This window comes from Patagioenas fasciata, chromosome 30 (assembly GCF_037038585.1).
Source record: "Patagioenas fasciata isolate bPatFas1 chromosome 30, bPatFas1.hap1, whole genome shotgun sequence".
Classification (NCBI taxonomy): Eukaryota; Metazoa; Chordata; class Aves; order Columbiformes; family Columbidae; genus Patagioenas; species Patagioenas fasciata.
The window spans coordinates 812488-956666 of NC_092549.1; the positions used below are offsets into that span (position 1 = coordinate 812488).

General features: G+C 54.9%; 1 protein-coding gene and 1 pseudogene across 1 annotated transcript; both read right to left on the reverse strand.

The window, feature by feature from the left end:
- Positions 1 to 7325: 7325 nt before the first annotated feature.
- On the reverse strand, positions 7326 to 41076 carry LOC139825892 (dynein axonemal heavy chain 9-like; annotated as a pseudogene).
- A 1470-nt stretch (positions 41077 to 42546) lies between these two features.
- Positions 42547 to 61688, reverse strand: LOC136112691 (dynein axonemal heavy chain 9-like). The gene is made up of 12 exons (XM_065857485.2): positions 61536 to 61688; positions 57061 to 57257; positions 56249 to 56407; positions 54636 to 54766; positions 52793 to 53004; positions 52366 to 52599; positions 49690 to 49857; positions 47693 to 47809; positions 46818 to 46968; positions 45724 to 45838; positions 43828 to 43896; positions 42547 to 42880 (listed from the first exon to the last, which is right to left on the reverse strand). The coding sequence occupies exons 1-12, from the start codon at positions 61686 to 61688 to the stop codon at positions 42667 to 42669; spliced, it is 1920 nt and encodes a 639-aa protein (XP_065713557.2). The 3' UTR covers positions 42547 to 42666.
- Between the last annotated feature and the right edge of the window lie 82491 nt (positions 61689 to 144179).

Below are 144179 nucleotides of genomic sequence, written 5' to 3' on the forward strand. Positions count from 1 at the left end.
CAGTTCAGGCCTTTCCCGCCAGTCCGGTGCAGTCCGGTTCAGTTCAGTCCTTTCCCGCTGGTCCGGTGCGGTCCGGTCCGGTTCAGTCCTTGCCCGCCGGTCCCGCTTACTTAGAGTAAGCCTAAAATGCACAGATCTCTCCATAAGGATGGGTTTTATACTCTACTTCCACAATCTGCTGGCAGTACAAAAGAATAAGCGGCAGATCTACTTAGGCTGAGTCACGGTGCTTTGCTCCTAAGACCATGCATACCATGGGAATATTTCAGCTGCATGTCCCACCCCAACCCCAGAGAGCAAGAGCTCCAGGAACAGGTGGAGAAACAGGGAAGGACACTGCAGTGCTTCTGAGAAATAAAGCAAGGACAGAAAGGCAGACGGGCATGCTGTGGAACCTTCTCCTTACCCGACTGTGCTGCTGCCACTCATGAAATGACACTGTAGAGCAAGTACTTTTAGCACCTTTTTTGTGTACCACGTTCCAGGAACCCTTCCCCTGGAGGTCCAGCTGCTGAGGTGGAGACTCAGGACCTGGACCCCATGGCTTCGGGGCAGAGGCTCTGATGGAGAGGAGAGGAGACCAGGGGTTGCACTGGGAAATGTGTCTGCACTGCAGGGGATGTGAGAGAGGTTCCTAAATCCCATCCCCAGCATTTCTGGTAGCAGTTAACTCTTCCTGCCCATGGCTGTGCTCCTGCAGCTGTGTCTCTGTCCCTGGGTCTGCTCCCTGTCCGTGTCACAGACCCCGTCCCACCCGCTGTGTGCTCAGCTCTGTCCTGCTCACACCGCCTGGCACTGCCCAGGTGTTGCTTTATCCATGCGAGCCACGGAACCTGACACACCAATATGATGTTCACAGAGTTCGCTTTATTGTCGGACCGGGCTGGCTTTATAGCAAGGCTGCCCTGTCCACGCGCCTTACAACAACGTGATTGGTTGTAACTCGTGCTATACAATAACATGATAGGCTGCATGTACTGTCCACGCGCTCTGCACGCATGTGTCCGGCGATTGCTCACTCATTATTACCTTCTAATGGTGCTCCTTTAGTCTCTTTTGTCTCTGGCTTCACCTCTCAGCCAGGCTGGCGACAACCCCATCCCCCTGGGGCGGGGGGGGCTCTGCCACTACATCTCCCCCTCTTTTATTTAATATTAACAATACGCCGTATCATGCTTTAAATACAGTGTGAAATACAGGGTAAGAACATTAAGGCTGATACAATTACAATTAACAAGAACAAACCTGTTTTCAATATTCCTTTTAACCAAACAAGGCATTCACCCCAAAAAACCCAGTATCTTCTGTTATTTTCTTGTTCTGCAAATCTTCTATCTTTTTATCTTTTAAGTTCAAACAACACATACAATCAAACTCTTCATAACTGTGAACATGTCCAATAACAAAAAATTAATTGCTGCTCTGTTTTACAAAGTGGTATTCTCAACATTGGCTACATTCATTGCTTAAAGCGATAACATGTCTGAGGTTAAGGGTTGTCATCACTGCAACCGGTTTCTTCTCTGTTAGCTAGCCAAGGTCTCACCCACTTTGCTGGGATCCATGAATTTTTGTGGTTACCTGTAGAAACACAAGCATATCCCCTTCCCCAGGTTATTAGTGACATAGGACCTTCCCATTGTTGTGTTGTCGGATTAAACACACTAACCTTAGGCACATTTTCGGAAAAATCTTTGACATTTTTGATTTGGTGCATAACAACCGGTTCCATTTCAGTTTCACTTTTAGGATTAAGCCAGTTCAGCACATACAATGCCTTCATCAATACCTCTTCTGGGCTCACACCAATTCCCCCTTGTTTTTTCAAAACAGACAAAAGATTTTTTAATGTACGGTGTGCACGCTCAATAATTGCTTGGCCAGTAGAATTATAAGGGACTCCAAACAGGTGTTGTACCTTCCACTGGGTGAGGAAGGCTGCAAGTCTGTCAGAGTGGTATGCAGGACCATTATCTGTTTTGATTTGTGTAGGGACACCCATGACAGCAAAAGCTTGTAGTAAATGACGTTTTACTGCCTTTGCATTTGCTGAGGTCAAGGCTGTAGCCCACAGCAGTCCTGAACAGGTATCTATGGAGACATGAATGTACTTTTGTCTGCCAAATGGTGCAAATTCAGTAATATCAGTTTGCCATAACTGACCTGGCTGCAAGCCCCGAGGATTTACTCCCTTTTGTTGGAGAGGGACTATGCGGGCACAATCAGGACAAGCTGCGATAATGGCTCGAGCTTGTTCCTTTGTAATTGTAAACTGCTTTCGGAGTGCTGCTGAGGATTGATGAAAGAATTCGTGAGCTTGTCTGGCTTGTTCAAAAGGGGATATATCTGCTACTGCCACAAGTTTGTCTATGGTGCTGTTTCCCTCTACTAGACCACCTGGTATGTTAGTATGGCTTTTTATATGCATGATAAATACTGGTGCTGTCCTATAATCTAATACGTTCCACAAATCTAACAATGCTTCAAACAATAAGGAATTGGAAACTCGCTGCAAAAGTGCTCTATGTATTCTTTGTACAATTCCCACAACATAAAGAGAATCTGTTACCAGATTAACTGGAGAGTTATGCCATTTTTGCAATGCTGCTGTCACCGCTCGCAATTCTAAAATTTGAACCGATCCTTCAGCTATGACAATCTGTGAATGCCACTGACCATTCTCAAACCATACAAAGCCTCCTTTGCATGAGCGACTACTCGCATCTGTGAAAATGGTTATAGCATCTAGTGGATGCTCACTAAAAATTGACATAGGCTCTAAGGGGAGGTTGGTCTTAAATATAGGATGTGGTGGATAATGATTGTCCACCTGCACCGGAATCCGGGCAAGAGCTGAGGCAAGATCGTCATGTTTGAGAAGGATCTGTTCAAACAAATTGAGGGAAATAGGGATCACAATTTTAGCAACATATAGTCCAGACAATGTCAGAAATCTGCTTAGTCCTTTCACTATCACTTGGGCAATGGCTTCCCACCTCTGAATGATGGTTTTTTGTTTTTGGCTGTTTAAAAATATCCATTCTAATATTACCAATGGATCCTTTTCTTCCGTGCTCCACTGGGCCAAAAGTCCTGCCACTTCCTTATTGGTATTATAGACATAGAGAGTAACAGGCAATTCTGATCTTACCCGCTGAGCAGTATTCTGTGAAACTTTTCTTGCAATCTGCTCAAGCGCTTTCTGTGCTTCTGGTGTGAGGCACCGTGGTTCTTGGGGGTCTCGTCCCCCACGGAGGAGACTAAACAGCGGTTGCAAATCTGTATTTGTAATACCCACAACATTTCTTATCCACTGTAAGTCCCCTACTAACTTCATTGCATCGTGAAGGGTTGCTATCTTTGCTTTCACAGTAAGCTTCTGAGGTCTAATCATGGCCTGAGTTAGTTCATATCCTAAATATTTCCATGGTGCGGTTTGCTGTACCTTTTCTGGTGCCACAACCAGACCCCATTGACCTAATTGCTTTGTCAACTGAGTTATTATGTCCTTACTAATTTTCTCTTTATTGCACAAAAGGATATCATCCATATAATGATAGATGATCATCTGAGGGTGTTGTTGCCTGAATGATTTTAAAGCCAAATCTACATACCATTGGCAAATAGTAGGAGAATTTTTCATTCCCTGAGGTAGCACTACCCAATGATATCTTTTTGTGGGAGCTTGATGATTAAGCACTGGAACAGTAAAGGCAAATTTTTCACAATCCTCTGGGTGTAAAGGAATCGTGAAAAAACAATCCTTCAGATCAATGACAGTTATATCCCAATCTTTTGGAAGCATGGTTGGGGTAGGAAGACCTGGTTGTAGTGCCCCCATATCTTTCATTACTGCATTAATTGCCCTGAGGTCCTGTAACAAACGCCACTTCCCTGATTTCTTCTGGATAGTAAAAACAGGTGTATTCCACGGGCTGGTGGAAGGGACCAAATGTCGGAGACTGAGTTGCTCTTCAACCAGCTCCTCTAAATGTGCGAGCTTTTCTTTTGGTAATGGCCATTGATCCACCCAGACAGGATCATTTGTTTCCCAACTCAGCTTCATACATGGCCGGGTGTCGCTCGCTGCAATGGCCATTATTAAAAAGGTGACTGCATAACTATTCCCCACTGAGACATCACATCCCTTCCCAATAATGCAATTGTTGTGTTTAGAACATAAGGTCGTACCCATGCCTCTAAGCCCTCGCCCTCCTCCCTTATCTTAACCATATGTGTGCTGATGTGGGTGGGAGTGGCCCCCCCTATCCCCACTACCATGGTATTTACTGCTTCTAAAGGCCAACACAAAGGCCAGTCAGTGCGAGGGATAATCGTCACATCTGCGCCTGAATCTAAAAGCATTCTTTTCCTCTTAATCTCACTGCCAGGCCCAATAATGGAAACTACCCTAGATGGTTTGTCCAAAGTCAGTTTTTCCGTGAAAGCAACCACAGGGGCTCCAGTAGAACCAAAACCTTTCTGACCTCTTTCTGTATTTAAAGCCTTTGGAACACATGCTTTAAAAGGTACCAATTGTGCTATACGGGTCCCCTGTTTAATAGTCACAGGGGGTGTTAAGACTTGCAACATAATACCTATGGGTCCAACATAATCAGAGTCTATTAATCCTGGCAAAACAAACAACCCCTGTCTTGAAGCAGAAGAACAACCTATTAAAAGTGCACTCAATCCATACCCTAGGGGCCCTGTTACTGTAGATGGAACTACATGTACAGACCGGTCTGTTATTGTGACATCTGTTCCCACGGCCAGATCGACGCCTGCGCTTCCTGAGGTTGCTGCCCTGAGCTCGGACAAGCAACCATGGCTGTTCCCCCTCTCGGCTGGTATTGTGGTGTCATCGCGCCCCAGCCCCTGGCGCTGGTCCTCCCGTTTCCCGGCAGCGGTGTCCCATCTTTTTTAAATCTTGATCGACACTCCACTACTCGGTGTCCATACTTATCACACCGACTGCACGTGCCATCAAAGCGCAAATTATTGAGAGGGGCTGGTGACTGACTAGTGCCATTACTAGGTCCCCCTCTCCGAGTATACTGAGGGCAATTTCTTCTAATATGTCCTGTTTGTCCACAAGTAAAACATGCTAGGCCGCGAGAAGAAGGGCTTCGACCTTTCATTGCAGGCTTAAGTGCTGCAGCCAAGGCCGCAGCGTGGGCTTGAGCATGTATTTTTGCTTTTTCTACCTCCTGTTGCATAATTGGTACCCGTGTGCAAGCTTCCACCATCTCTGCTAAAGAAGCACTTTTTCCCAAACCGGCTAATATCTGTTGGCATTGGGTGTTTGCATTCATCATAGCCAAATCTTTCCCCACAGCAGCTTTTGCCTCTGGAGTCACGTTAGGAGAGGCATCTATAGCTTCTTTCAAACGATCTACAAACTTCATATATGGTTCCCCAGGATCCTGCTTTATTGTAGAATAGGGTGGCACAGGGTTACCTATATTTGGCAGTTCTTTCACTGCTGCCAAGGCAAGCCCTTGCGTTTGCTGCAAAATCCTTGGATGAAGTGCTGCCTGAGTAGCACCATCCGCATATTGCCCACGACCCAGTAACTGGTCCATGCTCGCTAACCGCAACGGATCATCAGCTGGTAAACGAACATTTTCTAATACTGCCAATTCCACTTTCCCCTGCCACGTGTCCAAGAACAGCAAATACCCCGTTGGAGGAAGCAATAACTCCATCAATGCCCTAATATCTGTTTGAGTTAGTACTTGCCCCTTGAAAAATGAATTGATTAGCTGCATCACATGCTTATTATCCATACCATATTGCATAACTGCACTTTGCAACTGCTTAACCGTTTTCCAATCAAAAGGCGACCACTGCCTTTGTCCTCTATTATCTATGTGCACTGGCATTGCTGTAATACTACCAGGTAACATGATCCCTTCAATAGTTGCATCTCTGATTACCCCTTGCCAACGTTGCCCTGCATTATAAGAATGATCTCGAGGAATATCTCTACCCTGATGCACAGGGGCAGCACCCAAATTATCATTATTATCACTGCTATACAATTCCCTTGTGTTTCCCTGTGGATCAGTAAGTCGACGCATATTTGCAAACCGATCTGCTAACCCAGTCTCCAGCCCTTTTCCATATCGCGCTCTCAAATATTCATCTGCTTCTCTTACAGACCACATCCCATCTTCAACACATTGTCTAGCCCATTTTTGTATTCGCTCCCTTTTGATACAGAGCTCCTCCGGAGTGAGGTCTAATTCCACCCCCTCCCTTTCCTGTTTTCCCCGTTTTTCACATTCCCTGCCAATTGCCTCCAGCCCGTCCTTAATTGCATCTGACGCCTTTTTATATGCTATTAACCGCGAAGTTTTACTGTTACCGCCATCTAGTCGTTTCATAGCTTCTAGAACTTCTTGCATCTGGCTCTCCTGCCGTCTCAGTAAGTCCTTCAGGCTCTGCACGTGGCTCTCCTCCTGGCAGTCAGGGCGATTCTGCGGTGCTCCGTCCCGGTGTTCCATCGGGTCCTCCGGCAAAGGCACGTCGGCTGGATTAACTTGTCCTGGCTTGTTGAAACTTGCCGGTTGCTGCCATTCGTTGTCGGAGCCAGGCAATGGCTCAACGGGCGCAGAGGGTAGAATTTGCTCTCCGCCCCAGAACTCCAGATCTGATACGGGACATACCAGCGGTGCTGATTCTTCGGAGTTCTCGGAGGGTGGGCAGCTCGCGGCGGGCGGCTCCGAGGGGACGGCACACAGCTCCGGCTCCTCTGAGACTTCCTGCATCAGCTGCCTGACCTCCCGCCAGGGTCCGGCGAGATCGCAAGCCTCGCGGCTCCCCCTTGTAACCGCTTCCCATAGTTCGGTCCCTATGTCCTCCCATGTACCGGGAGAAAAAAATTCGTCCGTCGAACGAACACAGCCCTTACGCTGGGCGAATAGTAAAAGGCGCTCCACCGCGTCTTTTTCCAAAATTCTTCCTGTTCTTGCAGCCAGCTGCAGAATACTTTTCACTATTATTTTTTCTTCCACGGATGCCGTGTTTCCCATGCCACCTGCTTCTTCGTAGGCCTACTTTCCGCTATGATTGAGCGCTGGGCTGGTGTCGCCCCCAGGTGGCGTCCTCGCGTCTTCACTTCCGGCGATCTTGCTTCGATACGAAGGATCACGTCGGGGTCACCAAAGTGTTGCTTTATCCGTGCGAGCCACGGAACCTGACACACCAATATGATGTTCACAGAGTTCGCTTTATTGTCGGACCGGGCTGGCTTTATAGCAAAGCTGCCCTGTCCACGCGCCTTACAACAACGTGATTGGTTGTAACTCGTGCTATACAATAACATGATAGGCTGCATGTACTGTCCACGCGCTCTGCACGCATGTGTCCGGCGATTGCTCACTCATTATTACCTTCTAATGGTGCTCCTTTAGTCTCTTTTGTCTCTGGCTTCACCTCTCAGCCAGGCTGGCGACAACCCCATCCCCCTGGGGCGGGGGGGGGCTCTGCCACTACAAAGGAGGATCATGTGCAGCACAACCCAGCGCAGCACAGCTGGGCTGGACAGTGGCAGGTGTCCCCATGCCCTCACCACGGGTGACACAATCACTCATCAGATGGTACCTTGTTCTGAGGGTGTCCAGGCAAATGGGCAGGTACTTATCAAACAAAATGGTCAGGTTGGCTCTTTCGGACTGGATCTCTTGCCTGTCGATCCAGCTGCTCACTGGAGGATTCCAGCCCAGATCCGACGGGTTGATGTACAGGATCCCTTTAGGCCCAGGGTAAGAGAGAACATATAGTAAAGACATAGCAGAAACTGTTCCTTTCTTCCAGCAGAGTTTACCAGGTACTTTCACACAACTAAAACCCTATCAAATATGACGGGACGTCCCATTACCTGCCCCCTTTTCCTGCCCCACTGCAGAGTAGAAACATGAACAGTGAAGAAACTTCACCCTTGAAACCACGGCGCTTTTCATGACCTTGCCCTAAATTCAGAACATTGTCTTGTCTGAGCAGTTTCATTGCTCTGGGCCCCATTTCCCCATGTGTAAAACTAGGGGACACCTCCATTCCCTTCTCCCATACTTCATGCACTTCTTCAGAAGATCAAGAACTCTTTGAGACAGATACTGTCCTTCTCCTCATAAAGTCCATCCAAAGGGCTTTGCACAACAGGAGCACTCAGCAACGCTGAAGCCATGATCACCCACCAACAGTCAGAGTGCTCTGGGTAAATCTCCAGGATGATGACAGCTCCACATGTGCATTTGGGGTCAGGATCCTCAGTTTGTCTGTCAGAAACCTGCCCTGTCCACCCACGGCCGCTGTGATCTCTGGTTGGGTACTTGCAACAGGAGTCAAGTTGGCCAACAGAAGACTGGTTAATGGCACTAGATCCTCCTGGGTTCACGGCAAATCCCAGTGCGGAGCTCAGGCCAGGACTCACCCGCTCGGGACACGGTTGCTGGGGTGGCTGTGCGCAGGTGGCTGATCTCAAACACCAACCGCATCGTTGGGTTCAGAGGGATTCTCTCATTGCTCGCCAGGGTCAGCACCTGCATTGGGCAGACAGACAGACAGACAGAATGACATCTTCCCCAGGAACAGGAATGAAAAGCATTCAGCACTTTGCACTAAAAAGCTTGGTTGCTGCCAGCACAGTTCCTTGAGGGAATGCAGCTGATTTCCAGCAGGTAGTAGAACTGTCTTCCATGACTCAAAGGAACAGCACTCGCTTCGAGCGGCGGAAAAAGGTGTGGAATTATGACCCCACCCTATTTTTGAAGGGCCTGGAGTTACAATCAGGACATCTGTGATTATCCATGAGCCCAGTTCCAGGAAGGGAAATTACAATGAAACCATGATTTGCGCTATTTCCCCTCATGCACCATTTTCTATATGTGATATTGTTTGGTGTATCTGAAGAAACACAACCGCATTATTCTAGGAGGTGTTATTTCAGCATCTGCATTTTTAGGCTGAACCATGCCATGCAGTCAAAGAATATCTCCTTCTTTAACTTATATTCATTACCTTATTATCATCCATCACAGTATTAAGAGACTCAATCCACACTGGATCAATATCTCCATCTAGTACCATCCACTTGGGACCGTCATGCGTGATGTTGGCCAGCTCTCGCATGATTGATGAAAACAGGCCTGGGAGGGTGACAGGAAGATGGTGATGAACACTGAACTTGACACCTGCTCTAACGGTTTTCTCCAGCAACACAGTAAAAATTACTCTAATTAATGCTTTCCTCTCAAACATGCAAAACTCTATGTGCCTATACGTAAATATTACTATATCACAATACGGTTCTAGTTTGCTTTAAAGTGAAAAAAGGGTTATCAGTTATCACTACTGAAAATGATTGCAGACCTACGCACGAGCTTCATTCCCACCGAGAATCATAAGGGATAAGAAAAATGTAGAGTAGCTACTCAAAGGCAAAAGGCGGCATGAGTTATACAATGCAGAGAAAACCACCTGAATATGCCTAGGAAATCCTTATAAATATTTTTTTGTGGCTCAAAGTATATCAGGGCAATCAAGATGCATTAAACGCTGGGTCATGGCTTTAGTGAGACTGAGGGGAGAACAAGCACAGAATGACATTGAATGACAGAACAAAATGTTGGTAAAATCAAGGAGAGAGAGGATACAGAGTCTCAAGGGGAGTAAATAATGAATGTTAAGAAGACCACGAAGGCTGGGAATAGAGCAGCAGCACTGCAGAGCAAATGAAAACTCCACAAAACTATTGCTCTCCTCTACATGTGAAAATACCTCGGGAGATGCTGGTCCTCATGAAAAAACATCAGGCAAACATTAAAAAAAAGCCTCTCTTCCAGTGAATTGTGACAAGAACTCTTTTTTTTTTCTTTTTTTCTCCAGGACAAGCTATTTCTTTGTGATCCAGATCAGGAACAGCTGGTGGCACCATCTGACTGAAGACAAAGCTTGTGCTCAGCAAATGCAGAACGGCTCACCTGGAACAGGTGTGTGATCCCGAGACTGGGTCAACAAAAATAACGCTTCAGCGCCTCTGCCTCCAGCCAGTTCCTTACGTGTTGGACACACGCCTTGGGAACCACTCCGGCACCACTCCGGCATTATTAGCATCAGAAACAGTTGCTGTCTCAGGGCACCAGGGCTTCCCTCGGATACACCGCGGCAGCGGGGAGAGGAAAGCGCCTCTGTCCTGACCTTGTGCATCCACAGCACACGGCTCTCTTGGGGTTTAAAAGAAGAGTTTTGTTCTGCTAAGAACACTTTTGGGATTCCCATATGGGACCTTTTACCACCTAACATGTAGGACCTTTTCAACTTCTGATAATGTGACAGGATAAAACTGGGGAGCGGAAAAGCAGGGGCTGATCTGTAAGGGAACAGGTCACCTCTTGCTAGGCTGTGGTGAAGATTGCCTTGCTGGTCTTTGACAACATGAAACAACATTTTCAGGAATGGTTACTGCAGAAAATATCTGCCTTGAAAGCTCAGGGAGGAGTGCCACTATTTCATTTAAACCATCGCAGGCCAGAAACCACTGGACAGTCACCTGTAAAATGTCCCTCCTGCTGTTCGGTGTCACCGCTGCCCTCGATCTGCAGCCACTGCTGCAGCCAGTCTGCACAGTTCAGGCTGTACCCTGCACGTCCCTCTGCCACTTTGATTTAGGCTCCCTAATTACAATTAGAAAGAAATTAACCTGGCATTGGAGCAAAGCAGGGGGTCGGGAAGGGTCCATGGCGGGGCCAGGGGAGGTGGGTGGCAGCTCATCTGCTGCTGTGGATGATTCATGGTAATGTCTTCCCTCACCTCCCCCACACCTCCCAAACCCGCCGCACACGTAAATCGAAGCTGCCTTTATGTATCAGTCACAACCCAACATTTCCACTCCAGATTTTCTGTAATCTTCCAGCAAGTTTGAAATGTTCCTCAGGAGTGAGCAGGATCAACAGCTTGGCAAACGCTGGTGTGCTACAGAGATCGGGCAGCCATACTGAGTGGAAAAACTGACGTTAAGGCTGCTGTGCGTGCTATCAGCAATGAAAACCTGGGGATGGGACATTTTTTGGGGTCCCAGCGCACACCACAGTGCAGGAGGGACATCTCTTCCATCACTGGTCCAGCCAACTCCCAAAACCTGCCTGCCCCACTTAGGAACTGGTAAGTGTTGGTATTAATGGGCATTAAAATTATTCTTAGGGCAATAGGATCAAGTAGGCTTATGCTATATTTCCCATTTGAAGATCAAAGAGCTAAAACATCCTGTGTATCCTTTCAACAACAAACTGTCATGTGGCTGTAGGCAGCAGACAAGCACCTGGGCTCTCAGACCTGCACATGAAGAACCAGTCACCCTGCTGCTGCTCGGGAAATTCATTAAAAATACCCGTCTTTATCTACATATTTCAGACACGAAATGACATTTACCGTCTTTCCATTCTCTTGTTGCTGGGTTAATGATGCCAAAGAGCTCATCATTGGTGACTGCCTTGGGGTTGAGGTCTGTCCAGACAGGACGTCGCTTCATTATCTGGTAAGTCCTGTTCAGGGATCTCATCACCTGAGACTTGCCCGTGCCCGCGTTACCCACCACGAAGACAGAGTGCCGGACCGTCAGCAACTCCTCCAGCTGCACCACCTGAGAAAAACACTCCCAAATTTTAGACAAAGATGCCAAACTGAAGTTCAGGTCTATAAAATAGGTCCCACTGGGCCACCTCTTTAGAAAGACGTGACCCTGAGACACAAGCAGATTTGACAATTGAGTTTGGTCCAGCCACTCTAATCACAATGGGTGAAATCCTCAGCCTGCAGATAAACTTTCAGCGCTGTTTATACTTGACAACCACCACCTGATGAGGCCCTGCTCTCCAGGGGCTACACTTTCATGAGCCTACAAAAGTTGGCCCCTTTGGAAGCCCAGAGACTGATCCAGTGCTGACCTCAGGAGCAGGTGCAACTGCCTCAGACCCAGCACAGCTGACTGCCCTCCAGCGAGATCTGCCTGCAAGGACAATGCTGTGCAGAGCTCTCTTTGTAGAAGCAAAGCTGTTTGAGAAAACCCAAATGATTTGATGGCGACGTGGGTGTAGCAGAAGATCTCTTGGTCTTACTTTGAGCACAAAGTTGTCCTCAGCCTGCAGCCGGAGGTCCAGCACAGCCTGCCTCACAAACGACTCAAAATTCAGGTCACGCTTCCGAGGCACATCCAGTGCAGGGAATAGATCCCCAATCAGCCCCATAAACACCGGCACATCATCCGTCACAATCTTGGGGACGTTGAAGTCACGAAGAGAGCGCATCAGAACCTGGTCTTCGGGTCGCTCTGGGTCATCTCGCTTGAGGGAGCCAGCAACAACTAGCACTGACTTAATGGCACGCAAGCCCCAGTCGTAGTGATCCTACACCAGAGGAAGAAAAAAAAAGAGGCATGAGTTTATGCTTAGACAGTACCATGTAGGGTGAAGAACCACCATTCCCAAACTGCCAGACTAGTAAGCAATGAAAATACATCTAAATCTGTTATTTGCATTGTGGCCAGAGACCTTCTCCAGCCTGAGTGACCTGGTTTCCATCTCAGTAGGTGAGATTCCCGTCAGGGACAGTATTAAAGAGTCAAATAATTCAGCTGTTCAGACCATCACATGGGCTCACAGTTGGCAGTAAGACAGCAGCAGGATTTGCACTCCAGAGACCAAAGCAATTTGTTTCACCTAAATCATAAAGCACCTATAGCAAGGCCAGCCAGCCCCCTGCATCTGCAGGAGCCACCAAGGTGAAAGGCTTGTTAGTCCATTATGAGGCCCCAAAGACCCAAGTTTCTCCACCCTGCCCATCACAAGATGACAAGCCTGTTTGGTCTCAGAGGAGGTCCAGGAATAAGGGGTCAGTAAAGACATCGCTGAAAAAGTACCACAAAACGGCATGAGAAGAACTCTCAAGCCAACAAACAACTGTTCATATTTCTGTCCTGTTAACACCCTCCAGAGCACAGCTCGACAGCTGACTGCTCTGTGTGGGAGGCCATGGCTTCCACCAGGCCCCTCAAGGCACAGCACCAAGTTTCTGCGACAGAGCATATCCCACCCAGCCTCATGCTGGCACAGCCAAGATCAGGTTTGTATCATCAGGAATCCTGATTCAGGTCTCCTCTGGACCCAGCTTCGATCTACACAAATAATGACAAGGAAAAATCTGATTTGCTTTGCACTGACAGTAACTCTAACAAGACCTGGAACCAGCCTAAGGCTGAACTCAGAGAGGGACACCATAAACCCTTTGCAGGCAGGAGAATCAATAGGAAGAGACTGGAAAGCAAAAGGTCACTGAATACTACCCCAAACATGGTGTCATTTAAACTCACTGAAAGGTCTCCCATTAATGCAGCTGGTCAAATGCTTTTGTCCCTGCAGATGCTCCAGTAAAGCAGTCTGAAAATTTTATTGCTCCGATGATCACCAACCCTCTCCTCCCCCAGCAGCCAGTGCAAATGCAGCCATTAAATAAAAGCTCTGAAACGTTAGCCATGGAGCTGAGCAGCACAGTGCCATGTTTCTGCTGATTTTGGAGATTCATCATACCACTCAGCCACAGAACCAGGCTCACCTGCTTGGACAGGAGCTCTTTGCAGAGTTGGTAGAGAGTAATGAACTTCCTGGCTAACACCCGGGCCTCGATGAATCCCTCAGCCACCAACATAATTTCACAGATCAGCTCAAAGTCTGGCACAACCATCGCACACGGCCTAAAATGACAGGTGAGGAGGCATTGCAGAACAAGTATTTCTTGACTACAGGTCTTACAGGCAGCGCATTTGCAGCTTCATCTTCTAGGCCTTCTTTTATGAGCCAGGTCACCCTCTGCCTTCCCCACGACAAGGGACAGAGCTCCTTCGCCCTGCCTGTGCGTGCCCAGACCCAGGCCTGTTGTGCAAGGCTTAAACTACCTGCGAATGCCCTATGCAAGTGAATTCCCCAAGGACATGAGGTCGAGCCTGGATGTTCCAAAAGACAGTTTCTGCCAGGTCACAAACCCTGACCTGGACTCACCTGAAGAGAGCTTTTAAATTCTCAGGTAGCTCTGTTCGCCCTGCGTAACCAGGGTTCATGGTGATGAAAATGCCTACTGATGGTACTAAGTTGATGTCTTCTCCAAGAAAATTGAAGGATTTCTTCTTCTCCCGTATTGCATCCTGCACGCTCTTCACCTAGAAATCAAGACAGTACTATAGTATCAGCGTTCACTTATGAAAAACACATCAGACAACGGTGCTTCCTTCGTTACTCTTGGCCTCGTGACAAATGGGGCTAATCACTGTTTTATTTTTTACCGGCAGCATAAAGCTTTATACACTGTTTGGAGTACATCAGCATGGCAATATCAATTTCCCATCTCAGTCAAACTCTGGCAAAGCAGAAAAAAGAGCTGAAGAGAGTGGAAAGTCAAAATGCAAAGGAGTTGCAAGACTTCACACCTTTGCTCCATGAGACAATGATGAACGTGGGTCAGGAAGAGCAACTCAGGAGCGGGAAATGTCCCCAGCACTGCCTGCATTCACCTTGGCTTTTGACATCACCTGTGGGACACTGCTCAGCACATCTCACAGCAAAAACACCACCAGAGGCTCCACCATCTCTGAACCAGCCAGCCCAGCAGAGGTCTGATGTGTGAGAGAGACACAGGGCAGTACAGGTATCCACAACATAGCCAACACCCAAACGCACTCCCCAAAGTCTATCACAATATGGGCCCATTATTCCCTTTACCCATCTCACCTCTCCCCACACAGCGTTGCTCTTCAGGACATCCCAAAACCCTCCTGTGCCTGCTCCGTTCCCTGACCAGGCCCAGAGAAGGGGTAGCACCTCCCAATAAGCTTGGCCTCAGCTCAGTTGTAAACTGACCACTTGGTATCACTTTTAAAGATTTTGGGACATCAGATGTTTGATTTAAAACCAAAACCAGAAGGCAGAAGCTGTAAAACCTCTCCTAACACCTTCACTCACTAATATTATATTGTTTTTTATATTTGCCTGATTGCAGCTTTGTTCTGCTCATTCCTCTCCTTCCGAAGAGTTCACCTCTCTGCAAACAGCACCTCAGCGAGGGGCAAATCTCTCTCTATTCACCGCTCTAACCTCACTACTGTTTGCCATCTCAAAGTAAAGCAATTAATCGAATTTTTCCCTGTAAGGAACCATATCGACATCAGCTGCATGAGTAAGACAGCCAATTAAACATCGCCATGGTAACACTCCTAATAGCAGCCAGGAGACACCATGATGGAATGACGGCCGTGCCGCTTTCTTCAGCTGCCACGCTCCAGCCAGGAGCGAGGGAACCATTAGCAGTTGAGTCATTCCTGGGCTTCTTTTGTTCAGCTTCCCTTTTTATTTCAAGATCCTCAAAGACTTTTTTTCAATGACAACTTTAAACTAGGACCTGACGGAAGAGAAACTGAGAGGGAATGATACATAAACTCTTGTACCTGCCTGGGGCTTCTCTGGGATGCCACATAAGGTACCAATTATGAGTGAAACAGATGAGAAGAATGAGGAGTTCATGGAGGGGTTAAGAACAATGTCTTTGACCGAAACATTTACAGAAGTGTAGAAACTTCTGAGCTTTATATCTTTCTATAACACTGAGCCCAAAAGGGAGTCCAGGAACAATTCAGCACCTCAATCAGATATTAGGATCCTAAAACACGCACTCAGCTGACAGTTGGATCCTGAAGAACTTGGGCACTTTGGCACCTCAGTTTTCTGCACTGAAGCCCCCCAAGGCTTCCCCTGTATAAAATAATGCCAGGTTTCCTCATGGGCTGGTAAGAGGAGGGGAAGGAGGACGCGAAGTGACAGATTATATATATAAGCACGAGAGCACAGGACTTTCTGGCACGATGGGGAGGCCAGTCTCCCTTCCAGCCCTTCTCCAGGGATGCTGCTGCGCTTCACACGAGACTCACCAACACAATGCACTGAGCAGCTGAACTACAGAGGAGATGAGAAACCATTCGCCAGGGGAAACACCCATGCCCAGCTGGGCACCGCTCCAATAGCTCTGTCCCAGGTTTAATCCCACGGTGTCAGGGTACCCTGGGCAAGCGCGTCAGCAAGGGCCGCAGATCTGCCCCAGATTCCAGCTCCCGAGTGTCACCAGCTGACACTGGCTTTTGGGAGCACCACGGGGCTGCACACATTCCTCCAAGGAATGGTGCCAGTTGGCCAGGAATACCTTCCAAAGCCACTTGGCAGAGCTGTCGTTACAGACACCAGAACTAAATCCACAGCCATATAGTTTTGGAGACAGGTTAAGAAAATTAATCCTGAATGTATTCCCATTTCCTGAGTATGACACACAACCTGTGCCTGACCAGGGGTGATAAGGAACCCCCAGAAGTCCAGCGGATCTGCCCCAAACACCCCTCTTCCCCTCCGTGAAAATTATTCCCTACATTGCAGACTGAGCAGCCGCAAGTCAAGACAGCTTCTCTGTCTTGAAACGATGTGCTGCAATTATCTCACAGCAGATTAATGACACGAGTGCTTTCCTGAGGAGGAACAGGTACAGAGCCATGGTGCGTAGTGGTCTGGGAAAAGATGCTACAAAGAATTGTCTTGGCACAAATGCTGTAACTGGGGCAAGAAAAGTGACAAATATCTTTGCAGCACGTAACTGCGACATCTTGGCAGTGCTGTGATATTCATGTGATTAATCTTGAGATCTAATCCCACACCTGCCTATACACAGAACTGAAACCGGCAATATGCAATTGCCATTTTTACCCTTGCTCCAAAGACTGCAGAATGGCTCTGCTCTGTTTGTATTTATTTATGAGTGTTTCTCCACTCACCTGTACAGCAACCACAGAAAGGACCTCAACTGAGATCCTGTTAAATTCATCAAAACAGCCCCAGGCTCCCGTCTGGGAAAGGCCTTTGTAAATATTCCCACAAGACTGGAAAAACAAAACAAAAACAAAGATTACAAGAGTGAAATCATAAATGGAATCAACTCCAGCAAAAAATTGATTTTATTTCCCAGCCTGTTTATTTATAGCAATTTACAGTCTATTGTGGGTATTTAGAAAAGTGCATGGAAACAGCAGGCACAACTCAATTATAATATTTATAGCTCTGCGCAGCTTGCCACTTTATCTGCTAATTGCACTTTCTCGATATATCTGTGCACCAGTTTCATTTAAAGGTCACTTGTGCTGAATTACTGATGGTCCCGTTTCCTGGGAGAGCCCATAAGCTAAATGAAATATGATCCGAGGCTACCAAAATCACTGTACCGTGCCAGACTGGCAGAGAGCAAGACTCAGCCTAATGATTCAGTGCTCTGTAGCGGCTGAAGCTTCACTATGTTTTGGGTTTATTCTGGGAGAGGATCCTGAGAAAACCAGGACAGGTCCCTCCCCGTGCCAGGGGCTGCCAGGTCGCGAGCACGCCGAGAAGAAACGACCAGGGTCCAACTATCAGCACAGCCTTGGTCTCAACTGAACAGACCAACATTTTTGAAGAATTACACATGAAATCTAACTCCAGAAAGGAAGGGAAATGCATAATGAGGCAGAGAAGATAGTTCGGGTCTCTGCCTCCTGAAGAACCTTGTGCAAATCTTAGAGAAGGAACGGGAGGAGAAGGAAAAGGCATTCAGCTTAAAGGAGTGTAGCAGGGATTTGGAGAGAGGTGATCACAGAATCCCAGCCTGGTGGGGCTGAAGGGACCTCTGCAGATCCCCCAGTCCAAGCCCTGCTCACGCAGGGTCACAGAGCAGATCACACAGGTGGGTCCAGGCGGGTTTCAATGTCTCAGAGAAGGAGACTCCACACCCGCTCTGGGCAGCCTGGGCCGCGCTCTGGCACCTCCCAGCAAACAAGTTTCTGCTCATGTTCAGATGGAGCCTCCTGTGTTTCAGTCTGTGCCCGTTGCCCCTCACCCTGGCGTTGGGCACCACTGAACAGAGTCTGGTCCATCCTCTGACACCCACCCTGAGATATTGATCCCATTGATCAGATCCCTCTCAGCTTCTCTTCTCCAGCTCAACAGCTCCAGCTCTCTCAGTCTCTCCTCACAAGAAAGAAGCTCCAGACCCCTCAGCATCTTTGTAGCCCACTGCTGGACTCTGTGCAGTTATTCCTTCTTAAACTGGGGAGCCCAGAACTGGACACAACTCCAGATGTGGCATCACCAGGGCAGAGCAGAGCGGAAGGAACAACCTCCCTTGACCTGCTGGTCATACCTCTCCTAATGCACCCCAGGTACCATTGGATTACTCTCATCCTTCAGGTTTGCTCGGGCCCTGAGCATCCCCTGCCCCATGTGACCGCACTGCAGCCGAGGTGGGAGCCATACCTTGTAGTCCATCTGCTCGGAGCAGTTAAACACGTACACCATGATGCCCAGGGCTCGCCCCAAATCTTTCGTAGTCTCCGTCTTGCCAGTGCCCGCAGGGCCTGCAGGTGCTCCGCTCATGGTCAGGTGCAGTGACTGGGTCAGGGTGATGTAACATCTTTCACAGTGAATGATGAATGAAAAAAGGAAATATGTCCAATAGGTCAACTGTGGGCTGCAGGGCAATAGCACTAGAGCATTGCACTCAGCAGAGCCTCTCCTCTGAAAAGCTGTACGTGAGCAGGGGTCATGTCTGAGCTGAAAGCCTTCTTGGCATTAATTACCACCTCTGCTCAGCTCTGTTTTCTCCAAGAGATACTCATCTTCCACCAAGGTCTGCCCAAACCTCTTCATGTCCAGCTTGTGTTCTCTCTGGATCCTCATACAACTCATGGATATTGGGCACATCTCAGGCAGTATGAGAAAAGGACAGCTTTTCTGGAAGACCTGTCACTGACAGAAACCTGCTCAGGTGGCCTATGAGTGAACCCAACTCAAAGCTGCAGCAAGTCCCAAAGTTTCTCCATCATGTTGATGATGGACACTGGGGTGGTGTCCACATGTGAGTATCTATACTACCTGTATAAGCCACAGAGGTGTAGTCAATATAGCCAACAAAACCTGATGATACCTGGGGGCTTGACGCAGCTGACTAACACAGGTGACTAGAGCCACCTGAGATGCTCTTGGTTGCTGAAATGTCACATAGGGTGGAGAGATATGACAAGGGGTCCATAGGAGACTTTTACACTTCTGGATTGGCAGCTGGAAGCCAGGTGGGACAACACAGAGTATCTCAAGTAACCCTAGGTGTCCCCACTGAGGCAACCAGGTAGATGTCTGCTTCAAGATGGGATGAAAGCTCTCTAGACTCACCAGCTTTATGGACTGTGGACATCTTGTGCACAGGAAGACACCCACAAGTGTTTTAATGTGTGAGCTGAATCCCACCCAGGGATCTGATGTACAAATTCCCCAGAGGGTACCACCAAAAACCAGATAAGAGTTAGAGCTCGACCACTGGAGTGCTGGGACATGGAGACAGAACAAGAGGGATACAGGTGTCTGAACTAAATCCATCTTTGGTTGGCATCTCTCTCTCTACCTGTGTGGCAAAGCCCAGCTATGACATTGTGTCCCAGGGACTTACCTGTCGGTCAGCGGAGTGATCACAAGCCGAGGGGTATTGCCAAGGTATTCATAGGAGTACAGGAACTGGGAGTCACAGATGTTGGCAAAGCAGTGCCGTTCCTCATCTGACCATCTGTGCCGGAGCTGTGACAGCCAAATGAAGGCCTGGGCATTGTCCACCTGCAACACACCCACAAACACCATCACAGGAAGGCCGGGGATGCCAGACACATGCAGCTCGGGGGCCAAAATAGCGACTGCTATAAAATTTTCATGGGGGATGACTGGTCCTCACTGCAAGGCAGGTGTGGTGAGGAAGGCCGCCTCCTTGCAATGCGGTGAGAAATGTCACCTCCCCATCTCCCATCAGTAAAGGGGAGGAACCAAATTAGTGACCACATTGGTGGGAGAGGAAAAAATTAATGGCCAAGAGAAAGAGCCTTACAAAAAGACTCCTGAATAGATTTAAGAAGCAGCAAGTCATGAAGAAGGTCTCATAACGCAACCAGAGTGAGAGAAGGAGCAGAGGCCATCTAGACAAGGAAGAGGTTGCAGACAGCACCAAGGAAACAGACTGGGGACAGGTGGACAAAGACAGGCATGGCCAGCGCTCTCTGCACAACCAGCAGGCAGGTCCAGATGCATCACTTCACCCCAGGCTGGACCGAGGCACCACTGAGCCCAGCTGAGCCTTGAAGACAGAAACCCTGTGAGCAGCCTGGCTGCCTCTGAGATGACACAGATGACGGAAGAGCCACAACCCAATACATTCAGGGCATCTTCCCACCCACCTGCAAGGCTAAACACTTGGCATGGTGTCAGGGACAGGGGAGTAGTGTGGGAGAGGTGTTGCAGGAGAAGGGAGTCCCACATAAGTCCCTGTGGCCCCACACCAGACAAAGGACGCTACAAAGAACAAAGCTTGAATGCTTTTTCTTACTTTCTAAAGTCAAAACTGAGACTGAGTCCAGCAGCCTCCCAACACACCACCATCATCCACCAGCACATGTCTTGGCACCAGGACGCAGTGCCGCGCTCTCACTCCTGGTGTGAATCTGCAGCAACTACAAGTTGGTGTTGCAGGGCCATGACACAGCACAGCTCTGCAGGCTTACAGGGGCTTTCTGCACACTTACTACAAACGTTGTAGAAATAAATTTAGTCATACGTCTCCCACTGAGACCGGCAGTGATCTGAATGGCCAGTGGTTGGGCCCCCTGAAGCCCCCTCTCCAGCACCCACAGAACTGTGCTGAACTGCCAACACCAACCTTCTGTGCTATCATCTTTGCCACCACATCCCGAGCATGCACGTCGATGGTGCAAATGGTCATGATTTTCTGTCTGTCGCCCTTGGAGAGCTGCCCGATCAGCATGGTAACGAGGGTGTTCAGCTGGGTCACTTGCTTCTTGTGCTATTCCTTCATCGCATTCTCGTAGCCTTCCTCCACCCTGGCAAAGGCAATCCCAACCTCGGTTGTCCACCAGATCTGGGTGCAGCAAAGCGCCACCTAGGGAAATAGGCTGGTTCAGTATCAGGGAAAATACCAAAGCTTCCTTATGTTCAAGAGTGTCGGATCCACAGGGAGATCAAGGATGAAACATCCGTGACATGAAATTAAGTATTTTTTCATACAGTAGTCACAGCAGACAGTACAACAAGGATCTGCTCCATGACATTCATTTAAAACACCATATCAGTGATAGACACATTTAGCAGCTAGTTATAAGTAAATCAGCACCTTTCACATGCCTGACACAGCAGAGGAGGAAGAGTTGGAGACCACGAGGTTGTCAGAGGTGCATCTGAGGGGCTCTTCACTCTTATCAGGCCTCACCACTTTGCCTTCCTGCTGCACCTCTCACTGCTCTGGCTGTACAGACTGCACTGCCCAAGCCCCTGGGCTCTGTCACCCAACCAAGAGCCCCAACCAGAGCATGGAGCTCAGCCTGAAAACTCCATCAGGAGACCGCCAGGATAAAGGACAACTCATCCTCCCTCTCTCCTGGATAGCAAGGTGGAGGCCAGAAACATGCCTGTCCACAGCTGCTGAAAGAAGGGAAGGGCAGGACTGATGGGGAACCCAAGAGCTACCTTTCCACGAGCCAGCCTGAGTGGTGATAAGAAGCAGTGGCAGATACCTGGGCAGGATAGTCAAAGAGCCATTGTTCCCTTGGTTTTTCCTCATAAGCCATGACGGCTTCTGTCATCTCATCTCTCACAGTAGCCCTCATGCTGTCTAGTACATGACTGAGCCAGACTTCAACCTGGAAAAGAGATTAAATCCCAGTAACACATTTGCTCTTCTTGAGTGCCTTTGGTAATTAGTGAAGATAGGAAATGAGGCAAGCATCTCAGTTCTCTTTAGACTGGACATGAGGGAAAGGTTCTTCACCCAGAGGTGCTGGACACTGAACAGGCTCCCAGGGAGGGGTCACAGCCCCAACCTGACAGTGTTCAAGGAGAGACTGGACAACGTCCTCAGACACACGGGGTGACCTGTGGGGTTGTCACTGCAGGGACAGGACTTGGACTCCATGATCCTGGTGGGTCCCTTCCAGCTCAGGACATTCTATGAGTTAACCAAACCTCACAGCCTCCTTCAGACTGGGTAGATTTGGCTAATTCTGGTACTGTAGGATTAGCATCTACTTCCAGACACCAAGAACAGAAGACAGATTTTTTTCTTGAACTCTAGCTACAGGAGGAACCAAAATGAACTCCGCCAATGAATAATTTGGTCAGGTGTGTTCCACCTCCAGGCCATGACAGAATCCCTGGTGGGATGTGGGCAGTCTGCCAGCAGCAGAAGAAAGATGCTGCCAAACTTGGGAACACAATTCCTGCTGAATTTCATATTTCACAGGCAAAGCCCTCAACAAGAAGACAGACTGAACGCAGCAAGCTCCATTGCTGGGGAGCTCAGTAGCCGGTATTACGTACTTTAGCTTCCTGTAATAGACCATGCAGAAAGGTGAAACTACCAGGATAGATAAGCTGAGCAGTAGCTTGATTCTTACATTTCATACTTTCACTCGTGGTATGAAATGATGAAGACTTGAGAAACAGGTAAAAGGCCTTCTCCTGCCAAACACACCCGTGCAGAGGTACTACGGAATAGCTTAGTCTCTTTTCAGTCTGCATCCCCTCCCTCACCGAGGATATTTGTAGCAAGCTTTAAGACCAACCTTCAAAAGGTCTTAGAAAAAATCAAATTAAAAACCTAGTCAGAAAAATGGCACAGCTCTTTCTCTCACAGTGGACTGCGACATCCACGTCCCCCCTTAGTGAGGACCTATCCAGAGTGACACGAAAGGTTGTGGTGTAAGGAGGTACTAAATCACCACCTCTTCCAGCTTTTCTCATGCACCAGGGGAGAGCAGTGAAGCTCTATGACGTCTTGGCAAGGGATCTCACACGAGGGGCAGGGGAGCAGACTCCACCGGACAGTTTTGATAGACAAGGACTTCCCTCTCACCTGCCCACTGCAGTCGCAGGGCTCGCTGAAGCTGACGTACTCCTCCTCTCTACTGTACATTCCCAGGCCAACCTTGGTTGGCTTTTGCTCAGAGTCCAGCTGGAATTTCATCCTGGCCAAGCTGTCAAAGAGTTTGGAAAGATGACGTTGCACCTGCAAAACGGGTTGTATAAATAAAGCAACCGAGATAGGACGAGCGGAATGAAGATCACTATACATGTCACAAGCAAAATCATGTTAACAAAATATCTTGGATATTTAGGTAGCACCACATCTTCTCAAATGTGGCCAACATACTGCCAACAAAAGCCTCTTGCTGTCTCTTGTAATACTTCCACCTATTTCTACGTAATTTAGAAAACAGACATGCCTTAGTAAATCATGTTTCTCCATTGGGAAATCTTCCATACAGAGCAAAAGCATAGAAAACATTGAAACACCTCATGACTCCTACCCCAAATTTCCCTACATGTAGTGATGAGAAGTCTGTAGCCATTTCTCCACCTCATCCTATTCTCAGCACAACGTGGAGTTTTCTTCACTATGAACTTTCCTGTTTTTCCACTACTAGAAACTGATTTTGTGCTAGTGAAATATCCTAAATTCTCTTTCATGGAGAAGAAAGATCTTTATTTCTGCCTAAGACCTATGATAAACAGCCCAGACCTCCTATAGAACAACCATGTTCACCAAAAGCACTCTTCCAGAAGGAAAAGAATAATTCAGTTCTTTCCTGTTCACCTCCATCTGAGTCTGCAAAGCCAACAGGGAGATGCTGTGGGCTCTCAACATCAGCATCTGCCTGCTGGGAGCTGAGCAGGTCACCAGCACTTCTTCCAGACCACTGCGTAACACACAACTGCATCACTGCGCGCCCCACGCCAATGAAGGTGAGATTCTCCTAGGATTGACGTCCCCACAGAAAGGGGAAGCTCCCAAAGCAGTCCCAGACAGGAGCTGCCTCTCTCAATTACAGCAGAGAGGTAGAAAAACTCCCATAGGGGAGATGAGAAATGAGGGAAAGGGACCTGGGGGTCCTGGGGACAGCAGGGTGACCATGAGCCAGCACTGGGCCCTTGTGGCCAGGAAGGCCAATGGTACCTGGGGTGGGTTAGAAGGGGGTGGTCAGTAGGTCAGAGAGGTTCTCCTGCCCCTCTGCTCTGCCCTGGGGAGACCACATCTGGAATATTGTGTCCAGTTGTGGCCCCTCAGCTCCAGAAGGACAGGGAACTGCTGGAGAGAGTCCAGCGCAGCCACCAAGATGCTGAAGGGAGTGGAGCATCTCCCGTGTGAGGAAAGGCTGAGGGAGCTGGGGCTCTGGAGCTGGAGAAGAGGAGACAGAGGGGGGACTCATTCATGTTTACAGATATCTAAAGGGTGAGTGTCAGGAGAATGGAGCCAGGCTCTCCTCGGTGACAACCAGTGACAGGACAAGGGGGAATGGGTTCAAACTGGAACACAGGAGGTTTCACTTAAATTTGAGAAGAAACTTCTTCTCAGTGAGGGTGGCAGAGCCTGGCCCAGGCTGCCCAGGGAGGTTGTGGAGTCTCCTTCTCTGCAGACATTCAAACCCCCTGGACCCCTTCCTGTGGAACCTCAGCTGGGTGTTCCTGCTCCATGGGGGGATTGCACTGGATGAGCTTTCCAGGTCCCTTCCAACCCTGACATTCTGGGATTCTGCGTGAGATGCCCAATGCTCTGATGCTTTCAGAGAAGGAAGGGTGGAGGTGGATTTGTCCATCTAATTCTGACTCACTGACTCACAAAGAACTACAACCCTCCCTCTCATGAGCTGTGCTGCAAGTGGACGCAGCTTCTCACACACATACAAGCAGGGCCAAACCCTGGGAGGTGCTAAGTGACTCTGAGAAGCACAGGGCACTCAGCATCCCCCCAGATCACAGAATCATTTTGGGTGGAAGAAACCCTCAGGATCAAGTCCAGCCATACCCTAGCTCTGGCACTAATCCATGTCCCTAAGAACCTCGTCTAAATGTCTTTTAAACCCCTCCAGGGATGGTGACTCCAGCACTGCCCTGGGCAGCCTGTTCCCATGCCCCACAGCCCTTTCTGGGAAGAATTTTTTTACAATATCCAATCTGAACCTCCCCTGGCACAACTTGAGGCCATTAAGCGTATCTTGAGGCCATAAGCTTATCTCTTTTCAAACCGTAAGTAAACCGTAGAAACTTTTTCTTACATGTAGAAGCTTCTGGTCACAAATCCCCAGCTGCCCCTTCCCAGACCCTGTCCAGTCTGGAGGGTTCGGACACAACCCCAGCACTTGCTGCGATCCTGCTGCCAGAGCCCGAGCGCACCTGAATCTGCACAAGTTCAGCACCCAGTTCACGAGGATAATGTCATTGTGTATTTAATCCTCCTTTAGGAATCATCGGACTTTGAAACTACATTGGGAAGGCTGAGAGTGTATCTATGTATGATACTGCTTGACATTTACTTTGATTTTACTGCAAATACTTTTGAATAACAGAAAACACCAGGAATTTCTTCTTACTCAATAGAGCATTTCAACACAGTATCTTTGCTTCCTGTGTTTTTTTTTTCCTCTTCATTTTAAATATCAATCAACTATGTATTTATGATACTCTGTGGGCTGAAATCACCCAGCAGCAGACACAGATAGAAGCAGCGTTAAAGGTTATAGGTAAACAACAGCATTTCCAAATACACATGCAAACCTGCTCCATTCCTGTGCTCACATCAATACTGAAAATGGTGGAAAGCCTGAAGAAAGTGAAAATACTCGCTACCAAAAGACAGAATTAGGACTTTGTTCATCATCCAACACTCGCCTTTTGCTGTGAACGTTTTGACTGGTTTTATGCACCAACCTCTGAATAAAAGATGCGTCCCAAACAAGGCCAAGCAGAGCTGTGCAGGGGTGGGTGGCAACCCAAGGAAGTCCTGCCTTGGCCACAGCCACTGTCTGACCACCAGCTGTCTTACCTCTTCCAGGCTGTGTTCTGCTCTTCCCCTGTAAACAGGCCATCCCAAAGACCTTTGCATGGGGAAGGAAGAAGTGGCTGACTAGCAGATGTCTCCTCTGCCTAAAAACAGAGACGTCTCCAAGCCCTCGGTTGTCAACACTGTCACATTTGAATGATCGGTCTGTGGCTCTTTCAACAACAGATGCTGTTTGCTGGCATCCCAGCTTGGGGAACCAAGCTCAGCAACAAGTTTTGGCTGAGATCCTCAAGAAATGGTTTCCCCCAACCTCACTGTATCCCAGCAGAAACAAACCCACTGTTTTTATGGTATCAAGAACATAGCTCTGCTCTGTGCAGTGCTTTCAGAACCATCTGCAAGCATCACCAGGGACAGATGGGACAACATACAGTGTGCGCATTGCCTTTCAGAGACGACAGATGAAGGCCAGCAGTGAAAGAGTTATTGTTAATCCAAGTGAGGGTGGGAGAAAAGGCACTCAAGAGAGGATAAGCTACAGCTGAGTCCCTAGACAGCATCTTCCACCCTGACATTACTGACAGCTGGAAAATGCGAAGGTGACATAGTGCAAGGCTTACCAGCTGTGGGTTGGTGCCATTGGAAAGAATATCCAATAAATCTGCTGAAGAAACAAAGTAACATCTGGGAAAGGCCAATCTTTTCATGTCCAAATATTCAGCCAAAGCCTTCTCACACAGGGACAACCTGGGGAGAAGAGCAGAAAAATAGAGCCCAGGACAGGCGGGTGAATATCCTTTAATGTGTCGTGCTACAGTTTGGGTTATCGAGCAGATTCTCCCCTCCCATGGGGAAATGCCAGACATGAGCTGAGCCTGCAGGCTGGTCCTTTACAGCATTTTCCAAATAGATAACAAAGCACATAGTAACTCATAGATCTCTCTCCACTCCCAAGGGTCAAACAGACAAAGAGTCAGAGAATCCTCACCAAAAAGCAGAAACACAGGTGGAAGAAGAGGCTAGAAAGGCTTTGCAGTCTGACTTACTGTTTTAGACAAGCTCTCAACTGCCACAGGTGATTTCACACTAGGATGAAAGTTTCCAAAACTGCTTTTATTCTAATGAGCACATTTTAAAGTCTGATTCAAACCTACTCAGCTTTTTGTGCTTGTGAAGCCTGAAAAGAAACTTGTTTGCTCCGTTCTAAAATGAATCTCTCAGTGTTTACATGTTAAACTGCTGCTGAGCTTTCAAAGTTCATAAATAACATGCAGTTAGTCCTCTGTGGGGAACACGGGCCTTATCTGTTTAGGAAGTAAAATTAGATCTCTATTTTAAATGGATAGTTATTACTGACACAACAGCTATCACGTTAACTTGTTAGGTGTGTTCCAGGTAGAGTAGCTCATATGTTAGGTGAGAACTGTATCCATCTCTGGACATTAAGGTCTTTCTCAGGGAGTTTAGTTATACCATCTGTGAAGGGTACACACACAAAGATAATTTTGTTAACTAAAGCACATGGGATCAGCTCTGCTGCAGATATCCCTGCTTGGACTGCTAAATAGATATTTAAGACACCAAATTTGGGGTGGCAGTGAGGCCACATGTTATTAAAACCAACTGAGTGCCTAGCTTTGTATGTGTGCAAATCAATATTCAAGATAAGAGTTTGCACATACGCAAAGCCAGAATCCACCTTGGGGGCTTCAGGGTGATGGATCATGAATAAAAAGACTCAGTGTGTGAATGCAAAGAACGCACAGTCCAGAAGGAAAGCCTTGGAGCACAGGTTAAACCAACTTATTAGAGCTGATCCCAGTCTCTGACAAAATCCTGGGACTGAAGTTGTACCTACCTGCTCTGAATGTCCTCCAGTTGTTGGGACAGACCTGGTTTATTCGTGGCCTCAACCACATTTGGGGTTTTCTGAGTTTCATAGGCCAGTTCTTTAAAGTCCACATCAATCCCTTCAAAGCGTTTGGAGTCCTAAAAAGCAACACAAACATGTTCATGGTAAAACATGGATTTTGTGCTAAAGGTCTCCATCCTCTGGGTGCTGTCTTTGGGTTGAGGGGAAAACCTTCTGTCCAGTGCAGACAGGGACCCCTCCACCATTCCAGAATGGCTCTTCCACTGACTTGCCTGAAACTAGTCTGCAAACAGGCACTTGCCTTCTTGTCACTGTATCCCAAAGGGGTTGTGGATAAAGTGCTCCATGCAGGAGGCAATGTCTAGGACCAACCATTTTCATGGGATTTAATTCCCCTTGGAAAACCTCATAAATCTCTCTCTCCCATGTCCAGGTGAAGTACCAAGTTTCCCTGGCTGCAGCAGCAGGAGATGCTCCCACACCGTGGAAAGGCTCCCAGCCTCATGTGAGTGCACTCCTCCCCTCCTGCTACAGCACAGGAATCCCAACACCCATCCACAAAACGGGTATGATGACTCTTGTAGAGGAGAGCCCTTCCTTGCCTTCAATGAGGGTATGGAAACCCCACGTCAGCACCGGAGGCCCACATCAACAATTATGCTCCATATCTAACAGGGACTCTGAATTTCTGGAGCTAAACACTGAAGAATAAAGCAAGCTATGTTCAAAACATCTCTGCTCCTCCCTTCTTCCCAGGTCAGGCCTCCTAAGTGAGGCGGGACACTGAACAAGTGTTCCAAGCAGTCCAGGTAACACTTCCACGCTACCCTGTGTTCAGCCCCAGGAGCAAGGCTCCATCTGGAAGGTTGAGCCCTCCCTACACTCACGCCACAGATCCAGCTCCAGGTGAGCATCCCACAGCCTGTCAGCACATCCCCCCAGCCCTGGATGCATCCTGAGGGTGCTCAGCTACAGAGACTTTGAGCTTCAGTCTTTCTTTTACGGAAGAGAAGCTGCTGACTGAGCCACCTGTGTCCCTGGAGCCAAGAGGGCCCCGTGTCCTGGTGCATCCAGCACAGCACGGCCAGCCGGGCAGGGAGGGGATTGTCCCGCTCTGCTCTGTGCTGGGGCGGCCTCACCTGCAGCATTCACTGTGTGCAGGGCTGGGGACACAGGAGAAAAGGAGATAAAGCTACTGGAGTGTCCAGAGGAGGGACATGAACTTGGTGAAGGGTTCGGAGGGGAAACCGTATGAGGAGCGGCTGAAGTCCCTGGGTTTGCTCAGCTGGAGCAGAGCAGACTGAGGGCAGAGCTCATGGGGCTCCAGGTTCCTCAGCAGGAGCAGGAGGGGCAGGGCTGAGCTCTTCTCTGTGACAGTGACAGAGCCCAGGGAACGGCAGAAGATGTGCCAGGGAGGGTCAGTGGGACATGAGGAAAAGGTTCTTCACCCAGAGGTGCTGGACACTGAACAGGCTCCCAGGGAGGGGTCACAGCCCCAACCTGACAGTGTTCAAGGAGAGACTGGACAACGTCCTCAGACACACGGGGTGAACTGTGGGGTGTCCTGTGCAGGGACAGGAGTTGGACTTGACAATCCTGATGGGTCCTTCCAAGTCAGGACATCCTATGGTTCTATGGTTCATACCACTGCCAGACAGCTACTGAGATGCAGACAGCTGCCCAGCAGGATGCAAATGTAAATCATGATGCAATTTCATACATGACATTAGATAGCTCCTGGATATTAAGAGCTTGCTGGCACATGGTACAGCCTCAGGGCACTGGTTATCAGCACCTGTATATATTGCCCAGTGAGCGAGGTGTGCCCAGAATCATAGAATCATTTAGCTGGAGGAGACCATTGAGATCACTGAGTCCAACCATAACCTAAATCTAGTACTAAACCATGTTCCTCATCTATACATCTTCCAGGGATGGTGACTCCAGCACTGCCCTGGGCAGCCTGTTCCAATGCCCCACAGCCCTTTGGGGAAGAAATTGTTCCCCACATCCAACCTCAGCCTCCCCTGGCGCAACTTGAGGCCATTTCCTCTGCTCCTGGCGCTTGTTCCTGGGGAGCAGAGCCCGACCCCCCCTGGCTCCAAGCTCCCTTCAGGCAGTTCAGAGATCAGAAGGTCTCCCCTCAGCTCCTGTTCTCCAGCTGAATCCCCCAGGTCCCTCAGCCGCTCCATCACCCTTGTGCTCCAGCCCCTCACCAGCTCCATTCCCTTCTCTCAACTTGCTCCAGCACCACAAGGGCTTTCTTGGTGTGAGGGGCCAAAAACTGCCCCCAGGACACTCAGCACAGCGTGCTCTCTGAAGCAGATGGAGGAACAGTCCAAGCAGAGCAGAGTGCAGGGTTGGAGACAGAACAGTGTGTTGTCCAGGGGTCAATGGGCTGCGCACATCCCCTCGTGGGTGTTCGTCCCACAGTGGTGCTGTCAGCGATGCTGCTCGTGAACAGGGACGGGGGTCACACAGCCAACTGTGGGTCACTCGTGAGTGAAAGGCAGGTTCCTCCACAGGGCTGCGAGTGGTCCAGCGGGGCCAGGAACAAGCTTGGAAGATTTTCTAAATAATCAAGAGAATAGGGAATAAGACTGGAAGCTGGACTCAAAGACAGCCCTGAGGAGGTCACAACCCTGAGGAGGGCATCAGTGACAACTCTGCTCAATTTTCTGAAGCTGAAGTGGGAGAAGAGCTGCTCTCCTGCTGCACCAGCACTGGAGGCAGGGAAGCGGATACTGCAAAGCTGCCTGGTCCAGCTCTGATTTGACATTTGCACCATCTGAGTAATTATCTCCGTCTTCTCCCCTCCAAGGAAAGAGGGAACATGCCTGTATCACTAAAGGAAGCCAGCAGCCTCCTGCTCAGCCTCCAGGAACTCTGCATCTGCTGTGCAATGGTGGAGGGGAGGAAAAACAGTTTCTCAGCAGGGTTCAGGCACAACCAACAGTACAAAAACATCCTGGGGCAACACTGGGGAAACTGCTGTAGCATTAAGGGAGCCTCCAAGAAAGCAATGCAGCAAGAGAACAGTCCTGCTTGGGGGAACACGGCAATATAGACAACCTTCTTCTGTGTAATGGAGGCTCTTCTTCAACGCTTTCCACACAGGAAAAATAGGATTTGGGATTTCATACCTTAGGAAGCTGTGCCCGTATATCTTCTGAGCCTATGAATATGCTCTCCAAGTGAGACCACGTACGCTGCACTTCGAACCAGAGAGAAATGACGGAATCTGTTGTGGACAGCTTCCTCTGCCATATGGACGCTTCCTCCAAGAAGAAAGCAATACATTTGGATGTCATTAAATTCTGCAGCTGCACCTGGTTGTCTTCTAAAGTTTCTATGAGTTCCTCGTCTGACTTCAGCAACGGGATGTTCGTCCGGGGGTGAGGCTCATACTGAAACTCCATGGTGCTCCAAGTCATTTTTAGCTCCTTCAGGACTTTCTCCATACTCATTTCTCGTACCGCTTTGTCCACAATGCCACGAACCTCATCCTCAAAGTTATGGAGGTTGAGCTTCAGGAGGTCAGCCAGCGCGGTGTCCGAGTCCATCACAAACCTCACACCCGTCACCTGCATCAGCTGATTCCAGTGCCTTTCCCTAATGGCGGGATTTTGAAGTTCTGCCACAGCTTTCAGGGCCGTCAGCATGTTCTTCACCTTGCTGTCCAGCCCAGTGAAAGCATCCCACGCCCTCACCTCCTTATCCAAATTCCGAATCTCTCTTGCAAACTTTTTACACTCCAGATCCATGTTTTCCACGTTAATATCCGCCCATTTGGTGGTCTGCCAGTCATCAAGGCAAGTGCCCACAAGGGAGATCATATCCCAGAGCTCTTTGAGAAGACACAGCTCCTTTCGGCACTGCTTCAGTTGTTTATAGTCTGGCACTATGACTTCAAACAGACCAGCTGATTCATAAATCGAGGTCATGGCCGACTCCATTTGTTTAATCTCAATGTGCTTTGTATCCAGCAGTTGATAAGGCTTTTTGGGGTCAAACCTAGAAAGAAATGTTTATTCTTCATAAGTGATATTGTAACAACTTCTAAAGAAAACATAAAACAAATGGTGCCTCTGAGACACAAAGCAGACATGATACATCTATAGTACCCATTGATGGTGCAGCCACATGGCACTGCTGACAACCCCTTTAAGCAATATTGTGCACTCAGCATCCAGATTGAATCTCTTGCTAACACCTTACAGTGTTTGCAGGGACAAAACACCCAGGGCATAACAGATACAACACCGTGAGCAGGTAGGAAATGTATGCAAGGGTTCAAGAACACATCCTCAGGACACTCCGAGATGATCCCATGAAGCTTTTCTTCCTCAGGGCTTCTCTGATGTTATAATTTCACTGTACCTGAATGGTGCTTCTTTCCGAAATCGCTCTCTGAATCTGTGTTGCTCAACATCAAACGCCGCACAGCTCTTGCGCACAACTGTCATTTCGTTCGCCTGCAGAGGAGCCACATGCTGCTTCACAGCTATCGCCAGCTTCTTTATATTGTTCCATTTTTCTGGCAGCTCCTGCAAGCAAAATTTAAATGACGGTAGGCAGTATTTGCTATTTGATATAAGATGTGACTGATCTGTTTATGGACAATCACAGAACAGGAAAAGCAACAGATTCCATGCCTAAAACTGCAAGGAAGTTTTGTTGTGATGCAAAAGCTAAACACAATTTGGGATAAAACTTATCAGTTATCCACAATTTTGAAGACGAATGAAGACTGAGACTTTAAAACTGACTGCTCTGATTGCAAAAACATGTTAAATAACTTCAGAAGAAGGGTCCCAGACCAGATCCTGGGCTCCCAGGATGGCTCAGTGGTTGAGAGAGCACAGTTCTCCTGACACCGAGCCCAGCGGGACCCAGAGCTGGCTGGGGGCAGGAGGGTGGGCTGAGGATGCAAGTTCATCAGATCGTCCGGCTTCCCAGAGCTAATTAAGAAACAGAGCCTGGGAAATTTCCAGCCAGCTCTTAGAGCAGAAGATATTATGCCAGAAGGACTTCTACAGAGCTTTCTGGGGCAAATCCCTCCAGCCTGCCTGTATAATATTAGTACTAAATAAGACAGTTTCTTTCTCAGGACTGCATCCAAGCTGCTGGTGCACAGCACTGCTAACAATCCACCCTTTGCACCTGGGATTTTATTTAGAAAGAGATTTGATTTCTTCTCTTCTCACTAGACTTCTCGAGCCAAATCCTCACCCCAGACAGTGACACCAGCCAGGGCTCTGCTGTCCTCAAGTCCCACAGCTTTGCTCTCCCACTTCCCCAGGTACTGTGCCAGCCTACAGGAAAGACTTTGGGCTTCTTTTCATCCCAGTGCACATAGTTGAGAAGACTAATGGAGATGCACCAACACTATGCAAAGAAGCGAAATAACCTGGAGGCAGCAGAGGCGGCCAGAGCAGGGCCAGTCCCTCCTGAGGGGTCTCTTTCTGGCACTTCATGTTCCAGTCTCTGTAGAAATCACTATCCATGACCATAGCAGGGCACACATGGAGCTGCTTCCTTGTCCTTCTCATACAAACTATCAGCTCCAGCCCATCCATCTTCATGGCCATGGAGGGAGCGGTACCTGGAGGAACTTACTTTGGTTTTCCTACTGTGTACAGCAGTGAATGAATTATTCAACTATGTGTTGCTGTCACTTGCCAGAAAGAACGAAACTGTTTTGTTATCTCCTCCATCTGAATGGCTGCCCTGCATACCTCATTTCTTCTGTCAGAAAAATAAATCAGTTGTTCAAATCTACACGCACAAACAGGCACCAAGCAAGCAGCTCTTGGGCAGAGGAATCAGCAGAGCTGGGTTCCCCATAGCACCATTTTTTATGCTGAACTGAAGCTGCTGTAGCAGCCAAAACATTCATTTAATGCAGCTCTTCTGTTTTTCAGGGTGTCTGTAGGAATCCAGTTATCTTTAGGACCCTTACCCGTGTCAGATTTGGTGATACAACCATCCGTGGATCACGGCTGCACCAGCAGAAAACTGGGGGATTGCTGAACCCCGCTCAGGTCCCATCCAAGCCTGCAGCAGAGGGAGGAACTTCTCCCCAAAAAGCTCTGCCTTAAACCTGGTGTCCTACACAGAGCCCTCTGCACACAACGCCCCGTGACTAAGGGGTATCCATCAGTACGTAGCCACACGCTCCTCCACCGTAACATGGTGACTGCTGCCAGTTCCCCAAGGCTGGCTGGGCATCCCACAGGCTTTTCCAACCTTCACCTCATGGTCCCCTGTCCAGAAATGAGAAGAATTCCCCAAAGAAAAATTGATTCATCAGGGCCAGATGTGGAAAGGTGCTGAAATACTTTCATAACGTGCTCCCAGTGATGTCCTTTGGGTCAAGCAGATTGGGTGTTATAGACCTAGTGGAGGACTGAAGTCCTATGAGAAGGCGACTCCTCTGCCAACATTATCCTTCCCATCTCCACAGCTGCCAAGAACTGGCTTATTTAAAAATAATTATAATTCAAACTAATTAACAGATGTATTTGAAAATGCATTAATTTTTTTCAAGAGTAATCGCTGAGAGTTGGAGCAGGCAATTCTATGTTTTTCATACATAACAAAAGGCTTAATCTCTGCTTTAAAAGAAAAACCTCAATATAACTCCAAAATTTAGAGCTATTAAGGCACATCCCACAATAGTAAAATACTATCCACTGAGGCCCTCTAATGACAGGGAGTGGGGCTTTAAATATTCCTGCAATGCTCTTAAGCTCATATTCTTTGACGCTGGCTACTTGGCAAACCGCCGTGTCCACCGCAGCTTTTCACCCACCTCCAGTTGCTTATAGACTTCCTCCGGCAGCTCTTGCTCATACGTCTTCAGCAGTTCGACGGTTTGCTTCAGGGGCTCGAACATGGCATCGGTGACACTGTGCCTTTCCTTAACGGCCAGGAGATGCCCCATGATCTCCACCAAACCATCATAATCGCCTTTTTCAACCTTTTTGCTCAAACCTTTGTCAGCAGTTTTTATGAACTCGTCCAGGTCAGACAAGCTGTAGAACACAAAACAGGAAAGCACCAAATGAGAGCAGTTCCTACCGGAATCATCCAGGCAGCTGGACTGGCACGGAGAGGGAAAGGCCTGGCTAACTCTGCCCATCACATGGCAACATGCTGAGGGCATCAGAACCACAGTTCATGCTCACAGGGATCCATAGATGTGGTACAGCTTCCTGTGAGGAACGGATAAATGGGTTGGGACTTCACAGGTTGGAGAAAAGGCATTTGAGGAGCACAAGTCTTACGAGGAGCAGCTGAGGGAGCTGGGGCTGTTCAGCCTGGAGAACAGGAGATGAGGGGAGACCTGATCTCTGCAACTGTCTGAAAGGAGGTTGGAGCATGGAGGGGGTTGGTCTCTTCTCTCAGGTAGCAAGTGATAAGATAAAATGGCCTCAAATTTCTCCAGGGGAGGTTCAGATTGGGTATTAGGAAAAAAGTTATTCACAGAAATGGCTGTCGGGCCTTGGAACAGGCTGCCCTGGGCAGTGGTGGAGTCACCATCCCTGGAGGGGTTGGATAGACATATAGATGAGGTTCTCAGGGACATGGGGTAGTGCCAGAGTTAGGTTATGGTTGGACTCTGTGATCTTGATGGTCTCTTCCAACCAAACAGATTCTATGACTCTATCCTATGATTCTATAAGGGAGACCTGTGAGCTCGGGTCTGTGGTCTGAAGAGAGTGAATTTGAAAGGACAGTTTTCATGTCATCTCTTCCAATACAAGAATTCAACAAATGAACCTGGTAGGTTGTAAAGCTACAACAAACAGGGATTCTTCTTCGCACGCTGCCTTATTTCAGAGGGTAAGTCTCTGCTGCAGAAGGATGCAGATGTTAAAAATTCACAGCGGTTCAGAAAAGCAACCGAACATTTGTGGGAGAAAAAAAAATCCATCCAGGTCTTTAGATACAAAGGTACAACCCATGACTCTCAAAGTCCTCAGGTATGAATGGTTAGAGACAAGGAGACTATTTGGGGGAAGTTTCCCTACCTGCTTCTTGATCTCACCAGCTGCTGGACACTGTTAGCAGAGCTTGATGGGCTCCTGGATCTTTGGTCCTTTCCATTCTTCCCTTCTCAAAACGCTTACTTTTGAAGTGCCCGCTTAAATTCTGTGGATGCTGCTGGACCAAAACATAGCCCTAAACACTTCACCTATTAAAGACTAAACTGCTGAGTCAGGAGCTCTTAATAAGGACTCCTAAATGCCTGTTCTAACCTATGCAAAAACCTCTTTGCACAGGAATTATCGTGCTGAAAAGAACACAAGAGATCACAGCAGCCACCACACGCAGCAGCCTTCACTAGTACATATGTCTGTAAATATTTCTTCGTAAGCATCCAAGCCCTGTGGCATCCTTCAGCTGCTACTACTCAAATAAATCACCTAACACATCATCCTGCAGAGACCAGGCGGCTGAGCAGCTATTCAGAGCAGGGAACACATGTTAATTCAAAACTTACATCCAAAGCTCCTCCTTTTTGTAACCTTGAAACTGCCTCCCCATGATTGCTCATGCCAGGCAACCCAAATTACTTTTTTTACAAAGAGTGCACTCAAAAGAGCACTGCATTTAGAAACGGAGCAAGTATCTCATGGCATTAATGCAGCTTTACTGATGGCAAATTCAACAAAATAAGCACAGAGCCCTAGAAGAGATTAGATTAGTTGGACCAGGATGAACAGACAAACAGACATCCTGTCCAACACCACACAGTAGGTCGTAGGAGCATCAGCTCGCAGGATGTCGATGGTACCGAGTTCGTGGAACTGTTTGCACTTTACACACTCAGCTGGACCAGCTGCTCCCAGCAGAGACGAGGGTTCTGGTTGGAAGAGACCCTCAAGATCATCGAATCCAACCATAACCTAACTCCACCACTAACCCATGTCCCTAAGAACCCCATCTGTACATTTGTTAACACCTCCAGGGATGTGACTCCACCACTGCTCTGGGCAGCCTATTCCAAAGCTTCACAATCCTCTCTGTGAATTATTTTTTCCTAATATCCAATCTGAACTTTCCTTGGTGCAACTTGAGGCCACTTCCTCTCATCCTATCTCTTACTACTTGGGAGAAGAGACCAACCCCCTCCATGCTCCAACCTCCTTTCAGACAGTTGCAGAGAGCAAGAAGGTCTGGCCTCAGCCTCCTCAAGATAGAGTGGCATTGCCAATTGGGCTTGAGTCAACCCAGAGTTGCTGCTCCCCAACTTTACACATCAACGCTGAGTGATTAAACTGTTAACAGAGCAAGCCAGGGCTCTGGTGCCTTGCAGACTCACCTCCACATTTTGCTGACACAAGAGAAAGGGGAACTTCACAGGACTGAACACTATGGGAATGCCCATTTGAAAGCACCACCCCCTCTTCACCGTCCCATGCCCTTGTATTTGACAATGCCCCCTTGTCACTGGTGTTCTACTGAACCTTTACTCCAGAGGCCTCATCCTGGTGCAAAAGGGCAATGCAAGCCAGCATCTCACTGTCCTGCCTGTGCTTGTGGGTGCACGTACCCAAACTCTCTGTGCTCTTCTCTCAGCAGCCTCAAGACTCACCTGCTCAAAAGAAGACCTGAACACCCAAGGGAAACACAGCAGACCAGCTCTTGGCCCCTTTGCTGCTGTTCCTCCAGGTTTGACCAGCACAGCAGGACAGAGGCATGGGGACATCCTATTTTGGGCCACGGTGCCTTTCCCTCCCCAGGACCTTCATGCTGCTTTGCAGTTGGTCCTGCCCTGTGAGCCACCAGAGCAGCGGTGCCAGCCCTTCTGCCTTGGCCACAGCCCCATGTTCTCTCCGGTCAATTTAGGAAGTGTTCCCATCTTTTGGGTGTAGCTGGAGGTGGTTGAGCCTGTCACAGCTGTAGCAGCAGGACAACGTGGGCATAGTAAAATCCTCGCCGTGGGTTCAGAGGGTACAGAAGTGGGTCAGAAGCCCAAGGCTGAGTGCAGACAGTGAAGTAAGGTGAGCAACGAGGGCTCAGTGTCCCAGAGAGGGTCAGCCCAGTCTCTCCAGAGTCCAAGGCCAGATGGTGACCCTCAGGAGTGGGCTGGACCTAAAATCCATCTGCCTTCCAGCCAAGGTGCTGTCCCTGACACGCTAAAACCTCTGGGCAGGTGAGGCGCAGAGATTTGGGCTTTCTCCTGCTCTGCAAAGAGGACTCTCAGCTCTGGCAAAGCCACTGGAAAAAACCCAGGGTTCAGACAGCAGCTTTTTTCTTGTTACTCAGCTTCTCCCTGGACTGACAGCGTCACCTCCTGCTCCCACAGAGGAACAACAAGCCTAAAGCAGAAAGGTCAGCCACAGCCAGCTGCCTCTCCATTTTAAGGTGAATATTTCGGAGGAGTTTTTCCTCTGAGCAGGATCCCAAAGCCTGATGCACGACTCCCCTCTAGTGGCTTCACAAGAACCAGGACTGGGAGCCAGACTGGGCTGCATCGGCTCCCACTCCTGCTCCAAACTCGGTGCCTGGTCAGCAGCCCCGCACACTCAGCTGTACCAGCTCACCCATCAAAGTATTCCTTAATCAACAACGGGTAAGTTTTTCAAATGAGTTAAGGGAGTTAATTTTAAGGTGAAGCAGCTCTGGACATTTTCACCAGAGCGGAGAGACACCCAGAGCCTATGAAGAGTCAACAAACCCCTGGAGAAGGTCCCCCCTCACCTTCACCAGCAGATGAATCCTCTGCCCTGACTCTCGGACAAGGCTGTAACGCCGTTCCAGGCGGTCCTGACAGTCCTCCAGGCTCAGCAGCGATTCTCTTTTACAATCTCTTCTCACAAATATGGGCGACGCCCACGATCCCACGATGGTCTGGATCTCCTCAACATTGTTTTTGGCTTTCTGTATCCTCTGCTCGAGGTCATGGACATCATCCATCACCATGGAGATGTGATCCCAGACACCTGGTAAAAAATGAGATGATTGACTACTTTTTTTCAGAGCTGCATGGCCAAGCTCTTGTGCACTCTCCATAAGACTTTTCCCCCACGGTTTCATGTATTTCTCACCCATCATTAACACAAGAGACTTACCACCTCAACCAAAAGAGTCACTTCTAGCTCCCTCCTACCCCAACAATCCATGGTACAGCTGCAGCCTCTGTTTTCTGCCAGGAGCACCAGCACCGTGGGGACGTCTGACACTTCCCCCTTTCCCGTACCCAGATTTAATCTGCTACCAGAGAGAGAACAAGGACAACAGGCTGAGTGTTCCTGCCACTGTCACTAGAGCAGGGACCCACAGCCCCACAAACACAGGCTGTGACAGCCCAAGGTACCAGCGAGGGCTGCATTTAGATTCAGGGAACTTCATCTGCAGGAAAGTCCCTTCATCTTTGTTGTGCAATGGAGAAAGAGTTTTTCAGCATGAGGAATTCTGCTTTGCAAGTTCCCAAGGGAGGACACTTGTTCCTGTTCATACCACAAGCCTGATGACAGAAATATATATTCCAACAGCGAGCAGTTTGCTTTCACCAAGAGGAAACAAATTGTCTTCCTCCATTCTGCTTTGCAGTTAAAACTGATCAAGCAAGAACACTGGTTAAATCATCCCAAAGTCACGGTGCACAAACCTCACCACTAACCACAGTATTTCATCTGGCTGGAAAGGATAACGAGGTGGCCCTGGCCCCCACCGGGAGAAGTCTGTCCCAAGCCAGATGGCTGGGCCAAGGGGTCCCAGTCCCTGCACAACTCAGGGAGAAAGCAGTGCCTTGGGGACACAGGGACATGACCACACAGTGGGTCACTTGGGCTGGCACGGGCAGGGAGCAGACTCTTCAACCCCAGCCTTGCCAGCTCTCACAAACCCCAATCTTGCCGTTTCCTCAGCATCACTGCTTACAGGGCAGCCTCTCTTCCCCAAAAGCCCAGAGGGAAGCTGAAGGGATCAGGATCCTGTCCCCAGCCCAAGCAGATCAAGGTAAGATGGGAAGGAGCAGGCAGGCTGGGGGCTGCCCTTTGTCTCCCCAGTGCTGGCTCTGCTGGAGAGTCCCCTGCCCTGCTGTGAACTGTCACTGGGAACCAGGTGATGGAGGCTGGGGACATGGGAGGAATCTGATGAGACCCAAGTGAGCAGGTTAACCATGAGCAATGTGCCCTGTGGCCAAGAAGGTTGATGGTACCTGGGCTGCGTGAGTAGGAGTGTGGCCAGCAGGTCGAGGGAGGTGAATCCTCCCCCTCTGCTCTGCACTCGTGAGGCCCCATCTGAGTGGTGTGTCCAGTTCTGGGCACCCCAGTTTAAGAAGGACAAGGAATTACTGGGGAGAGCCCAGCGGTGGCTACCAAGATGCTGAGGGGTCTAGAGCATTTTTCTTCTGAGGAAAGGCTGAGAGAGCTGGGGCTGTTGAGCTGGAGAAGAGAAGCTGAGAGGGATCTGATCAATGGGATCAATATCTCAGGGTGGCTGTCAGAGGATGGACCAGACTCTGTTCAGTGGTGCCCAGCACCAGGGTGAGGGGCAACGGGCACAGACTGAAACACAGGAGGCTCCATCTGAACATGAGCAGAAACTTGTTTGCTGGGAGGTGCCAGAGCCTGGCCCAGGCTGCCCAGAGCGGGTGTGGAGTCTCCTTCTCTGAGACATTGAAACCCGCCTGGACCCACCTGTGTGATCTGCTCTGTGACCCTGCGTGAGCAGGGGGGTTGGACTGGGAGATCTCCAGAGGTCTCTTCAGCCCTCACCAGTCTGGGATTCTGTGAAATCCTGTACGGCCTCTTTTGCCCTAACACAGAGCTAGCTCACCCTCCATCTTCCAGTTGAGTGTTTCTTCTGCCTTCTTCAGCTTCAAGTTAATATCCCACAGCTGCTCCTGTATGAGAGGGTATTCGACCTCCAGGACTGTCTTCAGGACCTTGTTGTATCTGTTCACCATCAGCTCCAAGTTGGCCGCCAGCTGCCGGTATGACTCCTTGGAGGAATAGATTTCTGCTGCCGTGGGTGGGATGGCTCCCAGGCGGCTGCCAGACAGGTAGCTCAGCTCCCTCAGCACCGACACCAGCTGCAGAAACAAGGCAGAGAGCTGAATGTGAGACAATCCTCCCCATTCACCTGGTAGACACCCTCCCGTCAATTCTGGGGATCTTAGGGGGTTCCTGCTGTTTTATTCACAAAGCAGCACGCTCTGAGAAGGGCCTGGACACCTCCTAGTCCAGACCATCTCCCTCCCATTGATCTTTGCCTCTGATTTGCTTCCCAATCAAAGACATATAGCTCTGTTAACTACCCAGCCAGCAAACCCTGTGCAGCCTCTAAAAGCCATGATGATCTCTGGTCTTCTCAGCTATCCTCATCAATACAGTCTTTCAGCAATACTGTGCCTGCAGGAGGAGGCACAACCAAAAGCATCTTTGAGTTGTGATGGAACGGGATTGAGCGGGTTATTAAACTATAAACCCAAGTAGAAGTGAGTCCCTGCAACAAACGGAGCAGCAAGGTCTTCCAACGCAATATATCACTTCTAAGACAAAAAAAAAAAATCTTTGCTCAGTTTAGTGGCTTGTGAGAGGGAAAATGCTGCTGAAACGGCACATTTTGGCTGGGTGACAGAAATTCAGTATATTGTATGGGCAATGGCAGGGGTGAGGAGTATCTACAATACTAAAGTGACTATGTCCACAATGACAAGAAGAGGAAAGAAAGACGGAGCGCAGAAGGGTGAAGGGAGCAGTTTGAGGAGGTGGATGGAAGAGGATGGGATGGGAGGAAGGGAAAAGCAGGGGATTGAGGGAGCAGGAGGCCAAGTGAGATAGAACCAAACTCCCCTCCCTTTTATGCACTGGAATGTCTGAGACATCCCCACCATGGTGTCAAGGATGTCTTACCCTCTTTCCCTCTCCTCCATGGAAGGTGAGCTCTGGAAGATTCTTTAATGTTGAAGGGTTGCAAACACATCCTCCCTTTAGGCAAAATGAGGTGCTCCTATCTGCTCTGAAGGGCATGAAGGGGCTGCTAAGCAGGCACCTGAGGACATGAGGCAGTCCTCAGTACGGAAAGCTGAGAGCAGCGCAGAAGCACTCAGAGACTGGAGCTGAGAACATGCTCAGCACGTCACAGGCTCCAAACCCTGGCACCAGGGTGAAGGGTGGAAAACATCCCCTGGGGCCATTTGCTTCCCACCTTAGCAAGGAGATTCCAAGGAGCTGGACAAATCCTTTGTCTGAGAGCCAAGCTGGAATGAGCTCTGGAACCTCAACACTTTTCTCTAACAGCAGCAAGTCCCAGGGAAAGGGGGAAGTGTTTGATGTTTTCCCAGGCCCCTGAGATTCAGCACCTCCGCAGCAAATGGCATTTCACATTTGAGAGGCCCCAGCTCTCATCAGGCCCCAGAACCTTTGAATCCACCTCTGCACTCTGCTGGCTTGGACCCTGCCTCTGCTTTGGGCAGGGGGATGGTCAGGCCTCCCTGTGCTGGAGAGGGCAGCCCTAGGGAACAGAGACCTACTGGAAGCCTCCTGCACCACAATTAAGGAAATCCAACAGCCACAACACTGAAGTAACAAAACAAACCTTTCCTGGGATTTTTATACCCTTTCAGGAAGCTCAGATTTCAGGTAAACATAACACGAACCCACGTCTGTAGGATGATGCTCCTACGCTCCCCACACCAGCGTCAAACCAACCTGCTCTGGAGATGTTGACACCAGTTAACATCTGGCTACTCACAGACTTTCTGGCTTTAATTACAATCTGCGCTGCTTAAACTGTAATCCTGATATTTTACCAGGAGACAGAGCCCACAAAGGGGATGGTTAATTCATGTCACCCATAACAGATGCTCCAGGGACCTCAGCAGAACAGATCTAGTAGCGATCCCACCAGACTTGCCATGCACGGTGGGGCACAGCTTGGAGACGTGCCCTCCAGCAGACAGGAAAGCTAGTTCTTACCTGGGGATCAAAAGTAACTGTGATCAGTTTGGTTTCTGGATCTCGCCGGATAAGCGGTTGAGTAAGGTTGTACTGTGATTTTTCAGAGACTGTCTGGGACCAGTCTGCATAGAGCTTCTCCTGATACCTGCCGAAAAACAAACAAACAAATTAAAACATCCACCACGTAGCTGCCAAGCCCGCACACCAAGACATATAACCAAATAAAAGCCAAGTCCACTTCTGAGGGCTGAAGAACATCAAGGACTATTTAAAACCCACCCACACCACCTCCATAAAGATCTTGGCTTCAAAGACAAACACCTGAAAACCAGTGACAGCATCAAGTCAGGAAAACAAAGATCCCCCAAGTACCATTCTTAGCAGAGGATTCAAATTTGGGGACAAACATTCAAAAGCTCAGAGCAATCAGTTCAGTTTTAGCATCAAACATTAAGATATTAAGTGAGGTGCAACGAATCCCACTCCCACTTGTGGAATACACACATTACAGCCACGGTAAGTACACTGTGAATGGGCACAAGTGGATTGAGACTTCTGGTCAGCTCAGGTTTTCTACCACAGCATCTCCTACATCCAAAAGAATCTCGTTCCAACATTTCTGCTGGGCTGCACAGCCCCTGTCCCTCCCATGCAAACTCCTCATTTCAAGATATCACAGAAAGACTGTGGTGTGTAGCAAAGGATTCCTCCTCCTCTCTCATCACAAAACTCCTTCTGGCTTAGAAAGAGACATTCTCAGGCCCTGGGCTTGCAAATGTGCTGAAAGGTGGTTTAGAGAAGGAGAAGGAAATGGCCTCAAGTTGCACCAGGGGAGGTTCAGACTGGATATTAGGAAACATTTCTTCCCCAAAGGGCTGTCGGGCATTGGAACAGGCTGCGAGGGCAGTGGTGGAGTCATCATCCCTGGAGGGGTGGACAGACGTGGAGACGAGGTTCTCAGGGACACGGGGCAGTGCCAGGGTTGTGTTAATGGATGGACATGAGGGTCTCTTCCAACCAAAACAATTCTATGATTCTATAAGGTTTGGCTTTTTTTCATATAGTTACAGTCGTGCCTGAGCCACCACTTACCTGTCGAGCAGCTGGATCATTTCTTCATACTTCTCTATCACCCTTCTTCCTTCAGCAGAGTCCAAGCAGCTGGTGGCACAACAGACAAGCTCAGCGTTACATTTAGCCCTGTGAGGCTGCAGTCTCTATTTACCCCTTCCCAAAACCACCCACCACCTTGCAGGCAGAGCCTGGCTGGGGATCTTACATTCCAACCCCACCGTATCGCCCAAAACCATTTCACTGCACAAAAGCTCTCCAAGCCCCAGTGCGCCCTTTTGCGGGTGTTTGCATGGCAACTGGCAAATGAGAACCACGTCCTGGGGGAAGAACAAGGGCCCAGAGCTGCTGGAGGAACACTGGTCTCCGTAACATACTCAATGCTCCGGTGTTTGCACAGAGCAGGGCAACCTCTGCTCACCAGCCACCACTTTCTGAGGTCAAAGAGGCACAGAAAGAAGCAGAGTGTGGCTCCCGGCAGATGAAGCTCTTGGCGGTGCCCAATTCATGCCCCTCAAACCGAAGAGCAAAGGTGTCCCAGAGTGCGGGAGGCAGAGCCCTGGCCACGCTGCCAGGGCTGTACAGCCCAGGGAACAGCAGGCCAGAGGAATTCTTATCATGCTGTCTTTTCCCCACTGTTTAATCTACAGTATCCAAGTTTTCCTCAAGATGGTTGTTGATTTTGGAGGACATATTGACAAAACTTGAATTAACTTAACCAAAAGCTGGAAAAAAGGAGCGCCTGAGCAGTCACCGCTGGGCAAGTGCTGAGAAACCTGCTGGAAGTAAACAAGTCCTCTGAGCAAATCCAAGTAAATCCCAGCAAAACCACTTTTGTTTCTCCTTTTTAATCCTTTTTCCCTTTCAACAGCATCATGTCACCACCGTTGCAGAGCATGTTATTAACTACTCTAAACAGAGGACAGAAAATCAGTGTGAAATGCAGATCTGGGTCCTTCATGGTGGACAAAAATTTGCCATTTAGGTTCAAATCAGACATGATAACTTGGGCTCTGTGCTGGGAACAGCCCAAGAGTTTGTTTCATTGCACCAATGTCTTTGCTGCTGCAGAATAACTGTGCACTTAAAGACACTTAATGGCAAGATACAGTGAGAGAAGGTTACAAACATGGTACAGTGACGGTCAAGTTATTTTGGTCAAGTACATTAAAAAAGTGGATCCATTTACACAGAATCCTGACCAGCACACGTGAAGCCATTCCTGTGAGCTACCAGGTGCAGTCCCTGGAACATCCTCAGTTGTCATAAGTCCAACACTGCCTTGCTTACAGAGCTCTTAAATGTTGTCTCACGTGGTGCCAGCTGTGAGTATGAGGCCATACTTCCCTGACACCATCCGTTATAACAAGCATTTGGGTGATAAATATACCAGCATTGGTTTCTTTCCTTGATCTTGGGAGATGGCTCCTTTGTTTAACGCTGAGAAAGTTTTCTTCTGCCCAACAAAATGCTCGTCTGCTCCCCAACATGCAAACCCAGCTCCATCGATCCATCTCAGCTGAGTCCAGCCCAGCACTTCTCTGCTATTCACAGTTTGGATGATGCCAGAACCAGGACTTGCAGCTGAGGAGGTCCTGGAGAACATGCTGAGTGGGATTGCAGCAGGAAAGGTTCTGATACCTCTTTCAATTGCAACCCGGGAACTATGTCTGAAAGCTGAATAGCCCACTGTGCCTCTTAATCGCTTCAAAACAAATCCAGTTAATGAGTTTCTTAAAAAAAATAATGATCACAAGGAAGCTGAAAAGCACCAGTGCAACCACTTCACACCTCTTTGACTAAGAATTATTTCAGCTATAACCATGGGATAATGTTCACCACAGAAAGAAAATCAGATTGATTACAGAGAAGATAGCAAGGTGGTCATAAAGCAACTTAGCTGGAACAGACACGCACAGATGTGGGATGTGCCTGAAGTGATCAAACGGCACCTGGATTCGCGCTCGCAGCTCCTGCGCCCAGCGCAGCGCTCCAGCCACCGGCGGCATGTTCTTGTGCACAGGGGGGGATCCTGGGGAGGGCACATTGGAACAGCATTTGACTGAACACTGCACTTGTAACCCCAAAGATGCAACAACAGAACCGCATTTGCAGAAAACTGCTCTGATTTCCCAGCTTCCTTCCTTAAATCCAACATCTGCCACACTGATGTAGGTCTGTGACCAAGGCGAGTGCCTCTGGATCTTGAATAAGGAGCTGAGATCGAACGAGAAGCCCAGACTATGTCCAAACCTGAGCTGATGTGAGGTGTCCCTTGCCTGGGACACATTCCCCGCCCCTCACAAACACTGACATAGGGATTTCTGACCAGGAGTTACTTCTGTCCGTCTTATCTAACAGCCACAGAACAATAACCACAAATTCACAGCAAATGATTCTCTCCATGATTCTCTCCAGTCCAGGACTTGTCTCGTTCCAGTATGATCTTTCTGAGGCAAGTAAATAGGTTATTGTTCAAAATGACACACTTGAATCCTCATAATCTGATAGAAATCCACCCATTCCCCCCTGTGCCAACAGTCACGGGGAATAATAAACTTGGAAAAGGCTGATTAAACCCTTGGTTACAAAGTCCCACTCGCATACTTTGCATTTTAAGCATTGTAAGGGAAACAAAATAAATTCATTCTGAGGAGCACATGAGTGGGTTTGCAGGTCCCATGGGGTGTTGGAGGCAGCACACAAACGTGGAGAGAAACCTCCTGTCACAGCCTCGCTGGGAGAAAAGCTCAGCATGTGTCTCCATTCCCAGTCACATATCATGCATACACATTTGAAAAAGGGTATTTTTACTCCTAACCAATTATTCGCTTTAATACTAAGAACAGAGCTTTCCCAGGCATTTCCATTGCCACTAGGAGCTACAGAGGCTGAAAACATCTGCAATTTGTAAAGTTTTGGGTTCCTTAGAAAAATAAATCATTTCCCCCCCAAATTAATCTCAATCAAACTCCCTGCAAAACCCATTTTACTCAGCACGTTCTACCTACCGAGCTTCAGCTCTGCCTGGATGTGCCGGGAGTAGATCAGCCTGGCGTGGTCCAGGGCCCTGCTGAACATGCTGATGAGGACGGAGTATTTGCCAGCAGCATCTGCAGCGACTACCGGTCGCTCCAAAAGGCTCCCGAACATGTCCAGCAGCTGTTGGGGTGAACACGCAGGAAAAGAAGAGGGGAAAAATTTACAACCCCGACTCCTGCAGAGAGATCAGCTGGGACCTTCCTCCCCAGCCCAGAGGCTTCAATACTGTCCACACCGATGGGCACTTTGGAAAAAGGAAATTTGCTCCCTTTGTTACGGGGCCTCTCAGACTTTCTCTGGGGTTGGACCACATTCCAACTGTTGTTCTTCAAATGCTTCAAGATTTTCTATTTTTTTCAAAAAACTTACAAAGATAAACACTGTCACTTGCTAAAGGCTTTTCTACAAATGCTTATATTGATTTTTTTAAAAAAATACCATTTATTATTTCTGCAAGATAGATTAATTGATAAATAAACCAGCTTTGTTTCTAGAAAACCTGTTTCCAAAACTGAAACAGACCCATGTATTAATAATATTAACAAATTGATACTAACAATATCAATTCTCACCAGGAAATCCTAGAAAAAGCATGATTTCCCCCAACTTGCAGAGAGAGACACAAATATATCTCCTGGCATCCAAAAGCTTTGTGAGGGACCCACCAGCCTGAGCATCCCAAACCAAGAGCAGCCCAAAAGCTACAAGTCCCACTGTCCCACCAGCAAACACCAGCCCCATGTGCCTGTGGCTCCAGCACCGCCTGGTCTCCTCAGCGTGATTCTCACCGAGCCGGGTGCCCTGATTTCCCTTTTAGGGAAGAGCAAGGGAGCGATAAACAAACCTTGAAGGCGTGGTCCAAGTTGGAGGCGTCATCAAAAGCCTGGATGAAAATGGTGCCCAGCCGACGGTCCATGTCTTCTACTTTCTGCTGGAAACCAAAGGCATCCTGCTCAAAGTCCTGCACAAAGGCAAAACACAAGCTGTGAGGCTGCAAGATGGCACTAGGAAGGTACCTGTAACTCCTCGATCCAGAGATGCCCTCTCTTATTCACCGTGAACTAAGCCACTCCTCTGGCCAATCTTCAGCCATCGCAACGTGGCAAAGTCCTCACGAAGCTTGAGAACATTTCTGTGCTGTCCCATGGCTGAGATGTTGGCCCTTTCTCTGGGAGGGACCCTTTGGTCCTGAGGGCTTTCCACAGCCCACATGGCACTATCTTCAGCCTACAGGCAAGATGGACTATTTCCACACCCTCTCCCCCACCACTTGGCCTGAAGACCACACCATCATCCAGAAAACCCACGGATGCACCTGCTGAGTCCCAAATCCAACCTACTTTCAAGTCAAAACAAGCCTGTGGTTCCATGGTGAGCTGGTTGTGAGTGAGGCAGTTTCAAAACACTCGCACAGGTTGCCCAGAGAGGCTGTGGAGTCTCCACACTTGGACATAGGTAATCTTGGAGATATTTCACCTGACCAGTCACAGTCCTGCTCTAGCTGAGCCTGCTTTGAGCAGGGAAGGTGGACTGGGTGATCTCCAGAGGTCCTTTTCAAACTCAACAGTACTGGGTTTCTGTAATTTCCATCATCTTCTTGCACTGCTTTTCTTGCTTCAATTGTAATAAATCCTTTGAACTTCAAGAGTAACATCTATATTTGTTTTCCTACACGTAAAAGAGTCCAAATCAAAGACTGAACTTGACAGTCCGTGACAGTCCTTCTGTTCTAGCTTGGACAAAACCACTAAAAATGAGGTCATGTGTCTCTTTTCCAAAGGACAAAGTGCAAGGAAATAGCTTTTACTATTGCTACTGCTGAGCTCCAGCAGATCCAGATGCCATGTTTTAGCTAAAAAAAACGGCTCCAGCAGTGGCAGAGGGTGCAAAACTAGAGCACTGAAAGAACAAACATGACTCAGAGTCACACAAATGGCCATGGGGTCACCAAACCCAAGCCACCTCCTGCAGAGCCACTGTCACCTCTCCTCTGTGCCTGCCCTGCTGAAGGAGGGGTGCTATGGAGCAAGCAGCTTTCCAGCAAGAAACACTGGGGACGTGCCACCCCCTGCAGAGATGTACTGGGAGCTGCAGGAAGCAAAGCACGAGCCACCCATCCCCACACCAGGCAGGTCCCAGAGGGCTGGGAATATTCCTTTAATTAAAGCACTACTGATAATAAAATAGAGCATCCTTGAATTCTGAGAGCCCCAGATGCCATGTGTTCATCTAGGCAGGAGCGAACACATCCCAGAGATGATCTGAGTTGGCCCTCATCAGGCAAACTACCTTGTTTTTCCAAAACTAAGACAGAGTCTTATATTAATTTTTGCTGCAAAAGATGCTTACTTTTTTACATGTATAGCTGCCTGGACCCTATTTATATTGACTTTTTTATGAACTGTAACTAGGGCTAATTTTTTGAATAGGGTTCATATTTCAAGCATCCTGAAAAATCATGCTATAGCTTGTTTTTGGGGTAGGTCTTATTTTTGGGGAAACATGGTAAATACCAAGAGCAGGAAAGCAAAGAGATGTGGGTGTTGGTATAGCTCTTATACCTCAGCAAGCACCATGTACAGCAAAAGCTTGTGCATAACTCATGGAAATCCCAGTTTCCCAGCTGCACTGATCTAAGGTGCTGATCTAGCAAGATATGTTAGATATAGACGTGCAAGAAGTCCCAAATCTCTGCAGGAAAGGCCAGCGGCTCCCTGTTCCCTCCAGTACCAGATCAGATCATAATGAAAGGAGGAAAGAGCTGGGAAGAAGATAGCAGGAAACTGCTGCTTTGGAAACATGCACATGTTCCTGATGTTCCCGCAAACTGGTCCCACCTACCGTGTTGGTCAGGTCAAGACAGTCATAGGTTCGCTCTGAAAACACCTTGTATGCCTCCTGGAATTCCTCATACATGTCCAGGACCTGCTGGCCCAGGGTCTTCCCTTTAATCCCACTGAATTCAATTTTCTCCAGCTTCATCAAGTCCAAGGAAGTTGCCAGGAGATCCTTCAAAGTCAACGGAGGGAGACACAGGTCATGATGTTGACAAAAGAAGATGACAACAGTTGTCACGACAGAGTTGCACTTGCTGAGGGACCTTCCCAAGCACAGCGCTGGTGCTCAGGCTGGGTGGCAGGGATGGGAAGGGGGGAGCCTGATCTGCCTGTCCTGAGCATCAGTGGCTGCTCATAACACGTCCCTGCCCAGTGAGACCTGCTGCAGCCACTAGAAATACCATGACAACTGTAAAATCGCTTTTAAGTGTATTTAAAGGACAGATCCAAAGCAGGATATGAGACTCTTATATGTCATCCAGCATAGCTAAGAATCCCAATTTTATAGGTATTAACCAAGGACAGATTTCTAATATTTACAGGTACCCAAACTGTCCAAAGCTCCTGCGCAGTCAAACCTCCACGTGTCCAAGTGGGTGTTGCAGCACCTGCCCCGCTGGCCCTCTCTGCTGAGGTGGCACACGGGTCCTTCCCTTCCCTTCCCATCCTCTGCAGCCTGGCAGTGTCACCTCTTGGGAAAATGTCCCGCTCCCCCAGTGGTGGTGGCAGCACTGGGCAGCTCTGCTGCCATCCCACCTCATCTGTCTCCCTAGGTAGGGCCAAGTAAGGGCTGGTTGAACATCCATTGTCTCAGAGGACCAGGAGAAATGTGCACAGGAATGTACTGGTGGCCACTCTCTGCTTGCACTTGTCCTGGGGCCACCCGAGCAGGGCAGCAGGTTTTACCACAGACACGTAATATGAAACAGTGCAACGAACCAAAGGAAAGGGATCCTTCCCTCTTCACGTGCTCATGGGCTACCCATGCACCAGTGTAACTGCAGCTTTTATGAAAATTCGAAAACAAATGCACATATGCATTCATATTCACTTCGACACACCAGCACATCCGCTTGAACAAATACCTAGTAAGGCAAAAAAATAATGTGGAAATACCAGTTGTCCCTTGCTTTGTCTTGCAAGGTTGCTTGAAATGAAGTGATGAGGGGAAATTGAGACGGAGAGAGATGCAGCAGTTTTCCTCATTAACAGGCTGGTGTGCACTATGCTTTTAATTATTGTTTTACAGCTCACTCCGCAGGCTCTCCCTCTGACTCCAGATACTGCAGCTTCTACTGTCCCTGGAGTGTGGGACAGCCACGGAAGGAGGAAACAGACACTGGTCAAAACGCACAGTGCCCCAGCTCAAAACCTCCCCACTGGCTTTTGTCTGCAGCCCATATCCACAGTGTGCCCATGGCATCCATGGAATCCCAGCAGTCAGTGCCCCAGAGCCTTTACAGGGTCCCAGTAAACCTGTCACCAACACTGTCCTCATGATAACCTGCAGTTATTCCTGTGTCTATTTATATTCCTCTCTACACTGACCAGCATAATTTGGTTTATTTCACATCAAACCCTACTGGAAACCATCATTATGAATACTTTTAAAATAGGCACCAGTCATGACAGTTTTCAACATAGTTAATTAAGGAACACATAAAAGTATATGGCACATTTAAAGCAGTAAAACTGCAAACACCAGCAACCTGTACACTGGCCATCCAACCCTACACACTGAGAACGCAGCAACAATCAACAAAGAAATTCATTTGGGATGTGTGTGGAGAGCAGATGAATGTGTGTGGTTAGCCACGTGAGAGATAACAGGTACATGCAAGGTCTGTACAAGAGGTACATACAGTATCTGTATAAGAGGTATATACAGTGTCTGTATAACAGGTACATATGGTGTCTGTATGTCTGTGGTCTCCAGACACAGCCATGTGGTAAGGAGAGCATAGGGAGCTCCCACATTCACACTCAGACCTGCTCTCTGCAGAACATCTCCTGTGGCTCAAGGAGCCCTTGGCCACACTGGGAGCTCAGGGATGACACCCCAATGTCCCTGCCTCAGGTGACAGATCTGGCAAACAGGGACACCCCTGAGCCACAGCACCCCAGTTTGATGGACTATGAGGATGCGAAGGGACAACCTGGTGAGGAACGTGTCCCTGCTCCTCCCCAGGCCCACGTGGCACAGCCAAGGGGATCCTGCCATCTGGCCTCTCCAAGACAGGCAGGACCCAGCTCTAGGGTGTCATAGAATCATAGAACCATTTCAGTTGGAAGAGACCCTTAAGATCACTGAGTCCAACCATAACCTAAATCTGTCTCTGATGGCACCAGGAGACCTGGGAGATTACATTGCTTTATTTACAGCTGTGCAAACCACACCTCCAGTAATCCTCCTTTTCTTGCCCCAACAGGAGCAAGGAGTCCAACGGGACTCCTGAGAGCAAAAAACACACCTATCAACCTGACCAGCTTACATATGCACTGAGCAGGACATAGTAAAACACAGTCTTAGACTCGCTGTAACAGGAGACCTAACAGCAAAAGAGTGGCCCCATTCCCTGGTATCAGGTGAAGCTATAGAAAGGAAAGATGCCAGCAAGTGATCTCCTGGCTACAGAGTTCTCCTGACGGTTTGCAATGTTTTTCAAGACCAGAGTCTCACCTCCACCATCTCCAGTCTCTTCAGGAAGGTGTCCAGCCTCGCAAACACCATCGTGGAGCTGAAGTCCCACTCCCTCACTTCTTGGCCTGGTTCATAATACATGTGCAGTTTTTCCCTTCTCTCCTCAAATGCCTCTTTGAACATGTTCAGGATACCGAGCACCATTCGCACCTTGCCCAGGCTCTCCTCCATGTCCCCTTTCAGAAGGTCTTCTGGAGACAGGTACACCAGGGCCTGGAAGAGCAAAATCACACCTGAGAGGTCACTTCTGCCATCATGGAAAACAAGGACTTCTTGTGTTGAACACATTTGAACCTGTTTATTAAGTTAAATGTTGCCTAAAGAATCACTTTTCCAGGGAAGGACAATAGGAAGAAGGGGAGAGGGGACACAGGGGACTGCAAACACAGGCATCACAGCCACAGACCTGCTCAATGAGAAGGTTGCAGATCTCCTGGAGCAGCACCACTATCCGCACGGGCATGTTGTAGTGCTTGGAGGTGACCCAGATCAAACACACCACGTGGAGCAGGGGGAGCAGGAAAGGCTTCACCTCGCTGAACTCAACCCTCTCTACGTCTTCCAAGCGGCGCTTGAGGGGTGTCAGGTGCAGGTGAACGTCCTGAGCTTCAGTCAAAGCTGTGTTGAGAGACGTGAGAAGCGGTAAGAACCACCCAGCTGCGGTGTGCTGGGTTCCCAGCTAGGTGCTGGCCTCACCACATGGAAAAGTGCCTGGGAAAAGAAACTGTCCTGACAAGCACTGAGCACCCTCAGCCACCTGTGTGCTGCAGGTCACTCACTCGTGAACATCACTCACCTGCGGCAGTAACCAGAACAGAAATAAGCTGATGTGATGGCAGGGGACAGGGAGCTGGGACAGGGCTTCGTGGAGAGCCTGAGTCCACAACTGCTAAAAAGTCACACGGAATTTGCCCAACAGCACCAAAAATACAGTGCTGCCATGGCTGTGAGCCATGGCCTTGCTGTACAGCACGACAGGCTGTACAGCCTTGGCCTGAGCCCTTTTTAGCTCAGTTTTGGCTCAAGCAACTCCTTGTCCAGTGGGCAGATGACGACGGCCCCACTAGTCCTGACTGTAATAGAAAACCTGTCAACAGTAAAGCAACTGATGTCTGACTCGTCGAAAGCTTTAGCTTAGCTCTGTACAGCTGTGTGGTTTTACCCTGAAGAATTACCCCAGAGCGCAAGCATTAATAAAACCAGATCGTTGTGCAATTAAACCTGTGGACCAACAAGAAGTGACAGAAGTGCTTGAATGCATGCAAAAATAACCCCTAAGGCCCAAGACCAAGAAGAAGAGACTCCCACTATCAGCATCACCCTCCCAGCAAATCCACCAACAGCAGCCACACCAGTACAATGCCAGGGAAAGGGGCAGAGACTTAAAAGCAGGTGCACACAAATCTGAACTGCGCTGTAATGGAAATTAACAATTATAGTCCAAATTATCCAATTAGGGTTAGTATCGCTGTAGCCGGATTAAAACCAAATATTTGTTGTATTTTGATTAAACCCTTAAAGTATTAATTAGTTTAACAATGAACCCTTGGCTCCTTATATAAGGGGTGTTTCTCCAGCCCATTTAAACTGCACAATGCAGAGTGTGACACAGATCCTTAAGAGATTCAATGTTTGCACGTGAAGTGGTGAAGAACAGTGTTTTCTGCCAGCACGTGCACAGCTAACACAGTCTAGATGGTTTCATTGTGCCAGAGAGCAGCTGGGTTGGACATGGATGTCCAGCTGTGTTGGTCTGCAGGGACAGACCAGCAGGACTACACTGTTTTTCACTACAGACAGGGATTTGCAATATTTCCTTGGGCTGCGCTCAACTCCCCTAAGCAAAGCAAAGCAAGGAAATTCGGGCTGCAGTGGCCAAAGCCTGAGAAGCAGCGCTCTAACAAAGCAGTCTTAGGTACAAGATCTGTCCTCTTAGTCTGAACTCCCATTCCTGCATAATAACACCAGAGGAGCTGGTGGAAGTTGAGGTGAGTCCTGTTAGAGTAATGCAAACACTTTATTACAGCAGAATAAATTCCCAAACCCATTCACCCTGAACTTTGGCAAGAGTCTGGCTCAACAGACCAGCGATGGAGCTTGTCCCAGCCTGGAAACAAAAGCCTAGACTCAAGCACAAGCAGCCCAGTCTCAATTCACAAACTAGAAAGATTTGGCTTGAAATCAGTCACACCAGGCCATGAAGAAAGGCCAGAAGCCAGCACTGTGGTAAAGTTGCCCCAGCATCTCACCTGCCTCAACATCCATTAGCATGGTTTTGAAGGCTGGGATGTAGCTGCTCTCAACTCTCTCCAGCAGCTCCATCATGTTCCTGACCTTCCTCGTTGTCAGCTGGTTGTAAATGCATTCCAGGTCATCACACCTACAGCAACCAAGACACAGAATCACAGAATCAGTTGGTTGGAAGAGACCCTCAAGATCATCGAGTCCAACCATAACCTAACCCCTGGCACTGCCCCGTGTCCCTGAGAATGTCATCTCTGTGACTGTCCAACCCCTCCAGGAATGGTGACTCCACCACTGCCCTGGGCAGCCTGTTCCAATGCTTCACAACCCCTTCTGGGAAGAAATGTTTCCTAATATCCAACCTCAGCCTCCCCTGGCGCAACTTGAGGCCGTTTCCTCTCATCCTGGCGCTTGTTCCTGGGGAGCAGAGCCCGACCCCCCCTGGCTCCAAGCTCCTTTCAGGCAGTTCAGAGATCAGAAGGTCTCCCCTCAGCTCCTGTTCTCCAGCTGAACCCCCCAGGTCCCTCAGCCACTCCCATCACACTTGTGCTCCAGCCCCTCACCAGCTCTATTCCCTTCTCTCAACTCACTCCACTACCTCAAGGTCTTTCTTGGCCTGAGGGGCCCAAAACTGATTTGAGGTTTGGCTTCCCCAGCGCTGAGTACAGTGGGACAGTCATTGCCCTGGGCCTGCTGGCCACACTGTTCTTGATGCACACCAGGATGCTGGTGGCCATGTTACCCACCTACACTGGGCCATCAGCTGTCCCCCAACATCATCTGTTTCCCCTGGGCCTGATTCAGGGCTTCCTCCAGCTACACATGGACTGTGGAAATGGGAGAAAGCTGCATGAGGCACAGACAAACCCTACAGGACAGAAAGTGCTGAGTTCAGCATGACAGCAGCTCTGCTACTGACAGAACATCGCTGAAAAAAAGCCATCGTGTTTCTGCAGGCATTAGCAACAGCTCTCCAGCCAGCAGGGCTTTGCCCCGAGTCAGCCTGAACCAGTACAGCACAAAGGTTTTCAAAGGGCAGGAGGAAATACCACTCCCAGGCTCCTGAGCATCTAAAGCCCCTCTGGCCCTGACAGATGAACAGCAGCCAGCTGAGATGCACCATTTCCAGACAGCCCCCAGCAGGTGTCCATCAGCAATTACTCCTGTGGATGGCTCCTAGTGAACAGTGACGAAAGAGTGCCCAGAGCGGGTGTGGAGTCTCCTTCTCTGAGACATTCGAACCCGCCTGGACCCACCTGTGTGATCTGCTCTGTGACCCTGCGTGAGCAGGGCTTGGACTGGGGGATCTGCAGAGGTCCCTTCAGCCCAACCAGCCTGGGATCCTGTAAAGGGCATTTCTGAAAAAAGTCCCTTGAGGTGTAGCCCCTGTGGTGGGGCTAAGTTAAAACACAGCCAGCTGCCCAGTGACCTCCCAGGCACTTTGCAGATCATGATGATTTTCTGTGCGGGAGCAATTTTCCTTAGTTGAAGCCTACATGAACCCCAAGTGGCCTGTTCTTCTCAACTCATGGAATTAGCAGCTCCACCACCAGCACTCTCCCTCTACACAAAACCAGCACCACAGGGCACCATGCACTGGCCAGGCTGCTCTGGGTACCTGTTCTTCCAGAACTCCAGCTCCACCTTCGGGTTCGGATTGCTGCCTTGCAGGAGAGGCTCTGAAGACTCTTTCTTCAGTGCCTCCTGGATCTGGTGGCTCCAGTCTATGATGGCCGACTCCATGGCATACACCAGAGATTTATCTATCCGTTCCATGCTGTAGTAAACAGAGTACGTGATTAACTTTGTTGATGTGCATTGCTCAGTTGGATCTACTTCCAATGGCCGTGTGGGCAGCTGGATTTTACAGGGTTTCACATTTCAAAACCACAAAACAATCAAACCCCATAAGATTTTGTCACTGGTTTAATATAGGAATTACACTCTGGAGAAAATGGCTGAATGTCTGCAGCAGTGTGGGCAACAACACTGTTCATAAAGTGAATGGTGGAAATGAAGAGCCAGTCGCCACCTCTCTGCACAGCCAGTCATTGTCACATCAGATCCATTCAGGTTCAGGATCTGACCTGGAGACTCACACATCCAGCAAGATTCTCTCTCCCCATACCATTCTCCCTCAAAATATTCTACATCCCTGCAGTCATTAACTCACTTAATTCAGCAAGAAACACCACCAAGTGGGCTGGGAAGCTGAGGACAGGTCACCCCACTGCCTTGGAAGCATTAACTTCTCACAAAATCCCACCCGCACCACGTCCTGTCTGAGGAGTGATTCATTCCACTGCACCCACACATCTCCTGGGGTTCCACAGGGGCACGCACGCAGCCCAGACACGATGACAACTTGATGTACAAACGCATCTGCTTCTCTGGACCTTCCAGAACCTGTTATTTTGGGGTGGTACTCACGATTTCTCATTTTCCAGATCAATGTCCTCAATTCCCTCTGAGCCAGCTGGGAGAGGCAGCAAGGTCTTGCCGTCTACTTGGCCAACAACTGTGAAAATGGTACTTTTGAGGTTGTGGACATGACGCACGATGTCTTGTGACACCACTTGTGGCCAGCCCTGATGGTTCTTCTTGTTCGTTAGGATGGGCACGATCACCTACAGCGGGAGTCACGGAAGACCAATGGAGAAAAAAGTGCAGCAGGAGACGGACAGGCCACCAGGCTCTGAGGTCTGTGCTTGGCCAAGCCTGGAGACCCATATTCATTGCTGTCTCAAGCAGTTCCCATGTGAAATAGAGGCAGCTGATGATGAATGGGCATCTCTACAGGCCCACTTTATACAGCAGAACACCCTTTTCCCCAAATCCAAGCAGCCAAGGAGGGTGGAAGCCAGTAGGCAAAGTGAGCAGCCCCATCCCCAGGCTCTCCCAGCCTTTCAAGCCCGCAACTGGAGATGGCCCCATGGGCTGCTGTCCCTTGCCCTCACAACTGTCCCCGGTGCTTGGTCCCCATGTCCCTGCCCATGGGCACAGCCGTCAGGCTGCCCTTTGAGCCTGCCAGGGCTGGGCTGAGCTCAGTGTGCTGCAAGGGAAGGTCTGCTGGTACCCCCTGGGATACACTGGTGGTGAGGGTCCCCCAGGTCCCAGCTGCAGCCCACCAAACAGGAGCTTTGCCTTTATCAGCACTTTTACTGACCCGGCAGCATGGGGTTGTGGGGCTGGTCGGGGTTTGCCCAGATTTGAGCTGCTTTTGGCTTGTTTGAGCTGTGACAGCAACACCGTGTCTGTCACCTATCCTGGCTGGCTCTGCACTGGGACCAGCCTGTGGCAACAGCCTAACAAAGCCAGGTTGTCCCTAGTGACAAACAACAGCCCTTTGTGTTACTGGACTCAGGGTGGGGGTAGGGGAGGGGGGGAGGTGACTAAAGGCATAAAAATAGCTGCAAATGGACATAAAATTGAAACGGAATAAAGCAGCTCAGCACCTCCATGGTGCTGTCCCAGGACGCTGAAGACTCTTTGGAACTGTGGCTGGCTCTGTAGACCCGAAGAAGACCCGACCAGCCACCTTCGTGCCCAGGGAGCCGTGGGAAGGGGGAGCACAACCCCAGGGAACACACGGGCAGGTGCTGACGAGTTCACCTTTAGCAGTTTTAGCTGCATTATTAGCAAGATGTGTCTCTATTACTTAAAGCATGTGGACTGCTAATGCCAGTGATGTTGTAACCAGGCAAATGATAGCCGTTCATTTTCTTTCTGACTGTTAAAATGATAACTGGACTCAGGATGAAGCCCCAGCCCACAGAGCAGGTGTGTTCCCTTCGGCACCGCAGGAGTGAAGCAACAAGTGGACAAGGTCACCAGCTGTGACCCCTCACCGAATAAAGACAAAGTGTGGGCAGAGGAACACACGACCCCAACCCCAGGAAATTCAAGACCTTTTTCACCTTCACGCAGACCCACCCCACCTGCCTGACCCAGCACCACCGCTGCTTTTGCCTTCAAGTGAAGCTTGAGAGGAAAATAGGATGAAAACCAGGCACAATCTGCTCCCTGCAGAAATACTGCATGTCTGCACAGGGGAGAGCAAAGCCTGCAAACACGCAGCTGGGACGCACAATCCCGGCTCCCAAAGGCATTCAGAAAACAGGATTTAACAGGATCTGCCAAAGTGTTCCTACCCCACCATCTACCCATAGCAGACGGTGCTTGCAATGCTATTGGCCAGCCGTGATGCAAAACCACTGTTTGTGCAGACTTCGCAAGACCACGGGGCTCATCAAAACAAAAGCTCCCCGTATAAATAATGTGTTTTCTCACAAAACCAGGATAACCAGTCTGGCAGCCTGCTCTTGGGAATCCAATCTATCAGTCACCATCTTAATATACCAAACATCATGATCAGAGCTTCTCAAATCCAGCAGCTCCTCTGCTTTCCCATTACAGCCTCATTCCTGAGACTTCTCCAGGTGAGGAGCCATCAGGAATAAACCGAAACAACATTGTCTAGTTCAGGCTAATAACACAGCAAAGCAAAAGCACTCGAACCTCTTGACGATCTCTTTAAGAAAACATCAGCCCACCTGAGATAACCCGACACTGAGCTACAGGAGGCTCCTGAACATCACAAAACACTTTTTCACTATGAGAGTAATCGAGCACTGGCCCAGGTTGCTCAAAGAGGTTGTGAAGTCTCCATCCTTAGAGATAATGAAGAGCTACCTGGACATGGCCCTGGGCAACTGGCTCTGGATGGCCCTGCTTGAGCAGGGGTTTGGAGTAGGTGACCTGCAGATGTCCCCTCCAGCACCTGTGGGTACATCAGTCCCACAAGGACCCCACTGATAGACAGAGCTGATGTGGATCAGCATTCAGGTGGTTTATATGAGTTCTAAAGCCGTCCATGGTACTGCAAAGGGCAGAGTTAAGGGTACAAGTGCATCAGCAGAGAAGGGAGGGAGGCCAAGGAGCCTGTCTGTAGGAGGGGACACCTTCCCCGCTGCCATGTGCGAGGGGCACCCGGTACTCATGGGTGCCAGGGCTCCCTCTGCACCTCCGGGGCTGCCCAGGCCTCACAGGATCCCAGCCTGGTTAGGTTGAAGGGATCTCTGCAGATCCCCCAGTCCAAGCCCTGCTCACGCAGGGTCACAGAGCAGATCACACAGGTGGGTCCAGGCGAGTTTCAATGTCTCAGAGAAGGAGACTCCACACCCGCCCTGGGCAGCCTGGGCCAGGCTCTGCCATCTCCCAGCAAACAAATTTCTCCTCATGTTGAGCCTGCCCCCGTGGCCCCTCATCCTCACCTCCTCCACGAGGGCGGCAAAGTGCCGCAGGGCATCGGCGGGCAGGTCCCCGCAGAGCAGCTCCCCGGGGCCGGCGCCGGGGGCCCGCAGGAAGAACAGCCCCTTGCGGCGGGCGGCGGGGGGCGGCGGGGGCGGCCCCAGCTCCAGCTCCCCGGCCGGGCCCCGCCAGAGCAGCAGCGCCGGCCCCGCCGGCCCCGCCAGGAAGCTCCGCAGCAGCGGCCCCGCCGCCTCCCCGCCTGCCCAGCGCTCCCAGCGCTCCGCCGGCACCCCCAGCCCCCGCGCCGCGCACCGGCACAGCCGCTCGGCGCCAGGCACCGGCTCCACCGCCTGCTCCATCCGGCCGGCACCGGCGGGTGTTTGCGGGGAAGAGCCGCGTTGCCCGGGGGAAGGGACACTGCGAGGAGCCGGGGGCGGGCCGGGGCGGGACCCAGCTCGCCTGGGAGACGCAGCTGCCCCGGGCAACCACGGCTATCAACACAAGCTGGGGATGGAGGGCCTGAGAGCAGCCCTGCGAAGGACTTGGGGGTGCTGGGGGATGCTCCCTCTGGGGGGGGTCTGGATACCACTGGATCCACCTGGGCACCCCCACAGTGGCTTTTTAGCACTTATTTTTCTCCTGAAAAAGCAAACACAGTGGGGCTTTCTCCCATCCTGCCCCATGGAACCCCACTCAGACCACACCAGTGCTTGGTTGCCCATCACCATTTATTGCAGCTGCTGCCTGCTCAGCGCCCAGGGCAGTGGGACCGGGCCCGAGACCCCCATCCTGCCCGGCTGTCAGGGAGTGATTCACTGCGGGGGGTGGAAACTGGGGATCCCGTACCCCTATATATATGCTAAACCAAATTATTCGGTTGCAAGCAGTGGTTGAAATAATAAGCAACCAGACGGCTGAGGCACCGAATCTCATAGCGAGACAATTGTCTCAGACCAGAGCTGCAGTGTACCAAAATCAGGGAGCGTGAGATTGGCTTTTAGCTGAAGAGAGGGGGGCGTCTGTGGGAAACTGAATACTTCGGAGTGTTGTTTGGAAAGAGATAACGATGGGGAAGCCATAATGAAAATAGCAGAGGAGATAAAACGCGTTGCACATGTACCAGTACAGAAGTGGAATTCTGTACTTACTAGCCATTGGTGGGGTAACTTATTTGGGGGAGCCTGGTGGAAGAAAATAGGCTTCATGATAGTATGTGCATTTCTGGGTTTACTGTTTGTGCCACGTACGACCCCGTGCTTTGTTCAGTTAATACATTCAGCAGTCCAAGTCCTCCCCACCCCCCGCCAGCGAGTTCGCCTCCCCCCCGGGAAGCCGGGGCGTCCCTGCCGGCTCCGTGCCCGGGGCGGACGGGGGTGGACGGCGGGGGGGGGTGGACGGGGGCGGGGGGGGCACGCGGGCGTCCCGCGGTTTCTCAGCCCCGCTGTCGGAGGCCTAACCCCCTCACCTGCCCGTGCTGCCGCCTCCCGCGCTTCTTCCTCGGTGGCTCGCTCGCTCGGTCCCTCGGCCCGCTGCCCGCCCCGGCCGCGGGCTGAAGAAGAAACCGACCCCGCCAGCGGCTTTGCCTCCCCCCGGGGAGGCATAGAGACACCGCGTCCCCGTCCCCGTCTCCCCGGCCCGCCTGCCTCCCTGCCTACCCGCGCGCGGGGTTCCTCGGCCGATCGGCAAGACGCTCCCGCGCTGGCCTCCCCGCGACCGCCCGCCCGACGGGCTTGACTCCGAGCGACTGACCGTTGGGCACCTGGCGGGGGGCAGGGGGCCGGTTGCCGGGCGGCGGGGAGAGCGCGCATGCGCGGCGCGCGCAGTTGCCGACCCCCTCCGGCCCTTCCCGCGGGTGGGCCGGAGGGGGCGGGGGGCAAGGCGAGGGCGGGAGAGACCGCGCTTTGGGGTGCGGGCGGGGGGGGGTGTTTGTGCTCGCCGTGCAGTCTGAGCCGGAACACGAAGTGAAATTATACGGCGGCGGCAGATGCGGGTGGGGGGCACGACGACACCACCACGACCCCGCCGCCCCTGCCGAAATAAACCCCCACCAAAAAAAAAAAAACCACCGCCACGAAACCCGCATCCCCACGCCACGCGCGAGCCCCGAAACTCCAGACACGGACTCGCCGAGCGTGTGCACGGATCGCGAGGGTCGAAAAGCTCGACTCGTAGAGTCGCGTACACTGTCCCGCAGCCACCCGCGAGAGGCTCGCTCGGTCGCGTCCAGCTCCTGTCCCTGCGTAGGACCAACCGCCCCGCCGTTCCGGTTCAGTCCTTGCCCGCCGGTCCCACTTACTTAGACTAAGCCTAAAATGCACAGATCTCTCCATAAGGATGGGTTTTATACTCTACTTCCACAATCTGCTGGCAGTACAAAAGAATAAGCGGCAGATCTACTTAGGCTGAGTCACGGTGGTTTTGTGCAGAAGGATATGGAACAAAGGGAGAAAGCAAAGGGAGCAGGACAAAGGGAGGGAAGAGGAAAAACTAGTGCTGAGCTGCAGGACTGAAATGGAGGAGGTTTTGCACTTTCTTATGATACAGTTGTATAGGTGGCTTCAAGCCTAGACAACACGATTTCACGTTTTTCTTCTGGAGTTATGCATTTGCTGTTCTTTCTTTCTTCTTGTTCTTCTAGCAGGATCATTTTATCTGAGCATGGCAGTGGCCCTAAAGGCACTTGCTTTGATAGAGCTGTCCAATAAGGTGTTGAACAAGTCCTCGCAGACACGGAATGATGTAGCATGCTATAGAAACCAGTGCTTCTGTTACTTCGATTAAAGAAGTAATTTCTCTCAATATTCCAAACCAAGATTCTAACAATCCCATGAGTGGACTATCTACACCTGAATTCTCAGCCAATTCTTCTGCTGAAGCTGTGGTTAGACATATATCACCTTTTTCTGCCAACATCGTATCTGGGACCATGTTATTTTCCCATGCCATTCTACTAGTAGCATCTAATTGCTTGGTGATTCATTTAACTGCTTGTCTAGTATAACTTATAAATAAATGTTATTTATCCCGTCTACATTCTTGTTTGTAGTTACCTACCAAAACAAAAAGGACTCAGAACCCGCAGCTAACTTGACTTCTTGCTTTGTGTTCCTTGGGGACTCCTCTGGGGACCCCAATCTAATTGAAATAAACCCTGTCATCAGAGGAAAGCCCTCAACTCCTTTTTCTGTTGCCCTGATGGATCACAGTGTTCAAATGCCAGGGTAAAAGGAATTTCCAATTGTACGACGTCACAGGTACCTTCCCAGTGGGGGATAAAATGGAATGAAGTGTCATCTTCCCACAGTACCACCAAAGATCCACTCAAGAAGCATTTGAGGACATATGAGGACCAACTTCCCGTGTCTCTGCACACCTACTCATGTTCCTAGGAACTTGGTATCATTCCTGCCGCGTCGTGAGAGACAGGCAGTATGATTTCCAATTATTCCTGAAAATGCCAGGGGAATTTTGATATTTTCCCCTGCAAAGCTGGAAACAGGAGGGAGAGAGTATGACACGACTTATTTCTCCATGCCGTAGAGTCTTGGCATAAGGCTAAGACGCACTCCATCCCCTGTCAATCTTCGCTCCACCCCAGAGGGAAGGGTACCACTTGGGCCACAGGCCTTCCTGCTGCACAGGCATAGCAATTGCTCGTTTAGGCTTTGCACCATATATTTGATCCATTCTACCCAGGCATTTGTACCTCCATATATTTTGAACCTTCCCAGGGCATCTTTTCTACTAATGTCTATTTGTGATCCATAAACCCCACTTACTGAATCATCTGCTCTCTGCCTTGCAATTAGCAAAGGGTTGCACTGCAGAGACTCACATCCTGGGAGAGACTGTCCTTTAGATAGGGTCATTTTTCTTTGCAACTCTATAACCGTTCATTGCTCACTGTCCATCCCCTAAACTCTGTGCTCCAAATAACACTGTACCAGGAGGGGCAATGAGAGCACAGCCGGCGGCCTTCCCCGGCCCCAACCACCGCCTGCCCGCCCCAGTCCGCCGCAGCGAGCCCGGCCGCCCATCCCCGCCCAGAGTTCCTCCCCACCCCCCGCCCCGGCCTTTCGCCAGCGAGTTCGCCTCCCCCCCGGGAAGCCGGGGCGTCCCTGCCGGCTCCGTGCCCGGGGTGGACGGGGGTGGACGGCGGGGGGGGGTGGGCGGGGGGGGTGGGCACGCGGGCGTCCCGCGGTTTCTCAGCCCCGCTGTCGGAGGCCTAACCCCCTCACCTGCCCGTGCTGCCGCCTCCCGCGCTTCTTCCTCGGTGGCTCGCTCGCTCGGTCCCTCGGCCCGCTGCCCGCCCCGGCCGCGGGCTGAAGAAGAAACCGACCCCGCCAGCGGCTTTGCCTCCCCCCGGGGAGGCATAGAGACACCGCGTCCCCGTCCCCGTCTCCCCGTCCCGGCCCGCCTGCCTCCCTGCCTACCCGCGCGCGGGGTTCCTCGGCCGATCGGCAAGACGCTCCCGCGCTGGCCTCCCCGCGACCGCCCGCCCGACGGGCTTGACTCCGAGCGACTGACCGTTGGGCACCTGGCGGGGGGCAGGGGGCCGGTTGCCGGGGAGAGCGCGCATGCGCGGCGCGCGCAGTTGCCGACCCCCTCCGGCCCTTCCCGCGGGTGGGCCGGAGGGGGCGGGGGGCAAGGCGAGGGCGGGAGAGACCGCGCTTTGGGGTGCGGGCGGGGGGGGGGTGTTTGTGCTCGCCGTGCAGTCTGAGCCGGAACACGAAGTGAAATTATACGGCGGCGGCGGCGGCAGGTGCGGGTGGGGGGCACGACGACACCACCACGACCCCGCCGCCCCTGCCGAAATAAACCCCCACCAAAAAAAAAAACACCGCCACGAAACCCGCATCCCCACGCCACGCGCGAGCCCCGAAACTCCAGACACGGACTCGCCGAGCGTGTGCACGGATCGCGAGGGTCGAAAAGCTCGACTCGTAGAGTCGCGTACACTGTCCCGCAGCGGTCTGGTCCGGTTCGGTTCGGTTCGGTTCAGTTCAGGCCTTTCCCGCCAGTCCGGTGCAGTCCGGTTCAGTTCAGTCCTTTCCCGCTGGTCCGGTGCGGTCCGGTCCGGTTCAGTCCTTGCCCGCCGGTCCCGCTTACTTAGAGTAAGCCTAAAATGCACAGATCTCTCCATAAGGATGGGTTTTATACTCTACTTCCACAATCTGCTGGCAGTACAAAAGAATAAGCGGCAGATCTACTTAGGCTGAGTCACGGTGCTTTGCTCCTAAGACCATGCATACCATGGGAATATTTCAGCTGCATGTCCCACCCCAACCCCAGAGAGCAAGAGCTCCAGGAACAGGTGAAGAAACAGGGAAGGACACTGCAGTGCTTCTGAGAAATAAAGCAAGGACAGAAAGGCAGACGGGCATGCTGTGGAACCTTCTCCTTACCCGACTGTGCTGCTGCCACTCATGAAATGACACTGTAGAGCAAGTACTTTTAGCACCTTTTTTGTGTACCACGTTCCAGGAACCCTTCCCCTGGAGGTCCAGCTGCTGAGGTGGAGACTCAGGACCTGGACCCCATGGCTTCGGGGCAGAGGCTCTGATGGAGAGGAGAGGAGATCAGGGGTTGCACTGGGAAATGTGTCTGCACTGCAGGGGATGTGAGAGAGGTTCCTAAATCCCATCCCCAGCATTTCTGGTAGCAGTTAACTCTTCCTGCCCATGTCTGTGCTCCTGCAGCTGTGTCTCTGTCCCTGGGTCTGCTCCCTGTCCGTGTCACAGACCCCGTCCCACCCGCTGTGTGCTCAGCTCTGTCCTGCTCACACCGCCTGGCACTGCCCAGGTGTTGCTTTATCCATGCGAGCCACGGAACCTGACACACCAATATGATGTTCACAGAGTTCGCTTTATTGTCGGACCGGGCTGGCTTTATAGCAAAGCTGCCCTGTCCACGCGCCTTACAACAACGTGATTGGTTGTAACTCGTGCTATACAATAACATGCTAGGCTGCATGTACTGTCCACGCGCTCTGCACGCATGTGTCCGGCGATTGCTCACTCATTATTACCTTCTAATGGTGCTCCTTTAGTCTCTTTTGTCTCTGGCTTCACCTCTCAGCCAGGCTGGCGACAACCCCATCCCCCTGGGGCGGGGGGGGCTCTGCCACTACATCTCCCCCTCTTTTATTTAATATTAACAATACGCCATATCATGCTTTAAATACAGTGTGAAATACAGGGTAAGAACATTAAGGCTAATACAATTACAATTAACAAGAACAAACCTGTTTTCAATATTCCTTTTAACCAAACAAGGCATTCACCCCAAAAAACCCAGTATCTTCTGTTATTTTCTTGTTCTGCAAATCTTCTATCTTTTTAACTTTTAAGTTCAAACAACACATACAATCAAACTCTTCATAACTGTGAACATGTCCAATAACAAAAAATTAATTGCTGCTCTGTTTTACAAAGTGGTATTCTCAACATTGGCTACATTCATTGCTTAAAGCGATAACATGTCTGAGGTTAAGGGTTGTCATCACTGCAACCGGTTTCTTCTCTGTTAGCTAGCCAAGGTCTCACCCACTTTGCTGGGATCCATGAATTTTTGTGGTTACCTGTAGAAACACAAGCATATCCCCTTCCCCAGGTTATTAGTGACATAGGACCTTCCCATTGTTGTGTTGTCGGATTAAACACACTGACCTTAGGCACATTTTCGGAAAAATCTTTGACATTTTTGATTTAGTGCATAACAACCGGTTCCATTTCAGTTTCACTTTTAGGATTAAGCCAGTTCAGCACATACAATGCCTTCATCAATACCTCTTCTGGGCTCACACCAATTCCCCCTTGTTTTTTCAAAACAGACAAGAGATTTTTAATGCACGGTGTGCACGCTCAATAATTGCTTGGCCAGTAGAATTATAAGGGATTCCAAACAGGTGCTGTACCTTCCACTGGGTGAGGAAGGCTGCAAGTCTGTCAGAGTGGTATGCAGGACCATTATCTGTTTTGATTTGTGTAGGGACACCCATGACAGCAAAAGCTTGTAGTAAATGACGTTTTACTGCCTTTGCATTTGCTGAGGTCAAGGCTGTAGCCCACAGCAGTCCTGAACAGGTATCTATGGAGACATGAATGTACTTTTGTCTGCCAAATGGTGCAAATTCAGTAATATCAGTTTGCCATAACTGACCTGGCTGCAAGCCCCGAGGATTTACTCCCTTTTGTTGGAGAGGGACTATGCGGGCACAATCAGGACAAGCTGCGATAATGGCTCGAGCTTGTTCCTTTGTAATTGTAAACTGCTTTCGGAGTGCTGCTGAGGATTGATGAAAGAATTCGTGAGCTTGTCTGGCTTGTTCAAAAGGGGATATATCTGCTACTGCCACAAGTTTGTCTATGGTGCTGTTTCCCTCTACTAGACCACCTGGTATGTTAGTATGGCTTTTTATATGCATGATAAATACTGGTGCTGTCCTATAATCTAATACGTTCCACAAATCTAACAATGCTTCAAACAATAAGGAATTGGAAACTCGCTGCAAAAGTGCTCTATGTATTCTTTGTACAATTCCCACAACATAAAGAGAATCTGTTACCAGATTAACTGGAGAGTTATGCCATTTTTGCAATGCTGCTGTCACCGCTCGCAATTCTAAAATTTGAACCGATCCTTCAGCTATGACAATCTGTGAATGCCACTGACCATTCTCAAACCATACAAAGCCTCCTTTGCATGAGCGACTACTCGCATCTGTGAAAATGGTTATAGCATCTAGTGGATGCTCACTAAAAATTGACATAGGCTCTAAGGGGAGGTTGGTCTTAAATATAGGATGTGGTGGATAATGATTGTCCACCTGCACCGGAATCCGGGCAAGAGCTGAGGCAAGATCGTCATGTTTGAGAAGGATCTGTTCAAACAAATTGAGGGAAATAGGGATCACAATTTTAGCAACATATAGTCCAGACAATGTCAGAAATCTGCTTAGTCCTTTCACTATCACTTGGGCAATGGCTTCCCACCTCTGAATGATGGTTTTTTGTTTTTGGCTGTTTAAAAATATCCATTCTAATATTACCAATGGATCCTTTTCTTCCGTGCTCCACTGGGCCAAAAGTCCTGCCACTTCCTTATTGGTATTATAGACATAGAGAGTAACAGGCAATTCTGATCTTACCCGCTGAGCAGTATTCTGTGAAACTTTTCTTGCAATCTGCTCAAGCGCTTTCTGTGCTTCTGGTGTGAGGCACCGTGGTTCTTGGGGGTCTCGTCCCCCACGGAGGAGACTAAACAGCGGTTGCAAATCTGTATTTGTAATACCCACAACATTTCTTATCCACTGTAAGTCCCCTACTAACTTCATTGCATCGTGAAGGGTTGCTATCTTTGCTTTCACAGTAAGCTTCTGAGGTCTAATCATGGCCTGAGTTAGTTCATATCCTAAATATTTCCATGGTGCGGTTTGCTGTACCTTTTCTGGTGCCACAACCAGACCCCATTGACCTAATTGCTTTGTCAACTGAGTTATTATGTCCTTACTAATTTTCTCTTTATTGCACAAAAGGATATCATCCATATAATGATAGATGATCATCTGAGGGTGTTGTTGCCTGAATGATTTTAAAGCCAAATCTACATACCATTGGCAAATAGTAGGAGAATTTTTCATTCCCTGAGGTAGCACTACCCAATGATATCTTTTTGTGGGAGCTTGATGATTAAGCACTGGAACAGTAAAGGCAAATTTTTCACAATCCTCTGGGTGTAAAGGAATCGTGAAAAAACAATCCTTCAGATCAATGACAGTTATATCCCAATCTTTTGGAAGCATGGTTGGGGTAGGAAGACCTGGTTGTAGTGCCCCCATATCTTTCATTACTGCATTAATTGCCCTGAGGTCCTGTAACAAACGCCACTTCCCTGATTTCTTCTGGATAGTAAAAACAGGTGTATTCCACGGGCTGGTGGAAGGGACCAAATGTCCGAGACTGAGTTGCTCTTCAACCAGCTCCTCTAAATGTGCGAGCTTTTCTTTTGGTAATGGCCATTGATCCACCCAGACAGGATCATTTGTTTCCCAACTCAGCTTCATACATGGCCGGGTGTCGCTCGCTGCAATGGCCATTATTAAAAAGGTGACTGCATAACTATTCCCCACTGAGACATCACATCCCTTCCCAATAATGCAATTGTTGTGTTTAGAACATAAGGTCGTACCCATGCCTCTAAGCCCTCGCCCTCCTCCCTTATCTTAACCATATGTGTGCTGATGTGGGTGGGAGTGGCCCCCCCTATCCCCACTACCATGGTATTTACTGCTTCTAAAGGCCAACACAAAGGCCAGTCAGTGCGAGGGATAATCGTCACATCTGCGCCTGAATCTAAAAGCATTCTTTTCCTCTTAATCTCACTGCCAGGCCCAATAATGGAAACTACCCTAGATGGTTTGTCCAAAGTCAGTTTTTCCGTGAAAGCAACCACAGGGGCTCCAGTAGAACCAAAACCTTTCTGACCTCTTTCTGTATTTAAAGCCTTTGGAACACATGCTTTAAAAGGTACCAATTGTGCTATACGGGTCCCCTGTTTAATAGTCACAGGGGGTGTTAAGACTTGCAACATAATACCTATGGGTCCAACATAATCAGAGTCTATTAATCCTGGCAAAACAAACAACCCCTGTCTTGAAGCAGAAGAACAACCTATTAAAAGTGCACTCAATCCATACCCTAGGGGCCCTGTTACTGTAGATGGAACTACATGTACAGACCGGTCTGTTATTGTGACATCTGTTCCCACGGCCAGATCGACGCCTGCGCTTCCTGAGGTTGCTGCCCTGAGCTCGGACAAGCAACCATGGCTGTTCCCCCTCTCGGCTGGTATTGTGGTGTCATCGCGCCCCAGCCCCTGGCGCTGGTCCTCCCGTTTCCCGGCAGCGGTGTCCCATCTTTTTTAAATCTTGATCGACACTCCACTACTCGGTGTCCATACTTATCACACCGACTGCACGTGCCATCAAAGCGCAAATTATTGAGAGGGGCTGGTGACTGACTAGTGCCATTACTAGGTCCCCCTCTCCGAGTATACTGAGGGCAATTTCTTCTAATATGTCCTGTTTGTCCACAAGTAAAACATGCTAGGCCGCGAGAAGAAGGGCTTCGACCTTTCATTGCAGGCTTAAGTGCTGCAGCCAAGGCCGCAGCGTGGGCTTGAGCATGTATTTTTGCTTTTTCTACCTCCTGTTGCATAATTGGTACCCGTGTGCAAGCTTCCACCATCTCTGCTAAAGAAGCACTTTTTCCCAAACCGGCTAGTATCTGTTGGCATTGGGTGTTTGCATTCATCATAGCCAAATCTTTCCCCACAGCAGCTTTTGCCTCTGGAGTCAAGTTAGGACAGGCATCTATAGCTTCTTTCAAACGATCTACAAACTTCATATATGGTTCCCCAGGATCCTGCTTTATTGTAGAATAGGGTGGCACAGGGTTACCTATATTTGGCAGTTCTTTCACTGCTGCCAAGGCAAGCCCTTGCGTTTGCTGCAAAATCCTTGGATGAAGTGCTGCCTGAGTAGCACCATCCGCATATTGCCCACGACCCAGTAACTGGTCCATGCTCGCTAACCGCAACGGATCATCAGCTGGTAAACGAACATTTTCTAATACTGCCAATTCCACTTTCCCCTGCCACGTGTCCAAGAACAGCAAATACCCCGTTGGAGGAAGCAATAACTCCATCAATGCCCTAATATCTGTTTGAGTTAGTACTTGCCCCTTGAAAAATGAATTGATTAGCTGCATCACATGCTTATTATCCATACCATATTGCATAACTGCACTTTGCAACTGCTTAACCGTTTTCCAATCAAAAGGCGACCACTGCCTTTGTCCTCTATTATCTATGTGCACTGGCATTGCTGTAATACTACCAGGTAACATGATCCCTTCAATAGTTGCATCTCTGATTACCCCTTGCCAACGTTGCCCTGCATTATAAGAATGATCTCGAGGAATATCTCTACCCTGATGCACAGGGGCAGCACCCAAATTATCATTATTATCACTGCTATACAATTCCCTTGTGTTTCCCTGTGGATCAGTAAGTCGACGCATATTTGCAAACCGATCTGCTAACCCAGTCTCCAGCCCTTTTCCATATCGCGCTCTCAAATATTCATCTGCTTCTCTTACAGACCACATCCCATCTTCAACACATTGTCTAGCCCATTTTTGTATTCGCTCCCTTTTGATACGGAGCTCCTCCGGAGTGAGGTCTAATTCCACCCCCTCCCTTTCCTGTTTTCCCCGTTTTTCACATTCCCTGCCAATTGCCTCCAGCCCGTCCTTAATTGCATCTGACGCCTTTTTATATGCTATTAACCGCGAAGTTTTACTGTTACCGCCATCTAGTCGTTTCATAGCTTCTAGAACTTCTTGCATCTGGCTCTCCTGCCGTCTCAGTAAGTCCTTCAGGCTCTGCACGTGGCTCTCCTCCTGGCAGTCAGGGCGATTCTGCGGTGCTCCGTCCTGGTGTTCCATCGGGTCCTCCGGCAAAGGCACGTCGGCTGGATTAACTTGTCCTGGCTTGTTGAAACTTGCCGGTTGCTGCCATTCGTTGTCGGAGCCAGGCAATGGCTCAACGGGCGCAGAGGGTAGAATTTGCTCTCCGCCCCAGAACTCCAGATCTGATACGGGACATACCAGCGGTGTTGATTCTTCGGAGTTCTTGGAGGGTGGGCAGCTCGCAGCGGGCGGCTCCGAGGGGACGGCACACAGCTCCGGCTCCTCTGAGACTTCCTGCATCAGCTGCCTGACCTCCCGCCAGGGTCCGGCGAGATCGCAAGCCTCGCGGCTCCCCCTTGTAACCGCTTCCCATAGTTCGGTCCCTATGTCCTCCCATGTACCGGGAGAAAAAAATTCGTCCGTCGAACGAACACAGCCCTTACGCTGGGCGAATAGTAAAAGGCGCTCCACCGCGTCTTTTTCCAAAATTCTTCCTGTTCTTGCAGCCAGCTGCAGAATACTTCTCACTATTATTTTTTCTTCCACGGATGCCGTGTTTCCCATGCCACCTGCTTCTTCGTAGGCCTACTTTCCGCTATGATTGAGCGCTGGGCTGGTGTCGCCCCCAGGTGGCGTCCTCGCGTCTTCACTTCCGGCGATCTTGCTTCGATACGAAGGATCACGTCGGGGTCACCAAAGTGTTGCTTTATCCATGCGAGCCACGGAACCTGACACACCAATATGATGTTCACAGAGTTCGCTTTATTGTCGGACCGGGCTGGCTTTATAGCAAAGCTGCCCTGTCCACGCGCCTTACAACAACGTGATTGGTTGTAACTCGTGTTATACAATAACACGATAGGCTGCATGTGCTGTCCACGCGCTCTGCACGCATGTGTCCGGCGATTGCTCACTCATTATTACATTCTAATGGTGCTCCTTTAGTCTCTTTTGTCTCTGGCTTCACCTCTAAGCCAGGCTGGCGACAACCCCATCCCCCTGGGGCGGGGGGGGGCTCTGCCACTACACCCTTTGTCCCCAGGGCCCATTGTGACATCGCAGGACCACCCTGGTCCCCAGGGCCCATTGTGACATCCTGGGCACCCCTTTTGTCCCCACGGCCCATTGTGGCACTATGGGGACCCCCTTTGTCACTGGGGCCCATTGTGACATCCCAGGACCCCACTTTGTCCCCAGAGCTGATTGTGACGTCCCAGGGCCACTCTGTGTCCCCAGGGCCCATTGTGACTCTTTAGGGACCCCTCTTTGTCCCCAGGGCCCATTGTGACATCCTGGAGACCCCCCCTTGTCCCCAGGGCCCATTGTGATGTCCTGGGGAGCCCCCTCTGTTCCCAGGGCTCATTGTGACTTTCAGGGGACCCCCCCTTGTCCCCAGGGCTGATTGTGACGTCCTAGGGCCCCTCTGTGTCCCCAAGGCCCATTGTGACATCCCATGACCCCCCTTTGTCCCCAGTGCTATTGCGAAATCCTGGGGACCCCTTTTGTCCCCAGGGCCCATTGTGACACCATGGGGAACCCCTTTGTCACTGGGGGCCATTGTGACATCCCAGGATTCCACTTTGTCCCCAGGGCTCGTTCTGACACCTTGGGGACTCCCATTGTCCCCAGGGCCCATTGTGACGTCTTAGGACCCCCCATTTTCCCCAGGCCCCATTGTGACATTCAGGGCACCCCCTTGTCCCCAGGGCCCATTGTGACATTCCGGGGACGCCTCTTTGTACCCAGGGCACACTGTGACATCCTGGGGACCCCCCCTTGTCACTGGGGCCCATTGTGACGTCCCAGGACCCCCCATTGTCCCCGGGGCCCATTGTGACATCCTGGGGATCCCTCCTTATCCCCAGGGCCCATTGTGACGTCCCAGGACCCACCATTGTCCCCAGGACCCATTGTGACATTCAGGGGGCCCCTTTGTCCCCAGGGCCCATTGTGACATCCCAGGACCCCCCATTGTCCCCAGGGCCCATTGTGACGTCCCAGGACCCCCCATTGTCCCTAGGGCCCATTGTGACATCCTCAGCACCCCCTTGTCCCCAGGGCCCATTGTGACATTCAGGGGACCCCTCTTTTTCCCCAGGGCCCATTGTGACATCCTGGGGACCCCCCCTTGTCCCCAGGGCCCATTGTGACGTCCCAGGACCCGCCATTGTCCCCAGGGCCCATTGTGACATCCTGGGGATCCCTGCTTGTCCCCAGGGCCCATTGGGACGTCCCAGGACCCGCCATTGTCCCCAGGGCCCATTGTGACATTCTGGGGATCCCTCCTTGTCCCCAGGGCCAATTGGGACGTCCCAGGACCCCCATTGTCCCCAGGGCCCATTGTGACATTCAGGGGCCCCCGTTTGTCACTGGGGCCCATTGTGACATCCCAGGACCCCACATTGTCCCCAGGGCCCTTGTGACATCCTGGGGACACCCCCTTATCTCCAGGGCCCATTGTGACATCCTGGGAATCCCTCCTTGTCACTGGGGCCCATTTTGACATTCAGGGGACCCCCTTTGTCCCCAGGGCCCATTGTGGCACCATAGGGACCCTTTTTGTCACTAGGGCCCATTGTGACATCCCAGGACCCCCCCTAGTCCCCAGGGCCCGTTGTGACATTCAGGGGACCCCCCTTTGTCCCCAGGGCCCATTCTGATACCGTGGGGACCCCCTTTGTCCCCAGGGCCCATTGTGACATGCTGGGGACGCTCTTTGTCCACAGGGCCCATTGTGACATCCTGGGGACCCTCCTTGTCCCCAGAGCCCATTGTGACATCCAGGGGACCCCCTTTGTCCCCAGGGCCCATTGTGGCACCATAGGGACCCCCTTTGTCACTGGGGCCCATTGTGACATCCCAGGACCCGCCCTGGTCCCCAGGCCCCATTGTGACATCCTGGGGACCCCCCTTGTCCTCAGGGTCCATTGTGACAGCCCAGGACCTTACATTGTCCCCAGGGCCCATTGTGACATCCTGGGCACCCCCCATTTTCCCCAGGACCCATTGTGACATCCTGGGGCCACCCCCTTGCTCCCAGGGCCCGTTGTGGCACCGTGGGGACACCCCGTTTGTCCCCAGGGCCCATTGTGACATCCCAGGACCCCCCTTTGTACCCAGGGCCATTGTAGCACCATGGGGTCCCCTTTGACCCCATGGCCCATTGTGGCACCATGGCAACCCCTTTTGTCCCCAGGGCCCATTGTGACATTCTTGGACCCCACTTTGTCCCCAGGGCCTATTGTGACACCATGGGGACCCCTCCTTGTCACTGGGGACCCATTGTGACACCATGGGGACCCCCCCTTGTCCTCAGGACTCATTCTCACATCCTGGACACCCCCCATTGTCCCCAGGGCCCATTGTGACATCCACTGCACCCCCTTGTCCCCAGGGCCCATTGTGACATTCAGGGGACCCCTCTTTGTCCCCAGGGCCCATTGTGACATCCTGGGGACCCCCCTTGTCCCCAGGGCCCATTGTGACGTCCCAGGACCCCCCACTGTCCCCAGGGCCCATTGTGACATTCAGGGGACCCCCCTTTGTCCCCAGGGCCCATTCTGATACCGTGGGGACCCCCTTTGTCCCCAGGGCCCATTGTGACATGCTGGGGACCCTCCTTGTCCCCAGAGCCCATTGTGACATCCTGGGGACCCCCTTTGTCCCCAGGGCCCATTGTGACATCCCAGGACCACACTTTGTCCCCAGGGCTTATTGTGACACCATGGGGATCTCCCTTGTCCCCAGGGCCCATTGTGACATCCCATGACCCCCCTTTGTCCCCAGTGCTATTGTGAAATCCTGGGGACCCCTTTTGTCCCCAGGGCCCATTGTGACACCATGGGGAACCCCTTTGTCACTGGGGGCCATTGTGACATTCCAGGATTCCACTTTGTCCCCAGGGCTCGTTCTGACACCTTGGGGACTCCCATTGTCCCCAGGGCCCATTGTGACATCCTGGGCAACCCCATTGTCCCCAGGGCCCATTGTCACATCCTGGGGACCCCCATTGTCCCCAGGGCCCATTGTGACATTCCAGGACCCCCTATTGTCCCCAGGGCCCATTGTGACATCCACTGCACCCCCTTGTCCCCAGGGCCCATTGTGACATTCAGGGGACCCCTCTTTGTCCCCAGGGCCCATTGTGACATTCAGGGGACCCCCCCTTGTCACTGGGGCCCATTGTGACGTCCCAGGACCCCCCATTGTCCCCAGGGCCCATTGTGACATCCTGGGGATCCCTGCTTGTCCCCAGGGCCCGTTGTGACGTCCCAGGACCCCCCATTGTCCTAGGACCCATTGTGACATTCAGGGGGCCCCTTTGTCACTGGGGCCCATTGTGACATCCCAGGACCCCACATTGTCCCCAGGACACATTGTCACATCCTGGGGTCCCCACTTGTCCCCAGGACCCATTGTGACACTATGGGGACCCCCCCTTGTTCCCAGGGCCCATTGTGACACCGTGGGTACCACCCTTGTCCGCAGGGCTCATTGTGACATCCCAGGACCCGCCCTGGTCCCCAGGCCCCATTGTGACATCCTGGGGACCCCCCTTGTCCTCAGGGTCCATTGTGACAGCCCAGGACCTTACATTGTCCCCAGGGCCCATTGTGACATCCTGGGCACCCCCCATTTTCCCCAGGACCCATTGTGACATCCTGGGGCCACCCCCTTGCTCCCAGGGCCCGTTGTGGCACCGTGGGGACACCCCGTTTGTCCCCAGGGCCCATTGTGACATCCCAGGACCCCCCTTTGTACCCAGGGCCATTGTAGCACCATGGGGTCCCCTTTGACCCCATGGCCCATTGTGGCACCATGGCAACCCCTTTTGTCCCCAGGGCCCATTGTGACATTCTTGGACCCCACTTTGTCCCCAGGGCCTATTGTGACACCATGGGGACCCCTCCTTGTCACTGGGGACCCATTGTGACACCATGGGGACCCCCCCTTGTCCTCAGGACTCATTCTCACATCCTGGACACCCCCCATTGTCCCCAGGGCCCATTGTGACATCCACTGCACCCCCTTGTCCCCAGGGCCCATTGTGACATTCAGGGGACCCCTCTTTGTCCCCAGGGCCCATTGTGACATCCTGGGGACCCCCCTTGTCCCCAGGGCCCATTGTGACGTCCCAGGACCCCCCACTGTCCCCAGGGCCCATTGTGACATTCAGGGGACCCCCCTTTGTCCCCAGGGCCCATTCTGATACCGTGGGGACCCCCTTTGTCCCCAGGGCCCATTGTGACATGCTGGGGACGCTCTTTGTCCCCAGGGCCCATTGTGACATCCTGGGGACCCTCCTTGTCCCCAGAGCCCATTGTGACATCCTGGGGACCCCCTTTGTCCCCAGGGCCCATTGTGACATCCCAGGACCACACTTTGTCCCCAGGGCTTATTGTGACACCATGGGGATCTCCCTTGTCCCCAGGGCCCATTGTGACATCCCATGACCCCCCTTTGTCCCCAGTGCTATTGTGAAATCCTGGGGACCCCTTTTGTCCCCAGGGCCCATTGTGACACCATGGGGAACCCCTTTGTCACTGGGGGCCATTGTGACATTCCAGGATTCCACTTTGTCCCCAGGGCTCGTTCTGACACCTTGGGGACTCCCATTGTCCCCAGGGCCCATTGTGACATCCTGGGCAACCCCATTGTCCCCAGGGCCCATTGTCACATCCTGGGGACCCCCATTGTCCCCAGGGCCCATTGTGACATTCCAGGACCCCCCATTGTCCCCAGGGCCCATTGTGACATCCACTGCACCCCCTTGTCCCCAGGGCCCATTGTGACATTCAGGGGACCCCTCTTTGTCCCCAGGGCCCATTGTGACATTCAGGGGACCCCCCCTTGTCACTGGGGCCCATTGTGACGTCCCAGGACCCCCCATTGTCCCCAGGGCCCATTGTGACATCCTGGGGATCCCTGCTTGTCCCCAGGGCCCGTTGTGACGTCCCAGGACCCCCCATTGTCCCTAGGACCCATTGTGACATTCAGGGGGCCCCTTTGTCACTGGGGCCCATTGTGACATCCCAGGACCCCACATTGTCCCCAGGACACATTGTCACATCCTGGGGTCCCCACTTGTCCCCAGGACCCATTGTGACACTATGGGGACCCCCCCTTGTTCCCAGGGCCCATTGTGACACCGTGGGTACCACCCTTGTCCGCAGGTCTCATTGTGACATCCCAGGACCCCCCTTTGTCCCCAGGGTCCATTCTGATACCGTGGGGATCCCCTTTGTCCCCAGAGTCCATTGTGACATCCAGGGGACTCCCTTTGTCCCCAGGGCCCATTGTGACATCGCAGGACCCCCCTGGGCCCCAGGGCGCATTTTGACATCCTGGGGATGCCCCCTTGTCAACGGGGCCCATTGTGATGTCCCAGGACCCCCCATTGTGTCCAGGGCCCATTGTGACATCCTGGGGATCCCTGCTTGGCCCCAGGGCCCATTGTGACGTCTTAGGACCCCCCGTTGTCCCCAGGGCCCATTGTGACATCCTGGGGATCCCTCCTTGTCCCCAGAGCCCATTGTGACGTCCCAGGACCCCCCACTGTCCTCAGGACCTATTGTAACATTCAGGGGATCCCCTTTGTCACTGGGGCCCATTGTGACATCCCAGGACCCCACATTGTCCCCAGGGCCCATTGTGACATCCTGGGGACCCCATTTTCCCCAGGACCCATTGTGACACTATGGGTACCCCCCCTTGTCCCCAGGGCCAATTGTGACGTCCCAGGACCCCCCATTGTTCCCAGGGCCCATTGTGATGTCCTTGGGAGCCCCCTCTCTTCCCAGGGCTCATTGTGACTCTCAGGGGACCCCTCCTTGTCCCCAGGACTGATTGTGACGTCCTAGGGCCCCTCTGTGTCCCCAGGGCCCATTGTGACGTCCCAGGACCCCCATTGTCCCCAGGGCCCATTGTGACATCCTCGGCACCCCCTTGTCCCCAGGGCCCATTGTGACATTCAGGGGACCCCTCTTTGTCCCCAGGGCCCATTGTGACATTCTGGGGATCCCTCCTTGTCCCCAGGGCCAATTGGGACGTCCCAGGACCCCCATTGTCCCCAGGGCCCATTGTGACATTCAGGGGCCCCCGTTTGTCACGGGGGCCCATTGTGACATCCCAGGACCCCACATTGTCCCCAGGGCCCTTGTGACATCCTGGGGACACCCCCTTATCTCCAGGGCCCATTGTGACATCCTGGGAATCCCTCCTTGTCACTGGGGCCCATTTTGACATTCAGGGGACCCCCCATTGTCCCCAGGGCCCATTGTGACATCCTCTGCACCCCCTTGTCCCCAGGGCCCATTGTGACATTCAGGGGACCCCTCTTAGTCCCCAGGGCCCATTGTGACATCCTGGGGACCCCACTTGTCCCCAGGACCCATTGTGGCACCATAGGGACCCTTTTTGTCACTAGGGCCCATTGTGACATCCCAGGACCCCCCCTAGTCCCCAGGGCCCGTTGTGACATTCAGGGGACCCCCCTTTGTCCCCAGGGCCCATTCTGATACCGTGGGGACCCCCTTTGTCCCCAGGGCCCATTGTGACATGCTGGGGACGCTCTTTGTCCACAGGGCCCATTGTGACATCCTGGGGACCCTCCTTGTCCCCAGAGCCCATTGTGACATCCAGGGGACCCCCTTTGTCCCCAGGGCCCATTGTGGCACCATAGGGACCCCCTTTGTCACTGGGGCCCATTGTGACATCCCAGGACCCGCCCTGGTCCCCAGGCCCCATTGTGACATCCTGGGGACCCCCCTTGCTCCCAGGGCCCGTTGTGGCACCGTGGGGACACCCCATTTGTCCCCAGGGCCCATTGTGACATCCCAGGACCCCCCTTTGTACCCAGGGCCATTGTAGCACCATGGGGTCCCCTTTGACCCCATGGCCCATTGTGGCACCATGGCAACCCCTTTTGTCCCCAGGGCCCATTGTGACATTCTTGGACCCCACTTTGTCCCCAGGGCCTATTGTGACACCATGGGGACCCCTCCTTGTCACTGGGGACCCATTGTGACACCATGGGGACCCCCCCTTGTCCTCAGGACTCATTCTCACATCCTGGACACCCCCCATTGTCCCCAGGGCCCATTGTGACATCCACTGCACCCCCTTGTCCCCAGGGCCCATTGTGACATTCAGGGGACCCCTCTTTGTCCCCAGGGCCCATTGTGACATCCTGGGGACCCCCCTTTGTCCCCAGGGCCCATTGTGACGTCCCAGGACCCCCCACTGTCCCCAGGGCCCATTGTGACATTCAGGGGACCCCCCTTTGTCCCCAGGGCCCATTCTGATACCGTGGGGACCCCCTTTGTCCCCAGGGCCCATTGTGACATGCTGGGGACGCTCTTTGTCCACAGGGCCCATTGTGACATCCTGGGGACCCTCCTTGTCCCCAGAGCCCATTGTGACATCCTGGGGACCCCCTTTGTCCCCAGGGCCCATTGTGGCATCCCAGGACCACACTTTGTCCCCAGGGCTTATTGTGACACCATGGGGATCTCCCTTGTCCCCAGGGCCCATTGTGACATCCCATGACCCCCCTTTGTCCCCAGTGCTATTGTGAAATCCTGGGGACCCCTTTTGTCCCCAGGGCCCATTATGACACCATGGGGAACCCCTTTGTCACTGGGGGCCATTGTGACATTCCAGGATTCCACTTTGTCCCCAGGGCTCGTTCTGACACCTTGGGGACTCCCATTGTCCCCAGGGCCCATTGTGACATCCTGGGCAACCCCATTGTCCCCAGGGCCCATTGTCACATCCTGGGGACCCCCATTGTCCCCAGAGCCCATTGTGACATCCAGGGGACCCCCTTTGTCCCCAGGGCCCATTGTGGCACCATAGGGACCCCCTTTGTCACTGGGGCCCATTGTGACATCCCAGGACCCGCCCTGGTCCCCAGGCCCCATTGTGACATCCTGGGGACCCCCCTTGTCCTCAGGGTCCATTGTGACAGCCCAGGACCTTACATTGTCCCCAGGGCCCATTGTGACATTCTGGGCACCCCCCATTTTCCCCAGGACCCATTGTGACATCCTGGGGCCACCCCCTTGCTCCCAGGGCCCGTTGTGGCACCGTGGGGACACCCCGTTTGTCCCCAGGGCCCATTGTGACATCCCAGGACCCCCCTTTGTACCCAGGGCCATTGTAGCACCATGGGGTCCCCTTTGACCCCATGGCCCATTGTGGCACCATGGCAACCCCTTTTGTCCCCAGGGCCCATTGTGACATTCTTGGACCCCACTTTGTCCCCAGGGCCTATTGTGACACCATGGGGACCCCTCCTTGTCACTGGGGACCCATTGTGACACCATGGGGACCCCCCCTTGTCCTCAGGACTCATTCTCACATCCTGGACACCCCCCATTGTCCCCAGGGCCCATTGTGACATCCACTGCACCCCCTTGTCCCCAGGGCCCATTGTGACATTCAGGGGACCCCTCTTTGTCCCCAGGGCCCATTGTGACATCCTGGGGACCCCCCTTGTCCCCAGGGCCCATTGTGACGTCCCAGGACCCCCCACTGTCCCCAGGGCCCCCCACTGTCCCCAGGGCCCATTGTGACATTCAGGGGACCCCCCTTTGTCCCCAGGGCCCATTCTGATACCGTGGGGACCCCCTTTGTCCCCAGGGCCCATTGTGACATGCTGGGGACCCTCCTTGTCCCCAGAGCCCATTGTGACATCCTGGGGACCCCCTTTGTCCCCAGGGCCCATTGTGACATCCCAGGACCACACTTTGTCCCCAGGGCTTATTGTGACACCATGGGGATCTCCCTTGTCCCCAGGGCCCATTGTGACATCCCATGACCCCCCTTTGTCCCCAGTGCTATTGTGAAATCCTGGGGACCCCTTTTGTCCCCAGGGCCCATTGTGACACCATGGGGAACCCCTTTGTCACTGGGGGCCATTGTGACATTCCAGGATTCCACTTTGTCCCCAGGGCTCGTTCTGACACCTTGGGGACTCCCATTGTCCCCAGGGCCCATTGTGACATCCTGGGCAACCCCATTGTCCCCAGGGCCCATTGTCACATCCTGGGGACCCCCATTGTCCCCAGGGCCCATTGTGACATTCCAGGACCCCCCATTGTCCCCAGGGCCCATTGTGACATCCACTGCACCCCCTTGTCCCCAGGGCCCATTGTGACATTCAGGGGACCCCTCTTTGTCCCCAGGGCCCATTGTGACATTCAGGGGACCCCCCCTTGTCACTGGGGCCCATTGTGACGTCCCAGGACCCCCCATTGTCCCCAGGGCCCATTGTGACATCCTGGGGATCCCTGCTTGTCCCCAGGGCCCGTTGTGACGTCCCAGGACCCCCCATTGTCCCTAGGACCCATTGTGACATTCAGGGGGCCCCTTTGTCACTGGGGCCCATTGTGACATCCCAGGACCCCACATTGTCCCCAGGACACATTGTCACATCCTGGGGTCCCCACTTGTCCCCAGGACCCATTGTGACACTATGGGGACCCCCCCTTGTTCCCAGGGCCCATTGTGACACCGTGGGTACCACCCTTGTCCGCAGGGCTCATTGTGACATCCCAGGACCCCCCTTTGTCCCCAGGGTCCATTCTGATACCGTGGGGATCCCCTTTGTCCCCAGAGTCCATTGTGACATCCAGGGGACTCCCTTTGTCCCCAGGGCCCATTGTGACATCGCAGGACCCCCCTGGGCCCCAGGGCGCATTTTGACATCCTGGGGATGCCCCCTTGTCAACGGGGCCCATTGTGATGTCCCAGGACCCCCCATTGTGTCCAGGGCCCATTGTGACATCCTGGGGATCCCTGCTTGGCCCCAGGGCCCATTGTGACGTCTTAGGACCCCCCGTTGTCCCCAGGGCCCATTGTGACATCCTGGGGATCCCTCCTTGTCCCCAGAGCCCATTGTGACGTCCCAGGACCCCCCACTGTCCTCAGGACCTATTGTAACATTCAGGGGATCCCCTTTGTCACTGGGGCCCATTGTGACATCCCAGGACCCCACATTGTCCCCAGGGCCCATTGTGACATCCTGGGGACCCCATTTTCCCCAGGACCCATTGTGACACTATGGGTACCCCCCCTTGTCCCCAGGGCCAATTGTGACGTCCCAGGACCCCCCATTGTTCCCAGGGCCCATTGTGATGTCCTTGGGAGCCCCCTCTCTTCCCAGGGCTCATTGTGACTCTCAGGGGACCCCTCCTTGTCCCCAGGACTGATTGTGACGTCCTAGGGCCCCTCTGTGTCCCCAGGGCCCATTGTGACGTCCCAGGACCCCCATTGTCCCCAGGGCCCATTGTGACATCCTTGGCACCCCCTTGTCCCCAGGGCCCATTGTGACATTCAGGGGACCCCTCTTTGTCCCCAGGGCCCATTGTGACATTCTGGGGATCCCTCCTTGTCCCCAGGGCCAATTGGGACGTCCCAGGACCCCCATTGTCCCCAGGGCCCATTGTGACATTCAGGGGCCCCCGTTTGTCACGGGGGCCCATTGTGACATCCCAGGACCCCACATTGTCCCCAGGGCCCTTGTGACATCCTGGGGACACCCCCTTATCTCCAGGGCCCATTGTGACATCCTGGGAATCCCTCCTTGTCACTGGGGCCCATTTTGACATTCAGGGGACCCCCCATTGTCCCCAGGGCCCATTGTGACATCCTCTGCACCCCCTTGTCCCCAGGGCCCATTGTGACATTCAGGGGACCCCTCTTAGTCCCCAGGGCCCATTGTGACATCCTGGGGACCCCACTTGTCCCCAGGACCCATTGTGGCACCATAGGGACCCTTTTTGTCACTAGGGCCCATTGTGACATCCCAGGACCCCCCCTAGTCCCCAGGGCCCGTTGTGACATTCAGGGGACCCCCCTTTGTCCCCAGGGCCCATTCTGATACCGTGGGGACCCCCTTTGTCCCCAGGGCCCATTGTGACATGCTGGGGACGCTCTTTGTCCACAGGGCCCATTGTGACATCCTGGGGACCCTCCTTGTACCCAGAGCCCATTGTGACATCCAGGGGACCCCCTTTGTCCCCAGGGCCCATTGTGGCACCATAGGGACCCCCTTTGTCACTGGGGCCCATTGTGACATCCCAGGACCCGCCCTGGTCCCCAGGCCCCATTGTGACATCCTGGGGACCCCCCTTGCTCCCAGGGCCCGTTGTGGCACCGTGGGGACACCCCATTTGTCCCCAGGGCCCATTGTGACATCCCAGGACCCCCCTTTGTACCCAGGGCCATTGTAGCACCATGGGGTCCCCTTTGACCCCATGGCCCATTGTGGCACCATGGCAACCCCTTTTCTCCCCAGGGCCCATTGTGACATTCTTGGACCCCACTTTGTCCCCAGGGCCTATTGTGACACCATGGGGACCCCTCCTTGTCACTGGGGACCCATTGTGACACCATGGGGACCCCCCCTTGTCCTCAGGACTCATTCTCACATCCTGGACACCCCCCATTGTCCCCAGGGCCCATTGTGACATCCACTGCACCCCCTTGTCCCCAGGGCCCATTGTGACATTCAGGGGACCCCTCTTTGTCCCCAGGGCCCATTGTGACATGCTGGGGACCCCCCTTTGTCCCCAGGGCCCATTGTGACGTCCCAGGACCCCCCACTGTCCCCAGGGCCCATTGTGACATTCAGGGGACCCCCCTTTGTCCCCAGGGCCCATTCTGATACCGTGGGGACCCCCTTTGTCCCCAGGGCCCATTGTGACATGCTGGGGACGCTCTTTGTCCACAGGGCCCATTGTGACATCCTGGGGACCCTCCTTGTCCCCAGAGCCCATTGTGACATCCTGGGGACCCCCTTTGTCTCCAGGGCCCATTGTGGCATCCCAGGACCACACTTTGTCCCCAGGGCTTATTGTGACACCATGGGGATCTCCCTTGTCCCCAGGGCCCATTGTGACATCCCATGACCCCCCTTTGTCCCCAGTGCTATTGTGAAATCCTGGGGACCCCTTTTGTCCCCAGGGCCCATTATGACACCATGGGGAACCCCTTTGTCACTGGGGGCCATTGTGACATTCCAGGATTCCACTTTGTCCCCAGGGCTCGTTCTGACACCTTGGGGACTCCCATTGTCCCCAGGGCCCATTGTGACATCCTGGGCAACCCCATTGTCCCCAGGGCCCATTGTCACATCCTGGGGACCCCCATTGTCCCCAGGGCCCATTGTGACATTCCAGGACCCCCCATTGTCCCCAGGACCCATTGTGACATTCAGGGGACCCCCTTTGTCACTGGGGCCCATTGTGAAATCCCAGGACCCCACATTGTCCCCAGGGCCCATTGTGACATCCTGGGGACCCCCCCTTTGTCCCCAGTGCCCATTGTGACATCCTGCGGACCCCCCTTTGTCCCCAGGGCCCATTTTGACATTCAGGGGACCCACCATTGTCCTCAGGGCCCATTGTGACATCCTCGGCACCCCCTTGTCCCCAGAGCCCATTGTGACATCCCAGGACCCCCCATTGTCCCCAGGGCCCATTGTGACATCCTCGGCACCCCCTTGTCCCCAGAGCCCATTGTGACATCCCAGAACCCCCCATTGTCCCCAGGGCCCATTGTGACATCCTGGGGACCCCACTTGTCCCGAGGACCCATTGTGACACTAAGGGGACCCCCCCTTGTGCCCAGGGCCCATTGTGAAACCGTGGGTACCACCCTTGTCTGCAGGGCTGATTGTGACATCCCAGGACCCCCCATTGTCCCCAGGGCCCATTGTGACATTCAGGGGACCCCCCTTTGTCCCCAGGGCCCATTCTGATACCGTGGGGACCCCCTTTGTCCCCAGGGCCCATTGTGACATGCTGGGGACGCTCTTTGTCCCCAGGGCCCATTGTGACATCCTGGGGACCCTCCTTGTCCCCAGAGCCCATTGTGACATCCAGGGGACCCCCTTTGTCACTGGGGCCCATTGTGACATCCTGGGGACCCTCCTTGTCCCCAGAGCACATTGTGACATCCAGGGGACCCCCTTTGTCCCCAGGGCCCATTGTGGCACCATAGGGACCCCCTTTGTCACTGGGGCCCATTGTGACATCCAAGGACCCCCCATTGTCCCCAGGGCCCATTGTGATATCTGGGGGACCCCCTTGTTCCCAAGGCCCATTGTGACATCCTGGGGCCCCCCCCTTGTCCCCAGGGCCCATTGTGACATCCTGGGGACCCTCCTTGTCCCCAGACCACATTGTGACATCCAGGGGACCCCCTTTGTCCCCAGGGCCCATTGTGGCACCATAGGGACCCCCTTTGTCACTGGGGCCCATTGTGACATCCAAGGACCCCCCATTGTCCCCAGGGCCCATTGTGATATCTGGGGGACCCCCTTGTTCCCAAGGCCCATTGTGACATCCTGGGGACCCCCCTTTGTCCCCAGGGCCCATTGTGACATCCCAGGACCCCCCATTGTCCCCAGGGCCCATTGTGAAATCCTCGGCACCCCCTTGGTACCAGGGCCCATTGTGACATCCTGGGGACCCCCCCTTGTCCCCAGGGCCCCTTGTGACGTCCCAGGACCCCCCATTGTCCCCAGGGCCCATTGTGACATTCTTGGACCCCACTTTGTCCCCAGGGCCCATTGTGGCACCATAGGGACCCCTCTTTGTCCCCAGGGCCCATTGTGACATCCCAGGACCCCCCCTGGTCCCCAGGCCCCATTGTGACATCCTGGGGACCCCCTTTGTCCCAAGACTTCATTGTGACATCCTGGGGACCCCCCTTGTCCTCAGAGTCCATTGTGACAACCCAGGACCTTACATTGTCCCCAGGGCCCATTGTGATATCTGGGGGACCCCCTTGTCCCCAGGGCCCATTGTGACATCCCAGGACCCCCCATTGTCCCCAGGGCCCATTGTGACATCCTCGGCACCCCCTTGTCCCCAGGGCCCATTGTGACATTCAGGGGACCCCTCTTTGTCCCCAGGGCCCATTGTGACGTCTCAGGACCCCCCATTGTCCCCAGGGCCCATTGTGACATCCTGGGGATCCCTCCTTGTCCCCAGGGCCCATTGTGATGTCCCAGGACCCCCCATTGTCCCCAGGGCCCATTGTGACATGCTCTGCACCCCCTTGTCCCCAGGGCCCATTGTGACATTCAGGGGACCCCTCTTTGTCCCCAGGGCCCATTCTGACATCCTGGGGATCCCTCCTTGTCCCCAGGGCCCATTGTGACGTCCCAGGACCCCCCATTGTCCCCAGGACCTATTGTGACATTCAGGGGACCCCCTTTGTCACTGGGGCCCATTGTGACACCATGGAGACCCCCGCTTGTCCTCAGGGTCCATTGTGACATCCTGGGCATCCCCCATTTTCCCCAGGACCCATTGTGACATCCTGGCCATCCCCTTGCTCCCAGGGCCCGTTGTGGCACCATGGGGACACCCCCTTTGTCCCCAGGGCCCATTTTGACATCCCAGGACCCCCCTTTGTCCCCAGGGCCCATTGTAGCACCATGCGGACCCCCTTTTACCCCAGGGCCATTGTGACATTCAGGGGACCCCTCTTTGTCCCCAGGGCCCATTGTGACATCCTGGGGACCCCCCCTTTTCCCCAGGGCCCATTGTGACGTCCCAGGACCCGACATTGTCCCCAGGGCCCATTGTGACATCCTTTGCACCCCCTTGTCCCCAGGGCCCATTGTGACGTCCCAGGACCCCCCATTGTCCCCACGGCCCATTGTGACATTCAGGGGATCCCACTTTGTCCCCAGGGCCCATTGTGACATCCTGGGGACCCCCTTTGTCGCCAGGGCCCATTGTGGCACCATGAGGACCCTCTTTGTCACTGGAGCCCATTGTGACATCCCATGACCCCCCTTTGTCCCCAGTGCTATTGTGAAATCCTGGGGACCCCTTTTGTCCCCAGGGCCCATTGTGACACCATGGGGAACCCCTTTGTCACTGGGGGCCATTGTGACATTCCAGGATTCCACTTTGTCCCCAGGGCTCGTTCTGAACACCTTGGGGCCTCCCATTGTCCCCAGGGCCCATTGTGACATCCTGGGCAACCCCATTGTCCCCAGGGCCCATTGTGACATCTGGGGGACGCCCTTGTCCCCAGGACCCATCGTGGCACCGTGGGGACCCTCCTTGTCACTTGGGCCCATTGTGACACCATGGGGACCCCCCCTTTATCCCCAGTGCCCATTGTGACATCCCGCGGACCCCTCTTTGTCCCCAGGGCCCATTTTGACATTCAGGGGACCCACCATTGTCCTCAGGGCCCATTGTGAGGTCCCAGGACCCCCCATTGTCCCCAGGGCCCATCGTGACATCCTCGGCACCCCCTTGTCCCCAGGGTCCATTGTGACATCCAAGGACCCCCCATTGTCCCCAGGGCCCATTGTGACATTCAGGGGACCCCCCTTTGTCCCCAGGGCCCATTGTGACATCGTGGGGACCCCCTTTGTCCCAAGACTTCATTGTGACATCCTGGGGTCCCCCCTTGTCCTCAGGGTCCATTGTGACAGCCCAGGACCTTACATTGTCCCCAGGGCCCATTGTGATATCTTGGGGACCCCCTTGTTCCCAAGGCCCATTGTGACATCCTGGGGACCCCACCTTGTCCCCAGGGCCCATTGTGACATCCCAGGACCCCCCATTGTCCCCAGGGCCCATTGTGACATCCTCGGCACGCCCTTGTCCCCAGGGCCCATTGTGACATCCTGGGGACCCCCCCTTGTCCCCAGGGCCCATTGTGACGTCCCAGGACCCCCCATTGTCCCCAGGGCCCATTGTGACATCCTGGGGATCCCTCCTTGTCCCCAGGGCCCATTGTGATGTCCCAGGACCCCCCATTGTCCCCAGGGCCCATTGTGACATCCTCTGCACCCCCTTGTCCCCAGGGCCTATTGTGACATTCAGGGGACCCCCCTTTGTCCCCAGGGCCCATTGTGACATCCTGGGGACCCCCCCTTGTCCCCAGTGCCCATTGTGACATCCTGGGGACCCCCCCTTGTCCCCAGGGCCCATTGTGACGTCCCAGGTCCCCCCATTGTCCCCAGGGCCCATTGTGACATCCTGGGGATCCCTCCTTGTCCCCAGGGCCCATTGTGACATCCCAGGACCCCCCATTGTCCCCAGGACCTATTGTGACATTCAGGGGACCCCCTTTGTCACTGGGGCCCATTGTGACACCATGGAGACCCCCGCTTGTCCTCAGGCTCCATTGTGACATCCTGGGCACCCCCCATTTTCCCCAGGACCCATTGTGACATCCTGGCCACCCCCTTGCTTCCAGGGCCCGTTGTGGCACCATGGGGACACCCCCTTTGTCCCCAGGACCCATTGTGACATCCCAGGACCCCCCTTTGTCCCCAGGGCCCATTGTAGCACCATGGGGAGCCCCTTTGACCCCAGGGCCCATTGTGGTACTATGGCAACCCCTTTTGTCCCCAGGGCCCATTGTGACATTCTTGGACCCCACTTTGTCCCCAGGGCCTATTGTGACACCATGGGGACCCCTCCTTGCCACTGGGGACCCATTGTGACACCATGGGGACCCCCCCTTGTCCTCAGGAGTCATTCTGACATCCTGGACACCCCCCATTGTCCCCAGGGCCCATTGTGACATCCACTGCACCCCCCTGTCCCCAGGGCCCATTGTGACATCCTGGGGACCCCCCCTTGTCCCCAGGGCCCATTGTGACGTCCCAGGACCCCCCATTGTCCCCAGGGCCAATTGTGACATCCTGGGGATCCCTCCTTGTCGCCAGGGCCCATTGTGACGTCCCAGGACACCCCATTGTCCCCAGGACCTATTGTGACATTCAGGGGACCCCCTTTGTCACTGGGGCCCATTGTGACACCATGGGGACCCCTCCTTGTCACTGGGGACCCATTATGACACCATGGGGACCCCCCTTGTCCTCAGGACTCATTCTCACATCCTGGACACCCCGCATTGTCCCCAGGGCCCATTGTGACATCCACTGCAACCCCTTGTCCCCAGGGCCCATTGTGACATTCAGGGGACCCCTCTTTGTCCCCAGGGCCCATTGTGACATCCTGGGGACCCCCCCTTGTCCCCAGAGCCCATTGTGACATCCCAGGACCCCCCATTGTCCCCAGGACACATTGTGACACTATGGGGACCCCCCCTTTTGCCCAGGGCCCATTGTGACCCCGTGGGTACCACCCTTGTCCTCAGGGCCCATTGTGACATCCTCTGCACCCCCTTGTCCCCAGGGCCCATTGTGACATTCAGGGGACCCCTCTTTGTCCCCAGGGCCCATTGTGACATCCTGGGGACCCTCTTTGTCACTGGGGCCTATTGTGACATCCCAGGACCCCCCTTTGTCCCCAGGGCCCATTGTAGCACCATGGGGACCCCCTTTGACCCCAGGGCCCATTGTGGCACCATGGCAACCGCTTTTGTCCCCAGGGCCCATTGTGACATTCTTGGACCCCACTTTGTCCCTAGGGCCTATTGTGACACCATGGGGACCCCTCCTTGTCACTGGGGACCCATTGTGATACCATGGGGACCCCGCCTTGTCCTCAGGACTCATTCTCACATCCTGGACGCCCCCCATTGTCCCCAGAGCCCATTGTGACATCCACTGCACCCCCTTGTCCCCAGGGCCCATTGTGACATTCAGGGGACCCCTCTTTGTCCCCAGGGCCCATTGTGACATCCTGGGGACCCCCCCTTGTCCCCAGGGCCCATTGTGACGTCCCAGGACCCCCCATTGTCCCCAGGGCCCATTGTGACATCCTGTGGATCCCTCCTTGTCCCCAGGGCCCATTGTGACGTCCCAGGACCCCCCATTGTCCCCAGGGCCCATTGTGATATGTTGGGGAGCCCTCTTTGTCCCCAGGGCCCATTGTGAAATTCAGGGGACCCCAACTTGTCCTCAGGGCCCATTCTGATATCCTGGGGACACTCTTTGTCCCCAGGGCCCATTGTGACATCCTGGGGACCCCATTGTCACCAAAGCCCATTGTGATATCCTGGCGACCACCTTTTGTCCCCAGGGCCCATTGTGATATCCTGAGGACCGCCCTTTGTCCCCAGGGCCCATTGTGACGTCCCAGGACCCCCCATTGTCCCCAGGGCCCATTGTGACGTCCCAGGACCCCCCATTGTCCCCAGGGCCCATTGTGACATCCTGGGGATCCCTCCTTGTCCCCAGGGCCCATTGTGATGTCCCAGGACCCCCCATTGTCCCCAGGGCCCATTGTGACATCCTCTGCACCCCCTTGTCCCCAGGGCCCATTGTGACATTCAGGGGACCCCCCCTTGTCCCCAGTGCCCATTGTGACATCCTGGGGACCCCCCCTTGTCCCCAGGGCCCATTGTGACGTCCCAGGTCCCCCCATTGTCCCCAGGGCCCATTGTGACATCCTGGGGATCCCTCCTTGTCCCCAGGGCCCATTGTGACATCCCAGGACCCCCCATTGTCCCCAGGGCCCATTGTGACGTCCCAGGACCCCCCATTGTCCCCAGGGCCCATTGTGACATCCTGGGGATCCCTCCTTGTCCCCAGGGCCCATTGTGATGTCCCAGGACCCCCCATTGTCCCCAGGGCCCATTGTGACATCCTCTGCACCCCCTTGTCCCCAGGGCCCATTGTGACATTCAGGGGACCCCCCCTTGTCCCCAGTGCCCATTGTGACATCCTGGGGACCCCCCCTTGTCCCCAGGGCCCATTGTGACGTCCCAGGTCCCCCCATTGTCCCCAGGGCCCATTGTGACATCCTGGGGATCCCTCCTTGTCCCCAGGGCCCATTGTGACATCCCAGGACCCCCCATTGTCCCCAGGACCTATTGTGACATTCAGGGGACCCCCTTTGTCACTGGGGCCCATTGTGACACCATGGAGACCCCCGCTTGTCCTCAGGCTCCATTGTGACATCCTGGGCACCCCCCATTTTCCCCAGGACCCATTCTGACATCCTGGCCACCCCCTTGCTTCCAGGGCCCGTTGTGGCAGCATGGGGACACCCCCTTTGTCCCCAGGACCCATTATGACATCCCAGGACCCCCCTTTGTCCCCAGGGCCATTGTGACATCCCAGGACCCCCCTTTGTCCCCAGGGCCCATTGTAGCACCATGGGGAGCCCCTTTGACCCCAGGGCCCATTGTGGTACTATGGCAACCCCTTTTGTCCCCAGGGCCCATTGTGACATTCTTGGACCCCACTTTGTCCCCAGGGCCTATTGTGGCACCATGGGGACCCCTCCTTGCCACTGGGGACCCATTGTGACACCATGGGGACTCCCCCTTGTCCTCAGGAGTCATTCTGACATCCTAGACACCCCCCATTGTCCCCAGGGCCCATTGTGACATCCACTGCACCCCCCTGTCCCCAGGGCCCATTGTGACATCCTGGGGACCCCCCCTTGTCCCCAGGGCCCATTGTGACGTCCCAGGACCCCCCATTGTCCCCAGGGCCAATTGTGACATCATGGGGATCCCTCCTTGTCGCCAGGGCCCATTGTGACGTCCCAGGACAGCCCATTGTCCCCAGGACCTATTGTGACATTCAGGGGACCCCCTTTGTCACTGGGGCCCATTGTGACACCATGGGGACCCCTCCTTGTCACTGGGGACCCATTATGACACCATGGGGACCCCCCTTGTCCTCAGGACTCATTCTCACATCCTGGACACCCCGCATTGTCCCCAGGGCCCATTGTGACATCCACTGCAACCCCTTGTCCCCAGGGCCCATTGTGACATTCAGGGGACCCCTCTTTGTCCCCAGGGCCCATTGTGACATCCTGGGGACCCCCCCTTGTCCCCAGAGCCCATTGTGACGTCCCAGGACCCCCCATTGTCCCCAGGACACATTGTGACACTATGGGGACCCCCCCTTTTGCCCAGGGCCCATTGTGACCCCGTGGGTACCACCCTTGTCCCCAGGGCCCATTGTGACATCCTCTGCACCCCCTTGTCCCCAGGGCCCATTGTGACATTCAGGGGACCCCTCTTTGTCCCCAGGGCCCATTGTGACATCCTGGGGACCCTCTTTGTCACTGGGGCCTATTGTGACATCCCAGGACCCCCCTTTGTCCCCAGGGCCCATTGTAGCACCATGGGGACCCCCTTTGACCCCAGGGCCCATTGTGGCACCATGGCAACCGCTTTTGTCCCCAGGGCCCATTGTGACATTCATGGACCCCACTTTGTCCCTAGGGCCTATTGTGACACCATGGGGACCCCTCCTTGTCACTGGGGACCCATTGTGATACCATGGGGACCCCGCCTTGTCCTCAGGACTCATTCTCACATCCTGGACGCCCCCCATTGTCCCCAGAGCCCATTGTGACATCCACTGCACCCCCTTGTCCCCAGGGCCCATTGTGACATTCAGGGGACCCCTCTTTGTCCCCAGGGCCCATTGTGACATCCTGGGGACCCCCCCTTGTCCCCAGGGCCCATTGTGACGTCCCAGGACCCCCCATTGTCCCCAGGGCCCATTGTGACATCCTGTGGATCCCTCCTTGTCCCCAGGGCCCATTGTGACGTCCCAGGACCCCCCATTGTCCCCAGGGCCCATTGTGATATGTTGGGGAGCCCTCTTTGTCCCCAGGGCCCATTGTGAAATTCAGGGGACCCCAACTTGTCCTCAGGGCCCATTCTGATATCCTGGGGACACTCTTTGTCCCCAGGGCCCATTGTGACATCCTGGGGACCCCATTGTCACCAAAGCCCATTGTGATATCCTGGCGACCACCTTTTGTCCCCAGGGCCCATTGTGATATCCTGAGGACCGCCCTTTGTCCCCAGGGCCCATTGTGACGTCCCAGGACCCCCCATTGTCCCCAGGGCCCATTGTGACATTCAGGGGCCCCCGTTTGTCATTGGGGCCCATTGTGAGATCCCAGGACCCCACATTGTCCCAAGGGCCCATTGTGACTTTTAGGGGACTACACTTGTCCCCAGGACCCATTGTGACACTATAGGGACCCCCCCTTGTGCCGAGTGCCCATTGTGACACCGTGGGTACCACCCTTGTCCGCAGGGCCCATTGTGACATCCTGGGGACACCCCCTTGTCCCCAGGGCCCATTGTGACATTTTGGGAATCCCTCCTTGTCCCCAGGGCCCATTGTGACGTCCCAGGAGCCCCCATTGTCCCCAGGACCCATTGTGACATTCAGGGGACCCCCTTTGTCACTGGGGCCCATTGTGAAATCCCAGGACCCCACACTGTCCCCAGGGCCCATTGTGACATCCTGGGGACCCCCCCTTTGTCCCCAGTGCCCATTGTGACATCCTGCGGACCCCCCTTTGTCCCCAGGGCCCATTTTGACATTCAGGGGACCCACCATTGTCCTCAGGGCCCATTGTGAGGTCCCAGGACCCCCCATTGTCTCCAGGGCCCATTGTGACATCCTCGGCACCCCCTTGTCCCCAGGGTCCATTGTGACACTATGGGGACCCCCCCTTGTGCCCAGGGCCCATTGTGACACTGTGGGTACCACCCTTGTCTGCAGGGCTCATTGTGACATCCCAGGACCCCCCATTGTCCCCAGGGCCTATTGTGACATTCAGGGGACCCCCCTTGTCCCCAGGGCCCATTCTGATACCGTGGGGACCCCCTTTGTCCCCAGGGCCCATTGTGACATGCTGGGGATCCTCTTTGTCCCCAGGGCCCATTGTGACATCCTGGGGACCCTCCTTGTCCCCAGAGCCCATTGTGACATCCAGGGGACCCCCTTTGTCCCCAGGGCCCATTGTGGCACCATAGGGACCCCCTTTGTCACTGGGGCCCATTGTGACATCCTAGGACCCCCCCTGGTCCCCAGGGCCCATTGTGAACATCCTGGGGACCCCCTTTGTCCCAAGACTTCATTGTGACATCCTGGGGACCCCCCTTGTCCTCAGGGTCCATTGTGACAGCCCAGGACCTTACATTGTCCCCAGGGCCCATTGTGATATCTGGGGGACCCCTTTGTTCCCAAGGCCCATTGTGACATCCTGGGGACCCCCCCTTGTCCCCAGGGCCCATTGTGACATCCCAGGACCTTACTTTGTCCCCAGGGCCCATTGTGACATCCTGGCGACCCCCCCTTGTCCCCAGGGCCCATTGTGACATCCTGGGGATCCCTCCTTGTCCCCAGGGCCCATTGTGACGTCCCAGGACCCCCCATTGTCCCCAGGGCCCATTGTGACATTCAGGGGACCCCCTTTGTCACTGGGGCCCATTGTGACATCCCAGGACCCCACATTGTCCCCAGGGCCCATTGTGACATCCTGGGGACCCCCATGTCACTGGGACCCATTGTGACGTCCCAGGACCCCCCATTGTCCCCAGGGTCCATTGTTACATCCTGGGGACCCCCTTGTCCCCAGGACCCATCGTGACACCATGGGGACCCTCCTTGTCACTGGGGACCCATTGTGACACCATGGGGACCCCCCCTTGTCCTCAGGGCCCATTGTGACATCCTGGGCATCCCCCTTTGTCCCCCGGGACCATTGTAACACCGTGCGGACCCCCTTTGTCCCCAGGGCCCATTGTGACACTGTGGGGAACCCCCTTGTCCCCAGGGCCTATTGTTACGTCCCAGGACCCCCCATTGTCCCCAGGGCCCATTGTGACACCTTGGGGACCCCCTTGTCACTGGAGACCCATTGTGACAGCATGGGGACCACCCCTTGTCCTCAGGGCCTATTGTGAACATCCTGGGGAACCTCCATTGTCCCCAGAGCCCATTGTGAGTTCCTGGAGACCCCCTTGTCCCCAGGTCCCATTGTGACATCCTGGGGAGCCTCTTTGTCCCCACGGCCCATTGTGACATCCTGGGGACCTCCTTGTCCCCAGGACCCATCCTGGCACCGTGGAGACCTCCCTTGTCACTGGGGACCCATTGTGACACCATGGGGACCTCCCATTGTCCTCAGGGCCCATTGAGACATCCTGGGGACCCCCTTTGTCACTGGGGACCCATTGTGACATCCCAGGAACCCCATTGTCCCAAGGGCCCATTGTGACATCCTGGGGACCCCTCTTTGTCTCCAGGACATATTGTGACACCGTGGGGACCACATTTGTCCCCAGGGCCCATTGTGACATCCTAGGAATCCCCTCTTGTCCCCAGGGCCCATTGTGACATCCCAGGACCCCCCTTTATCCCCAGGGCTCATTGTGACATTCTAGGACCCCACTTTGTCCCCAGGGCCTATTGTGACACCATGGGGAACCCTCCTTGTCACTGGGGACCCATTGTGACACCATGGGGACCCCCCCTTTGTCCCCAGGGTCCATTGTGACATCCTGGGCAACCCCATTGTCCCCAGGGCCCATTGTGACATCTAGGGGGACGCCCTTGTCCCCAGGACCCATCGTGGCACCGTGGGGACCCCCATTGTCCCCAGGGCCCATTGTGACGTCCCAGGACCCACATTGTCCCCAGGGCCCATTGTGACATCCCAGGACCCCACTTTGTCCCCAGGGCTTATTGTGACACCATGGGGATCTCCCTTGTCCCCAGGGCCCATTGTGACATCCTCGGAACCCCTTGTCCCCAGGGCCCATTGTGACATCCTGGGGACACCCCCTTGTCCCCAGGGCCCATTGTGACGTCCTGGGAATCCCTCCTTGTCCCCAGGGCCCATTGTGACATCCTGGGGATCCCTCCTTGTCCCCAGGGCCCATTGTGACGTCCCGGGACCCCCCATTGTCCCCAGGTCCCATTGTTACATTCAGGGGCCCCCGTTTGTCACTGGCGCCCATTGTGACATCCCAGGACCCCACATTGTCCCCAGGGCCCATTGTGACTTTCAGGGGACCCCACTTGTCCCCAGGACCCGTTGTGACACTATAGGGACCCCACCTTGTGCCCAGTGCCCATTGTGACACCGTGGGTACCACCCTTGTCCGCAGGGCCCATTGTGACATCCTGGGGACACCCCCTTGTCCCCAGGGCCCATTGTGACGTCCTGGGAATCCCTCCTTGTCCCCAGGGCCCATTGTGACATCCAGGGGACCCCCCCTTGTCCCCAGGGCCCATTGTGACGTCCCAGGACCCGCCATTGTCCCCAGGGCCCATTGTGACATCCTGGGGATCCCTCCTTGACCCCAAGGCCCATTGTGACGTCCCGGGACCCCCCATTGTCCCCAGGGCCCATTGTGACATTCAGGGGCCCCCCTTTGTCACTGGGGCCCATTGTGAAATCCCAGGACCCCACATTGTCCCCAGGGCCCATTGTGACATCCTGGGGACACCCCCTTTGTCCCCAGTGCCCATTGTGACATCCTGCGGACCCCCCTTTGTCCCCAGGGCCCATTTTGAAATTCAGGGGACCCACCATTGTCCTCAGGGCCCATTGTGAGGTCCCAGGACCCCCCATTGTCCCCAGGGCCCATTGTGACATTCAGGGGACCCCACATTGTCCCCAGGGCCCATTGTGACATCCTGGGGACCCCACTTGTCCCCAGGACCCATTGTGACACTATGGGGACCCCCCCTTGTGCCCAGGGCCCATTGTGACACCGTGGGTACCACACTTGTCTGCAGGGCTCATTGTGACATCCCAGGACCCCCCATTGTCCCCAGGGCCCATTGTGACATTCAGGGGACCCCCCTTTGTCCCCAGGGCCCATTCTGATACCATGGGGACCCCCTTTGTCCCCAGGGCCCATTGTGACATGCTAGGGACGCTCTTTGTCCCCAGGGCCCATTGTGACATCCTGGGGACCCTCCTTATCCCCAGAGCCCATTGTGACATCCAGGGGACCCCCTTTGTCCCCAGGGCCCATTGTGGCACCATAGGGACCCCCTTTGTCACTAGGGCCCATTGTGACATCCCAGGACCCCCCCTAGTCCCCAGGGCCCATTGTGACATCCTGGGGACGCTCTTTGTCCCCAGGGCCCATTGTGACATCCTGGGGACCCTCCTTGTCCCCAGAGCCCATTGTGACATCCAGGGGACCCCCTTTGTCCCCAGGGCCCATTGTGGCACCATAAGGACCCCCTTTGTCACTGGGGCCCATTGTGACATCCTGGGGACCCCCCCTGGTCCCCAGGCCCCATTGTGACATCCTGGGGACCCCCTTTGTCCCAAGACTTCATTGTGACATCCTAGGGACCCCCCTTGTCCTCAGGGTCCATTGTGACAGCCCAGGACCTTACATTGTCCCCAGGGCCCATTGTGATATCTGGGGGACCCCCTTGTTCCCAAGGCCCATTGTGACATCCTGGGGACCCACCCTTGTCCCCAGGGCCCATTGTGACATCCCAGGACCCCCCATTGTCCCCAGGGCCCATTGTGACATCCTGGGGATCCCTCCTTGTCCCCAGGGCCCATTGTGACATCCTGGGGATCCCTCCTTGTCTCCAGGGCCCATTGTGATGTCCCAGGACCCCCCATTGTCCCCAGGGCCCATTGTGACATCCTCTGCACCCCCTTGTCCCCAGGGCCCATTGTGACATTCAGGGGACCCCTCTTTGTCCCCAGGGCCCATTCTGACATCCTGGGGATCCCTCCTTGTCCCCAGGGCCCATTGTGACGTCCCAGGACCCCCCTTTGTCCCCAGGGCCCATTGTAGCACCATGGGGACCCCCTTTGTCCCCAGGGCCCATTGTGACATCCCAGGACCCCCCTTTGTCCCCAGGGCCCATTGTAGCACCATGGGGACCCCCTTTGACCCCAGGGCCCATTGTGGCACCATGGCAACCCCTTTTGTCCCCAGGGCCCATTGTGACATTCTTGGACCCCACTTTGTCCCCAGGGCCTATTGTGACACCATGGGGACCCCTCCTTGTCACTGGGGACCCATTGTGACACCATGGGGACCCCCCCTTGTCCTCAGGACTCATTCTCACATCCTGGACACCCCCCATTGTCCCCAGGGCCCATTGTAACATCCACTGCACCCCCTTGTCCCCAGGGCCCATTGTGACATTCAGGGGACCCCTCTTTGTCCCCAGGGCCCATTGTGACATCCTGGGGACCCCCCCTTGTCCCCAGGGCCCATTGTGACGTCCCAGGACCCGACATTGTCCCCAGGGCCCATTGTGACATCCTCTGCACCCCCTTGTCCCCAGGGCCCATTGTGACGTCCCAGGACCCCCCCTTGTCCCCAGGGCCCATTGTGACGTCCCAGGACCCCCCTTTGTCCCCAGGGCCCATACTGATACCGTGGGGACCCCCTTTGTCCCCAGGGCCCATTGTGACATGCTGGGGACCCTCCTTGTCCCCAGGGCCCATTGTGGTACCATGAGGACCCTCTTTGTCACTGGAGCCCATTGTGACATCCCATGACCCCCCTTTGTCCCCAGTGCTGTTGTGAAATCCTGGGGACCCCTTTTGTCCCCACGGCCCATTGTGACACCATGGGGAACCCCTTTGTCACTGGGGGCCATTGTGACATTCCAGGATTCCACTTTGTCCCCAGGGCTCGTTCTGACACCTTGGGGACTCCTATTGTCCCCAGGGCCCATTGTGACATCCTGCCCACCCCCCTTTGTCCCCAGGGCCCATTGTGACATCTGGGGGACGCCCTTGTCCCCAGGACCCATCGTGGCACCGTGGGGACCCTCCTTGTCACTTGGGCCCATTGTGACACCATGGGGACGCCCCCCTTTGTCCCCAGTGCCCATTGTGACATCCTGCGGACCCCCCTTTGTCCCCAGGGCCCATTGTGACATTCAGGGGACCCACCATTGTCCTCAGGGCCCATTGTGACATCCCAGGACCCCCCATTGTCCCTAGGGCCCATTGTGACATCCTCGGCACCCCCTTGTGCCCAGGGCCCATTGTGACATTCAGGGGACCCCTCTTTGTCCCCAGGGCCCATTGTGACGTCCTGGGGACCCCCCCTTGTCCCCAGGGCCCATTGTGACGTCCCAGGACCCGCCATTGTCCCCAGGGCCCATTGTGACATCCTGGGGACCCCCCATTGTCCCCAGGGCCCATTGTGACATTCAGGGGCCCCCGTTTGTCACTGGGGCCCATTGTGACATCCCAGGACCCCACATTGTCCCCAGGGCCCATTGTGACTTTCAGGGGACCCCACTTGTCCCCAGGACTTATTGTGACACTATAGGGACCCCCCCCTTGTCCCAGTGACCATTGTGACACCGTGGGTACCACCCTTGTCCGCAGGGCCCATTGTGAAATCCTGGGAATCCCTCCTTGTCCCCAGGGCCCATCGTGACGTGCCAGGACCCCCATTTTCCCCAGGGCCCATTGTGACATCCTCGGCACCCCCTTGTCCCCAGGGCCCATTGTGACATTCAGGGGACCCCTCTTTGTCCCCAGGGCCCATTGTGACATCCTGGGGACCCCACCTTGTTCCCAGGGCCCACTGTGACGTCCCAGGACCCGCCATTGTCCCCAGGGCCCTGTGTGACATCCTGGGGTGCCCTCCTTGTCCCCAGGGCCCATTGTGACGTCCCAGGACCCCCCATTGTCCCCAGAGCCCATTGTGACATCCAGGGGACCCCCTTTGTCACTGGGGCCCATTGTGGCACCATGAGGACCCTCTTTGTCACTGGGGCCCATTGTGACATCCCAGGACTCCCCCTGGTCCCCAGGGCCCATTGTGACATCTGGGGGACCCCCCTTGTCCTCAGGGTCCATTGTGACAGCCCAGGACCTTACTTTGTCCCCAGGGCCCATTGCGATATCTGGGGGACCCCCTTGTTCCCAAGGCCCATTGTGACATCCTCGGCAACCCCATTGTCCCCAGGGCCCATTGTGACATCCTGGGCAACCCCATTGTCCCCAGGGCCCATTGTGACATCTGGGGGACGCCCTTGTCCCCAGGACCCATCGTGGCACCGTGGGGACCCTCCTTGTCACTTGGGCCCATTGTGACACCATGGGGACCCCCCCTTTATCCCCAGTGCCCATTGTGACATCCTGCGGACCCCCCTTTGTCCCCAGGGCCCATTTTGACATTCAGGGGACCCACCATTGTCCTCAGGGCCCATTGTGAGGTCCCAGGACCCCCCATTGTCCCCAGGGCCCATTGTGACATCCTCGGCACCCCCTTGTCCCCAGGGTCCATTGTGACACTATGGGGACCCCCCCTTGTGCCCAGGGCCCATTGTGACACCGTGGGTACCACCCTTGTCCCCAGGGCTCATTGTGACATCCCAGGACCCCCCATTGTCCCCAGGGCCCATTGTGACATTCAGGGGACCCCCCTTGTCCCCAGGGCCCATTGTGATATCTTGGGGACCCCCTTTGTCCCCAGGGCCCATTGTGACATCCTGGGGACCCCCTTTGTCCCAAGATTTCATTGTGACATCCTGGGGTCCCCCCTTGTCCTCAGGGTCCATTGTGACAGCCCAGGACCTTACATTGTCCCCAGGGCCCATTGTGATATCTGGGGGACCCCCTTGTTCCCAATGCCCATTGTGACATCCTGGGGACCCCACCTTGTCCCCAGGGCCCATTGTGACATCCCAGGACCCCCCATTGTCCCCAGGGCCCATTGTGACATCCTCGGTACGCCCTTGTCCCCAGGGCCCATTGTGACATCCTGGGGACCCCCCCTTGTCCCCAGGGCCCATTGTGACGTCCCAGGACCCCCCATTGTCCCCAGGGCCCATTGTGACATCCTGGGGATCCCTCCTTGTCCCCAGGGCCCATTGTGATGTCACAGGACCCCCCATTGTCTCCAGGGCCCATCGTGACATCCTCTGCACCCCCTTGTCCCCAGGGCCCATTGTGACATTCAGGGGACCCCTCTTTGTCCCCAGGGCCCATTGTGACATCCTGGGGACCCCCCCTTGTCCCCAGGGCCCATTGTGACATCCCAGGACCCCCCTTTGTCCCCAGGGCCCATTGTAGCACCATGGGGACCCCCTTTGACCCCAGGGCCCATTGTGGCACTATGGCAACCCCTTTTGTCCCCAGGGCCCATTGTGACATTCTTGGACCCCACTTTGTCCCCAGGGCCTATTGTGACACCATGGGGACCCCTCCTTGTCACTGGGGACCCATTGTGACACCATGGGGACCCCCCCTTGTCCTCATGACTCATTCTGACATCCTGGATGCCCCCCATTGTCCCCAGGGCCCATTGTGACATCCACTGCACCCCCCTGTCCCCAGGGCCCATTGTGACATTCAGGGGACCCCTCTTTGTCCCCAGGGCCCATTGTGACATCCTGGGGACCCCCCCTTGTCCCCAGGGCCCATTGTGACGTCCCAGGACCCCCCATTGTCCCCAGGACCCATTGTGACATTCAGGGGACCCCCTTTGTCACTGGGGCCCATTGTGAAATCCCAGGACCCCACATTGTCCCCAGGGCCCATTGTGACATCCTGGGGACCCCCCTTTGTCCCCAGGGCCCATTTTGACATTCAGGGGACCCACCATTGTCCTCAGGGCCCATTGTGCGGTCCCAGGACCCCCCATTGTCCCCAGGGCCCATTGTGACATCCTCGGCACCCCCTTGTCCCCAGGGTCCATTGTGACACTATGGGGACCCCCCCATTGTCCCCAGGGCCCATTGTGACACTGTGGGTACCACCCTTGTCCCCAGGGCTCATTGTGACATCCCAGGACCCCCCATTGTCCCCAGGGCCCATTGTGACATTCAGGGGACCCCCCTTGTCCCCAGGGCCCATTCTGATACCGTGGGGACCCCCTTTGTCCCCAGGGCCCATTGTGACATCCTGGGGACCCCCTTTGTCCCAAGACTTCATTGTGACATCCTAGGGACCCCCCTTGTCCTCAGGGTCCATTGTGACAGCCCAGGACCTTACATTGTCCCAAGGGCCCATTGTGATATCTGGGGGACCCCCTTGTTCCCAAGGCCCATTGTGACATCCTGGGGACCCACCCTTGTCCCCAGGGCCCATTGTGACATCCCAGGACCCCCCATTGTCCCCAGAGCCCATTGTGACATCCTCGGCACCCCCTTGTCCCCAGGGCCCATTGTGACATCCTGGGGACCCCCACTTCTTCCCAGGGCCCATTGTGACGTCCCAGGACCCCCCATTGTCCCCAGGGCCCATTGTGACATCCTGGGGATCCCTCCTTGTCCCCAGGGCCCATTGTGATGTCCCAGGACCCCCCATTGTCCCCAGGGCCCATTGTGACATCCTCTGCACCCCCTTGTCCCCAGGGCCCATTGTGACATTCAGGGGACCCCTCTTTGTCCCCAGGGCCCATTGTGACATCCTGGGGACCCCCCCTTGTCCCCAGGGCCCATTGTGACGTCCCAGGACCCCCCATTGTCCCCAGGACCTATTGTGACATTCAGGGGACCCCCTTTGTCACTGGGGCCCATTGTGACACCATGGAGACCCCCGCTTGTCCTCAGGGTCCATTGTGACATCCTAGGCACCCCCCATTTTCCCCAGGACCCATTGTGACATCCTGGCCACCCCCTTGCTCCCAGGGCCCGTTGTGGCACCATGGGGACACCCCCTTTGTCCCCAGGGCCCATTGTGACATGCCAGGACCCCCCTTTGTCCCCAGGGCCCATTGTAGCACCATGGGGACCCCCTTTGACCCCAGGGCCCATTGTGGCACCATGGCAACCCCTTTTGTCCCCAGGGCCCATTGTGACATTCTTGGACCCCACTTTGTCCCCAGGGCCTATTGTGACACCATGGGGACCCCTCCTTGTCACTGGGGACCCATTGTGACACCATGGGGACCCCCCCTTGTCCTCAGGACTCATTCTCACATCCTGGACACCCCCCATGGTCCCCAGGGCCCATTGTAACATCCACTGCACCCCCTTGTCCCCAGGGCCCATTGTGACATTCAGGGGACCCCTCTTTGTCCCCAGGGCCCATTGTGACATCCTGGGGACCCCCCCTTGTCCCCAGGGCCCATTGTGACGTCCCAGGACCCGACATTGTCCCCAGGGCCCATTGTGACATCCTCTGCACCCCCTTGTCCCCAGGGCCCATTGTGACGTCCCAGGACCCCCCCTTGTCCCCAGGGCCCATTGTGACGTCCCAGGACCCCCCTTTGTCCCCAGGGCCCATACTGATACCGTGGGGACCCCCTTTGTCCCCAGGGCCCATTGTGACATCCAGGGGACCCCCTTTGTCCCCAGGGCCCATTGTGGCACCATGAGGACCCTCTTTGTCACTGGAGCCCATTGTGACATCCCATGACCCCCCTTTGTCCCCAGTGCTATTGTGAAATCCTGGGGACCCCTTTTGTCCCCACGGCCCATTGTGACACCATGGGGAACCCCTTTGTCACTGGGGGCCATTGTGACATTCCAGGATTCCACTTTGTCCCCAGGGCTCGTTCTGACACCTTGGGGACTCCCATTGTCCCCAGGGCCCATTGTGACATCCTCGGCAACCCCATTGTCCCCAGGGCCCATTGTGACATCTGGGGGACGCCCTTGTCCCCAGGACCCATCGTGGCACCGTGGGGACCCTCCTTGTCACTTGGGCCCATTGTGACACCATGGGGACGCCCCCCTTTGTCCCCAGTGCCCATTGTGACATCCTGCGGACCCCCCTTTGTCCCCAGGGCCCATTGTGACATTCAGGGGACCCACCATTGTCCTCAGGGCCCATTGTGACATCCCAGGACCCCCCATTGTCCCCAGGGCCCATTGTGACATCCTCGGCACCCCCTTGTGCCCAGGGCCCATTGTGACATTCAGGGGACCCCTCTTTGTCCCCAGGGCCCATTGTGACGTCCTGGGGACCCCCCCTTGTCCCCAGGGCCCATTGTGACATCCCAGGACCCGCCATTGTCCCCAGGGCCCATTGTGACGTCCCAGGACCCCCCATTGTCCCCAGGGCCCATTGTGACATTCAGGGGCCCCCGTTTGTCACTGGGGCCCATTGTGACATCCCAGGACCCCACATTGTCCCCAGGGCCCATTGTGACTTTCAGGGGACCCCACTTGTCCCCAGGACCCATTGTGACACTATAGGGACCCCCCCTTGTCCCAGTGACCATTGTGACACCGTGGGTACCACCCTTGTCCGCAGGGCCCATTGTGACATCCTGGGGACACCCCCTTGTCCCCAGGGCCCATTGTGACATCCTGGGAATCCCTCCTTGTCCCCAGGGCCCATCGTGACGTGCCAGGACCCCCATTTTCCCCAGGGCCCATTGTGACATCCTCGGCACCCCCTTGTCCCCAGGGCCCATTGTGACATTCAGGGGACCCCTCTTTGTCCCCAGGGCCCATTGTGACATCCTGGGGACCCCCCCTTCTTCCCAGGGCCCACTGTGACGTCCCAGGACCCGCCATTGTCCCCAGGGCCCTGTGTGACATCCTGGGGTGCCCTCCCTGTCCCCAGGGCCCATTGTGACGTCCCAGGACCCCCCATTGTCCCCAGAGCCCATTGTGACATCCAGGGGACCCCCTTTGTCACTGGGGCCCATTGTGGCACCATGAGGACCCTCTTTGTCACTGGGGCCCATTGTGACATCCCAGGACCCCCCCTGGTCCCCAGGGCTCATTGTGACATCTGGGGGACCCCCCATTGTCCCCAGGGCCCATTGTGACATCCTGGGGATCCCTCCTTGTCCCCAGGGCCCATTGTGACGTCCCAGGACCCCCCTTTGTCCCCAGGGCCCATACTGATACCGTGGGGACCCCCTTTGTCCCCAGGGCCCATTGTGACATGCTGGGGACACTCCTTGTCCCCAGGGCCCATTGTGACATCCAGGGGACCCCCTTTGTCCCCAGGGCCCATTGTGGCACCATGAGGACCCTCTTTGTCACTGGAGCCCATTGTGACATCCCATGACCCCCCTTTGTCCCCAGTGCTATTGTGAAATCCTGGGGACCCCTTTTGTCCCCACGGCCCATTGTGGGACCATGGGGAACCCCTTTGTCACTGGGGGCCATTGTGACATTCCAGGATTCCACTTTGTCCCCAGGGCTCGTTCTGAACACCTTGGGGCCTCCCATTGTCCCCAGGGCCCATTGTGACATCTGGGGGACGCCCTTGTCCCCAGGACCCATCGTGGCACCGTGGGGACCCTCCTTGTCACTTGGGCCCATTGTGACACCATGGGGACCCCCCCTTTATCCCAGTGCCCATTGTGACATCCTGCGGACCCCCCTTTGTCCCCAGGGCCCATTTTGACATTCAGGGGACCCACCATTGTCCTCAGGGCCCATTGTGAGGTCCCAGGACCCCCCATTGTCCCCAGGGCCCATTGTGACATCCTCGGCACCCCCTTGTCCCCAGGGTCCATTGTGACACTATGGGGACCCACCCTTGTGCCCAGGGCCCATTGTGACACCGTGGGTACCACCCTTGTCCCCAGGGCTCATTGTGACATCCCAGGACCCCCCATTGTCCCCAGGGCCCATTGTGACATTCAGGGGACCCCCCTTGTCCCCAGGGCCCATTGTGATATCTTGGGGACCCCCTTTGTCCCCAGGGCCCATTGTGACATCCTGGGGACCCCCTTTGTCCCAAGATTTCATTGTGACATCCTGGGGTCCCCCCTTGTCCTCAGGGTCCATTGTGACAGCCCAGGACCTTACATTGTCCCCAGGGCCCATTGTGATATCTGGGGGACCCCCTTGTTCCCAAGGCCCATTGTGACATCCTGGGGACCCCACCTTGTCCCCAGGGCCCATTGTGACATCCCAGGACCCCCCATTGTCCCCAGGGCCCATTGTGACATCCTCGGCACGCCCTTGTCCCCAGGGCCCATTGTGACATCCTGGGGACCCCCCCTTGTCCCCAGGGCCCATTGTGACGTCCCAGGACCCCCCATTGTCCCCAGGGCCCATTGTGACATCCTGGGGATCCCTCCTTGTCCCCAGGGCCCATTGTGATGTCCCAGGACCCCCCTTTGTCTCCAGGGCCCATCGTGACATCCTCTGCACCCCCTTGTTCCCAGGGCCCATTGTGACATTCAGGGGACCCCTCTTTGTCCCCAGGGCCCATTGTGACATCCTGGGGACCCCCCCTTGTCCCCAGGGCCCATTGTGACGTCCCAGGACCCCCCATTGTCCCCAGGGCCCATTGTGACATCCTGGGGATCCCTCCTTGTCCCCAGGGCCCATTGTGACGTCCCAGGACCCCCTATTGTCCCCACGACCTATTGTGACATTCAGGGGACCCCCTTTGTCACTGGGGCCCATTGTGACACCATGGAGACCCCCGCTTGTCCTCAGGGTCCATTGTGACATCCTGGGCACCCCCCATTTTCCCCAGGACCCATTGTGACATCCTGGCCATCCCCTTCCTCCCAGGGCCCGTTGTGGCACCATGGGGACACCCACTTTGTCCCCAGGGCTCATTGTGACATTCCAGGACCCCCCTTTGTCCCCAGGGCCCATTGTAGCACCATGGGGACCTCCTTTGACCCCAGGGCCCATTGTGGCACTATGGCAACCCCTTTTGTCCCCAGGGCCCATTGTGACATTCTTGGACCCCACTTTGTCCCCAGGGCCTATTGTGACACCATGGGGACCCCTCCTTGTCACTGGGGACCCATTGTGACACCATGGGGACCCCCCCTTGTCCTCATGACTCATTCTGACATCCTGGATGCCCCCCATTGTCCCCAGGGCCCATTGTGACATTCAGGGGACCCCTCTTTGTCCCCAGGGCCCATTGTGACATCCTGGGGACCCCCCCTTGTCCCCAGGGCCCATTGTGACGTCCCAGGACCCCCCATTGTCCCCAGGACCCATTGTGACATTCAGGGGACCCCCTTTGTCACTGGGGCCCATTGTGAAATCCCAGGACCCCACATTGTCCCCGGGGCCCATTGTGACATCCTGGGGACCCCCCCTTTGTCCCCAGTGCCCATTGTGACATCCTGCGGACCCCCCTTTGTCCCCAGGGCCCATTTTGACATTCAGGGGACCCACCATTGTCCTCAGGGCCCATTGTGCGGTCCCAGGACCCCCCATTGTCCCCAGGGCCCATTGTGACATCCTCGGCACCCCCTTGTCCCCAGGGTCCATTGTGACACTATGGGGACCCCCCCTTGTGCCCAGGGCCCATTGTGACACTGTGGGTACCACCCTTGTCTGCAGGGCTCATTGTGACATCCCAGGACCCCCCATTGTCCCCAGGGCCCATTGTGACATTCAGGGGACCCCCCTTGTCCCCAGGGCCCATTCTGATACCGTGGGGACCCCCTTTGTCCCCAGGGCCCATTGTGACATCCTGGGGACCCTCCTTGTCCCCAGAGCCCATTTTGACATCCAGGGGACCCCCTTTGTCCCCAGGGCCCATTGTGGCACCATAGGGACCCCCTTTGTCACTGGGGCCCATTGTGAGATTCCAGGACCCCCGCTTTGTCCCCAGGGCCCATTGTGACATCCTGGGGACCCCCTTTGTCCCAAGACTTCATTGTGACATTCTGGGGAGCCCCCTTGTCCTCAGGGTCCATTGTGACAGCCCAGGACCTTACATTGTCCCCAGGGCCCATTGTGATATCTGGGGGACCCCCTTGTTCCCAAGGCCCATTGTGACACCCTGGGGACTCCCATTGTCCCCAGGGCCCATTGTGACATCCCAGGACCCCCCATTGTCCCCAGGGCCCATTGTGACATCCTCGGCACCCCCTTGTCCCCAGGGCCCATTGTGACATTCAGGGGACCCCTCTTTTTCCCCAGGGCCCATTGTGACATCCTGGGGACCCCCCCTTGTCCCCAGGGCCCATTGTGACGTCCCAGGACCCCCCATTGTCCCCAGGACCCATTGTGACACTATGGGGACCCCCCGTTGTGCCCAGGGCCCATTGTGACACCGTGGGTACCACCCTTGTCCGCAGGGCTCATTGAGACATCCCAGGACCCCCCATTGTCCCCAGGGCCCATTGTGACATTCAGGGGACCCCCCTTTGTCCCCAGGGCCCATTCTGATAGCGTGGGGACCCCCTTTGTCCCCAGGGCCCATTGTGACATGCTGGGGACGCTCTTTGTCCCCAGGGCCCATTGTGACATCCTGGGGACCCCCCCTTGTCCCCAGGGCCCATTGTGACGTCCCAGGACCCCCCATTGTCCCCAGGGCCCATTGTGATATGCTGGGGAGCCCTCTTTGTCCCCAGGGCCCATTGTGAAATTCAGGGGACCCCAACTTGTCCCCAGGGCCCATTGTGACATCCTGGGGACCCCATTGTCACCAGAGCCCATTGTGATATCCTGGCGACCGCCCTTTGTCCCCAGGGCCCATTGTGACATCCCAGGACCCCCTTTGTCCCTGTCGAGGGTTAGGAGTGCGGGGTGACAATCAAACCCTGCCAGATGTGTTGTCAACCTCCTCTCCCCCCCACTCCCCCTTTTGCCCCTCCCTCTCCCCCCTTCCCACTCAGCACAGGCGATCGGGAGGGGAAGAAGCACAGAGGGGAGAGAGTTGGAAAAGTTCAAGATGTTTTACTGATGCTACTGATAAGAACAGAGAAAATAATACAAGTATACAAAACCCATCTTGTAAGTCTGAGCAACTGCAGAGCCAGCACCCAAAGTCCTGGATCAGACTCTGCAGCCAACCGGAGCTGGATTCAGTCTCTCACTGGCCTCCGTTCGCAGGGACGACCAGCAAGGTCCTCTCCTGATGTCGGCCATGAGCAGAAGGGAAGGAAAAAGGCAAAAGGGAAGGGAAAAAGGGACGAGATCCTCGTGATCTCCCACTTTTATATGAAGTATTCACGTGAATGGAATGTTATTCACCGTTGGTCAGTCTCTCGATCACCAGTTTCTCGTTGCCCCTCTCGCGAGATGTCCATCCGTGCTTATCAATAAGTTTGCATTCCCTTGCTGGGTTTAACCAAAACATGTGTTGGGTTCTCCAGGAAAATGCAGCTGACATGAAGGCTTTAGCTGACAGGCAAAAATTCGCTAAAAGAGAAACTTGTTTTTAACAAAACCAGGACATTCCACCCCTTATCATATGACATTCACTGAATACTTAAACCTTATCAATACAATCTATCAATACAATCTAATTAATCACTACTATATATATATATATATATATATATATATATATGTACATATATACACAGGAGTAATTAATCAGTGGACCATCCTTTGAAAAGTTCATTAAGTTCATTTTGTCACCACAGTCTCCCAGGGCAGGGAAAATGGTCCAAGTGCATCTCATGACCCCTGTTGGTGGGTTAAGGACACCAACTTCCAAGAAGGTGTCGGGCGCCACTCGAAGAAGCCAGCGCTGGTTTCATCACCATTGTCTTGATCTGAAAGACACTTATTAAACATTGTTAGTGCGGCAATTCACATCGTACAGTTCAGCATTGCACATTTTCACCTAAAATCAAATCCCCTTGAGGTGCACACCGAACTTCTCCATCCTTAAGCATCACCCACCAGGTGCTGCCAGGTCCCTGGGCAAAAACAATCCCACGAATAGGTTTGCCTGTGCCTGAGGCAGGAGGAACCCAGACTGCCTTTCCTAAGATATTTTTCATGTGTACTACAGGGACTTTATCTCCTTCTACAGTCCATAGAATTTCTGATTGGGCAGGCCCGGCTCGATTGGTTGATCCCCTAGTGTTGACCAACCAAGTGGCTTTTGCTAAATGTGAATCCCAGTTTTTAAAGGCTCCACCACCAAGTGCCTTTAGTGTAGTTTTTAACAAACCATTGCACCTTTCAGTTTTCCCAGAGGCTGGTGCATGATATGGAATATGATACACCCACTCAATACCATGTTCTTTGGCCCAGTTGTCTATAATAGTGGTTTTGAAATGAGTACCATTGTCTGATTCAATTCTTTCTGGCGTACCCGGCCACCAAAGGACTTGCTTCTCAAGGCCCAAGATGGTATTTCGGGCTGTAGCAGGAGGTACGGCAGATGTTTCCAACCATCCAGTGGTTGCTTCCACCATTGTAAGTACATAACGCTTACCTTGACGTGTTTGTGGAAGTGTAATATAATCAATCTGCCAAGCTTCTCCATACTTATACTTTAACCATCGCCCCCCATACCATACAGGTTTTAACCGTTTTGCTTGTTTGATTTCGGCGCAAGTTTCACATTCATGAATAACCTGTGAAACAGTGTCCATAGTTAAATGCACCCCTCGATCACGAGCCCATTTGTATGTTGCATCTCTACCTTGATGCCCTGAAGCACCATAGGCCCACCGAGCTAGGAAAAGTTCACCTTTATGTTGCCAGTCCAAGTCCACCTCAGCTACTTTAATCTTAGCAGCTTGATCTGCTTGTTGGTTGTTTCGATGTTCCTCGGTGGCTCGACTTTTAGGCACATGAGCATCTACATGACCAACTTCCCCAGGCAGGCTCTCCAGCCGAGCAGCAATGTCTTCCCACAGCGTGGTTCCCAATGGTTTCACCTCTGCGCTGCCAGTTGCTTTTCTTCCATTGCCGTAGCCACCCCCACAAGGCATTTGCTCCCATCCATGAGTCAGTATAGAGACAAAGCATTGGCCACTTCTCTCGTTCGGCAATGTCCAAAGCCAGCTGGATGGCTTTCACTGCTGCAAACTGACTGGATTCACCTTGTCCTTCAGTGGCTTCTGTAACTTGTCGTGTGGGACTCCACACAGCAGCTTTCACCTTCGATGTTTTCCTACAGACGACAGGATCCACCTGTGAACAGTGCACACTGCTTATCAGTCTCTGAAAGCGGATTATATGGTGGTGCTTCTTCAGCACGTTTTACTTCCTCCTCATCTGCAGACATCCCAAAGTCTTTGCTTTCTGGCCAGTCTGTAATCACTTCTAATATCCCTGGACGGTTGGGACTTCCAATCCGAGCTCATTGCGTGATCAGTGCAATCCATTTACTCCATGTAACTTCGGTGCCATGATGTGGAGAGGGAACCGTCCCTTTGCACACCCAGCTCAGCACCGGCAGTCGAGGTGCAGGAGGAGCTGTGCTTCAGTGCCCATCACTTCTGAAGCAGCTCGAACTCCTTCATATGCTGCCAGTCTCTCCTTTTCAGTTGCAGTACAGTTGGCCTCATATCCTTTGTATCCTTGACTCCAAAAACCTAAGGGTCGACCTCAGGTTTCTCCTGGTGCTTTGTGCCAGAGGCTCCAGGTAAGTCCATTATCTCCGGCTGCGGTGTAGAGCACATTTTTAACATCTAGTCCAGTTCGGACTGGTCCAAGGGCCACCGCATGAGTTATCTCACGCTTCATTTGTTCAAAGGCTTGGCGTTCAGGGCCCCACTCAAATTGGTTCTTTTTACGAGTCACTCGATAGAGAGGCTCACAATGTGGCTGTAGTCAGGAATGTGCATTCTCCAAAAACCTACAACGCCCAAGAAAGTCTGTGTCTCCTTTTTATTAGTAGGTGGAGACATTGCTGCAGTTTTGTTGATCACCTCCATTGGGATCTGACGACGGCCATCTTGCCATTTTATTCCTAAAAACTGGATCTCCCGTGCAGGTCCCTTGACCTTGCTTCGTTTTATGGCAAAACCAGCATCCCAAATAATCTGAATTATTCTCTCACCTTTTTTGAAGACTTCTTTCGCTGTGTCGCCCCATACGATGATGTCATCAATGTATTGCAAGTGTTCTGGAGCTTCACCTTGCTCCAGCGTGGTCTGGATCAGCCCATGGCAGATGGTAGCACTGTGTTTCCACCCCTGGGGCAAGCGATTCCATGTGTACTGGATGCCCCTCCAGGTGAAAGCAAACTGCGGCCTGCACTCTGCTGCTGCAGGAATAGAGAAAATGCATGAGCAATGTCAATTGTAGCATCGCACTTCACTGCCTTTGACTCCAGTTCAAATTGCAGTTCTAGCATGTCAGGCACAGCAGCATTCAGTGTGCTGTAACTTCATTCAGGCCACGATAGCCTACAGTTGGTCTCCACTCATCACCAGACTTACGCACTGGCCAGACTGGGCTGTTAAAAGGTGAGCGGGTCTTACTGATCACACCCTGGCTTTCCAATTGACGGATCGGCTTCTGTATAGGAATCAAAGAGTCTCGACTGGTGCGATATTGCCGGCGATGCACCCTCGTGGTAGCAATTGGCACCTGCTGATCGTCAGCCCTCAGCAGTCCTACAACAGAGGGGTCATCTGAAAGACCCGGTAAATGAGACAGTTGTTCAATTTTCTCAGTGTCCACAGCTGCTATACCAAATGCCCACCTATACCCTTTTGGGTCCTTAAAATACCCTCTCCTGAGGTGGTCTATGCCAAGGATGCACGGAGCATCTGGACCAGTCACAATGGGATGCTTTTGCCAGTTTTTTCCAGTTAGGCTCATTTCAGCCTCTACAACAGTCAGCTCCTGGGATCCCCCAGTCACTCCAACAATATTGATGGATTGTGTTCCTTTATAATCAGAAGGAATTATTGTGCACTGAGCACCAGTGTCCACTAAAGCTTTGTACTCCTGGGGTTGTGTTGTACCAGGCCATAGTATTTGTACAGTCCAATAAACTCTGTTATCCCTTTCCTCCACCTGGTTGGAGGCAGGGCACCTCTAATTCCTGTTTTGCACAGTCTCTGGGTGTGAATTAGAGGTTCCTTCAAGAGCATCAGAATCTCTTCTGCTCCTTTTGTAAACTGGAGCAGCCACCTTCCTAGGAGTTTTTCCTTTTATCTCACGTACTCGTTCCTGAAGTTCTGAGGTCGGCCTTCCATGCCACTTGTTCATGTTTTCTCCCTGCTCATGTAGGAAGAACCACAGTGAACCTCTTTTTGTGGGCTGCCTCTGCCCTCTCTCTCGAGATTGGAAACGCCTTCTCCTAACAGCTGAAACATAGGTTTGTGCAGGTCGTGAACGGTACGAGTCTGCTCTGAGCTCTTGGATTTCTTGCAACAGCTTTTCAAACCGGTCATCAGATTTTTCACACAGTTTCTCCACAGCGGAGACACAAGCCCGTAGAGAACCAGCAAGGCTGTCCTCAAAGTACTGGAGCTGCTCAATCACTTCATTAATTTCTTGTACACCTCTAGCTGACCAGACCATTCCTGCCAATGACTTAGCATATGCAGGTGGTGCACTTTGTACAAATCTGCGCCACATAGATCGTGTACAATTGATTCTATCTGGGTCTGTCCCCTCTTGGCTGTTTGGTCCTAGATAGATGATCTCTCGCACAGCTCATTCTCTCAGGAACTGGATACCTCTCTCCATTGTATTCCATTTCCCTAACTTGGATATACAATCTTCCTTGTAGGGAAATCTGACTTTCATAGCTGCAGGAGTCGGGTCCAGAGAGTAGCGGCATTAGACTCTCTTGAAATTGCCCTATCAATGGTGGAATCTTTTGACAGAGATCCCAGCTGCCTGGCTTCACCACCTTCTAATTCAATTGTTTCTGCCCCGTTGTCCCAGCATCGCAGCAGCCAGGTTAAAATATTCTCGCCTTCACGACGACTGAAGTCTTTTCGCAGGTCTCTCAGCTCACCTGGAGAAAAGGACCGAGTGGTGGTCACTTCATCTCCTCCCTGTCCTGATGATGCCTCTTGGGTTGATGTTGGCCCTGTGCCATCACCTGCTGCACGGGTGGTCTTTCTAGTGACTTTCTTACAACCAGCAACTGATGCTGATATGGGTTCACCATCATCTGATTCATTTCCAGAGTCTGAATGACTGTCACAGTGATTGCTGTGGTTACAGCAGCAACAGTGCCCAGTGTGTGAAGGCGGGGGGGCTGCCTTGTCAGCCTTTGAGGCTGGAGAAGTAACGTTATCTGCAGCGCCCTTGGCAGAGGAGCAATGCGGAGGAGCTGGAGCTTCAGCCTGCGAAGCCGCGGTTGGGGGGGCAGTGGCTGCAGCAGCAGCTTTGGCTGTTTTGCCTTTTCTCGAGCGGCCAGGAGTGCTTTTTGCTAAAGCTTCCGAAGGCGCACCGCAAATCTCAGGACTAAGAAGAGACGCAAACCTCCTATTGAACCTTATTTCTCTTAACAGTAACACAAACTGACACACATTCAGCAAACCAGATAACACCATCACAGTTCTATCAAAGCTCCAAGGATATTCAAAGTTCTCTAACACATTTGCAAACTGTCCCAGCGAAATCACAAAAGTATTGTTAGTCAGCCTTTCTAAAGATTCGCTTGACCAATTAGCAAATATAGAGCCATTCTGCTCTTTAATCTCTCCTGGAGGTTTTTCAAGGTAAAGCAAAAACGAGTAAAAATACATTAGCGGCTGCAGTATAATGAAATAAACCAGTGCCAAACCACACAGGATCATCATCACGACTAAATAATATCCGAATCAAACAGACGCGCGAGTATCACAACTCTATGAGCTAGCACCGTGCCAAGAAAATTGAAAGGTACGTCAGAGCAGTAGAAAAGCCAAAAATCTCCAAATTTACCCCGTTCTCTGGCCCCACGTTGGGCGCCAATTATCTGTCGAGGGTTAGGATTGCGGGGTGACAATCAAACCCTGGCAGATGTGTTGTCAACCTCTTCTCCCCCCCACTTCCCCCTTTTGCCCCTCCCTCTCCCCCCTTCCCACTCAGCACAGGCGATCGGGAGGGGAAGAAGCACAGAGGGGAGAGAGCTGGAAAAGTTCAAGATGTTTTACTGATGCTACTGATGAGAATCGAGAAAATAATACAAAATATACAAAACCAATCTTGTAAGTCTCAGCAACTGCAGAGCCAGCACCCAAAGTCCTGGATCAGACTCTGCAGCCAACCGGAGCTGGATTCAGTCTCTCACTGGCCTCCGTTCGCAGGGACGACCAGCAAGGTCCTCTCCTAATGTCAGCCATGAGGAGAAAAGGGAAAAGGCAAAGGGGACGAGATCCTCGTGATCTCCCACTTTTATATGAAGTATTCACGTGAATGGAATGTTATTCACCGTTGGTCAGTCTCTCGGACATCAGTTTTCTCGTTGCCCCTCTCGCGAGATGTCCATCCGTGCTTATCAATAAGTTTTCATTCCATTGCTGGGTTTGCCAAAACATGTGTCTGGTTCTCCAGGAAAATGCAGCTGACATGAAGGCTTGAGCTGACAGGCAAATTCACTAAAAGAGAAACTTGTTTTTAACAAAACCAGGACACACCCCCACACACTGCACCCCAAATCCTGCACCCCCAAATCCTCCAGCCCCATGTCCCAAACCCCCAAACCCTGCACCCTCAAGTCTTGCACCCTAATTCTGCCTCCCCAAGACCTGCACCCCCAAACCCTGCACCACTAAACCCTGCACCCCCAAACCCTGTACCCCAAATCCTGACCCCCACAAGTTGCACCCTAAAAACCTGCACCCCAAATCCTGTCCTACCCAACCCTTCACCCCAAACCCCTTCACCCCAAGATCCTGCTGCCCTAAACCCTGCACCCCAAAATCATCCCTCCCAACCCTGCCCCCCAAACCCTGTCCCCCTAAAGCCTGACCCCGAAACCCTGCTCCCCAAAACCCTGCTACCCCCAATCTTGCACCCCCCAACTCTGCACCCCCAGATTCTGCTGCTCCAAACCCTGCACCCCCAAATCCTCCAGCCCCACGTCCCGATCTCCCAAACCCTGCACCCCACAACCCTGCACCCCACAACCCCTTCACCCCCAAATCCTGCACCCCCAGCCCTACCCAATAAACTTTCCACCCCCAAATCCTGCCCTACCAAGCCCCCCACCCCAAACCCCTGCACCCCAAGATCCTGCACCCTAAACCCTGCACCCCCATATCCTCCTTCCCCAAACCCTGCACCCCAAAACACTGCACTCCAAACCACTGCACCCCTAAATCCTGCAACCCCAAATCCTGGCCCCCAAACCCGGCACCCAAAACTCCTACACCCAAATATCCTACTGCCCTAAACCCTTAACCCCCAAATCCTGCACCCCTGGAACCTGCAACCCCAGACTCTGCAGCCACAAATCAGGCCCCGCAAAATCCTTGCACCCCCAAATCCTGCACCACCTAATCCTCCAACCCCCTAACACAACCCCCTAAACCCTTCTCCCCAGGGTCCATTGTGACACCCTGGGGATCCCCCTTGTCCCCAGGGCCCATTGTGACACCATGGGGGACCCCCTTCTCACTGACGACCCATTGTGACACCTTGGGGACCTCCCCTTGTCCTCAGGGCCCATTGTGACATCCTGGGGACTCCCCTTTGTCCCCAGGGCCCATTGTGGCACCATGGGGACCCCCTTTGTCCCCAGGGCCAATTGTGACATCCCAGGACCCCCCTTTGTCCCCAGGGCCCATTGTGACAGGGTGGAGATCCCCCTTGTCCCCAGGCCTGTTGTGATGTCCCAGGACTCCCCATTGTCCCCAGGGCCCATTGTGACACCTTGGGGACCCCCCTTGTCCTAAGGGCCCATTGTGACATCCTGGGGACCCCCTTGTCCCCAGGGCCCATAGTGAAGTCCCAGGACCCCCTTTGTCCCCAGGGCCCATTGTGACATCCTGGGGACCACCCTTGTCACTGGGGACCCATTGTAACACTATGGGGACCCCCCCTTGTCCCCAGAGCCCATTGTGACATCCTGGGGACCCCTCCTTGTCCCCAGAGCCCATTGTGACATCCTGGGGACCCCCTTTTTCCCCAGGACCCATTGTGGCACCATTGGGACCCCCTTTGTCACTGGGGCCCATTGTGACGTCCTGGGGACCCCCTTTGTCCCCAGGGCCCATTGTGACGTCCCCGGATCCCCCATTGTCCCCAGAGCCCATTGTGACATTCTGGGGACCCCCATTGTCCACAGGGCCCATTGTGACATTCAGGGGACAGCCTTTGTCCCTAGGGCCCATTGTGACACCGTCGGGACCCCCGTTGTCCCCAGGGCCCATTGTGACATCCCAGGACCCCCCATTGTCTCCAGGGCCCATTGTGACATACTGGGGACTCCCCTTTGTCCCCAGAGCCCATTGTGACACCATGGGGACCCCCTTTGTCCACAGGGCCCATTGTGGTATCTAAGGACCCCCCAATTGTGCCCAGGGTTCATTGTAACATATCAGGACGTCCCATTGTCCCCAGGGCCCATTGTGACGTCCCAGGACCCCCCGTCATCCCCACGGCCCATTGTGTCATCCTGGGGACCTCCTTTGTCCCCAGAGCCCATTGTGACATCCTGGGGAACCCTTTGTCCCCAGGGCCCATTGTGACGTCCCAGGACCCCCCTTTGTCCCCAGGGTCCATTGTGAAATCCTGGGGACCCCTCTTTGTCCCCATGGCCCAATGTGACATCCTGAGGACCCCCTTGTCCCCAAGGCCCATTGTGACACCGTGGGGACCCCCTTTGTCCCCAGGGCCCATTGTGACAACCTGGGGACCCCCTTTGTCCCCAGGGCCCATTGTGACATCCCAGGACCCCCTTTGTCCCCAGCCCCATTGCGACATCCAAGGGACCCCCCTTTGTCCCTAGGGACCATTGTGACATTCCAGGACCCCCCATTGTCCCCAGAGCCCATTGTGATATCCAGGGCACCATCCTTGATCCGCAGGGCCCATTGTGACGTCCCAGGACCCCCCTTTGTCCCCAGGGCCCATTGTGACATCCCAGGACCCCACTTTATACTGAAGGCCCATTGTGACATCCTGGGGACCCCCTTTGTCCCCAGGGCCCATTGTGACGTCCCCGGACCCCCCATTGTCCCCAGGGTCCATTGTGACATCCTGGGGACCCCCATTGTCCCCAGGGCCCATTGTGACATTCAGGGGACAGCCTTTGTCCCAAGGGCCTATTGTGACACCGTCGGGACCCCTGTTGTCCCCAGAGCCCATTGTGACATCCTGGAAACCCCCTTTGTGCCCAGGGCACATTGTGACCTCCCAGGACCCCACTTTGTCCCCAGGGCCCATTGTGACATCCTCGGGACGCCCCTGGTCCCCAGAGCCCGTTGTGACATCCTGGGGACTCCCCTCTGTCCCCTGGGCCCATTGTGACACCGTGGGGACCCCCTTTGTCCCCAGGGCCCATTGTGACATTTAGGGACCTCCCAGTTGTGCCCAGGGCTCATTGTGACATCCCAAGATCCCCCATTGTCCCCAGGGCCCATTGTGATGTCCCAGGATCCCCCATCATCCCCAGGGCCCATTGTGACATCCTGGGGACCCCCTTGTCCCCAGTGCCTATTGTGACATCCTGGGCACCCCCTTTGTCCCCAGGGCCCATTGTGACATTCCAGGACACCCCTTGTCCCCATGGCCCATTGTGAAATCCTGGGGACCTCCTTTGTCCCCAGGGCCCATTGTGACAGGGTGGGGACTCCCTTTGTCCCCAGGGGCCATTGTGATGTCCCAGGATCCCCCTTTGTCCCCAGGGCCCATTGTGACATCTCAGGACACCCCAATTGTTTCCAGGGCCCATTGTGACATCCTGGGGACCGCCCAGTTGTCCCCAGGGCCCATTGTGGCATCCTGGGTACCCCTTTTATCCCCGGGGCCCATTGTGACATCCTGGGGACTCCCCTTGTCACTGGGGACCCATTGTGACACCATGGGGACCACCCCTTTCTCCCCAGTGCCCATTGTGACATCCTGGGGACCCCTTTGTCCCCAGAGCCCATTGTGACATCCTGGTGAGCCCCCTTTGTCCCCAGGGCCCATTGTGACATCCCAGGACCCCCCTTTGTCACCAGGGCCCATTGTGACGTCCCAGGACCCCTCTTTGTCCCCAGGGCCCATTGTGACATCCCCGGACCCCCCATTGTCCCCAGAGCCCATTGTGACATCCTTGGGACCCCCATTGTCCCCAGGGCCCATTGTGACATTCAGGGGACAGCCTTTTTCCCAAGGGCCCATTGTGACACCATCGGGACCCCCGTTGTCCCCAGGGCCAATTGTGACACCATGGGGACCCTCCTCGTCACTGCGGACCCATTGTGACACCATGGGGACCTGCCCTTGTCCTCAGGGCCCATTGTGACATCCTGGGGACCCTCTTGTCCCCAGGGCCCATAGTTGCACCCTGGGGACCCCCTCTTTATTCCCAGTGCCCATTGTGACATCCCAGGACCCCCCTATGTCCCCAGGGCCCATTGTGACACCATGGGGACACCCCTTTGACTCCAGGGCCCATTGTCACATCCCAGGACCTCCCAATTGTCCCCAGGGCCCATTGTGACATCCTGGGGACCCCCCTTGTCACTGGGGACCCATTGTATACACCATGGGGACCCCCATTGTCCCCAGGGCCCATTGTGACATCCTGGGGACCCCCCCTTGTCACTGGTGACCCATTGTGACACCATGGGGACCCCCGTTTGTCCCCAGGGCTCATTGTGACATCCCAGGACCTCCCATTGTCCCCAGGGCCCATTGTGACATCATGGGGACCGCCTTGTCCCTCTGGCCCGTTGTGGCACCGTGGGGACCTCCTTTGTCCCCAGGGCCCATTGTGACACCATGGGGTCCCCTTTTGTCACTGTGGTCCAATGTGACATCCCAGGACCCCACTTTGTACCCAAGGCCCATTGTGACACCGTGGGGACCCCCCTTGTCTCCAGGGCCCACCGTGGCACCGTGGGGACCACCCTTGTCACTGGGACCCATTGTAACACATTGTAACATTGTAAGGGGGGTGGCGGGGGCGGCAGCGGCGGCGATTGGGGGGGGGCAGTCGGGGCTGGGCGGACAAGCGGCGGCTGCTGCGGCTCCTCAGGCAGCGACAGCAGCAGCGATCGGGGGGACGTGGGGGGGCGGACAAGCGGCGGCTGCTGCGGCTCCTCAGGCAGCGACAGCAGCAGCGATCGGGGGGACGTGGGGGGCGGACAAGCGGCGGCTGCTGCGGCTCCTCAGGCAGCGACAGCAGCAGCGATCGGGGGGACGTGGGGGGCGGACAAGCGGCGGCTGCTGCGGCTCCTCAGGCAGCGACAGCAGCAGCGATCGGGGGGACGTGGGGGGCGGAAAAGCGGCGGCTCCTGCGGCTCCTCAGGCAGCGACAGCAGCAGCGATCGGGGGGACGTGGGGGGGCGGACAAGCGGCGGCTGCTGCGGCTCCTCAGGCAGCGACAGCAGCAGCGATCGGGGGGACGTGGGGGGCGGACAAGCGGCGGCTCCTCCGGCCGCGGCCAGGACGTGGCTTCGCCGGCACCGGGGCCCGAGACCGCGCGCTGTGGGGCTGCGGGGCGGGTGTGGGGCCGGGGGGCTCCGGGGGTCCCGCAGCGGCCGCTGTGGGGCGGGGTGGGGCGGCTGTGGAATTACCTGTGGGGCACTCATGGGGCTGCTGTAGGGGCTCTTAAGAGGCATGTCTGGAGCACTTATGGGGCGACTATGGGGCAGGTGCTGGGCTGCTACAGCGGGACCTGTGGGGCAGCCATAGGGCTGCTATGGGGTTGGTTATGGGTCACAGATGGGAGGGGGCAGCTGGGTGTGGCCCCGCCTACATGGGGTGGGGTCGGTGCCGAGGGGCGGGTACTGAGAGGGCACGCCTACGGGGAGCCCCTCGGGGGGGCGGAGCCTCTGTGTCACGCCCCATGGGAGGTGGTCTGGGGGTGGGGATTCTCTGGGGCACGCCCCCATGGGAGGAGCCTCTTGGGGTAGGGAGAGGGTGCGGTCAACATGGCACGGCCCCAAGGGGGCGTGGCTTAGCTCGGGAAGAGGTGGAGCCGAGAAGGGGCTGCCCGACCCGGCTCTCCAGGCGGCTCTGAGACGGAGCGGAGCGGGCCGGGCGGGGCCGGGCCGGGCACTCCCCGGGGCCTCGCAGAAACAGCGGCGCAGCGAGTCCGCTCCGGGCTCCAACGGTGCGCGCACGTGGCCGCCGAGAGCGCCCCGTGCACCTCGCAGCGCCCATTTCTGCGCATGCGCATTGGGAAGCCCTCGAGACAACCCTTCCCCCGCGGCCCGCCCCTTCTCTTCCCTCTCCGCAATCTGATTGGCCAGCTAAGCACGTCAATTTCCATTCTCTCCGCCTATCATCACCCGTCCCCGTTTGCCCCGCGCTGCGCTCTGATCCAGTGTCTATTTACACTTAAATACATTTAAACTTCCATTTTAACACTCAGGTATCTTTTCAAATTTACAGATTTTGACATATTTACAATTATATATATTTAGACTGGGATATCGATTTACATTTATTAATAAATTAAAGGTATGTATACGGGTGTGAGTGGATATATATAGATGATATTTATTACCTATTTAGACTATGTAACACGTAGTAATTATACAGAGCTCTGCCTACTCACACTTTTTTCTATTTTAAGTTCCTATCTAGATATTTTTTTCTTTTTCAAGTCCTTCACTTTTTAATCTACAAATAGATAAGATGTTTGTATTCTTAAAACCATCAACAGAAATTTTTTACATTCTAAAATCCTTTATATAACAGAGTAGAAAAGGGGTTTTATTTTAAAATCATTTTATATCTACATGAATACCATTCTGCAATATATAAATACAAACGACAGACTTCTCTCTGTTTGAAATTCTCACGCTCATATTTACAGGGTTTAATAAGTTTTATCCTCCCCCAGGAATTTTCAGGCATTTTTGGACTGTGACCCCCTCTTTTCAGGGGGACTCCCTTTTGAGCCCCACATTGTGGGGGATTTGAGGGATTTTCTTGCAGTCAGTGAACATTGTATGGAACTGAACTGAACTGAACAGGGTCTGAGGCCTCTGTGTCCTGCAAGAGAGCAGGAGAGCAGGAGCGGAGCAGCCCCCGTGTCTATGTGACTGTACAGCCTTCTTCAGTGTTGGAACCGAGTTGCTTCGCCTTCTGTTTGTCCACGTGCACACACACCATTCCTCACTGGAAAACAGGCAGAAACCTTTCCACACGCACCCAGGTCTGTGCACCCAGGCCTTGTCTATTCCTGTCGGGTTTGCTGGGCTCTGTCAGGCTCCTCTGGCTCTGTCGTGCTGTGACAGCCTCTGTCAGGCCCGGCCAGACTCCACTGTTCGCTGTCAGGCGCTGTCGGGATTTGTCGGCCCCTGTTGAGTTCTATCAGGCTCTGTCAAGCCCTGTTGGGCTCTGTCGCGCTTTGTCAGGCTCTGCCTGGCTTTATCATGTTCCATAAGTGCTCCAAAAACTGGATGCTCTTGCGATGCTTGTATTCACACAATTATCGCATATTCATTACAATTTGGGGGAATTTTTAGCATCAAACGCATCTATAGTAAGAAAAAATGTCATAAACCTAGGGTTAGACTGAGGTTAATAATTTCATGGTCTTTGCTGCCATCTAGCGTCCCTTAAGAGAATGCACAGAACACACATTCGGAGGGTGCCTGCAGGTATGTGCCTGTTCTTGGACGAACCTGTGCGCGAAAGCCTTAGTGCCTATAAACGTTGGTCTGTCCACATGTGAGTGCCTTGATGTCAGCTCCATTTATGCTAAAGCTGGAGCATTATCGTTCAGACGTGTGCGTGTGTGCAGTGTGCCAAACATCCACGCACGTGTTTACCCTCAAGCATGTCAGTACATTTCACGTACGTCTTTCTGTCAATAGATGGGACTGGGCACGCTTGTGGAAGTGTGCGTGTGTGTGGCCACGTGTTTGCTTACACATCAGTGTGTAGCTGCGTGTGCGTGCACGCGGTGCTGGGTGCACATACCTGGGTGCCCCACAGGTCCCGCTGTAGCAGCCCAGCACCTGCCCCATAGTCGCCCCATAAGTGCTCCAGACATGCCTCTTAAGAGCCCCTACAGCAGCCCCATGAGTGCCCCACAGGTAATTCCACAGCCGCCCCATCCCGCCCCACAGCGGCCGCTGCGGGACCCCCGGAGACCCCCGGCCCCACACCCGCCCCGCAGCCCCACAGCGCGCGGTCTCGGGCCCCGGTGCCGGCGAAGCCACGTCCTGGCCGCGGCCGGAGGAGCCGCCGCTTGTCCGCCCCCCACGTCCCCCCGATCGCTGCTGCTGTCGCTGCCTGAGGAGCCGCAGGAGCCGCCGCTTGTCCGCCCCCCACGTCCCCCCGATCGCTGCTGCTGTCGCTGCCTGAGGAGCCGCAGCAGCCGCCGCTTGTCCGCCCCCCACGTCCCCCCGATCGCTGCTGCTGTCGCTGCCTGAGGAGCCGCAGCAGCCGCCGCTTGTCCGCCCCCCACGTCCCCCCGATCGCTGCTGCTGTCGCTGCCTGAGGAGCCGCAGCAGCCGCCGCTTGTCCGCCCCCCACGTCCCCCCGATCGCTGCTGCTGTCGCTGCCTGAGGAGCCGCAGCAGCCGCCGCTTGTCCGCCCCCCACGTCCCCCCGATCGCTGCTGCTGTCGCTGCCTGAGGAGCCGCAGCAGCCGCCGCTTGTCCGCCCCCCACGTCCCCCCGATCGCTGCTGCTGTCGCTGCCTGAGGAGCCGCAGCAGCCGCCGCTTGTCCGCCCCCCACGTCCCCCCGATCGCTGCTGCTGTCGCTGCCTGAGGAGCCGCAGCAGCCGCCGCTTGTCCGCCCAGCCCCGACTGCCCCCCTCCAATCGCCGCCGCTGCCGCCCCCGCCACCCCCCTTCTCCCGCCATCCCGGTGTCACAACGGGGACTTTGAGCGCGGCTGTGGAGGCAGCAGCTGTTCTGATAGCGAAGCCAAACCGGACCGGGAAACAGGACCGGGAACCAGGAACCGTGGCAGGGAAGTTTTCCCTTGGAGCAAACAAACCCCAGGTGTTCTTCAATGTTTATTGAGAAAGCAGAGTCAGGATGTACCAGTAGTCCGATTAGTGACCTCCTAAGACAAAGTGGGGTCCTGGGATGTCACAATGGGCCCCAGTGACAAAGAGGGTCCCCATGGTGCCACAATGGGCCCTGGGGACAAAGGGAGTCACCAGGATGTCACAATGGGCCCTGGGGACAAGGGGGGTCCCACCCTGTAACAATGGGCCCTGGGGACAAAGTGGGGCCCTGGGATGTCACAATGGGCCCTGGGGACAAATGGGGTCCTGGGACGTCACAATGGGTCCTGGGGATAAAGGGGGTCCCCAGGATGTCACAATGGGCACTTGAGACAAAGGTGGGGTCCCCATTGTGTCACAATGCGTCCCCAGTGACAAGAGGGTTCCCCATGGTGTCACAATGGGCCCTGGGGACAATTGGGGGTCCTGGGATGTCACAATGGGCCGTGAGGACAACAGGGGGTCCCCACGGTGTCAAAATGGGCCCTGGTGACATACGGGGCAGCCCAGGATGTCACAATGGGCCCTGGGGACAAAGAGGGGTCCCCAGGATGTTCACAATGGGCCCTGGAGACAGTGGGGGGTCCAGAAATGTCACAATGGGCCCTGAGGACAAAGGGGGCTCCCCAGGATGTCACAATGGGCTCTGGGGACAAAGGGGGTCCCCACGGTGTCACAATGCACCCTGGGGACAATGGGGGGTCCTGGGACGTCACAATGGGCCCTGGGGACACAGGGGTCCCAAGGATGTGATAATGGGCTCTGGGGACAAGTGGGGTCCCCAGGATGTCACAATGGGCACTGGGGAGAAAGGGGTGGTCCCCATGGTGTCACAATGGGCCCTAGTGACAAGGAGGGTCCCCACGGTTCCACGATGGGCCCTGGGGACAAGGGGGTCCACCAGATGTCACAATGGGCCCTGGGGAAAACAGGGGGTCCCCACGGTGTCACAATGGGCCCTGGGGACAAAGGGAGGTCCTAGGACATCACAGTGGGCCCTGGGGACAAAGTGGGGTCCCCTGAATGTCACATTGGGGCCTGCAGACAAAGGGGGGTCCTGGGATGTCACAATGGGCCCCAGTGACAAAGGGGGTCCCCAGGATGTCACAACAGGCCCTGGGGACAAAGAGGGCTCTCCTGAATGTCAAAATGGGCCCTGGGGACAAGGGGGGACCCCAGGATGCAACAACGGGCCCTGGGGACAAAGAGGGGTCCCCTGAATGTCACAAAGGGCCCTGGAGACAAGGGGTGTCCTGGGATGTCACAATGGGCCCCAGTGACAAAGGGCGTCCCTGTGGTGCCAAAATGGGCCCTGGGGACAAAGGGGGTCCCCAGGATGTCACAATGGGTCCTGGGGACAAAGGGCATCCCCATGGTGCCACAATGGACCCTAGTGACAAACGAGGTCCCCAGGATGTCACAACGGGCCCTGGGGACAAAGGGGGGTCCTGGGATGTCACAATGGGCCCTGGGGACAAAGATGAGTCCCCTAAATGTCACAATGGGCCCTGGAGACAGAGGGGCTCCCCATGGTGCCACAATGGGCCCTGAGGAAAAAGCAGGGTCGCCAGGATGTCACAATGGGCTCTTGGAAAAATGGAGGGTCCAGGGACGTCACAATGGGCCCTGGGGACAAAGGAGGTCCCCAGTATGTCACAATGACCCCTTGGGACAACGGGGCCATTGTGGACATCACAATGGGTCCTGGGAACAAAGTGGGGTCCCCAGGATGTCACAATGGGCCCTGGGGACAAAGGGGGTCCCCAGAATTTCACAATGGACCCTGGGGACAAAGGGAGTCCCCACACTGTCACAATAGGCCCTGGGGACAAAGGGTGTGCCCAGGATGTCACAATGGGTCCTGGGGACAAAGGGGGTCCCCAGGATTTCACAATCGGCCCTGGGGACAAAGGGGGTCCCCATGGTGCCACAATGGACCCTGGGGACAAACGAGGTCCCCAGGATGTCACAATGGGCCCTAGGGACAAAGGGAGTCCCCACCCTGTCACAATAGGCCCTGGGGACAAAGGGGGTGCCCAGGATGTCACAATGGGTCCTGGGGACAAAGGGCATCCCCATGGTGCCACAATGGACCCTAGTGACAAACGAGGTCCCCAGGATGTCACAACGGGCCCTAGGGACAAAGGGGGGTCCCCAGGATGTCAAAATAGGCCCTGGGGACAAAGGGGGGGCCTAGGACATCACAATGGGCCCTGTTGACAATGGGGGGTCCTGGGATGTCACAATGAGCCCTGGGCACAATTGGGGGGTCCTTAGATGTCACAACGGGCTCTGGGGACAAAGGGCGTCTCCAGGATGTCACAATGGGCCCTGGGGACAAAGTGGGGTCCCCTGAATGTCACAATGGGCCCTGGGCACAAAGGGGGTTCCCAGGATGTCACAATGGGCTCTGAGGACAACGGGGATTCCAACGGTGTCACAATGGGCCCTTGGGACAAAGGCTGTCCCCTGAATGTCACAATGGGCCCTGGGGACAAAGCGGGTCCCCAAGATGTCACAATGGGTCTGGGGACAATGGGGGGTCCGGGGACGTCACAATGGGCCCTGGTGACAAACGAGGTCCCCAGGATGTCACAACGGGCCCTGGGGACAAAGGGGGGTCCTGGGATGTCACAATGGGCCCTGGGGACAAAGATGAGTCCCCTAAATGTCACAATGGGCCCTGGAGACAGAGGGGCTCCCCATGGTGCCACAATGGGCCCTGAGGAAAAAGCAGGGTCGCCAGGATGTCACAATGGGCTCTTGGAAAAATGGAGGGTCCAGGGACGTCACAATGGGCCCTGGGGACAAAGGAGGTCCCCAGTATGTCACAATGACCCCTTGGGACAACGGGGCCATTGTGGACATCACAATGGGTCCTGGGAACAAAGTGGGGTCCCCAGGATGTCACAATGGGCCCTGGGGACAAAGGGGGTCCCCCGGAAGTCACAATGGGCCCTGGGGACAAAGTGAGGTCCTGGGAAGTCACAATGGGCCCCAGTGACAAAGGGGGTCCCAATGGTGCCACAATGGGTCCTGGGGAAAAAGGGCGTCCCCAGGATGTCACAATGGGCTCTGGGGACAAGGGGGGGGTCCTGGGACATCACAGTGGGCCATGGGGAACAAGGGGGTCCCCAGGATGTCACAATGGGCTCTGGGGACAAGGGGGGATCCCCATAGTTTTACAATGGGTCCCAGTGACAAGGGTGGTCCCCACGGTGCCACGGTGGGTCCTGGAGACAAGGGGGGTCCCCACGGTGTCACAATGGGCCTTGGGTACAAAGTGGGGTCCTGGGATGTCACATTGGACCACAGTGACAAAAGGGGTCCCCATGGTGTCACAATGGGCCCTGGGGACAAAGGAGGTCCCCACGGTGCCACAACGGGCCAGAGGGACAAGGCGGTCCCCATGATGTCACAATGGGCCCTGGGGACAATGGGAGGTCCTGGGATGTCACAATGAGCCCTGGGGACAAACGGGGGTCCCCATGGTGTCACAATGGGTCACCAGTGACAAGGGGGGTCCCCAGGATGTCACAATGGGCCCTGGGGACAATGGGGGTCCCCATGGTGTATACAATGGGTCCCCAGTGACAAGGGGGGTCCCCAGGATGTCACAATGGGCCCTGGGGACAAAGGGGGTCCTGGGACTTCACAATGGGCCCTGCGGACAAGGGCGGGTCCCCAGGATGTCACAATGGGCCCTGGGGACAATTGGGAGGTCCTGGGATGTGACAATGGGCCCTGGAGTCAAAGGGGTGTCCCCATGGTGTCACAATGGGCCCTGGGGACATAGGGGGGTCCTGGGATGTCACAATGGGCACTGGGAATAAAGAGGGGGTCCCCAGGGTGCAACTATGGGCCCTGGGGACAAGAGGGTCCCCAGGATGTCACAATGGGCCCTGAGGACGAGGGCAGGTCCCCATGGTGTCACAATGGGTCCGCAGTGACGAGGAGGGTCCCCATGGTGTCACAATTGGCCCTGGGGACAACGGGGGTCCCGATGGTGTCACAATGGGCCCTTGGGAAAAAGGCTGTCCCCTGAATGTCACAATGGGCCCTGGGGACAATGGGGGTCCCAAGGATGTCACAATGGGCTCTGGGGACAATGGGGGGTCCGGGGATGTCACAATGGGCCCTGGGGACAAAGAGGGGTCCTGGGATGTCACAATGGGCCCTGGGGAGAAAGGGGTGGTCCCCATGGTGTCACAATGGGTCCCCAGTGACAAGGGGAGTCCCCAGGATGTCACAATGGGCCCCGGGGATAAAAGGGGTACCCAGGATGCCACAATGGGCCCTGGAGACAACTGGGCGGTCCCCAGGATGTCACAATGGGCCCTGGAAACAATTGGGGTGTCCTGAGATGTCACAATGGGCCCTGGGGACAAAGGGGGATCCTGAGATGTCACAATGGGCCCTGGGGACAAAGGGAGTCCCCACCCTGTCACAATGGGCCCTGGGGACAAAGAGGGTCCCCAGGATGTCACAATGGACCCTGGGGACAAAGGGGGGTCCTGGGACGTCACAATGGGCCCTGGGGACAAAGGAGGTCCCCAGGATTTCACAATGGGCCATGGGGACAAGGGGGGGTCCCATAGTGTCACAATGGACCCTGGGGATAAAGGGGGTCCCCACGATGTCACAATGGGCCCTGGGGACAATGGGGGGTACCCAGGATGTGAGAATGAGTCCTGAGGACAAGGAGGGGTCCCCATGGTGTCACAATAGGCCCTGGGGACAAAGTGGGGTCCTAGAATGTCACAATGGGCCCTGGGGACAAGGGGGTATCCCCATGGTGCCACAATGGGCCCTGGGAGCAAGGGGGTACCCAGGATGTCACAATGGACCCTGAGGACAAGCAGGGGTCTCCATGGTGTCACAATGGGCCCCCAGTGACAAGGGGGAGTCCCCATGGTGCCACAATACGCCGTCGGGAGAAACGGGTCCCCAGGATGTCACAATGGGCCCTAGGGACAAAGGGGGGTCCGCCGGATGTCACAATGGGCCCTGGGGACCAGGGGGGGTCCTGGGATGTCACAATGGGCCCCAGTGACAAAGTGGGTCCCTATGGTGCCACAATGGGCCCTGGGGACAAAGGGGGTCCCCTGGATGTCACAATGGGCTCTGGAGACACGGAGGATCCCCAGGATGTCACAATGGGCCCTGGAGACAAAGAGGGGTCCCTAAAGTGTCACAATGGGCCCTGGGGACACAGAGGGGCCCTGGGACGTCACAATCAGCCCTGGGGACAAAGTGGGGTCCTGGGATGTCACAATGGGCCCCAGTGACAAAGGGGGTCCCCATGGTGCCACAATGGGCCGTGGGGACAAAAGGGGTGCCCAGGATGTCACAATGGGCCCTGGGGACCAGGGTGGGTCCTGCGATGTCACAATGGGCCCTGGGGACAAAGGGGGTCCCCTGTATGTCACAATGGGCTCTGGGGACAAAGGGGGGTCCTGCGATGTCACAATGAGCCCTGCGGTCAAGGGTGGTACCCACGGTGTCACAATGGGCCCTGGGAACAAGGGGGGGTCCCCATAGGGTCACAATGGGTCCTGGGGAAAATGGGGTCCCCAGGATGTCACAATGGGCCCTGGGGACAATGGGCGGTCCTGGGATGTCACAATGGGCCCCAGTGACAAAGGGGTTCCCTGAATGTTACAATGGGTCCGGAGGACAATGGGGGGTCCTGGGACGTCACAATAGGCCCTGGGGACAAGGAGGGATCCCCAGGATGTCACAATGGGCCCTGGGGACAAGGGGGGGTCCCCAGGATGTCACAATGTGCCCTGGGTACAAAGAGGCGTCCCCTGAATGTGGCAATGGGCCCTGGGGACAATGGGGGGTCCTAAGACGTCACAATGGGCCCTGGGGACAAGGAGGGATCCCCAGGATGTCACAATGGGCCCTGGGGACAATGGGGTGCAGTGGATGTCACAATGGGCCCTGGGGACAAAGAGGGGTCCCCTGAATGTCACAATGGGCCCTGGGGACAAGGGGGTGCAGTGGATGTCACAATGGGCCCTGGGGACAATGGGGGGTCCTGGAATGTCACAATGGGCCTTGGGGACAATGGGGGTCCCCAGGAAGTCACAATGGGCCCTGGGGACAATGGGGTTGCCCAGGATGTCACAATGGGCCCTGGGGACAAAGGGGGGTCCTGGGATGTCACAATGGGTCCTGGGGACAAAGGGGGTGTCCCCATGGTGCCACAACGGGCCCTGGGAGCAAGGGGGTGGCCAGGATGTCACAATGGGTCCTGCGGAAAATGGGGGGTGCCCAGGATGTCACAATGGACCCTGGGTACAAAGAGGCGTCCCCGGAATGTCACAATGGGCCCTGGGGACAAGGGGGTGCCCTGAATGTCACAATGGGCCCTGGGGACAATGGGGGGTCCTAAGACGTCACAATGGGCCCTGGGGACAAGGAGGGATCCCCAGGATGTCACAATGGGCCCTGGGGACAATGGGGGGTCCTGGGACGTCACAATGGGCCCTAGTGACAAGGGTGGGTCCCCAGGATGTCACAATGGGCCCTGGGGACAAAGAGGGGTCCCCTGAATGTCACAATGGGCCCTGGGGACAAGGGGGTGCCCTGAATGTCACAATGGGCCCTGGGGACAATGGGGGGTCCTGGAATGTCACAGTGGGCCCTGGGGACAATGGGGGTCCCCAGGATGTCACAATGGGCCCTGGGGACAATGGGAGTCCCCAAGGTGTCAGAACGAGCCCTGGGGACAAAGTGGAATCCTGGAATGTCACAATGGCCCCCAGTGACAAAGGGGCTCCCCATGGTGTCACAATGGGCCCTGGGGACATAAGGGGTCCCCAGGATTTCACAATAGCACTGGGGACAAAGGGGGTGTCCTGGGATGTCACAATGGGCCCTGGGGACAAAGGGGGGTCCTGGGATGTCACAATGGGGCCCAGTGACAAAGAGGGTCCTCATGGTGCCACAATGGGCCCTGGGGACAAAGGGGGTCCCCTGGATGTCACAATGGGTCCTGGGGACAAGGAGGGTCCCCAGGATGTCACAATGGGCCCTGGGGACAAAGAGCGTCCCCAGCATGTCACAATGGGCCCTGGGGACAAAGAGGGGTCCCCTGAATGTCACAATGGGCCCTGGGGACAAGGGGGTGCAGTGGATGTCACAATGGGCCCTGGGGACAATGGGGGGTGTCCAGGATGTGAGAATGAGTCCTGAGGACAAGGGGGGGTCCCCATGGTGTCACAATGGGTCCCCAGTGACAAGGAGGTGTCCCCATGGTGTCACAATAGGCCCTGGGGACAAAGTGGGGTCCAAGAATGTCACAATGGGCCCTGGGGACAAAAGGGCTTGCCATGGTGCCACAATGGGCCCTGGGGTCAAAGGGGGTGTCCCCATGGTGCCACAACGGGCCGTGGGAGCAAGGGGGTGGCCAGGATGTCACAATGGGTCCTGGGGAAAATGGGGGGTGCCCAGGATGTCACAATGGACCCTGAGGACAATGAGGGTCCCCAGGATGTCACAATGGGCCCTGGGGACAATGGCGGGTGCCCAGGATGTGAGAATGAGTCCTGAGGACAAGGAGGGGTCCCCATGGTGTCACAATAGGCCCTGGGGACAAAGTGGGGTCCTAGAATGTCACAATGGGCCCTGGGGACAAAAGTGGTCCCCATGGTGCTACAATGGCTCCTGGGGACAAAGGGGGGTCCTGGGATGTCACAATGGGCACCGGGGACAAGGGGGTGTCCCCATGGTGCCACAATGGGCCCTGGGAGCAAGGGGGTGGCCAGGATGTCACAATAGGTCCTGGGGACAATGGGGGGTCCTGGGACGTCACAATGGGCCCTGGGGTCAAGGAGGGATCCCCAGGATGTCACAATGGGCCCTGGGGACAAAGAGGGGTCCCCTGAATGTCACAATGGGCCCTGGGGACAAGGGGGTGCCGAGGATGTCACAATGGGCCCTGGGGACAATGGGGGGTCCTGGGATGTCACAATGGGCCCTGGGGACAAGGGTGGGTCCCCAGGATGTCACAATGGGCCTTGGGAACAAGGGGTTCCCCCAGATAACACAATGGGCCCTGGGGACATTGTAAGGTCCTGGGCTGTCACAATGGACCCTGAGGACAAGGGGGGTCCCCAGGATGTCACAATGAAGTCCTGGGACAAAGGGGGTCCCCAGGATGTCACAATGGGGCCTGGGGACCAGGGAGGGTCCTGGGATGTCACAATGGGCCCCAGTGACAAAGGGGGTCCCTATGGTGCCACAATGGGCCCTGGGGACAAAGGGGGTCCCCAGGATGTCACAATGGGCCCTGGGGACAAAGAGCGTCCCCAGCATGTCACAATGGGCTCTGGGGACAAAGGGGGTCCCCTGAATGTCACAATGGGCCCTGGGGACAATGGGGGGTCCTGGGATGTCACAATGAGCCCTGCAGACAAGGGTGGTACCCACGGTGTCACTATGGGCCCTGGGCACAAGGGGGGGTCCCCATAGTGTCACAATGGACACTGGGGACAAGTGGGGTCCCCACGATGTCACAATGGGCCCTGGGGACAATGGGGGGTACCCAGGATGTGAGAATGAGTCCTGAGGACAAGGAGTGGTCCCCATGGTGTCACAATAGGCCCTGGGGACAAAGTGGGGTCCTAGAATGTCACAATGGGCCCTGGGGACAAGGGGGTATCCCCATGGTGCCACAATGGGCCCTGGGAGCAAGGGGGTGCCCAGGATGTCACAATGGACCCTGAGGACAAGCAGGGGTCTCCATGGTGTCACAATGGGCCCCCAGTGACAAGGGGGAGTCCCCATGGTGCCACAATACGCCGTGGGGAGAAACGGGTCCCCAGGATGTCACAATGGGCCCTAGGGACAAAGGGGTGTCCGCCGGATGTCACAATGGGTCCTGGGGACCAGGGGGGGTCCTGGGATGTCACAATGGGCCCCAGTGACAAAGTGGGTCCCTATGGTGCCACAATGGGCCCTGGGGACAAAGGGGGTCCCCTGGATGTCACAATGGGCTCTGGAGACACGGAGGATCCCCAGGATGTCACAATGGGCCCTGGGGACAAACAAGGTCCCCACGGTATCAGAACGGGCCCTGGCGACAAAGGGGGGTCCCCTGAATGTCACAATGGGCCCTGGGGACAATGGGGGGTCCTGGGATGTCACAATGAGCCCTGCGGACAAGGGTGGTACCCACAGTGCCACAATGGGCCCTGGGCACAAGTGGATGTCCCCATAGTGTCACAATGGGTCCTGGGGACAAGTGGGGTCCCCAGGATGTCACAATGGGCCCTGGGGACAATGTGGGGTCCTGGGATGTCACAATGGGCCCCAGAGACAAAGGGGGTCCCCCTGAATGTCACAATGGGTCCTGGGGACAATGGGGGGTCCTAGGACGTCAAAATGGGCCCTGGGGACAAGGAGCGATCCCCAGGATGTCACAATGGGCCCTGCGGACTATGGGGGGTCCTGGGATGTCACAATGGGCCCTGGGGATAAGGGGGGGTCCCCAGGATGTCACAGTGTGCCCTGGGTACAAAGAGGCGTCCCTGGAATGTCACAATGGGCCCTGGGGACAAGGGGGTGCCCTGAATGTCACAATGGGCCCTGGGGACAATGGGGGGTCCTGGGACATCACAATGGGCCCGAGTGACAAGGGGGGGTCCCCAGGATGTCACAATGGGCCCTGGAAACAAAGAGGGGTCCCCTGAATGTCACAATGGGCCCTGGGGACAAGGGGGTGCCCTGAATGTCACAATGGGCCCTGGGGACAATGGGGGGTCCTGGGACGTCACAATGGGCCCGAGTGACAAGGGGGGGTCCCCAGGATGTCACAATGGGCCCTGGGGACAATGGCGGGTCCCCTGAATATCACAATGGGCCCTGGGGACAAGGGGGTGCAGTGGATGTCACAATGGGCCCTGGGGACAATGGGGGGTCCTGGAATGTCACAATGGGCCCTAGGGACAATGGGGGTCCCCAGGATGTCACAATGGGCCCTGGGGACAAAGGGGGGTCCTGGGATGTCACAATGGGCCCCAGTGACAAAGGGGGTCCCCATGGTGCCACAATGGGCCCTGGGGACAAGGGGGTTCCCCTGGATGTCACAATGGGCTCTGGGGACAAGGAGGGTCCCCAGGATGTCACAATGGGCCCTGGGGACAATGGGGGGTCCCGTGAATGTCACAATGGGCCCTAGAGACAAGGGGGTGCCGAGGAGGTCACAATGGGCCCTGGGGACAATGGGGGGTCCTGGGACGTCACAATGGGCCCTGGGGACAAGAGGGGATCCCTAGGATGTCACAATGGGCCCTGGGGACTAATGAGGTCCCCACGGTCTCACAATATGTCCTGGAGACAAAGGGGGGTCCCCTGAATGTCACAATGGGCCCTGGTGACAAGGGGGGATCCCCAGGATGTCACAATGGGCCCTGGGGACAATGGGGGGTCCTGGGACGTCACAATGGGCCCTGGGGACAAGAGGGGGTCCCCAGGATGTCACAATGGGCCCTGGGGACAAAGAGGGGTCCCCTGAATGTCACAATGGGCCCTGGGGACAAGGGGGTGCCGAGGATGTCACAATGGGCCCTGGGGACAATGGGGGTCCTGGGACGTCACAATGGGCCTTGGGGACACAGAGGGGCCCTAGGACGTCACAATCAGCCCTGGGGACAAGGGGGGATCCCCTGAAAGTCACAATGAGCCCTGGGAACAGAGGGGGGTCCTGGGACGTCACAATGGGCCCTGGGGACAAGGGGGGGTCTCCAGGATGTCACAATGGGCCCTGGGGACAAAGAGGGGTCCCTAAAGTGTCACAATGGGCCCTGGGGACACAGAGGGGCCCTGGGACGTCACAATCAGCCCTGGGGACAAAGTGGGGTCCTGGGATGTCACAATGGGCCCCAGTGACAAAGGGGGTCCCCATGGTGCCACAATGGGCCGTGGGGACAAAAGGGGTGCCCAGGATGTCACAATGGGCCCTGGGGACAAAGGGGGTCCCCTGTATGTCACAATGGGCTCTGGGGACAAAGGGGGGTCCTGCGATGTCACAATGAGCCCTGCGGTCAAGGGTGGTACCCACGGTGTCACAATGGGCCCTGGGAACAAGGGGGGGTCCCCATAGGGTCACAATGGGTCCTGGGGAAAATGGGGTCCCCAGGATGTCACAATGGGCCCTGGGGACAATGGGCGGTCCTGGGATGTCACAATGGGCCCCAGTGACAAAGGGGTTCCCTGAATGTTACAATGGGTCCGGAGGACAATGGGGGGTCCTGGGACATCACAATAGGCCCTGGGGACAAGGAGGGATCCCCAGGATGTCACAATGGGCCCTGGGGACAAGGGGGGGTCCCCAGGATGTCACAATGTGCCTTGGGTACAAAGAGGCGTCCCCTGAATGTCGCAATGGGCCGTGGGGACAATAGGGGGTCCTAAGACGTCACAATGGGCCCTGGGGACAAGGAGGGATCCCCAGGATGTCACAATGGGCCCTGGGGACAATGGGGGGTCCTGGGACGTCACAATGGGCCCCAGTTACAACGGGGGTCCCCAGGATGTCACAATGGGCCCTGGGGACAAAGAGGGGTCCCCTGAATGTCACAATGGGCCCTGGGGACAAGGGGGTGCAGTGGATGTCACAATGGGCCCTGGGGACAATGGGGGGTCCTGGAATGTCACAATGGGCCTTGGGGACAATGGGGGTCCCCAGGATGTCACAATGGGCCCTGGGGACAATGGGGTTGCCCAGGATGTCACAATGGGCTCTGGGGACAAGGAGGGTCCCCAGGATGTCACAATGGGCCCTGTGGACAAAGAGCGTCCCCTGAATGTCACAATGGGCCCTGGGGACAAAGGGGGTCCCCACGGTATCAGAATGGGCCCTGGGGACAAAGGGGGTCCCCTGAATGTCACAATGGGCCCTGGGGACAGTGGGGGGTCCTGGGACGTCTCAATGGGCCCTGGGGACAAACAGGGGTCCCCTGAATGTCACAATGGGCCCTGGGGACAAGGGGGTGCCGAGGATGTCACAATGGGCCCTGGGGACAATGGGGGGTCCTGGGACGTCACAATGGGCCCTGCGGACAAGGAGGGATCCCCAGGATGTCACAATGGGCCCTGGGGACAAACAGGGGTCCCCTGAACGTCACAATGGGCCCTGGGGACAAGGGGGTGCCGAGGATGTCACAATGGGCCCTGGGGACAATGGGGGGTCCTGGGACGTCACAATGGGCCCTGCAGACAAGGAGGGATCCCCAGGATGTCACAATGGGCCCTGGGGACAATGGGGGGTCCTGGGACGTCACAATGAGCCCTGCGGACAAGGGTGGTACCCAGGACGTCACAATGGGCCCTGGGGACAAGGGGGTTCCCCATAGTGTCACAATGGGTCCTGGGGACAAGTGGGGTCCCCACGATGTCACAATGGGCCCTGGGGACAATGGGCGGTCCTGGGATGTCACAATGGGCCCCAGTGACAAAGGGGGTCCCCTGAATGTCACAATGGGTCCTGTGGACAATGGGGGGTCCTGGGACGTCACAATGGGCCCTGGGGACAAGGAGGGATCCCCAGGATGTCACAATGGGCCCTGGGGACAATGGGCGGTCCTGGGACGTCACAATGGGCCGTGAGGACAAGGAGGGATCCCCAGGATGTCACAATGGGCCCTGGGGACAATGGAGGGTCCTGGGACGTCACAATGGGCCCTGGGGACAAGAGGGGGTCCCCTGGATGTCACAATGGGCTCTGGGGACAAGGGGGGTCCTCAGGATGTCACAATGGGCCCTGGGGACAAAGGGGGGTGTCGACGGTGTCACAATGGGCCCCAGTGTCAAAGGGGGTCCCCATGGTGCCACAATGGGCCCTGGAGACAAAGGGGGTCCCTTGGATGTCACAATGGGCTCTGGGGACAAGGAGGGTCCCCAGGATGTCACAATGGGCCCTGGGGACAAGGAGGGATCCCCAGGATGTCACAATGGGCCCTGGGGACAATGGGGGGTCCTTTGACTTCACAATGGGTCCTGGGGACAAAGAGGGGTCCCCTGAATGTCACAATGGGCCCTGGGGACAATGGGGGGTCCTGGGACGTCACAATGGGCCCCAGTGACAAGAGGGGGTCCCCAGGATGTCACAATGGGTCCTGGGAACAAAGGGGGTCCCCTGAATGTCACAATGGGCCCTGGGGACAAGGAGGTGCCGAGGATGTCACAATGGGCCCTGGGGACAATGGGGGTTCCTGGGACGTCACAATGGGCCCTGCGGACAAGGAGGGATCCCCAGGATGTCACAATGGGCCCTGGGGACAATGGGGGGTCCTGGGACGTCACAATGAGCCCTGCGGACAAGGGTGGTACCCAGGATGTCACAATGGGCCCTGGGAACAAGGGGGGGTCCCCATAGTGTCACAATGGGTCCTGGGGACAAGTGGGGTCCCCAGGATGTCACAATAGGTCCTGGGGACAATGTGGGGTCCTGGGATGTCACAATGGGCCCCAGTGACAAAGGGGCCCCCTGACTGTCACAATGGGCCCTGGGGACAATGGGGTGTCCTGGGACGTCACAATGGGCCCTGGGGACAAGGAGGGATCCCCAGGATGTCACAATGGGCCCTGGGGACAATGGGGGGTCCTGGGACGTCACAATGGGCTCTGGGGACAAGGGGGGGTCCCCAGGATGTCACAATGTGCCCTGGGTTTCAAAGAGGCGTCCCCTGAATGTCACAATGGGCCCTGGGGACAATGGGGGGTCCTAAGACGTCACAATGGACCCTGAGGACAAGGAGGGATCCCCAGGATGTCACAATGGGTCCTGGGGACAATAGGGGGTCCTGGGACGTCACAATGGGCCCCAGAGACAAGGGGGGGTCTCCAGGATGTCAGAATGGGCCCTGGGGACAAAGAGGGGTCCCCTGAATGTCACAATGGGCCCTGGGGACAAGGGGGTGCAGTGGATGTCACAATGGGCCCTGGGGACAATGGGGGGTCCTGGAATGTCACAATGGGCCCTGGGGACAAAGGGGATGTCCCCATGGTGCCACAATGGGCCCTGGGAGCAAGGGGGTGCCCAAGATGTCACAATGGACCCTGAGGACAAGCAGGGGTCTCCATGGTGTCACAATGGGTCCCCAGTGACAAGGGGGGGTCCCCATGGTGTCACAATGGGCTCTGGGGACAAACGTGGTTCCCCTCAATATCAAAATGGGTACTGGGGACAAAGTGGGCTCCTCGGATGTCACAATGGACACTGGGGACAACGGGAGGTCCTGGGACGTCACAATGGGCCCTGGGGACAAAGTTGGTCCCCACGATGTCTCAATGAGCCCCAGTGACAAAGGGGGGTACCCAGGATGTCACAATGGGCCGTGGGGACAATGAGGGGTCCTGGGACATCACAATGGGTCCTGGGGACAAGGGGGGGACCCCTGAATGTTACAATGGGCCCTGGGGACAATGTGGGGTCCTGGGATGTCACAATGGGCCCCAGTGACAAAGGGGGTCCCCTGAATGTCACAATGGGCCCTGGGGACAATGGGGGATCCTGGGACGTCAGAATGGGCCCTGGGGACACGGAGGGATCCCCAGGATGTCACAATGGGCCCTGGGGACAAGGAGGGATCCCCAGGATGTCACAATGGGCTCTAGGGACAATGGGGGGTCCTGGGAAGTCACAATGGGCCCTGGGGACAAGGGGGGGGGGTCCCCTGAATGTCACAATGGGCCCTGGGGAGAAAGGGGGTCCCCAGGATGTCTCAATGGGCCCTGAGGACAATGGGAGGTCCCCATGGTGTCACAAAGGGTCCCCAGTGACAAGGGAGGTCCCCACGGTGCCAGGATGGGTCCTGCGGACAAGGAGGTCCCCAGGATGCCACAATGGGCCCTGGGGACAAAGAGACTCCCCAGGATGTCACAATGGGACCTGGGGACAAGGGGGTCCCCAGGAACTCACAATGGGCTCTGGGGACAATGGAGGTTCCCCAGGATGTTCACAATAGGCCCTGAGGACAAGGGGTGGTCCCCATGGTGTCACAATGGGTCCCCAGTGACAAGGGGGTCCCCAAGGTGTCACAATGGGCCCTGGGAACAATGGGGGGTCCTGGGACGTAACAATAGGCCCTAGGGACAAAGGGGGTCCCCACGGTGTTACTATGGTCCCGGGTGACAAAAGGGGATGCCCAGAATGTCACAATGGGCCCTGAGGACAAGGAGGGGTCTCCATGGTGTCACAATGGGTCCCCAGTGACAAGGAGGGTCCCCATGGTGTCACGATGGGTCCTGGGGACAAGGGGGTCCCCAGGATGTAAGAATGAACCCTGGGGACATTGGGGGGTCCTGGGACGTCACAATGGGTCCTGGGGACAAAGGGTGTCTCCAGGATGTCACAATGGGCTCTGGGGACAATGCAGGGTCCTGGGACGTCACAATGGGTCCTTAGGACAAAGAGGGGTCCCCAGGATGTCACAATGGGCCCTGGGGACAATGTGGGGTCCTGGGATGTCACAATGGGCCCCAGTGACAAAGGGGGTCCCCTGAATGTCACAATGGGCCCTGGGGACAATGGGGGGGTCCTGGGACGTCACAATGGGCCCTGGGGACAAGGAGGGATCCCCAGGATGTCACAATGGGCCCTGGGGACAATGGGGGGTCCTGGGACGTCACAATGGGCCCTGGGGACAAGGGGGGGTCCCCAGGATGTCACAACGGGCCCTGGGGACAAAGAGGTGTCCCCTGAATGTCACAATGGGCCCTGGGGACAAGGGGGTGCAGAGGATGTCACAATAGGCCCTGGGGACAAGGAGGGATCCCCAGGATGTCACAATGGGCCATGGGGACAATGGGGGGTCCCAGGACATCACAATGGGCCCGGGGAACAAGGGGGTTCCCCAGGATGTCACAATGGGCCCTGGGGACAAAGAGGGGCCCTACAACGTCACAATCAGCCCTGGGTACAAGGGGGGATCCCCTGAAAGTCACAATGAGCCTTGGGATCAGAGGGGGCTCCCCAGGACGTCACAATGGGCCCTGGGAACAATGGGGGTCCCTTGAAGGTCACAATGGGCCCTGGGGACAATGGTGGGTCCCCTGAATGTCAAAATGGGCCCTGGAGACAAAGGGGGGTCCGCAGGATGTCACAATGGGCACTGGGGACAAAGGGGAGGTCCCCATGGTGTCACAATGGGCCCAAGTGACAAGGAGGGTCCCCACGGTGCCACGATGGGTCCTGGGGACAAGGGGGTCCCCCAGATGTCACAATGGGCCGTGGGGACAATGGGGTTGCCCAGGATGTCACAATGGACCCTGGGGACAAAGGGGGATCCCCAGGATGTCACAATGGGCCCTGGGGACCAGGGGGGTCCTGCGATGTCACAATGGGCCCTGGGGACAATGGAGTTGCCCAGGATGTCACAATGGACCCTGGGGACAAAGAGGGATCCCCAGGATGTCACAATGGGCCCTGGGGACCAGGGGGGTCCTGCGATGTCACAATGGGCCCTGGGGAGAAAGGGGGTCCCCTGGATGTCACAATGGGCTCTGGGGACAAGGAGGGTCCCCAGGATGTCACAATGACCCCTGCGGACAAGGGGGGTGTCGATGGTGTCACAATGGGCCCTGGGAACAAGGGGGGGTCCCCATAGTGTTCACAATGGGTCCTGGGGACAAGTGGGGTCCCCAGGATGTCACAATGGGTCCTGGGGACAATGTGGAGTCCTGGGATGTCACAATGGGCCCTAGTGACAAAGGGGTTCCCCATGGTGCCACAATGGCCCCTGGGGACAAAGGGGGTCCCCAGGATTTGACAATAGCACTGGGGACAAATGGGGGTCATGGGATGTCACAGTGGGCCCTGTGGACAAGGGAGGTCCCCATGGTGTCACAATAAGCCCTGGGGACAAAGTGGGGTGCTGGGATGTCACAATGGGCCCCAGTGACAAAAGGGGGTCCCCATGGTGCCACAATGGGCCGTGGGGACCAGGGGGGGTACTGCGATGTCACAATGGGCCCTGGGGATAAAGGGGGTCCCCTGGATGTCACAATGGGCTCTGGGGACAAGGAGTGTCCCCAGGATGTCACAATGGGCCCTGGGGACAAACGGGGGTGTCGACGGTGTCAAAATGGGTCCTGGGGACAAAGGGCGTCCCCAGGATGTCACAATATGCCCTGGGGACAAAGGGGGTCCCCACGGTATCAGAATGGGCCCTGGGGACAAAGGGGGGTCCCCTGAATGTCACAATGGGCCCTGGGGACAATGGGGGTCCTGGGATGTCACAATGAGCCCTGCGGACAAGGGTGGTACCCACAGTGTCATAATGGGCCCTGGGCACAAGGGGTGGTCCCCATAGTGTCACAATGGGTCCTGGGGACAAGTGGGGTCCCCAGGATGTCACAATAGGTCCTGGGGACAATGTGGGGTCCTGGGATGTCACAATGGGCCCCAGTGACAAAGGGGGTCCCCTGAATGTCACAATGGGTCCTGGGTACAATGTGGGGTCCTGGGACGTCACAATGGGCCCTGGGGACAAGGAGGGATCCCCAAAATGTCACAATGGGCCCTGGGGACAATGGGGGGTCCTGGGACGTCACAATGGCCCCAGTGACAAGGGGGGGTCCCCAGGATGTCACAATGGGCCCTGAGGACAAAGAGGGGTCCCCTGAATGTCACAATGGGCCCTGGGGACAAGGGCGTGCCGAGGATGTCACAATGGGCCCTGGGGACAATGGGGGGTCCTGGAATGTCACAATAGGCACTGGGGACTATGGGGGTCCCCAGGATGTCACTATGGGCCTTGGGGACAATAGGAGGTTCTGGGATGTCACAATGGGCCCTGGGGACAATGGGGGGTGCCCAGGATGTGAAAATGAGTCCTGAGGACATGGGGGGGTCCCCATGTTGTCACAATGGGTCCCCAGTGACAAGGAGGGGTCCCCATGGTGTCACAATAGGCCCTGGGGACAATGGGGTCCCCTGAATGTCACAATGGGCCCTGGGAACAAAAGTGGTTGCCATGCTGCCACAAGGGGCCCTGGGGTCAAAGGCGGTCCCCATGGTGCTAAAATGGGCCCTGGGAGCAAGGGGGTGGCCAGGATGTCACAATGGGTCCCGGGGACAATGGGGGGTGCCCAGGATGTCACAATGGACCCTGAGGACAAGGGGGGGTCTCCATGGTGTCACAATGGGTCCCCAGTGACAAGGGGGGGTCCCCATGGTGCCACAATGAGCCCTGGGGACAAAGGGAGGTCCCTATGATGTCACAATGGGCCCTGGGGACTAATGAGGTCCCCACGGTGTCACAATGTGTCCTGGAGAAAAAGGGGGGTCCCCAGGATGTTACAATGGGCTCTTGGCACAATGGGGTTCCTGGGATGTCACAATGGGTCCCCAGTGACATAGGGGGTCCCCAGGATGTCTCAATGGGCCCTGAGGACAATGGGAGGTCCCCATGGTGTCACAAAGGGTCCCCAGTGACAAGGGAGGTCCCCACGGTGCCACGATGGGTCCTGGGGACAAGGAGGTCCCCAGGATGCCACAAGGGGCCCTGGGGATAAAGGGGGTCCCCAGGATGTCACAATGGGACCTGGGGACAAGGGGCTCCACAGGATCTCACAATGGGCTCTGGGGACAATGGAGGTTCCCCAGGATGTTCACAATAGGCCCTGAGGACAAGGGGTGGTCCCCATGGTGTCACAATGGGCCCTGGGGACAATGGGGGTCCTGGGACGTAACAATAGGCCCTGGGGAGAAGGGGGGGGTCCCCTGAATGTCACAATGGCCCCTGGGGAGAAAGGGGGTCCCCAGGATGTCCAAATGGGCCATGGGGACAAAGTGGGGTTCTGGGATATCACAATGTGCCACAGTGACAAAGGGGGTCCCCATGGTGCCACAATGAGCCCTGGGGACAAAGGGAGGTCCCTAGGATGTCACAATGGTCCCCGGGGACTAATGAGGTCCCCACGGTGTCACAATGCATCCTGGAGACAAAGGGGGGTCCCCTGGATGTCACAATGGGCCCTTGGGACAATGGGGTTCCTGGGATGTCGCAATGGGTCCCCAGTGACAAAGGGGGTCCCCAATATGTCTCAATGGGCACTGAGGACAATGGGAGATCCCCAGGATGTCACAATGGGCCCTGGCGACAATGGGGGGTCCTGGGACGTCACAATGGGCCCTGGGGACAAAGGGGGTCCCCTGAATGTCACAATGGGCCCTGGGGACAAAGAGGCTCCCCAGGATGTCACAATGGGCCCTGGGGAAAATGTGGGGTCCTGGGACATCACAATGGGCCCTGGGGACAAAGGGGGTCCCCAGGATGTCACAATGGGCCCTGGGGACAAAGAGGCTCCCCAGGATGTCACAATGGGACCTGGGGACAAGGGGGTCCCCAGGACTAACAGTGGGCTCTGGGGACAATGGAGGTTCCCCAGGATGTTCACAATAGGCCCTGAGGACAAGGGGTGGTCCCCAAGGTGTCACAATGGGCCCTGGGGACAATGGGGGTCCCGGGACGGAATAATAGGCCCTGGGGACAAGGGGGGTCCCCACAGTGTCACAATGGGCCCTGGGGACAAAGGGGGTCCCCACGGTGTTACAATGGTCCCGGGGGACAAAGGGGGATGCCCAGGATGTCACAATGGGCCCTGAGGACAAGGGGGGCTCCCCAGGGTGTCGGAATGGGTCCCCAGTGACAAGGAGGGTCCCCATGGTGTCACGATGGGTCCTGGGGACAAGGGGGTCCCCAGGATGTAACAATGGACCCTGGGGACAATGGGGGGTCCTGGGACGTCACAATGGGCCCTGGAGACAAAGGGGGTCCCCAGGATGTCACAATGAGCCCTGGGGACAATGTGGGGTCCTGGGACGTCACAATGGGCCCCAGTGACAAAGGGGGTCCCCAGGATGTCACAATGGGCCCTGGGGACAATCTGGGGTCCTGGGACGTCACAATGGGCCCTGGGGACAGGGAGGGATCCCCAGGATGTCACAATGGGCCCTGGGGACAATGAGGGGTCCTGGGACGTCACAATGGGCCCTGGGGACAAGAGGGGGTCCCCAGGATGTCACAATGGGCCCTGGGGACAAAGAGGGGTCCCCTGAATATCACAATGGGCCCTGGGGACAAGGGGGTGCCGAGGATGTCACAATGGGCCCTGGGGACAAGGGGGGGTCCCCAGGATGTCACAATGGGCCCTGGGGACAAAGAGGGGTCTCTAAAGTGTCACAATGGGCCCTGGGGACACAGAGGGGCCCTAGGACATCAAAATCAGCCCTGGGGACAAGGGGGGGGTCCCCTGAAAGTCACAATGAGCCCTGGGAACAGAGGGGGTCCCCAGGACGTCACAATGGGCCCTGGGAACAATGGGGGTCCCTTGAAGGTCACAATGGGCCCTGGGGACAATGGTGGGTCCCCTGAATGTCAAAATGGGCCCTGGGGACAAAGGGGGGGTCCGCAGGATGTCACAGTGGGCACTGGGGACAAAGGGGGCGTCCCCATGGTGTCACAATGGGC

Excerpts from the sequence above, each read along its gene's own strand:
- LOC136112691 (XM_065857485.2), bottom strand. The coding sequence starts at position 61,688 with ATGCGCGCTCTCCCCGCCGCCCGGCAACCGGCCCCCTGCCCCCCGCCA. Across the intron at positions 57,258-61,535 it reads CCGAGGAACCCCGCGCGCGG|GTGATCGTGCCCATCCTAAC; the intron begins GTAGGCAGGGAG and ends CTCCCGCTGTAG. Across the intron at positions 43,897-45,723 it reads TTCAGGCACATCCCACATCT|CTGCTTGGACTCTGCTGAAG; the intron begins GTGCGTGTCTGT and ends TTGTGCCACCAG.